Here is a 103,429-nt window from a genome sequence, read left to right on the forward strand (position 1 = left end):
CTTAGAAGAGTGGGAACGCGGGGAAAGAATTACCATTTTAAGAGGCCTTTACGGACTCTTTTGTTTCCATACTGTGTTTAGAGACAATCTGAAGTCAACTGCCAAACTGGCTTTGACTGCGGAGGCTGCTTGGTTTGGCGAGGCGACCGCTGGTGCCAGAAGCTTTATTGGGGTTTTGGCACTGGGTGCCCAGCAGCAGCCCATGCCATGCTACGCCCTGCCACCTCCACGTGCCAAATTTTAACATCGTGAAACAGGAAGATGAGGGAACAGGTCACTGCAGCCATGCCCCTGGTGCACCTCATGGCTCCTCACGGTCAAAATGAAGGTGTTTTTGACAGAAAGTGCCAGGAAAAGGGCACCTATCGCGGCACACTGGAAGTGACGAGTACAGGTGAGGAGGAGTCAGTGCAAATGGGGTGCAAATGTGGAAGGTCAGATGTGACTGAGAAAGTCAGTCAGTGTGTGGACAACTAGGTAAGTCGGTCTGGATGGGGGAACCACTAAAGAAGTCAGTCATGATGGGGCACCACTACAAAAATCAGTCAGGATGGGCGACCATTACAAAAGTCAGTCAGGATGAAGGACCGCCAAGTCAGTCAGTCAGGATGGGGCGCCCTGAGGGGACAGCAGGGACAAGCCCTGCCCGGAGGTGGGAACACACCAGAAGCTGCTCAGGCACAGCCCCGGGCCAGGGCCCATCACCACAGGCCCGGCCTCGTCACCACAGCCCCCGGCGGGGCCGGCCCTGTCGGTCACGGCCTCTGCCCGGCCCCTCAGGGACCGCCCCGGGGCTGAGCCCTGCCCCCTCCGCCCCGCCGCACCCAACCGCCGCCGCCGAGCGGCCCCACACAAAAGGCGGCCGTTCCCGCCCCTCCCCTATTTAACGGCCCCTCCAGCCAATCAGCGCCGGGAGGAGGGGCTAAACCCCACCGATCGACCCCCTCGGAGGACGGGAGGCGGGGAGGAGCGTGCCGCCGACCAATCGCCGCCCGCGAGTAGCGCCCTCGTCCAATGGGCGGCGCGGTGGGCGGGGCCTGGCGGCGGGGTCAGGCCGGGAGTGGAGGCGCTCCGCCGCTCCTTTCTCTCTCTCCCCTTCCCTCCGCTCCGCTGCCGGCCCGGGCCTGCTCACCGCGGGATCCCTCCGCCGCGGCCCGGCGGGGCGTGTGCGTGCTGCGGCCCCCGCGGTGCACCTCCGCCCGCTCGCCGCTTACCGGCCGGGGACTACTTCCCGCGGCCGCCTCGCTGCGGGACGGGGCCGGGCCCGGCCGGGGGATGGCGGCGAGCGGCTGAGGCCGGCGGCCGCCCCGCTAGGGACCGGGAGCAGGCGGCGGAGCCCCGCTCCGGGCCCTGCCAGCCGGGAACCCCGCGGCAAGGCCGCGCGGCGGCGGCCGCCTCGGGGGGGGGGCCCGGCCCGGCCCGGCCCTGCCCGCCGCCGGGGGCTGCCCCTCACCGCCGGGCCCCCTGGGCCCCCCTCGGCGAGGAGGGGGCCGGGCGGGGGCTGCGGGCCTGCGGGTTCCCCTCGGGGCTCTGCCCGCGGCCCCCCGGGCGAGCTCGGTGCGGGCCGGGGGCCGTCGGAGCACGATGGTGGAGAAGCGGTGCCCGCGGCTGCAGCGGGACGGGGTGTACCGGTGGTTCTCGGAGCTGCCGTCGCCTCAGCGCGTGGAGTTTCTCTGCGGCCTCCTGGACCTGTGCATCCCCCTGGAGCTGCGCTTCCTGGGGGCCTGCCTGGAGGACCTGGCCCGCAAGGACTACCACTCGCTGCGCGACTCGGAGATCAAGGCCAACAACCCCGCCGACCTGGGCAGCCTGACCAACCTGACGGACGAGGTGGTGCGCAGCAAACTTCTCGTCTCGCTCGCCCTGCTGGGCTCTGCCCACCGCGAGGCGGCCGGGGTGCTGTTCCGCACCCTCACGCACATCGACTCGGTCATCAACAACTATGGGCTGCAGCTCAACGAGGGCCGCACGGGGGACGAGTTCCTGTTGCTCTTCACCATGGCATCCAACCACCCGGCCTTCAGCTTCCACCAGAAGCAGGTGCTGAGGCAGGAGCTCACCCAGATCCAGAACATCATGGCCAGCACCAGCAAGAACCCCAGCACCTCTGCCCTCAACACCATGGCAACCTACCCTGGCTGCCACAAGGTGGGTATCCGGCATTCGCGTGCCGCCGTGGCCTTGCTGCGGGGCGCTCGGTGCCTTCAGCCAGGATTTTAAACCTCCCTTCTTCCTCCTGGTGTGCAGGCGTTCCGGTAGTAAATGGCAGCCTGGGAGGCTGGCAGAGATTGCTCGCCTGGATATGGTGATGGGGGCGGTCAACGGCAGGTGAAATAAAAGGGGCGCGTGGAGTTTTTGCAGGCTCGTGGCACTCGTTGGGAAGGGGTTCCCAAAACGATGGCCAGGCAGCGGCGTAAACGTTAACTGACTGCTTCTGGCCGTGCTTCTGCTGAGGGGGCTGCCCTGCCGGTTGCATGGAAGACCAGCAGTTTATTAGGGGAGATACACATCTAATGTCTCTGGACGTTGGAGCGAGCATCTGGTTAAAAATTTCCCTCGAAGTTGGAAGGGAGAGTCAGCTTTGGAAGTAGCTGTCCAGTGGCAAAGGCGTCTTGCTGGGTCTGGGTTTTGGTTAGGCAAATGCGATGGCCAACGGTTAGGGTTTGACGCTGAACTTCAAGAAACGCGGTGGTTGTCTGTCATCGCGGATCTCCCCGTTATTGATCCTGGTGTCAGTGGTTCGCCATCATTAACTTGCTGTTCGTTCATTCAATTGCCAGCAATTAAGCCAGGCAGTAACGTTTTAAGACGTGCTGTTAGCCATGAGATACGTTACCGACCGCTTAAGTGCTCTTAGCCTGCTACCAATTAGGGAGTCAACCCGGCTCATTGACTGAATTTAACCTGCTTTAAAGTTCAAACCGAGTCCCAAGGCAGTGGGTGCGTGTGATCAGCTAACGGGCTGCAGCTTTTGAGGATGTCCTGACTCAGCCAGCAAATAACCGGTTACCCTTCCGTCGGGAAAGGTGCGGTATACCTGAGGGCTACAGAAATCCCCGTATTGCAATATTATCCTGAATAAAGCTGTTGCTGAGGGCTCCGTGCGGGTTCCTTTCAAGTTAGGATCAAATCTGCCTGAGATGAATTTATGCTTCCCCGAATACAAATTTTCTTCCGTTTTTATGTTTTTTGGTGCTGCTGCTTGAAGTTTAAACTTTGGATGAGTATTATTAAACTTACTGTTTGTCCTTTTATCTTCCCCTCCTGCGTCTTTAAACAGTGCTTGCTTCTGACCCTTTCTTTTAAGGGGAAAGAAGAACAGAGTGTGGGAATGCCTCTCTATTCAGTTTAAGCCTGCATGTGAATAAAATATAGATGGAAAGACTACTTCGTGCAGGACGTAAAAGGGTATAATTAAAACCAGAACGAGCTTCCTTACAGACAGCTAACTACTTGCAACTTCCCTTATTCAAAAGATGCGTGGACCCTGGGTTTGAAAGGGAAGATTGAAAATGACTTGGGAGTTTTCCCAAAATAAGACGAGCAAAAAAGATGAAATTGCACAGGCAGCAATGCTTTTTCGGAGTATCCTTTCAAAGCTTCCGAAATAGTGCTCGTTCTGTGCGGCTGAAACACTCCGGCGCTATTTAAGTCAATCTAAGATGGACGGAGAATCCATCCTCCCATTTCTCCTGCCAGCAGGAAAGTGCACGGTACAGTCACTTGCTTGTTTTTTCTTCTGAGCACGTTGAAGGGTTGTCTCTTAAATACACTTTTTTTTTTTTGCAACTGGTCTTGAAGAAAACCGGTAGCTAAATATAGACCGAGTTCAGAGGGAAGCAGAAAAGGTGATTTTGCTTTCCCTCTCTTGAATGTGCGTTTTGTTTGCACAGATGCAGATTTCCTTTTTTAAAGGTTGTTGAACTTTTTAGATGTTGATAGCTGGGTGATTTTGCTACTTTTAGAGTAAGCAGTTGGCTTGCAACGCAACTTGGATGAAGTAAGTGGAAAAAAACAATGTCTTTCTCCATTCAGCCCTGTTTAAATATGCACAAATAAATTCCAGCGCCGTGCGCTTGGATCTTGTGATGTTACCAAGTTATGTTGTGACAATACTTGTGTTGTAACATCACCTAGAGAAAAACAATGCAGATGTCAAGAGAAAGTGAGCTGCCCTGGGCTGCCGCCTGCCAAGTCCCGCGCTCTTCGTCCTTGTCAGAGCTGGAGGAGAATTTCTTCCCTGGAGCCAGTGCTTTCTCGTCACTCTCGCTGCTTTACTACAGCTTGAGCTACGCTGAGCTGATCCCTGCAGTCAGCGCCGTGCGTAGGGTTGTGTGAAGGCTGCTCCTGAATTCTCGAGTGCGAGTCTGTTCGAGCTCGGCCTTTGGAAGGGAGCAGGAGAAGCGGTCGCCGGTTGAGGTCCTGAGAAACTTTGGGGAGCTGGATGTGCAATGGCGTGCCAGTAGGGAGCTCTTTGTGACCAGGGCTGCTTATCCTTCAGCATTTCCCTTGTGCTGAGTGTGGGAGTAGGGACTGATGTCTGTGTGATTACCTGTTTCTCTGTGTAACTAGAGGTCTGTTCAAATTCTCGATGAGTTACATGTAACGTGCTTTTTTTTTTTCAGGAAGAAGTGACAAAAAACAAAGTGACAAAAGGTTCTGAACAGTGCTCTTCGTTCACTTTGCGGAAACAAATTGAAACGTTCTCCTTCTGCAGTCCATCCCATTAAAATCTGACCCAGCTTGGTCCGAGCTACAGCGTTTTTCCAAAGGATTGCAGCTTGCAATCCTCCTTCCACCTCTCATCTCTTTCAAATATTACAGTAACGTCTCTCCAAAAATACTGTGTATAACGTAGTCAGGTGCGACCCCTCGATACAGAATTACTGCACAGATGTCATGATTCAAGTTGCTTTGGGGTAGGTAACAGCCCTTCAAGTTGGTTAGCGATGCAAATCGCTGCTTTTTTGTTGCCTGGCTGCTGCAGTTGCTGAACGCAAGGAGACTCGAAACAGCTGCCATCAATTTTTGGTTTAACTTTTGATTTAACTGTACAGGAAAAGATGGCTCTAAGTAGGTCAGTAATTATTAGGTTCACGGTTTCTGCTTGATAGTACAAAGTGAGCGTGAAGTTTCTCCGAAGTGGGGAGAACACTGCCCTCTGTGCAGCAGAGAACAGTTTTAGTCTGTGTCAGAAAATGACAACTTCTGCCCCTTGTCCTGTATTTTCTCTTGGTTTTGGGTGGTGTTAATGCTTGCGTGACTTGAGGCGTGGATTCTTCAAACTTCTTCTGTATAGGCATAAAATCCAGGCTTGCTGTACGTTTTTTAGAAACTGAAATGGTGCAAATTGTCTTCAGATGAAGCCCAGGCATACATCTCAAGAACCTTTTAAACCCTTTGTTCTTATGATTAACCATAATGGGTTTATTTTTTAACCGAAAATGTTGCAACTGGGAGTTTTCAGGCCGTTCCTGTGCCTCGCAATGTCTTTATTCAGCTGTCTTTGGTACCTTTGCCACAGAGGCAGAGTGCTTTTCTTGTCGGCAGCCAGAGGCCGGCATCTGAAGGCTCACTTGTGTGGCGCTGGGAGCTGCGGGCAGCTTCTCTCTTCGTAGAGCTGGAGCTGGACGTGTTGGAGCAGATCACAGCTGGGAGCCAAATGTCTCCTGCCACACGTGTGTGTGCGTCCAGCTGCTGGGACAGCAAATGGTCGCTGCTGAGTTGGTGCCCCACAGGGAGGGGAGAAGTCTCAAAGGTGTCTCCGAACATCTCGAACCACCCATTCAGATTTCTGCCCTGTACAACTTGTCAATGAACGCCTTATTTTTTAACTGTGGGTAAAAATGTAGGGTTTATTCATTCTTGGTCGTTTTTTTGGGCTGTAGCGATGCTGTCTTTACACAACCCCTTACTCTTGTCTTGTAGATAATGAACGCCAGGACCTACTTGGACTCTGGAAATCATCTAGACATGATAGGAATCTCTGCATGGGCTGCTGTTTTCTGTCAGGTCTAGTATCAGCTAGTAACGCTGAGGACATCTCTCCCAGAAAAAGAGGGGAAGAGATTTGTGAATCTGCCACCTTGTGTTGCTTAATCCGCTCAGTAAGGCCGTTGTGTAAAAGCAAGGGAAGTAAGCGAAGCTTTGGCCCCTTAGCTCCTGCTCTGCTGGCTGTGAGCTCCCCGGCACAGTCAGGGCAGCGGTCTGGTTGTGGCTTCGGCTGCAGAAGCAGGGTCATAAATAGCAGGAGGTCGGAGCGCTTGTTTGCAGCTGAGAGGAAATAGGAGTCAGTGACACTGCACTTCGTGGCTGTTTCGGGTTGAGGTCTTGTGAATGGGAAGAGGGGCTCCTGCCCAGTCAGCTTCCAAATACTGCACCCATGTCTATTTCCAGTTTATAGCATAAGATGCTATTTTTCACCTGTGTTAATTCCGTAGGCTCATCTAAAACCTAGAAATAACTGAAGGGTGGGGGCTGGAGCTGTGCAGAGCTGGTGGTCTGTTCCATGTACCTTCACTGTTTTCTCGGCACCGTTTGCTGCTGGTGATTCAAGTTCCATCTTCAAAAATCCCCGGATTTTTATTTCGTCTGTGGAATGATGAGCTGGAAAAACACTGCTTGGTAGGTCGGAGCAGAGTCCTTACAGCCCTCGCAGAGTAAGCAGTCCAGCTGTTAAGTGATCTGTCAAGTGCCATTATGGCTTTTAAGCTAGCTTTGTAGGGATGGAATAAATGATGGAAAAACTAAATTTTAGCTTCCTGACCAAGAAAAGGTATTTTACAGCTTTAGTAGATTACCACGTTAATAGCAATTGCTAGCTAGAACTAGGTGTTTATTCATCGATACCAGTAGGTCTGTAGTTGCTCTCTTAGGAATGATTGCATTTTCAAAAAGAGGTGAAACTCAAACTGAGGAGCTCCAGAGGCAGGTCCTGCAGCTTCCAGCTGGTGATGGGTCCAAATCCTTCCTGGGTGTTTAGTGTTCTGGGTGCTTGAGGCAACGTGGATCACGCACTCCTACTGACCCTCCAGTTAGGGAATGCGAGGCTTCCAGTTCTGGCTAATTTCTCACCGGTACCCTTGTTTGGAAGTTGTATCCAGCTTGGTTAAAGTGATTCGGTCTTGGACCTGCGATGATTTCAGAAATGAGCTTAAAATATAAGGGAATCCTTGGAAGACGGTGGTCTCATGCAGTAACGGTATTCGCTACCACCAAATTCATTTTCCATAATCATACGATGTTGTATGATGGACTTGATTTTGAGACTATAAATGAGCGTGCTTGGAAAATGGACTTCACATCCAAAGATCAGGGGCAGAGCAGCCAAAAAAAAAAAAACCCACCACACTTGTGTTGAGCTAATAATGTTTTTTCCGTGAGCTGTTTTCCCTTTTTTTTTTTTTGCGCAGGCTGAATGAAGTTTTGTTTTAGGCGAGCGTTCCACTTTGCTTTTTATTTACTCTTCTCTAGTAATGACCTGGTAAGTGTCAGTTGTCAACCAGACGACGCTGAAGTAGGCCTCATCTCGTGTGGAACAGAAAAATGCCTACCAGGAGGTGCTGTGCGTTTTGAACCTGATTGAAGCAGCGCACAGGCTGTGCGCGGATCCTGCTGGGAAAAGCAGAGCCAGCAGCAGCTAACCGCACCTAACAGGCATGCCAGTGTCTGACTTCAAAGGTGCTGAACAGCATCCTTGTTTGGGAGTATTTAACTGTATGGTTTAGGGTTTTTTTTTTAAAAAAAAAAAAAAAGCTTGAATTGCTAAAACTGAGCTCCTGTGATCGTTTAGGTAGTTATTAGGTACAGGCAGTGCCTGTTTCCAGCAGGCTGGAGCTCTGCGTGTTCCCTGGGACTTCTCGGTGCTGCCGTACCTGTGATAATTCTCTTACACGTGCTGTGGCGAGGAGCAATTTAGTCCCATTGCCATGATTATCCAGTAATAGGTGTTTGAAGGGTTAAACTTTTTAACAGGTGTCCAGGCCAATATGGTGTTTCAGGATTTTTGCAAATAGCTCCAGTAGTCCAACAATAAGATCAATTGCTTAATTAAAATTAAGCTCTTACTCGTAGAGACCTGCCAAATCACAATGATAAATAGTAAAAGTGAACGCTTCTTGTGTGTAATATGAATTCTTTTCCGTGAGCGGTTTTGTTATTTAGGTGGATGCTGAGGAGGGGAAGGAGGGGAAAATCCAAGTCGGTGGACGTGACTTGTCAAATTGCTTCTGCCAACCTCGTTAATTTGGCGATGCTGCAGAGGAGACCGGAGTGACAACGAACAGTTCTACCAGGGAAATGCTTATGGCCTTGTTGCTTGGACTGCACTCCCGCAGATCTTAGAATTGCCTCTGCCTATCCTTTTTCCTCCAAATACACGTCCTGGCCCCGTGGTGGCAGTTTCCCACCCCTGCAGTGGCAACAAAAGCTCAGCAGCTCCAGGTCAGCAGCGTTGACATTGTAAAGGCACATGGCATCAAGGACAAAGGACATGTATAGCAGGTTGGCCCATGCTGCACTCTGAATCCTTGGGAAGTTTAAGGTAATCTTCCCTTCTGGTGACTGCTTTTAGCTTTTGGGAGCATTCAAGTGATGAGGCAGGGATGTACTGGTACATCAGTGCTGGGATGTCAAGCAGGATGGGTTCCAAGGGCTGACTGTAAGGAGGTCCGTGTTCTGGTTTTGAGGTCTTTTTGATGGTTGCTTGGTTTGTAAGATTCAAATTTGAATTGTTTTCCTTCAAAGTAAAAAAGAAAACACCTATCTTGTCATCTGTCTCCTCTGAAATACGCGAGGTGTGCCCCAAGGCTAGAATTGAAGAGCCCTGCGCTAGCGGTGTGGGTGAGCTGCTTGGACTCACGTCCTGCCCAGTCAGTTACAGCAAACCGTGGAAGATCAGGTAGATGAAACAGGCTGTTTTGTAGCTTACTAAACTCATACTTTTTTGTTGTTGTTTTCTTTCTGAGTTTTTCCCATCAGAGTTGAAGCTTTAACTCACAGAGCATCTCTTAAGCAGGAAATCCCCCATCCTCTGCCTGTTTGGCAAGCTCCTGTGGTTAACTATTGGAAATTGCATAGGGGTAGCAAAAAATGCTGCGTTAGCTAAAAGTGAAGAGTTCTGAAACTACACTGCGCTGCTTTGTTTGTTTGGCTTATGGGGTAAGTGCTCATCTTTGCACAAAATAGTTGCCAGGTGTCCTTATGTCCTTAAGTGTTCCTTATGGCTGTCTCAAATGGCATTCAAACACAGCACAATGTAATTGAAGTCCAGTTACTGTGCAGCAGATTTATATTCCTAGTATTAAAGTATTCATAATTCTTTAAGCAAAGGATTTTTTTTTTAGTGGAACTCAGTCTATAAAATACAATTCCGGCTTTTTCGGTCCATCTGCTCTAGTGAATTTGTAGTGGAGCCTTGTAGCAGGTGCGTGATTATCCTGTAGTATTTAAGTACTGCATGCCTCATTTCATTCCAGTAATAGTCTCATAGGACAAAAGCAACCAATCTATTATCCTATTTTATTGTGAAGAGCCTCTTCACCCTTTTGAATTCAAAGATGGATACCTTTTTTTACCAGCTTCCTATGAGAATAGGTGCGGGACCTTTTGTTTCTGTTGATAAACAGGGACGCATCTGACCTGATTGTGCCTGGTGCTTCTTTTTGATGGACACCCTCAGAACTGCGTGAATTTCTAGCATGCAGCACTTCCAGCTGCATTTAGGTTCAACAAAGCAACAAAACGCATCCAAATTTGTGTCGAGGACTTCACGAGGTACGTGAAAAGTTGGGTGCCTGTGGGTGTTCCTTAAACGTTCTTGGGAAGATCAGTAAGACCCTGGAAAAGGCGAATTTCTTAAAATTTTGTGAGTTCTGGTGTGAGAGCATGCAGGTATTCGCGCACAGAAGTAGAAGCAGAACTGGTGCCTGAGGCTGTGGTTTCACAGGCAGCTGGGCACACTAATGGCTTGTTGCTGCTCCATCCTGCTCCTTCAGGTTTTGCAGTCTCACTCGCTTTTGGGCTGCACATCCCTGCGTTGCTCGCTGTTCTTTCTGGCTCAGCCTTAATCTATTGAACAATCTCATGCGTTGGCAGACTGACACTGGAGTGTTAGCAATGCGTTTTTTTTTTTTTCAAATGGTTTGGGAACCTGAGTTACATATCTGCGTTGGCAAATAGCTAATCTGCCTAAGCATGCAGGGGCAGGGGCTGTATCCTTGCCATCAAGCTTCTGCTGGAGCGTTAAAGACCTCGGTGTTAACCTCAAACTAAGCTGCTGTTAATACTCGCTAATATGAAACTTGCAGGAGTCAATGGAGTTGAATTCGGTATCCCAGTTCCTGGGTGCATTCTTGCGTGTTATCTGCTCCGGCCTGAAACACGAGGGCCAATTTTAACTGTGAAAAGCATTTTTGAGAGGGGAGTTCCAGTGGCAAGCAATGGCAGACGCGCTTCTCTGTTGGACTTTCCCTGTACTTCGCTGGCCATTTTTGTAAACCAGCCACCACATGAACAACTTTTCCTGCAGAATGAATTGGAGAATGTGTTCCTGTGTGGCTTTCAGCTGCAGCCATCACATCTTGCTTAACTGACTTTGTTCTTAAAGCTTGTTCACTTTTTTCCCGTGTAATGCATGACCCAGATTTCATGCCTAAATAGGTATAGAAAACGGTATTTTATCCCACTTAATTTTTTTGAGCGAGTTCTGCGCGCAGATCCTATATCATTGTTTGCTTGAATTATAGGTCAGGTTACATTGTAGGTAGCAAGCCATGTTGATTTGTTAGTGTTGGCTCCATTTCAAACTAAGTCAGCAAAGACCTTGCTATTAAACCATATATTTTCTGCGTTCTGTTTAGTTATTCTTAAAAGGAACGCGTAATTGTTTTGGTTTTAAAAAAAATGATAATTCTCACCACATTAAGTTTGACCTCTATCAATCCTGTTCTTTTTATGAAAGGCTTTCCTATATGAAATAGCTGCTAGGCGCTGTCCCTGGGGAGCACAGCTAACACTTACTGAGTCTGGCTTCAGAGATTTTGCCTTTTTTGTATTGACTTCAGCTGTTCTTCTGTCTTCCTGGTGGCAGAGCCCAGTTGAGGCAGCAGTCACTGAAAGAGAAACGGCACCTGCTGAGGTGGCTGCTCCTGGTCGTTTTGTTATGTGGTCTTTGCTGCCTGCTTTCTGCTGGGTGAAGGATTTAGGAGAGCTTTCCAGAACCTGCTTGCTCTTTCCAGAACCTGCTTGCTCTTTCCTAAGAAAAACCTGTGCCTGTTGGTGTGTCTGATGCCGAGGAGGAAATCACTGCGCTCTGCCGAAAAACGCGTTTGGCGGTCAAAAAGGGGAAAATGTGATAATGGTCGAAGGTCTGGCCGTGACTTCTGATACCTTGACATACTTGATATCCTCAGCCCGCGAGTCCAAAGCAGCCGTTTCTGTTCCTGGCTAACCGCTGGGGGCTTTGGGAGCAATCTGATCTGGGGTGCGTGGTGGGAAGGATGCGCTCGTCGCAGCCGGTGGCAGCTTTGCTGATGTCTTCACTACTATGGAGCATGAGGCACAGAAGAATTTGGGCTGAACCTCAGCCAGTCATTGGGGATGATGAATTTTTCTTTGTTATTTTTGAGCGTGGCTACTGCTTTAGCTTGAAATTCAAGAGACAGGCTAGCTTTTTAATCTGGAAAATCAAAATTTATCTGTGAGCCAGGTGCTTTGCTATGGAGGGAGTGTCACAAATGTAGAGTTAAGTAAAAGAAGGCTTAAGCATCTCTTCTGCACCCATTTGAGTGCATCTTCTGGAGTCACTGGGTGAGCCCACAGGCCACTGATGTCGAGACAAGCTGTGAATAACCTAATGAAGGAGGGGATGTGTGTGTCACAGGGCTCTTCTCCCCTCCCTTTGCAAAACACAGTCCAAAGTCTGGAAATAGGTGTAGTGAAGAATCTTTTATTGCTTTATCTCTCCAGGATTGCTGTTGTATCTGATTAGTCTTCATGGCCTGTTTCTGCTAATGAGCTCAAAAAGAATTTCATTTGAAAATCCGGAGTCCTCTCTTCAAACGTCTGATGCTGTGACCCCTTAGACCTTGAATGATTTGTGACTGTTTCTGCTTTTATAGGAGGTCACTTCTGTGGTTTTGTGGAGATATACAGCCTGCCTATTTCTGTCTTCTGTGAAAGTTAGTGCCTTACTGCGGACTCTTACTGCTTGAGAAAACAAGCCTTTAGCAGTTCTGGAACAGCAGATCCTTATTCTTTAATGGCATGCTGTCTGTCTTCAGAGACGTTAGAGCCTAAAAGGTCCAAAGCTCAAACCCCGAAGCTCACCGGAATGCCCTGCTTTATTTAGAAACCAGTGCCTTGTTAGAAATTCTGTTTTTAATCAGGGGTTGGTGCTCAGCCCAAGGCAGGGGTTACAGCAGCGTTTAGATACGGTGGATATTCCTCCTGGAAGTTGTCTGAAATTGAGTTTCTGCAGTTTGGTTCGGTGAAGTCCTTCCTGGGCATCTACTGTTAATCTTTCACGAGTGTTCCTCCCAGCCCTCCAAGGACAGTAACTTCAGCAGTTCACAGCTGATGGATTGTTCCCGTGTTTTGCTTGGCCTCCTTTTATAAAAAAAAAAAAAAAAAAAGCTGTTATATCTTTGGAAATAAATCTCCGATTTGCGAAATATTTTTCATTAATTCACTTTTCGTAAACAAATCCAAACCTTCGCGATATTGGTATGTTTAAGTCAGTGGAAAAAATGATTTGCAGCCTGGAACAAAAGTTTTGAGCAGGCGGAGATTCGCTTGGTTGTAACACCATTCAGCTCGCTAACGAAGGGCTCCATTTGGAACTAATCAGAGCTTTGTGATTGTTCTAGGCCAATTTGAAGCTGCTTTGCTTTGATGTGTGCCTGAATCCGAAAGTATATGAGCTCAGTCAGGACATATGGGCTAAATTAATCTCTACCGAGCACACAAAAATTAAATCTTCATGGAAAGAATGGGAGGTTATTTATAAACAAAATGCGAATTTCCAACTGCACGTGATGCTTATTGTAGGGACAGTGGAGAGAAGGGAACGCAAGATATCTACTAATATATTGTGATGAAAACTGCTTGTTTAGAGACTTTTCTGAAACCACATGCCTACGTTCTTATTCGCTTTCAAGTATAATTTTTATTTGCTGATAGTTCTGAGTGCTTAGGATCTGGTTATTTAGGATAACATAGTCTTGCCTGAATCTCATTTTTGAGCTTTCTCCGATATTTAGTTGCCCTTCTGAATCCTTCCCTTGCCAGGAGGACGGCGGTGACATTGCTCAGCCCGCTGGAACTTCCCCTCAGCAGCAATCCGCTGGAGTGAGTTTAATGAGCTCCAGGAAAGAAACAGTGTGAGATAAGCTCTTTGGAAAAGGCTGACTTTGGCAAGGAGATTTAAATTATCTCCCCATTCCTTCAAGCTTAACGTTTAATTGGTCGTCTTTTTAATGCGCAAGCTTGATGCTAAGTTTTTCTTATTGGTGAAAAACTGCTAGAGAAGTGTACAAATAAACTTTTTGGATCAAAAAAGCAGACTGAAGGTGCCGAAGGGGATCAGGTGCTTGTAATCCTGCATTCTTCTGATGCTCAGCTGTCTTTCTGGATTGATTTCTTTGGTGCATTTGTAAGTTTTTTTTACGAATGCATGTATACGAAATCTTCCACTCGTGCCCCTGCCTTAAAATGTGCATACAAGTCTATAAATGTCAGCCTTTAAATGGAGCTTACAATAGCTAATTGTATAAAATCAGGGATGTGCTATTTTTGACTCGCAATGTGTGTTCTGATTGATGTCAATCTGTAAGGCTGATGGCGGGGTGAGCAAAGGATTGTTTTAAGTGTACATCGTCCCAGTTAACCAGGGTCCGAGTGAGCCGGGTTGGATGCAGGGAACTAGTCTTGGTATTAGTTACCATCAGCAAAGGGTGGCTTGTATCAGGATGCACTCTTTCTCCTGTCATTTGTGAAAGGCTAAAATCCCCGTTCAGTTCTAATCACAGCTCTACGTGCTATAGGATTTCACGTTAATTCGAAATGTGGCAATTGAAACCCAAGCAATGCATTAGTATGAGTGCTTTTGGTAGCCTTAACTACCTCTTTACAGCACATTTCCCTCTTTCAGCTGCTTACACCCTCGTGTTCAGTACTGCTAACGTAACTGTTCATCCACTTCTGCTTTTCATTACCTAGAAAACAAGAGAGTAATTGCCGTGCTTATGAGGCAGGCGTTGAATGTTTTGCCACAAGTAATAGACGTTGTTGTGTTGCTGCATAATTGTGAATGGCCTTGTGGACAGCAGCTAAAGCGGGCAGTGTTCGGTTCTGCTTTTTCTAATGACTTATGTTTCTGCAGTTTTAAGTAATGGTGGAAATAGGTTTCTTATGGTGAATGCAGATAATAAGGTACATATTAGGCCATGAAGTCTGTTCTGATGATGCAGCCCACTGCTCGGGCATCCTTTGTGCAATTCTTCCTTGAAATATGATCGTGATAGCAGTCTTTCAAATGGCAAAGACAAGAATTAGCTTTTCTCTAAATTGGACTTTGTTCCTCGCAATCCATGTGGAAATACTTTGAAATGCCTTCAGTCTGCATCTGTGCAGTTGGACGACAAAACGTGAAAATGACTGATGCTTTTCAGGAGCCCTTTTTCCCCGGGTTTTCTTGCTGAAGAGTTAAGAACTGCAGCGCAGAGAGGTTAATGGTCCTGCAATATCTCCGCGATTGACTGCTGTGTGACTATTGTTTAACAAAGAATTATACTATAAGTAGCTTTATAGATTATCTTGGCTAATCTAGATTTGTGAGTAGCTGCTGACTAAAACAACTTCCCTGAACTGTTACTTGTGGAATATCAATAGTGACGCCGCTTGGTTTTGGAAGCATACATCTCGCTGCCTTCAAAGCAGCCCTGCTCACCCTGGAGGAACGTGCGGTGTTTGAGCACCTCGGTTTATTAAACTGGATTTTTGTTTTTCTTTCCAGGTCACTCCAAGGTCCGAGACCCCCATAAACAGTGTCAGTAACAGTTTGGAAAACGTCCTACATACATCAACACATTCCATTGAGGAGTCATTACCCAAGAGGCCTTCAGGGAAACACTCCAAAGGTTGGTCCTTTTCTGCATGCCTACTTCCCACGGGGGGAAAGAATTTCTATCTCTTTATGGCCACTGGCCTTACTTTAATCGATTGGAGACTGGAGTTTTGCTACTGTAATTCTGGGTTGGGTTGAGCAAAGGAAGTCAGAAGGGCAGTTTTTAGGAAGTGTTGCAGTACCGGTGAAAAATGGTCAGCGAGAGACGAGTATGCTTATTCTGCTGGGAAATAAGCAGGAATGTTGCTTGTGGGTTGAAATACCAGCTGACCTCTCACCAAGTGTTATATTCTCAAAGTGAATCTCTGACGCTCCATCCCTCATCCCCATCTTAGCAGGTTATATCTTGGATGAAGTGTAGGGTGATGCATTGCGTTACTGAAGAGAAGGCATTTAAAGCAGCAGCTAGGCTGCCACTTGCTGCTTCTTCACTCTTGGTTCCCAAGAATTTTTAAATAAGAAACTGGGGGAAGAAGAGGTGAGTATAGCAGAGCTTGAGCTTTTTTCTCAGCACTCTTTTGCCCCCTTACTTCCAACCTCAAAACACTGAATGTTGGTACGTAATAAGTCTTTTATTTTTGACATGTTATATTGCTTACTGGCCTGGCTAAAAACGGGGCTTAAATTTGAGCTAATAAGTATGCATTCGGTGTCTACACTCTGAGCTGTGATTATAAATATTAAAACATCTAGGTTAAACAAAAATGCTCTCGGTCACATCTTAATGCATTCAAAAAGCACTGTTAAGCGAGGATGTTCTTGAAACTGCAAGCTGCTGTTTGTGGAGTCGAGCTTCTGTGAACTCTTTGTAGGGTTAATAAAAATAGCTCTACGGTAGAATTAATTAATTAATGCAGGTGAAATCCACCGTCACATCAGCACTAGTACTTTGCCTTCAAATGTCATTATAAATATTGTCACAGACCACATAAATTGTTCCTTGATTTGCAGTTGCTTTTCAGAGTTTTGCTTCCTTGTCTGCCACTGCCTTGCTGCATAACCTTGCAAATAAAAATAGCTTAATACAATATACGCTTTGAAATTCTTGATCGTAATTTGTCTTCCACTTTGTGTGGAAGCAGAGAATCTGATACGGTTTGGAAACAGTTAAACATCCCAAGGAAATGTCGTTAACTTGCCTCCGCTGGACCTCCTTTTGTGACATACTCAACTATAATCCCAATAGCTGTAAGTAGCAATCATTTTTTTTACAGCAGAATAATGCTGTAAGTAGCTATTTCTCCAGCTGTAAAAGCTATCAGGATAGAAAAAAAATGCAACACTAAGCAGAAGCATGGCTAGGATGGTGGCTTTCATCTGATAAAAATAGGACAAGGTTCAACACTGTTTTCAGTTGTACTCAGTGATTGCTGTTCCAGTACTATATATGCCAAGATTAGTCATGGTACGCTGTGAAAATTAATTATGTTTTCCTCTGATCTGTTTTTCCCTTATAGGATACCTGCTTAGTTTTCAGGGACCGTAGTTTTTTTTAATTTAGAGATTGCCTTAGTGGTAGCTGGTAAAAGGAGCCGTGGAACAAATACAGTTGTTTTTAGTACCTGATACTCTGCTTTCTGGTTCACCGGCAGCAAAAATTACTTTTTTTTTGCTCCTGGATCTATGATAGTCTGTATGGTGGTTCTTCTTAAGGCTGGAGTAAAACTGAAGATTACTTGTCAGCCTGGGGCCACCACGGAGCTTCTACATGTTTCTAATTCTCTTAGCAAATAGCAATCTCTTAATTTAGTAGGATCTGCTAACTTTTTAACCTGGAGTGCATGAAATTCAGTTACAAGAATAGGGGTTGGACGGGTTGCTTGACCACTTGACCAGTTGCATAATTCCAAAACAAGACTCACTGGCAAATATCAACACATCTTGAGAGGACATTTTCTTGTTTGTGGCCAGAAATAGCGAGCTGCTTGAGTTTGTCGTTCTTGGCCAAGTACTGGAGCTGGAGGTGTCTCGGTTAAAAAGGCTGTGGCTGAGGCAGAAGAAAAATGAGAGGTCTCACTAAAGATGCACTTTCCGTTGTCTTGGATTAGAGACAGAGGTTGCATTAATCCGATGAATGGTTTTAATCCTGACGTGTGGAAATTCAGTGCTGTCACTTACTGTGGCTGTAGCAGAGCAGTGAGTAGCCTTGTAGTAGGCAAGGCATGAAAGCCATCAGGCACTGTGTTTTCCTTAATCCACACCTTGAAACTACCTTTTAGGTTCAAATATTTCATCTTTTGCCATGGGAAAGAGCTGAAGAACAGAGTATATGAGAGCTGAGTACCCTAACAAACTGGTGTAGGTCTGCATGCACGTGTGTTTGCATTAAGTGGCTGGCTGGAAGCATTCACGCGTGCTTCGCCTCGAAACTTGTCAAATACTCAACTTCTGAATAATCGCACCATCCTAGCTGCACTGGATATTGCTGTCTGGGGAACCAAATATTTAAAATGAGCAGCAGGCTGGGAGCCCATACACTGCACCTTTCATTTCGGGGCCCCTCTTTGGGATCACTGTCGGGCATTGGGGTGCTGGTGGGTTGTTGGGACTGGTGGCCCCTATATAGCAAAAGTCACCGATTTCTCTCTGCTGGTCATTCGGTCTCAGCTAAAGCCGTTTACTCTTCTGTACCTGTTGACATAAGCATGTCAGCAATCTGCTTTATCTGGGCTTGCTTTCATAAAATAAAGTTGAAAGATTGAGCCTGTGTAAGTTCTGTATCTGTCGGTACAGATGGGCATTGGCGTACAGTGGCGTAGGTCTTAGGAAGTCAAATAGCTGAACTTTGCAGTAGTAATGTGCTTTTTTCTTATTTATGGTCAGTGACTTTGGATCATTCGGATTTGTTTTCACAGATGTGGAAGTAATCTTAACTGGAGGTAGCTTTGGGAAGCGGAGCCCCTCAGTCCTCTCAGGGACTAGCTATCGTTTTTGTGCTTGTAAGCTGCGGGCAGGTTTATTTACAGGCTTGAAGGTATTGACAGATCTCGCTGGGCAAGGAGAAGTGAGGCAAATACAGGTAGACTCCTGTGTTACATGTTATTGAGATTTCAGCAGGGATGTGTTGCTAGCTCTTTCTCTTTTCCCCCGTTTCCAAATTGCAGCGAGGTTTTAAATGCGCCCTTAATGCTGATCCAAACAAAGCCATGGGATCCAAATGCAAGTTGGGCATTTTTTGCATACTGGGCGAGCAGTGCCACGCCGTCCTCCTCGTGTTGCCTGAGGCTTTTTTCTCCGAGACTACAAGAACTGAAGTGGTGCAAACGTAGCTGCAGAAGGTGTCGATGTCTGCTTGATTCCAGTTTCAAAGATGAGATTTCATGCTTGAAATTGCTTGCCTGGCGGGCATGTACTTCCAGCAGCAGTGCAGCTGTGCAGGGGTGGTCCTTTCTGTAGGCAGCCTTGTGTTGCTGAGCACGGTGCAATGAAGTAAGCGGTCGTGGAGGGATTCTGACAAAGGCACTAAAGCTTGTCTTAAATTTAGGATTTTATTCCACTTTTTATAGGGAGCTACCTTAAAGCTTCTCTCCCAGTAGCAAGCGACCCAGGTGACTGAAGGAGGTCACTGGTTGAAAATAGGATATTAACGAGCAACTTTTGTTTTGCAGGCAATCCTGCTACGGTAGGGAATTTCAGTCCCTAAGCCAAAGTCCAGAAAGAGCTCGTTTGACCTATGGGAAGCCCCATTCACAGAGCTAATTTGTAACAAGCCTATGGATCTAAAGTTCTGACCTCCCGCGGCCATTCCCAAAGGAGAATAGCTATGGTAATCAAATCTGAATGGAAAATTCAGCTTCAAAAAAAAAAAAGGCAATAGTAATTTCCTGTACACCAGAGATGTTATTAATTACTTACTGTAATGTTCCGAGCAGAGCGATTTGGCCATTACATGGATAGCACTGTAGGCAAGTAATACTTGGTGCATGTGACATTTCAGCAATGTATTATACGTGGTCAGTGACCACAGCATATTTTCCAAAAGCACAGTGGAATAAAGTACATTACACCAGATGTTGAAGTGCAGAACAAAAGAATCTTTCTTATAAAGGCGACGTAAGCTGTGCAGTGTTACAGTACGGAGACTGCAATCTAGGGAGGCAATTTCTCCTAATGCTGGGTGAAATTTTGATTTGTCACAGCCCCTGTTCTGAATTTTCTGCAGTGAAAGTTCTCTGTTGGTATTTTTAAGATGCTCATTACTGTTACGAGGCTTTGCAGGTGGCAGTTACCACTGTTTTCTTCCACAAAACAGTCTGGGAGACGGTTTCCTTGACTGAACCAGCCTAACTTTGTGCGAAGTGACAAAAATTCCCCTATCCTTGCTTCCTGTCTATTTAAATTATCTTTCCTTTCTGCCGTTGCCGCACAAAACCTCAGAATTGTCTCCGAGCCAGTCTGCTTTCAAATGAAGCAACTGTTGAAACACGATCCTTGTACAGTGAAGCTGAATCAAAATTCTTGCGCCACATGCATCTAATGATAGGCACAAACTGCTTTCTGTGGATGGGGAGGAGTCGAGCTTTTAGATGTGAAATGGGTACAGTGGGCTTTATGCTACAATCTGTACTCCATTTAGGAGTTCTGCTGAGCACAGGAAAACTTCTCGCTTAATTGGAGTTGTGCTCTCTGTCCATGTCAGGGATCCTGCAGAGCCTTAGCAGTGACCCGGGCTAGAATAAATGCGCATGGCTAAAAGGAGGGAAAAAACAAACTTTAGGGAAAGCGCATCTCACTAATGTATCGATCTAATTTTGGACTGATACTGTGACGTACAGTGTGTGCTTGCTTGCACTAATCCTGTTGACCTCAGGTGGTATGAGTTGCAGGTAGGTTAAGCTGAGTGTTAGGTGCAGCAAGCTGTGTTACCTAAACTGTTTAATTAAAATAGTTGGCAGAAATGTGTGGTGTAAGCAATCCAGAACCTCTAACAACTCTTCTACTACCCAATTTATTTCCCTCAACAAAATACATTTGATCCTGCACCTCTTTGTCTCCCACTTCCTTGACTCATCCAAAAGAAACTCAACTGCGGGAGCACTTAGTAAATGACAATCAACAGTCTTTTCCTCCAGAAATGTTTGATGCCAGTTGTTCAGCCTATTGGGGGCAGGATGAAGATATTTGGGGTAGGGGAAGCCCTGAGATCCTTTTGGTCCAGGGTCCAGACTTTGTAGTGCGTTGTTCAGTGTCTGCTGTGTAGCTTGGGCAGTTCTATTTTTAAGGGAATACATCATCTCCAACAATACTGGGTCAACCACTGTTAGGGTAGGGCTTATAGAAATATTTAGGCTATGGTAATCCTTCAGGAAAAATCTCCCTGGACCAACTGTATATAATTTTTCACCTGTTTGTGTATGTCCTTGTTCGTTTTATCCTTGAGGTAGAGCAAGCTCCATTTCTAAACCACAGCAACGTGGCTGGTGTTAGAGCACACGCAAGGCATCCCATACCCGACTTCTGTCTCTGATACACTGGTTTGGAGGATCAAGAATTTGGAGTTAATTCTAGCAATCGAGGATTAGCGTATTTGGGGAAAAAAACAAGTTTTGATGTTGCATATTTTCCCCACTGCCTGAAGATGGCTGCGTAAATCATTCATTGCTGTGGGCATTGCTGTGCCAAGGCACAAGGGCAGAGGGCAGAGCAGCAGCGAGGGTTTGGGGTGAAAAGCAGGGTTTGGAGTGAAAAGCAAGGTTTGGGGTGCAAAGCAGGGTTCTGATGAGCCCACTGCGTGCGGTGGTTGTCAGCGTAACTCCTTGCGCTGGGAGGGGATTGAAATTTCAGAACTTACTGTAAGGTGGAGAATGAGTCGTGTAGGACTTAAAGAAGACAAAAGCGAACGTAACTGCTGGTTCTTGTTTCCTGGCAATTCCTGCCGCCGTCTCATGGCAAGGAGCTCTCGGGGAGTAGACGTTTGGCTGTGCCACTTGAAGACTGAGCAAGGGATGTGTGAGATGTTCAGAAATGCTCAGCTGTTCGTCGCATCTCTTTAGAAGTTAACACCCTTTAACATCTGGAAACGTCTGATTGAATTCACTTATTCCACCGCCGTGGTAAACAGCGATACAAGGATTAAAAATAATTGGCTTGCTTATTCTAGGTTTACATTTTCCCTAAACTAAATTGGGCAAAACAAATCGCTTCAGAGGAGAAAATAGTAGTGATTCACCTGCATTCTTGGAAAGCAGTCTTCTTGCCTATTTTTTTCTCTCACCGGTGTACTAATATCTGAATAACAATGTTCTGTCAACAGGTAGCTGGAGTTTTTAGAGGTACGTGCATACGCAAGTTAGAAATGTTAACTCACAGATTTTTGAGTCCAGAACTGAAAATGTATAAGAACGTAAATTTTAAGAGGTTTCTTGTCTTTTGCTATCAGCATTAGAGCTCTCATGTTGGAGCATTCTTCTGCGGATGTGGGAGGCTGGCAATTTTCGGAGGAATCTGCCACCACTGCAAGGAAAAGATAGCAGATATTGCGGGACTTGAGATAACGTTCCAGAAGTCGGTGGTATGGGGAACTGGAAACAATAAATTCTGGCTTCAGGCAGGGCAGCAAGTCACAGGAGGAGATGCATTCGTTCTCATTAGTACGGAGCAGTGACGTGACATACTGGTCTGGTTTGAAAGCAAGAAGGTGGGTGGAAAGGAAGGATGAGAACATTTCACTAAGTTGTTTACTTTGCCAGCAATTTTCTTTGCTTCCTCTGCTATTACTGCAAATATTTCTCTGCTCTGCTTCCGTTCCCTTTAATATGAAAGTGACCTTATTTTGTACATGACAACACTTTATTTTCATAGAAGTGATCATGATTTCTCACATTTAGTACTTGGCGTGAGGGAACAGATGGACTGCGAGAAAGAAACAACTAATGTAATACTCAAGCTAGGGAGAGACCTTTTGCAAATGGTAACTGAAGGACACGGGCAGCGAGGGGAAGAAACTGGCTGAGTGTTGTTTTTTTTAAAAAACAGAATTCTTCTGCACTTTGACTGCCAGCTTCATAGGTCAGAAGACAGTAGGTGATTTTTTTTCTTTTGACTGCAGCTTCAAACTCAAGAGTTGATGCCCTGGGGCCTTTGGGGATGCCTGTGCAAGAGGAATTTTTGTGGTAGAAAACACTTGGCTTTGTTTTTTGTTTGGTCAGACAGGTTCTCTGGCCATGCTTTGTAGATCCAAACAAGTTCCTCCCTGTTGTTTTGCCTGAGTCCTTAAATATTTCTTTCTTAAATATGCCTTCAACTCAAGTCTCCATTGGCTGGTAAACAAATGACAAAATAGTGATACTAACATTTGGTTTGTTTTCGAGAGAAACAAGAAAGAATAAAGCTGAGAACAATCAAAACAGTGCAGTTCTGGGTATTGGGGTTGCCTAAAGTTGGGTTCTTCAGTTCAATGCAGGCTTTTCACAAAGTGCATCTGTTGAAAAATGCCAGAGCAGAGCCAGATATTGAGACCTGGCTTAAAAGATTTGATAGCTGTATGGGTAGCGAAGGCATCTAGAGTCGTTTGTGGGTTGATGCGAAGAAGCAATTTGAGAATAAGATCTCATGTAGGGATTGCAGATAGTGGAAATGAGGGGAACTGTCGGGGTCACTCCGTCCCGAAGCTGTGTGCAGCAGGGCATCTTGTGCTTTCCTTGAGCATTTGGTGCTAGTGCTGCAGGATGCATTCCTGGGATTAGGGGAGCCGTGGCTCCGATCCATATGGTGTATCTGTTACTGTGTCACACAAGGAACAGAGGAGACAAATGGTCAACTTCGGCATTGTTGAGATGCTTTGTCAGATTTCGCTTCTGATTTCATTTTCTCTTGTTCTTTTATGCTGGCTGATCACAGGTTGTAACTATGCAAAACAATGGCTTTAATTAAAGTAAATTGCATTTCTTTGGTGTGAGGAAACGCGAAGCCAAAAGGTTAATGCTTCATTTTTTTTCCCCGACTTGTTCTTTTATCTCTGGAAAGAAGCGGCAGACTCGCTGCGTTACTTCGCCGCCGAGAGTGGATGCATTTCATCAGCGTATGGTGCAGCTGCTATTTTTATCAGTAACTCAAAGGGGTAGCCCTGCTAAAATTACATCATTAATATACAGAGCTGAAGGGAAATGGCATGAAGCACGACAGTGCCTTAGCAGACTCTCCATTGTGTTTTCTACTTCTGTGGATGAATTATTCAATGGGCATCATTCGAGCAGAGGTACGGTTTGGCTATCGTACTCGCAAAGTAAACACTCCTGTGTCATAGGTGAACTTGGTCTGCGAAAACATAGGTATAAAGTAAGTATTAGTGGCTTGGAGAGGTCAGAGTCTGTGTTCCTTCCTTCCTTTCCCTGCTATTAAACAGTTCCAGGATTTGCTAGATACCCCGTGATTGCGAAAGATGGTGGGCAGCTGAAACACGAACTGTGTTCTGTTTCGTTCTGTACTTCAAACTGAAAAATCTCGTGGCAATTGTTGGAGAGTCAAAGCTTCAAGATGTTGAGGATTTTAGTGGTTGGGGGTTTTGTTTCTGTTCTTTCTACTTCAGTTCCTGTGCATTCTCACTGGCTTGGCAAATACTAATAAAATCTTCTTTGGTCTTCTCTTCCCTTTTGTATTTGCTTCATAGATGTGTTACTGTACAAGTATTACACAATTGTTTTTGTATCTCAAAATAAGCCTAAATGCTGAATTAGAACTTTATTCTGTCTTTGAATCACTGGTCAAACCCTGTCTGGGATCCAAAACGAAGGAACAATGTTTTGTACAAGAGTGAAAGGAAAGCAGAATATTAAAGCCTAAGACCAGAGACCTGAAAATGTACAAGGACGTAATTGCCAACAAAAGGAGAACCTCTCAAAAGTGGTTGTGCAGGGGGATATTTTTCTCACCGAACTTAGCACTTGAATGCATTTGTGGCTCTTGGCAAGACTGCATGTACTCTGGGCTCTGCCTATTCCAGATCAGTCCCTTGCTCTGGTGTTTTTACATAGTACGCTAACAGGGTTTTTAGCGTTGTTAACATGGTTTTCGTGCTGTAATTCCTCGGGGGGAAAAAAAAAACGAAGCCGATATCAAATTACTTTGTCCTTGCTGCTCATGCTTGTTATTGCAGCCTTAGTCATGAGTTTTGAGATGCAGATGCTGTCTTCAAAAATGCAGAAGGGAGCACGTGCTTATTTACGCGAGCGTTGAGCCGTGCCGGGCTGGAGCAGCTGTTTTTCCCCCATAAAACTACCCGCGTGTATTTGCGTCCCAGTTTGAAATGCACCCTTCTGCAGCGTGTACGTAGCCGAAATCATTCGGCAAAGGTTCGAGCAGCCGGCCATCTGATCCTGGCGTCCTGGTGCTTTATCACCAGATTGCCCTTCAAGCCAGGGCATGCTGGCTGAGCAGCTGCTCTGCTGGAATCCCACTGACGGGGGCCGGCCCTGCTGGATATATGGTTACACGCTGCAGTCCACAAACCTGGGCTGTAGGAAAAAATGTATAGAATATATCATGAAAAAAATATAATAATAATAATTAGACACACACAATGTTCAGGTCCCGACTTGCTGACTTTTAAGCTCAAAACCTTGCTGGGGAAATCCTCATCGGATGCAGTTGTGCTTGATTACAACTGGTATGCAGTAGGGAGTGGGTCTCTAATAAAGACCAATAATAGATTGTAATTAAAATAGGACACATTTAAATAAATAAAATCGTGTGAGATGAAAAAAATAATGTTTAGTAGGGATCTTAATGCCTCCTCACGGCTCCCCTTTTCACTCCCATTCTCTGCGTCCCCCCGATGGTTTGTGATCGGTTCAGGTTGCTCCGAGATGGCATCTTCTTGTTTTATTAGATGGCATCTTCTTGTTTTATTCGCTGGTGGGTCTGGTGCGTTGGTGTGAGGCTCAATTTGTCCATCTGTATTTAGGACACGGCTCAAAACTTCAAAGCAAATGCCAGCTCAGAAAGATTCCCAGCCGTGCTGACTACCTGAATGTGTCATGGGTTTTCCCCATCTGGTTTCCTTTCTCTTTCTAAGCTCAGCATGCATCTGGTCTGTGTAGACATATGAACTTCAAAGGCTTCAGCTGTGTTAGTTTTGTTTCCTCTGGTGGTGTTTGGGATTTGGTGAAGCCTGGGTTTTGGTACTTCAGCACAAAAACTGAGTAGGGAAGGGGTCTTCTGCAATACCGAAAATGTTTTCCATGGAAAACCAACTTTGCATCTTGATCTTTGTAGACAAATACAACATTCAGCTCAGAAATATCTGGCTTGTCTGGAGCTTGGGGGACTTCAGTGAACCAGATGCCAGAGAAAATCCTTTCCAGGGAAGAATAAACCAGCATGACGCTTCTCTGGGGTGAATTAAACTCCTTTTAAAAAATTAGAAACAAAGCCAAGATTTTGTTTAAAAGCAATCTATTAAGAACAGTATATAAAATAATCAGTTGGCCAGATAAAACTAGACTAAATATACAACTGCATATTATTTATCCAGTAAGTAAAAATATTTATATGCAAGGTTGAACATCTCTCTTGATTGCGGAGATATTTTTACTAGCGTGGACTACATAATTAGATATAGACGGCCTGTTTATTTTAATTGCCTATAGAAGAATATATGCTGGTGGTTACTGAAGCTGCCGTCAAACCGAGTGTTTGTGCTCATGGTCACTTTTGCAGATGTACTCCTCCAAATGAGCCGCGCATTCCTCTGCGAATCTACTCCGGGTAAATTGGAGAAGATGAGTCACTGGGCCAGATTTTGGAGAAAATGGAGTACATAGCTGTGTCCGTAACCTGCACGTGCTTTTCTCGGTTGTATGAAAATAGTTAATTAGATGCAGTTACATGTAGAATTAACCAGCTCGGGGAATTAGGCAGTAAATAGATTTTACACGTTAAAATCTGAAGTCCTCCGAAAATAAGCAGTCCCCCATCCGTCAAGCAACAAAATCTGAGCGCATGCTTCGTCTCAGGCATGGTGACAAGCGTCCCCAGATTTGCTGCAGAATACCTCCAAGCCTTCGGTGTTGCAAGTGCTTACCTAAAATTGTATCTGGAAATGCCAAAGTGTTTCCATGGCATTAAAAAACGTAGTTAAGGATTCCTTTTGGATATGCTCTGCCTGTCGTAAGGAGATGCACCTTCACTTTTAGAGCTCCTTCTTCAAAACCGAATTATGGGATACATTTTACCTATTGCTAACCTGTCCTTAATGTCACTCCTGCAGCCTTTTTTGTCCCTGCATCATAGCTCTCCTCCTGTCCAGAGCACTATTATATATATTTCAACAGCGTATCCCTGGGAAGTGTGTGTTTCAAGGAACAGCACCTGCCTAGTGCCATGTGTTGCCGTTCAGATTTAGTAAGGCAGCAGAGCTGTTACACAAATATGGCCAATACAGCAGCCCTTCCTGCATAATTTATTCTGTAAAAGCCCTTTCTGGCGTTAGAAAAGAAGAAAGGCAACGTGTAAGGCGGTTGTCTGTTCGGTGGCCGTGGCAGACAGTTCAGCAGCAGCAATACAGAAGTTAGCACCCTTGGCCTAAAGGACTTGGTGAGAAAAACCTTCAAATTAGTGTCTGAAGCTGCATCTCGATTCCGAAAGCAGCTGGCTGATTCTTCTGGGCTTTGCATTTTCCTGTCCAGATGGGAGTCTTCTCCAGCCTGCAGTGCAGACAGCTTTTTGTTTTATTTAAGCTTTTCAATCCAGTGAAGTTGCGAAACCATTCTTTAGGTTGATTGGCTTTTGTGGCCGGCTGAAGTGCTGACAGTTATCATTCAGCATTACCCAAAACGATGCATGAAGTCAATTAAAAATTTAAAAGCGAAGATATACAGATATTTTTTTAGTCTGTCCTTTTTTTGGAGAAACATAAGGTTCCTTAGCTGGCAAGTCAAAGAAGCCAAATTGAGGAAATAGCAGTAACATGAAAACTGCTAGTTTGGGGGTGAGCTGTACAGTCCCAGTGTATTATGCTTCCTCAGTGCTGCCAAATGTAAGCTAATGTTCTTGATTTTCTTTTTTAAAAAAAAAAAAAAGCTGTGTAATTATTTCCTGTGGAATATTACAGTTCATAGTCACCAGTCTTTATATTAAAGTGACTTATCGCTTAAACTCGTGTTTTAAGTGTGTTGGTTTTGATATTTAATACTCTTTGTGTTGGAAGAAGCCTCCTTTCTTATGAATAAATGCCTGTTCAAAGAGCCATTCTTCCACTAATGTTCCCTGTGTGACACAGTTGCTGTTACAAACCTTTTGTTCTGTCCATGGAGGTTTAATTTCCAACGCCGTCCTGTCCACGTTTGTATGGGCAGCAGCCGCTGAGACTTGCCTTGGAGCTTCTGGTTTGACTTCTGCTGCGACTCTTTTTAAGCAGACATCACGGAAAAGCTGCTGGCTGTTCTTTTACCCCTAGTTTGGGGGAATACCAGCAGAAAAACAGACTGTGGACCCTGCTACCAGGCTGAATTGAGTCCTAGGAAGTCCGCTGGTCCTTAAATTTCAGTGTTCCTTTTCCTCCTTGACACAAACCACCCATCTTAGATGAAAAGCTCATCCTGGCACTGACTGTTAAGGAATCACAAAATGCTGATTTTTAAAAGTGAGGATCAGCAGGTGGAAGTGCGAGGAGCAGTGAGGGATGCAGCATGCTCGCTAACTGCTGGCCGCTGCCGGACCCTGCTCCATCGGCTTCAGGTGCTGGGAATGGGGAAAGGGAGAGGCCCCTCCTGGTTCCTTGCTAAATATTTCACTCCTTTGTTCTGCTAAATGAAAGCTGTGATGCTAATTGGTCTTGTCTCCTCTGAATTCGTTACCGAGGCAGAATTAATTCCTGTAGGATGCTGGTTATAACTAACTTGGTAATAATCAGAATGACTGCTCCGGTTGGGGTCCTTAAACTCAGAGCATCCGGATTAGGTTTGCTCCTGGGGGTACTTCCCTGCTCTGCAGAGGCTCTTTCTATCTACTTTTCCTGATTAAAAAAAAAAAAAAAAAAAAATAAAAAAAAAAACACAGGTTCACAAGACATTATCAAAGTGAGCAAGGAATGTGTTGCTGCTCCATGCTCATCAGCTTACTGTGAGATTGTTTAGATTAAATGCTGTTGATGAAACTATATTTATCCCAAGTTCAGCTTGAAGAAAGCATTACGGCTTGGTGTTTATCTGCTGAAGCAGTTCCCCCAGGTAATGATATCCAGGGAGGCCTTGTAATAGAAATTTCAAGTAGATGTGTGACTTCCATTGGTGTTTTCAACAACGTTTGCATTGCTGTGGTCATTGCTAGGTGTCAGTACTGTAAATGCGCTGGTCTTCTCGCTGGGATAACCTTTTATTTTCTGGACAGCTCAGACTTCACAGAAGTTTGAAGGTACCTAGTATGGGACAAATAAGCAAAGACCTCATTGTGCTTTCATATCAGCCACAAGTCTTGGGCATTCTTCTGGAGAAGGAACGTAAATTGGCCGTAACGCGTGGCTCGGTTTAGATCTTTCTCAGTAAGAAGGGGCTTTATGCTTGCATAAAGGCTTTGGGATCACTGAAGTGTCCTTATTATATCTCTTCAGATGATGTTTTCTTAATCCATAACTGGTGTATTATGTAGAAACAGGCTAACCTCTTAATAAATGACACTGACGAGTTCATTCAGTGTCATTCATTCATTCAGTGTCTCTCATTGCTAATATGATAACGAAAGGTCGTTCCTACGTGACAGATCAGGGTAGTTAACTGCGGAGAATTGCTTCACCCTTTTCCACATTTGATTTTTTTCTAGAAACAGTAAAGATCATTCTTCAAAAAAGAAGCACTTGTTTCCTTATGTCTTCCCTCACTTCTAAGGAATACTCGGAGTGGATCTCGATGCTCTCAGATGGCAGCAGTTTTCCCCCTGGTATAGCTATAAATAGACAAGCTGAATGATGTGCGCCTGTCACTTAAGTTAAATTCAACTCTGACGCTTTTTAATTGTTTAATGTACTTGCATTTGAAGAACACGGCGTATAACCTGCCTCTTCACGGCCTTTCCCTCCCCGGGAGCAGAGCAGCTGTAAGTACAGACCTTACTTAGCATCTCGTCGCTGGGTGATTTGCACTCTGGCCCGTCAATATTTTGGTGCAGATTGGATGTCTTAAGAGGAATAGTTAATGTGTCATGAAGCAGTGCAAGGTGTGCTCTTGCTGGCTGTTGAACAGACCAAAGTTCAAGCTGAGTGGTTTCTGTGTCATCCTCTTAGTGCCCGGTGATTCACAGCCGGCTAGGTCCCAGCCCAAAAGCCGAGGAACACTCCTGGACACTTCATTCCTTCAGCCTTCCTCTGGAGACGTTTCAGACAGATCCAGAATACCAGCTCTTCCTTTGCTTTAAGGACAGAACCATTTCAAGCTGTAGTACTTGGATTTGTTGAAAGGGCTTGTAGTAAAAAAAACATGAGACTGACCCAATGTGAGGTCCTGGGACACACAAATACCAGAACGATGCTGACCAACACCTGGGTTACTTTGCTCTGTTCTCCCCAATTCCAGCTTGCTGTTCATCTTACAGACTGGGGCCAACAGTTTCTATATGTGCTTTGAAAATCTAACGTTTGATTCCACAGGTCCTCTTTGGGCCTGCAGCATTGTACTTAATGCATAATTTAAGCGTTGAGAGGTAGGAGGTAAGTGAAATAAAACGCATTTAGTTGATTAGGAAGCTTAGTCTTGCGTGCTTGTTGCAGAAGACGATCAATGTATTTGCTGGTGAGAGGGAGAACGTATCTTAGTTTTTTCCTACTCCATCACAGCCTAGACAAAAAGCTTTCCAAAAGATCAGATATGTGAAAGCAGGAAGCTTTCAGGAAAAAGCAGACAAAATGCCCGCTTAAGCTGATACTTGCAAGCAGTTTCTCAGCTCCCATTCAATGGATCAGTTGTATCACCTTGTTGTGTGTGCCTCGTTGCCAGAAATGTTTTGCAACTACCAAACAGACCGGCTCTTTCCCCTGCTTTCCCTTCACTTTTCCCTGTGTGTGTATGAGAGTAAATACTGATGGGTTTGTGGATTGGGTAAGGAAGCTTTGTGGGTTTTAGATCTGAGTTTTTGTGGAGTCGCTTGGGATTACTTTGTCTCATGAGCAACAGTAACTTGAGTAACTCTGCTTTCTGAGGCATTGCTTTATTTTAGAAAAACAAGAGGAGATGGCATGTGAAACTCTTGGTGTTGCATTTTTGGTTACCACTTCTGTGTAAATAAGGATGTAGAGAACGTATTTTACTAGCTGTTGTTTTTAGATGGAACTTTTCAGCAAAATTCAGTTGTGGTGGTGGTTGTTTTTTTTGTTTTGGTTTGGTTTGTGCTTCTTTCCATAAGAGAATTTCATCAATGAAAATAAATCTTCAGGTGCAGAAGCATCAGTTAGGAGTAGGTACTTGGCTGCCTATATAACACAAAATGTAGTTTTATTTATGATTCTTTCCTGTTTAATTTTGTAGCGTTTCTTTTTTCTCAAGGATCGTATTTTGAGAGCTGCCTGGGCTCAACCCTGTCTCTTGACAGTTAAATTTTACTGTCTGAATTCCAGAGAACAATACTTACCTTTACACCACATGAACTGAACCTACATGCAGTGATTTAATAAAGGGAAACAACTAGCTGTTTATGTATGGAATACAAATTACCTTCAGCGTGTAGTAAATTCTTCCTAGGAGTTTCAATGTCTTTAACCCAGTTACTCAGCCTGGAGTGCTGGGGTTAGTGCTGAAATACTGGGTATTAAAATGAGTCAGCTTTAAACCAACACCCTCTTGAATTGATTCTCTTGAATTTATCTCCTTTTTGGGGTGGAACACACATTCTTAGTGTGGATTGAGAGAATCTCTCTAGTCCTTTTACCCGCTAAGTGGCATTCTCCAGTTGAAAAAGGGTGGTACAGATAACACCACCCCTACAACGGACTGCCAAGGTGACTTCAATGATGACATCTTCTCAGCTCTTGTCCACATCCACTGCTTGCTTCATGCTGTCCTTGACCTGCTAGGAGTGCCCGACTAATCCTGCAGCGCCTGAATCCCTTTCCCCTTGGTGTAGCTGCTGCCTGGGGAGGAGAAGGGCCGAGATCGCCCTCGCAGAGGGAGAGGCCGGCAGGGACTGGAGTCCTGAACCCGAGGAACGTTCAGCTGATCAGATGACAATGCGCTAACCAGCAGCCAAATGGGTAAAAGTCTCAGGCTAGAACAGGAAAACAGAGTTAAATAAAATGTCTTCAGATGTCTTGGATCTGTTTTACCTGGAACGTGTGGAACAAGGGAAAAGCACCATTTGGAAAGGTGGAAAGAAGACTTGGAAATCATGCCCATGCCGTGGAGGAGCTGCCATTAAGGTCCAAGCTGAGCTTTTATAAACTGGCTTTTAGCTTACCTCCATTTTGTTGTGTATTTGCATATTCCAACTTTGTATATGGGTACACACTTAGAGTAAGAGCCTGAGAAATGGTGGGCTATATACCCCAGTTCTCCAGTCTCAAACTCTCTGAATGAGCTGGGGAGCGGAGGTTGAGATGTTGACATTTGTTTTCACCTCCTTGGGAACCAAGTAATCCAAATTACGGTGTGCTGCTGCTTGTTCTGGTTGCACTGACAATCGGTATCATACCTCAACAAGCAACGGTGTGGTCACGATTCTGGAAAGCTCCTCGAGACGTGGCTGGGAGGTGGTGGCAGAGAGAACTCGTGTCTTGCAGGCTGCGGTGGGGTAGCAACTGGAGGATGGCGATGCAGCGTCTCCTCAGGTCCTGAGCTTCCAGATTTGTGACCACCGTGCAAGCCCTTGTGACTTGGGAAGCTCCTGTCTTATCTCCCTGCCTGTGTTAACAGCTATGCTGGCAGGACATGGCTGTGTGACACGACTCCTACTGCATCATAACAAAACGTAAAGGATGTGGACTTAATCGCAGAGCGGTATTTGCTTTGGCCTCGGCAATAGCATTTCGAATGCAAGCTTCAATAACTGATGCAATTCTGTGTGCAGTTGATAGCTACACGAAGAACATTTCTCATTTGTGTTTAAAGGAAAGTAGCAAAGTAAAACAATCTCCCCCCGAACGCCCCAGGAAATGTGATTGCAGAAAATCTCTGCTAGAGAATGAAGATGTTTCATTCTGTCGGCTGCCCTTTCAAAGCAGAGTTCAACAGAAGACAAAGGGCTCGTGTATTTCAAAATTAGATTTCTAGTAACTGTGAATACGTGGGAAGGGTTGTGTGGTATGTCCCCGTACTCTGTGCTCTTCTGAATGAGACCAGAGAAGTTGTACGTAGCCACAGCCTCGATGGGAGCCCCTTCTGCACGCACCTGCAAACCTCCTTTGTCTTTTTTTTTTTAATCCCTTTTGTGTTTCATTTGTCACCTCGTCCAAATCCGTTTTACCTGCCTGTTGTAGTTCCCCAGATAACTGTGGGTATAGCTCCATCACAAAGTCTTCAGTGCCCCCTTCCTGGAGCAGGTCAGAAAGCCTAGCAGTGGGTGAGATGCGTCCCCACGCACACAAGTCCTTCTGTTGGCTCATTTTACAGGGAAGCGCTGGAAGAAAGGAGCAGACAGAAAGGAAGGTATGCCTCCCACCGATCCCCTAGCATGACGATACGCACCCTTCCAAGCTGCCCTGGTGGTTCCTGCCCCATGCACAATGCCTGATGTGGGGGTGAACCTGTGCTACTCGTGAATGAGTTCCCGGTGGTTAGATCCAGACCAGAAGCTTAGATTTAAGGTGGTGCAAAAGTGCTTGCCCTGGCTGTCTCCTGAAATAGAAACATCGACTGTTTTTTTATACCTCAGATGGGGAAGCTTGAGCCTCGCTGAATTCAGCATCCTGAAAATACACCAGTCTTGTGGGTCCTGAAGTCTCTACAGTTTTTCTGGTCGTGGAGTCGTTTATAGTGACATTGGGTAGAGTCAGCTCTTTGCACAGTTTCCCATGGTTTTGAAATGAATACGGTAAAAATGTTTCCTTTTTTCCATTTTTAGACAATTTGTTAGACAGCGAATTTAAAATCCACTCGCTCCTGCTGGGTAGATGGCAGCTTTTTCTTCCTGAGTTTTGTGTGATTGATCGTTCTGAATAAAGTTAAGCTGCACGGTAAGTTTAGGAAGGCTATTTAATAAAATCAACCACCAGTTAAATAATACAAAAAAAAAAAATTCAAGAGCCCACATAACAAAAACATCGGATAACAAAGTAAGCAAAAACTTGATTATAAGACTAATTATACATTTCATATCGTTAGCTAGTTGGGGCATTTTTGCAGATCATTGGAAACAGTCTGGACAACCTATCAGCACGTTGCAGCTGCACGATGAACTACATTTCATGCTCTGGAACAGACCTCGTCTTACGAGATTCAGTGCGGGGTCACTGCAGAAACGTGTACCTAATGCTTCACCTTGCTAATTGCAATCATTTCCAGAGGATAAACTCGCCACAGCAGATTGTGTTAACTGGGTAAGCTCGGGCAGAACTTTAGCATGAAGAGGTCACGTAACTGTCAGCACAATAAAATCTACGAGTTGAGTTAAAGTTTGTTATTAACCCACAGAGTAAGCCAGAAATAGCTCCATTTTGTGTTGGTAGGTAATCCTGCGTTGCTTGAATTACTGTAGAGGAGTCATGAATAGATAAAAGAGATGATGTTTAGAAACTGTAGGAAATACAAATAATAATAAAATTTCAATAAAGCGACACTGGATTTACTGTAACTGGCAAATGCTGAGTAACACTTGCCACCTTCCTGGCTTTCTTTGTCCTACTCCAAAGCATACGTTGCTGCGGTTGATGCTAGTCTTTTGACCATTCAGTTCCTCGCTCGTCCTTCAGCTGTTTCAGCAGCAGCACGGTGATACCCCACACAACATCCGCCCTACAATTTCTCTCTAATTATAATCCCGAAATAAATATGCCGATCAATATTTGCTGTATTTTAACTGTCATCACAATTACAGGTGTCCTGAATTCTCTTAAATCAGTATGTTGAGGGAGATTTTTCTTAAAATTGCAGGAAAACCTTTGAACTGTGTGCGTGCTTAAATCTCCGTGCTGTCCAGGTAGCTCATCAATATCTGGCACGCAGCAGACGTGTTCCCGTGGTGCTGAGCGTGCAGCGTAGCAGCGCGGTAGTACTGTGAAGGCAGCTCAGAAATGCGAGAGGAATCCACTGAAAGCTTTAAGGGGAGCAAATCGCGACAAAAGGATAAGGTAGAAGAGAAAGTAGTAAGTAGTAAATTGACGTTATTCACAAGCATAGGGATTTGTGTTACTGTAATTGGGAATTACATGAAGAAGGAATGGCTGAGGATCATAAAGGGAGTGCTAAATTTGGTATCAAATACCCACATAAACATCTGCACATCTATTTAAAATTTTGCACTTCTAAAAATTTTGACTGCAAATAAATAAAACTCTAAGAGGAGGTCGGTTAAACAGCCAAGGGCTAGGTGGTAACATTTTTTAAATGACGGGACACAACAAAAAGGTTTCAATGGACAAGGTAAAGCCTCGTGATTATTTCATGGGGAGGAAAATTGAGCCCCAGGTTGGAGATGGAGCGCCTTGGCCTTGGGAATAGGCTGCTCATGTTATCAGGGAAGAGAAAGATATATGCGATAAACGTACCTCTGAGTCATACAGGTGACATAATGCATAAATAGTCTTGAAAACAAGTAAAAACGTTGTCGATTGTAGTTCCCCAGAAAGAAAATGTCAGGCTGTGGATTTTGCTCGTTTGAACTGCTGTGTGGAAATGCAATGCGCACAGCGTGCGTCCCTCCCGGCACCTGTTGTTGGCAGCTAACGTTCCCGTGACTGGTTTCATATAATTGCTTTTGAATTGTTAAGCCAATGCAATTGAGATTTTATGAAAAAAAAAAATATCTGTGTATCCCCACGGGTGCAGGCACAAGACAGGAGAAATTACAAGAGAAACAGAAAGGCAGTAAAATAATCTGGATAATGCTTAGCACAGTGAGATCTTTGATGCGTGTGGGAAATGAGAGGCTGCAAGGAGGTGGCATTTCAACGATCTGATGCCTAGGGCTGTGTCTGTAAAGGCTGTACACACGTGGAGATGGAGGCAGCGGGGTCTGGGCTGTGCAGCCCTTCCCTCCGTAAGATCCTGGTTTTGCTTTCGACTTACACAAATAGCAATAATTAAGGCTGAAGTTTCCCGTCAACCTGCACTCAAGGAGGAGTCGTGATGTCAACGGAGCAATAAAAAAGCACTAAACTCCTTGTAAAACCAGCCCCTGAAAACACGGTTTCCCTTAGAAGGATGCTCTTTGCTACGTGATGTTGCTCAGATAAACCCATCCCCTTTTGTCATGTCTGTTGTCGTGCCAGCGAGTGCTGTCATATGGCCAGGAGGAAACGAAGAGCTTTGCACTCGGTCTATTGTTTGGGTGGTGGTTGAAATTAAGCCTTTCTAAAGCTAGAATGGAAAGCAGGTCCAATGGGTATCACCTTCCCCATCTGCCCTCAAGTGTGCACCTGAAGCACTGCCGCCAGCCGTCAAACGCGCTGCGGGCGAGTTCTGGCTCTAGCTACGAATAATCACACCTGCATGCAGCTAAAAACATCCTCCTCATTCTTCTTATCTCTTTGCTTTTTCATAGTGAGCGTTGAAAAAGTGGAGCTAAAGGGACTGGCACACAAGAAGAATGAGAGAAATGTTGAATATTCCTTTGAGGTAAGTTCTGGTGATTTTTTGTTTTGTTTTTTTTTTCTTCCTTTGAAAGAAGGGAGGATAACACTTAAAAAGGAGTTAAAGAAATTCTCAGACATTGTTAGATCCCAGAAATTGGTCCTCAAGGATAGGTGCTTAGTCTTTTTTTTTTTTTTAATCAGTGATTTGTAAGTAGTCATAAATTGCTGTTGATTAACATATGTAGATGTTGCAGAGATTGACTGGTAAGTGGGACACAGGCAAAGAAATAAATCACTCTAACGCAGCCAGTTGTGGCAAATGTATATTTATGGGAAAAAATCATGCCACACTTGCAGAAAATGGTATCTCTGTCCTGGAATGCAGAAGCTAACAAGAATTTGAGTCTTAATCTGGACAAACAAGAGAAATTAGGTACTCAGGGCGGTTCTGTGTGTATGGGAAAAGAGGCAGAATGACCGTTTATCTCTGTGTTCAGCAGCGAGGGGAGTGTGAGACTGTGGCATATGTTTCAGACGTTGCTGGTTTTAAAAGGGGTGTTGTAGAGTACAGAAAATAGCTATGGAAATTATTCAAGGCTTGAGGAAAATGCCATGCAGTGAGAGACTTAAAGAATTCCTCTGAAAGATGACTTGAGCATCATATAAGAGTGTTTTTAAAGGGAAGAAAATATTTTATGGTAAAGGAGTCGTTAATATGGCAGGAAAAAAAAAGCATAACAGGAACCGTTGTCTGAAAATTGAAGCCAGACAAATTCAGACTGGAAATGAGAATAGTTCTGCTGGAATGAGAGTGGTTAGCCACAGGCTGCTAGGAGAAGTGGCTTTCCCCCTTTTTGACGCAGCTTTTGGGGCTTCAGTCATTGCTCACGGTTTCTGTGGGCCTATGATTTCATTCAGTGAAACCTTGTGTTAATAGCGGAGAGCTGTCAAGAAAGAATGACAAAATGCTTTTGTCCCATCCAGTCTGAAGAACGTATTCCAAAATTCAGAATGCAAAGCCCAGAAAATGTCTTTGGCTTACTTAATGAGGCATCAAAGCCAAACAGTTGGTGAGAAAGGGAAAACCTGAAAGAAAAAGGACAGTAGAATTTCAATTATCTACAACTTGCACTAAAAAGAAAAGTTTCTTTCAAACTGAGACCCAAGACAGAGCGCCCATTTGGCATCTTCCTGTGATGTTGACAGCATTAACCTCTGCTTGTCTCAATTCGGGGATAATGACTGTGACTGCTCCAAATGTCATCAATATTAGAAAGGGGTTTTGATTTTTTTTTTTAACATCCTTATGAACGATATCGTCGTCTGGACTCCAGTTGCGTATCCATATTTTGTGGAACATTTTTTCCTATTATAAATTCTTCTATAAATACCAGAAATGACTTCTATCGGTGACAACATTTCACTTGACGGCTTGTAACTAAAAGAACCGTCCATAGTTTAGCTGAGCTAATAAATTGCTGTTTGCTTGGTTAGAAACCTAACTGCTAAATGTTTTGTTGAGGAGCTTGGGACTAGAAGGTCAATAGATAGAGCAGTTTTCAGCCGTGCTTGGCATTGCTGTTGTTCCCTGGATTTACAGCTCACGTTATTGTTTCGTAAGTATTGAAAATTATAACAAGTTAGCAAAACGTCAGTTGTAACAAATGTCAGGTTTTTACAAAACTAGAAGGAAAGAGAAGTATCTCCTGTATTTTCTGAAGCTTCTCACGAATCTTAAAAAGGTATTAATTCAGCGCAAACCTCAAAAAAATGAGGAGAAAAGGCTTTGTAAAACCAGAAACTGCTCAAGTTTTCTTTTCTTCTTTTCTTTTTTCTTACTTTTGTGTAACAGCTCTGCAGAGAGGAAATTCCTCCATTATGTAATCTATTTTGAAATCCTCTCACCAGTCTTTTTGGCTGCATTCTGGAGGCTGGAAAAACTGTGTGTATGTTTTCAGTTGTCATTGAGACTAGCGTCATGTGAGAAGATGGCTTCCTGCTTCTCAAACACACAAACCCAGCTTCTTCCCATATGTAGCTGCTGAAGACTCGTGTACCCGCCAAACCCTTTGAATTGGGGATCTTACGGCTGGGGGGACTTGCTAGTTTGCTAGCAATGGTAGCCGCTTGCATCCGACCGTCTTCGTGCCAAGAAGCCCTGACTTTTGGCTCGGTTCAGTCACCCACCACCCAATAAATACCTCTGCGTGGAAGAATGCAATGACTTAACGCAGGGAGCCTCCAGGAAGAGATAGCGAACTGCTTCCTTTTGCTAGGGCATACACAAGATGGTGGCGTCTGAAAAGCATCGATGGGACGCTAACTGCAGGTTTCGTGCTGAAGGTTTTGCTTTTCGGCAGCAGGATGGTTTGCTGCCACCTTCAAATCTGCACAGCGTATGGAGTGGGTTAGCTCTAGGTGGGCACCGCTGCGATGAGTTGCTCGTGTTGCCCATCGGCTCGCACACAGCAGCTGTTTTCTGTAACCGTCACAAGGAAAAAAAGTGCCATTAGTGAGTAGTCTGTTTTAATGCTGGATGTCTGCAGCGTGCCGGGGCTGTGTAAACTCTGAAGTGCTTTTTTAAGAATTCAGAGTAGTTGTTAAGTGTAATAACAGCGCGCGTTGGGCAGCGAGGGAGGACTGAGTAATAGTTACTTGTGCACAGAAAGTTTTTCCTCGCTGATGTCACAGCAACAAGGATGTTTCTTGCAGCCTGTGGCAGTCATCTGATGCCTGTTAGGGATCTTCTGAAAGCAGATTTAAATCCCTGACTACTAGTTACTAAACTGGAGGCTTTTTACTCCTTCAGGTCCTGTGGTCTGATTCTTCAGTGACGTTGGTAACCAAGTCATCCACTGAAGTGACTGAATTTATTTCAAAGGTAAAGGCGATATGAGGGATGCTTTGAAACGAAGCGATGTTTTGTCTCAATATGTAATTTCATTCAGAGCCATTTTTGAAAATGTACTGAAATAACACAGATAAGTTGAATGCCATAAAACGTTTGACTTTTAAATTGCTGTGCCTTGCATCTCATCCGAGTAATGAGTCTTCTTTTCACTTACTATTTTAATATCCTCCACCTTTAGCTGTCTCAGCTATATCCGGATGAAAACTTGGAGAAATTCATTCCTTGCCTAGCTGGTCCAGATTCATTTTACCTAGAACGGAACCACATGGACCTGGAATCGGACCTTAGGTATGCTGCTTTGTTTGGGTTTTATCTTGATGCGTGGCTTTTTCACCAAATGGAAGAAAGAAACAAAAAATAGATATATTACATTTATATTCTGAATTACTCTGAAGAAATTAGGGTCTGATCTTAAGCATTATTTCTTGATGTTTTACCAGTGTTTGAGATTGTTGTTGTATTTGTTTTCCTTCAATCTCAAAAAGGTAGATATGCTTTTATAAAATGCCTTGTGTATATTTGTAATGGCCATTAAATTGTTGGAAGTCATTAACAGAAATTTCCAAAGCCCTACATGGTACCTCGGTACATTACCATAAATCACCTGGCTATTATCTAATCTAAAACCATTTTAAAAATCGCCATCTGTGGCAGTTCACATCAGTTCTCTCTTTTTTAAATCCTGAAATAGTTTTGCTAGGAGAATTCAAAGGAGTGAAAGTATTTGCAGCTACAACTGTCTTTACCTCTAATAAGTATTAAACGACATATTAAAATACTAATTAACTTTTGATAGAGCTTCTGCTAAACACCTATTTTCCTACATCCAGACAGACTTTTGTCCACCACGGGTAGAGCCCCAGTGGCTATTTTGCTCTAGTGAGAGCCAGCAGGTGCATGCCTAGATTATTTTTCATGGCAAACAGCGTTAACATTTCAAACAATCCCCTCCGCGCCTCGAGAATCACAGCCTACCGAGGAGAATTTGGTAGGGTAAGAGGGAAAGCATGTTGCTGCTGCTGCTGTTTAGCTAGCAACAGTCTCTACAAATCTAGGTTAATAGAGCAGCAATCTGCGTTTACACAGCAACGGCTGTCTGTGGAGCAGAAAAAGAAGCTGTTTTGCTCAGCGCTGCATATTTGAAAGATTCAGGAAAGGAACTGGGATTTTTCAAGGTGGAAAGCACATTCACATGTCTCTAGTTGAATTCATTTTTTACTCAAAGACTTTAAAAACGAGAAATCCAAAGTACAGTCAAAATGATCTCTATTTTGACACCTCTTTATACACTTGCAAATCTATCAAAGACTTGGAAAAAGACAATCGAGCTTGCATAACAATAAGAAATCTAGTCACGTTGATAGAAGACACTTCATACTTTACAAAGTTTTGGGAAACTGCCTTTTTTTTTCTCCCCAGAAGAAGCATAGCAATCCCAGGGAAAATGTGACATAAGTTTTAGAGCCTTTTTCCTCTGCACTGCCAGAATCTACATCTGCTGTTTATTTCGAGGAGGAGAAAATTAAATAACCGTAGATACATCTATATTTTCTGGTCTTTGGTTTCAGGTTTTTGAAAGGAAATTTTCAAGTTTGTACTTAGAAACTTGTGTTGAGTGTTCCAGTCGGATGTAATTCTAAATTAAGCATATTTGAGTGAAACATTAAACAGAGGGAAAGAAACACAAAACGGTGACATGAGTGTAAGAAATTTTAAGGATAAGGATAGATGTGCGCTTCAAGGCTGTTTTGAGACAGAATTTCATGTTAATTTGAAAGGGCTTTTATGTTTCTTAACATCGATTTTAAAATGTCATTTGCATTTCGTATGATTAAATAGACAGCTGTGAATCAATTATAACAAGAGGGGGGTTTTATTTGTTTTTGATGAACGTGCAGGTATTTGGCACCATTACCTTCCCATGTGGTGAAAAACGACCATGTTAGAAAGTTTTTCAGCACTTCATCTCCTTCACAGCAACTTCAGAGTTCAAGTAAGTTTAAATGAAGCTTTAAGGTTATTATTATTTTTTTCAACTGATACGCATTTCATAACTTGGTATTATTTTTAACTTCGATTCCTTGTTTTTAGATCCTGGCAACCCCTCCCTTTATAAAGTAGGAACTACGCTGGGAACATCTGGAAGGTGAAATATTTATTCTGATTATGTTTATTCCGTTTAGTTGTAAAACCCTGTTCTATTGATAATTATCTGTCTTCCCTTGGAGATTTATTTGAGCTTTTATAGTCAGCTGTAGAAGATTGTCAGAAATTCTATCCTTAGCGTGTGGTCAGCCCAAAAGAGATAAATGATGCAAATTTAGTTGTAAGGTACTAGTATTTCTAGTGTTGTCATTTGTTCATTTTTTTAAAAGCTTAAGGAAACGCGTCCTGTAATAATAACTACAGAAGCTCTGTATGGTTATTTAGGTGAAGAGAAGTTTTACAGCGATCACGACGACACCCAAACTTACTTAACAGTTTGCAAGTCAAAATGTAACATGATCTCGTTATTGGAAGATAGAATTTAAGTTCAGCTTCCAAAATGAAGTATATAAAATGCAATTACCATTGGAACAAACTTTCTGGGGTTGTGACAGACTCTCGTCATTGCCAGTTTTGAAATCAGCAGTGGCCATCTCATCTTAAGAAACGTGTGTGTTCAAAGACAAATGTAGAGAAGCCTTTTGACCGGCATTACCTGGGAGATTAGATCAGATGATTGCAGTGCTCCTGCTGGCGGTTCAATCTACGAACGCGTTCTAAGCAGTGTTTCTCAGAATGTTTTAAACTAATAATTGGCATCAACACTTCAATGTTGAGCTGCAACGATGGATGTCTTTTCTGTGATCTGCTGCTTACTACGTAAGTCATAATGGCCTCAATCATGTATTTAAAAGGAGTGATGATTGCTGAATTGTAGGCACAGATCTGGTCATCCCTAGCGTGAATATTTGTGGACAAAGGGAGAGTAGAGCATCTCTGAAAGGCTTTTTTCTGTCTACAGCACATTTAAATGTTTCCTTGTATAGCAGTTTTTCTTCAGAGGGAGAAAGGAGAGTGACCTCTTCCAAGTCAGCTTTGGGAAAAGAGGGAAAGAAATATTCTAGCCTTTTGTTAGGAAACTCAGAACCCTAATCATTCTTTTAAGAGGCAATTTTCTTTTTCTCCAACAAAAAACAGAACACATCGAGGAGCCAGCATTGTGGGTTATTTAGCCACATCCACATGTAGAAAAAAAACAATTCCATATATTAGATTTGGGCTTCTTTCTAATAATGCAAAGCTGAACCATGGCCATTCTCTCTAGACCTTTTTTTTTCAATCACAGAGAGGTGGCAGAACACGTACTATTTAGGATTATGGAAGGAAACATCTGCTTAAGTTGAACTTACAGCTTTTAATGTTTGCGATAGACTGCACTGCTTTTAATCTGCTACCGAACAGCATAGTTACAAATCTTTAACTTGGATCAAACAGTGCAGGTTTTACCAGAACTCTTGCAAGTGGTAGATTTATATTGCCAAAGTAGCTGAACAAAGATTCAATGTGCTAAATCAAATTCTGTTTCTGTTTCGCAGACCTGTATGCGGAGTGGCTGGCATTCAGTCTTCTCAGAATCATGTCCAGCACCCAGCTGCTGCCCCCGTTGCACTACCCCACTGTTCCCATTCAGGAGGTACTGGCTCATCACTGGCCTATCGCAACCAGATGGACTCCTCTTCACCCATGTTAATGTCTTCCAGTCCACAGACCCCTCAGACACAGGAACAAAACGGGATCTTAGACTGGCTCAGGAAACTGCGGTTGCACAAATACTATCCTGTCTTCAAACAGCTCACGATGGAAAAGGTAGGGCTGTGTGTTGGGTAAGAAAAGGGAATCAGCTTTTAACTTACATTCTGTAGTGTGCAAAGAGAGGCAGCAAACATCTGCGTTTAGAACTGCACCAGTTACCAGCAAATGCTGTGAAGGTTTGCACTCTCTCGAAGCAGTCATATTGTGATGAAATCCTTCCTCCTATTTTTGATCGGCATGGTGCCCGGGGCCTGGGATGTTAGACAGCTGCTGTATTTCAGAATTCTTTATTGAATGCTTGAAGATCCAATTGCATGCTGACTTAGGGGCTCTGCTTTGGCTCCCTGTTCATCCCTTTGATGTGCAGTAACAAAAATCTGTTGTCTTTTTGTTGTTGTTTCTGCTTCTTCACTAGTTTTTCTCCCCAGAATATTTGGTTATCGTTCTTTTTAAAATAAATTCAAAGAGTCTTCTGACACGAACATTAGCGTGGGCATGTACCTGCAAGTGAATTTGTTTTCGGCAAAAATCTTTTGGAAAAACAAACGTTTATTTATTTGCGTAGTAAGACTCCTGAAAGATCCTAATGTCTGCTGGATTTTAACTGAACAGTTATGAGTACTGTTACAGTATTTATCCAGCTCCATCTGTAAGGGCTGTTTAAGATTCATGTCCTCTTACTGTATTTTAGCTTTGAACGCCCTCCGGTGGACAAAGTGCTTAGGTTGAGTCAGGTCTAAATTGGGAGAGCTTTGTGAAGGTTATAGTATGGTGTGTGTATTTAACTGTAATCTGTTACCAGAGTTTTCTGGTTTAATGTTCTTCATTATGTGAGGGGATATATACCGTGCTTTTTTCTTCGGTCAAGTAGGAAAACTGTGGATATTTTAGTGTGCTGGCATTTTCCCATTTTAAAAAAAGCATATATAATTATGCATGCTTTGCTGGCTTTTATTTTTATTTATATCATAGATGTATATATTTATTTATTCTATATATTTTATTATAAAGTTAAGTTCAGAGTGTATTTTCAAATAAACCAACGAGATGACTGCATATTGATTTCTGTTTTAAATGGCATAACTAGCGAAACTGGAGTGATTTTTAAGAGAACTAGATCCTTAAACTCATATGTAGCATAAAGTTCTATTTTCATATGTATGCAGATTACTTTGTCTTTATTGTGAATAGTTAATATAAGCACATACCTAATTAAATTTAACCTACAGATGTTCTTTCTTTCATTTATGTCCCCCACACTTATTCTACACTGATTCTATAATTTAAAACTGGAGATGAGTTTCTTTGAATTAACATATGTTAAAAATGGCTTTAAAGTTGCTTTTCAGAATTGATCTTTACTGAAAATTGTAAATGAGAATATTTCAGGCTATAAAACTAAACAGAAATTTTTTCTTTACAAGTTTCTGAGTCTTACTGAGGAAGATCTGAATAAGTTTGAATCGCTCACTATGGGAGCAAAGAAGAAGCTCAAGACCCAGCTAGAGTTGGAAAAGTAAGTGGGGGAAAAAATGTTTTATTAAGGTCATAAGTTATCTAACACAAAGTTTACAATGGCCTTTTCTTCCAGGCCATAAATCTACCAGGATTCCCACCTGTAAATACGGATAATGCTTAACTGTCGCCCTTAATCTACAGTTACTGACAGTTGCTTGAAAAGCTCTTGAAGCAGAGGTTTACTAGACCATATTTTATACTCACTGTTCTACTGTTGCCTGTTCAGGGCTGTATAAGGATAACCAAATGTAAAGAATTTGTAAATTCCATTTTTAAAGGACGTGGCAACCCAACTGTAACATATATGCGTGGCGACAGCTCTTCTAAGGAGGGAAACATTTTTGAAATAATTTACAAAAGATGCATGCAGTTACATAGGACTTTTAAAATCTTCTCTAACAGATATTGTAGAGCAGATGTACAAGCTACATTTTATATTTAGTCAAGTTCCATTTCAACCATGCCTTAGAAAGTCTTATGAGCTCACAGCAAAATCATGTCAGTGGAAGGTGGAGGACCGTATATAGCCTAAGCTGAACTTAGAATCACCGAACAGCCAGACACCCTTCTCACCTTCAGGAAAATCGGTATTTCAGCTCTGTTTCTTTCCCTTCCCCTCTGTTTCTCTGCTCAGTTGTTTGCTTTCTCTGCCATTTCTTCCCTGCGAGTAATTATCAAGTCTTTGTGCCCGTGGAACTCTCTCATGTTTTGTCAGATTAAATGATTTGTGCATAAATATTTCTTAGTAACAGTACTGCAGCCGTGATGGTATACACAAAGCCATGCCTGTGGGAGGGAGACACAGTATTTTTTATTGGGCTGCTGATATTTGAGAAAAAGACAGGCAAACTCACTGGGAACATAAACCTTTCTTCAGTACTTTTTGATTTTGTGTTTAATAAATAGCTGATATAATGAAGCGTCCTTACAGGGTGGGAGGGAATCAGGAAGGCAAGTCTCCAGGCTGTCGACTTCGCAAGTTCAGGTGGCGTTGCCAGATGACACGTACGCAGAAAATCAGGATGCCCAGCAGGATTTTTTCTTGCTAAGACCTGACAATTTTTTGGCTCGCAGTCAGCTGGGATGGAGCACAGCTACTTCAAGAGCTTTCTTGGTGTCCTGCGGTGACCCGCGCCAGCTGTGGCAGCTGCAGGCACTCAGGACTCTGCTGCCTGCCGGAGCTGGGCTGCACGTTGCCAGATGAATGCCTGGAGGATTCGGGCTTCTAACACGGTTCTGGGACAAAGGCAGGGCTGTTGCAGTTTTATGAGCACAGCAGTTGTTTTGTCTCATGAAGGTGATATAAAGAAGGGCAGCGCTCTGTGAAATACTAATAGCGACTTGGGGAAACTGATGTAAGAAATTGTCCGTGTTTTTGATATCTCCGCGTAGAGGTAAATGTTTGTTCTGAAGCTGCTGCAGTTACTTAAAAAGCAATTAAGAATCCAAATCCATGCCCATTTATCAAAGCTCCTACACAGCATTTTTCACCAGTCTTAGATTTTCCAGTGCTTGCAACATTAGAAGTTAGAATCACATTTGGTTTGACGTGCCTGGCTATGTTTGGGACGTGCCTACATAACGTGTGATAGAATGTAGTCACCATTTTGTGACGTTTTGCCTTAAACAAAGGAAAGCATTAGTATTACAATCAGATGACAGAAAGGACAAAGTGACTGCTGGCAAGCAGCTAAGTTCAGGATTGATATAATTGCCAAATGTTTCCACGTGAAATGAGCATAACTTCCTAAGATTATTTAATGGACTTTGCCTGCTTCGGTTTCATTCAGAAGTTGATTGATCTGTTTTTTTTGTGTCTTCATACGTTTCTCCATCGCCCTATAGAGAAAAATCGGAGAAGCGGTGCCTAAACCCCGCAACACCTTCTTCAGTTACCAGCAGCGGTGTGGCGAGGGTTCCCCCTACAACGCACGTAGGGCCTATCCAGAGTATTCGTGGCAACCATGCTGCAGGTAAGAAAGGAGCAGAGCACAGTGCCATGCTCGCAGGGCTCAGTGTGTCCTTGTACAAGAGCAAGCTCATCCTCTTCCTGCTTCTCCACCAACCTGTCGTAAGCTTTGTCTTCCAAAAGTCCATTGGCTTAACAGGGAGCAATCAAAAGGTGCAATTTCTGTGTATGTGGACTGCAAGAAAAATTATTTGTCCCTTCGTGGCTTCCATGTGAATGGCCAGCTGTGCTGGTCAGCGACTGTTAACGCCTCCAGACTCCTGCTTCATAGGCAGTGCCTGTCTCTGTAAATCTTGAGCACCTTTATATGTTAGCTGATGTTGCAAGACAATTTTAACCAGGTCGTGCCAAGCAGGTCTTACCGTTCTCGTTTGCATTCCCTGATCGCTCGCGCCCGCTTTATCCGCAGAGCTGCGGGTGGACGTGGATCAGCCAGCCCACCCGCTGCCCCGGGAAGGCAGCTCGTCCGAGTACTCCAGCTCTTCTTCCAGCCCCATGGGGATCCAGACAAGGGAAGAGAGCTCAGACAGCGCCGAGGAGAACGAGAGACGTAAGCAGAAACAGCCAGGGAGGGTGCTTGTGTTGGCCAGCTTGTGGCCTAGCGAAGCAGTTGTATTTATAGACACAATATTTTCTGTCCCTAGGTTTAGAGATTCACTTAGATGGTTCAGAAAAGGAGAAGCCCGTCATGTTACTGAATCATTTCACTTCGAGTTCGGCCAGACCCACTGCTCAGGTCTTACCCGTGCAAAATGATGCAGGCTCCAATCCGTCCGGTCACCATCCTCTGCAAATGCAAATGATGTCAGCGGCCTCTTCTCATATCACCCCCATTCGGATGCTGAATTCAGTGCATAAATCAGAGCGTGGCAATGCAGACATGAAGCTGCTTTCATCGTCTATGCATTCGCTTTTATCTTTAGAAGAAAGGAATAAAGTCTCTCCTGGACCGAGAGGCAGCATAAAAATGGAAAAGAGCTTTGGGAATACAGTAGTGGATGTAATGGCTGCGTCTTCTCCCCATCAGCCCTTGCAAGTGCTTTCCGGGGCTGCTGAGAACAGCTCACCCACGTCTACCATTAACTTCGGTCCTCGAACCAAAGTCGTACACGCTTCGACTCTGGACAGAGTGATAAAAACAGCTCAGCAGCCAGGATTAATAGTAGAAACGAGTACTGCTGCCACGGTAACATCCAGCACAGTCTTCCACGTGGCTCGTCCACCCATCAAACTCCTGGTGTCTTCTTCTGTTCCTACCGATTCTGCCATTGCCGGACAGACTTCCTGCTCCAGTAATATGCAAATAACGGTGTCCCCTGCAATAATAAATCCCCGGACTGCTCTGTACACAGCCAACACCAAAGTTGCCTTTTCTGCAATGAGCAGCGTGCCAGTGGCGCCGATGCAAGGCAGCTTCTGCGCAAACAGCAACGCGGCCTCGTCCAGCAGCCACCCCTCCACGTCATTTGCGACCATGGCCAATTTGCCCAGCTGCCCTGCGCCCAGCTCCAGCCCCACGCTCTCGTCTGTTGCCGAGAACAACTTCTACAGCAGCAGCAGCAGCAGCAGCAGTAGCAGCAGCAGCAGCAGCAGCGGATCTGCAGGGAGCATCCCGGTACCAAACCAGAACCACCACCACCATCACCACCAGCAGCAGCAGCCGCAGCCGCCGGGGTGCATGGTGTGCAGCTCCTGCGGGTGCAGCGGGAACTGTGGTTCGAGCGGCATGACCGTCAGCTACGCTAACTATTTTCAGCACCCGTTTTCGGGCCCTTCCATGTTTACTTTCCCATTTCTGCCCTTCAACCCTTTGTGTAGTAACGGCTACATCAACACGCAGCAGTACAACAGCAGCACGACCTTCCCCGTGGTGCACACCGCGTACAACAGCGGGATAGCGCCGGACTCCGTGATGACCGGGCAGTCGACGTTTGCGGTACCGCCGATGCAGAACTTTATGGCAGGGACGGCAGGGGTCTATCAGGCACAGGGAATGATGGGGAACAGCAACGGTTCCAGTCACAAAAAAAATGGGAATCTCTCCTGTTACAACTGTGGGGCCAGCGGGCACAGAGCTCAGGACTGCAAACAGCCTCCCATGGACTTCAATCGACAAGGTAACAGCGGGCGGAGGGGTGGCACCGGGACGCAGCTCCCACGTCGAGCACGGGGTCTTGCTAAGGGAAGGGGAGCCACCGCCTCCCCAAGGCACGAGGAAGCGTGGTGGCGGTGCCGTATCCCCCTTCAGTTTGCACCTGCTTGCATAAAAAAGCCTTGTTGAGCTGCATTCGGAGCGGTGGAGCACACACCGAGAGAAGGAAGGTGTTTGTGTTGACAGGTGGCAGCAGAATTGTTGGTGCTGCTTGCACCTTGCAATCCGGGTCATTTTGGTTAGAATTTCAGCTTCCCCGGCAAGTTTACAAACTGAACATCTCTGTTCCCTCGTTCCCTTCTTCCCAAAGCAGTTACATAAACGAGGGATTACTGTCCGGGTCCTTAGGAAAGGTCCCCTGTAGGAGTTTGCAGCTCTATTTATTTTGTATGGCCTGTTGCTTCCGTGGTTCTCCTGCAGAGGTTTGAAATCCTTAATTCTGGGCGGGAGACAACTGAGAGAGAAATGTTAATTCACCGAGAGCACTTTGCAGCCCCGTTTTTCTTTGTTCTTTTGGTTGGCTCGTTGTTTTGAAAGCATTTTCATGTGATACAAACTTAAACGTTAAATACGAACTTCGACTGGAGCAAACAGCACCGAAGTGCTGTATTTTACACCGTGTCTTGTCCATAGCAAACGTCTGCATTAGTTTTTATACAGTGCAGGCGAGACCTCAAATATTTGATCATTATAAATTAACAAGTGACTGATTTCGAGGCAGCAATTACCAGCAGTGCGAAAATGTAAATAATGCATGGAGTTTCTGTGTCTAATATTTTGATAATGGCTGATGGGAAGGAAGTGACACTGACTCAGGCAATCCGAGCTGAGAGAACTTCGGAGCCGTAGTCTGCTGTCTTTTAAAGCTGCATTTCAGTGAATTGACCAGATTTAAACTATTTTTTTGCCATCCAAACTAATTTTCGCCAGCCCTAAAACCACACCTAAGCCAGCAGGTTTTGCTGTGTAAAGCTGTGCTTTGAATTTCATTCCTGCTGGGCGCAGACACGTGCTGGTTAGTCTTTTCTGCAGCATCACAGGGGTGCTGCAAACTGGCGTGATGCTGTAATACTGTGTTAAAAATCTAATAAGAAGCAGGTTCTTTTAGAAAGTTCTGAGGTGTGACCGGTGTGAAAAGCTTCATGTTGTCTAATTTTTCTGTTTCCTCTCCCCCAGGTACTTTTAGGCTGAAATACGCTCCTCCCTCTGAAAGCCTGGACTCCACAGACTGACATTTTTATCTGGCAAGAAAATACTGTAAGCCATGGAGATATAAGGAGACTGAACCACAAAACTGAGACGTCCAGTTGCTGTTAAGCTTAATGTATTTTTTAATCCAAAGGTGCTTTACTTTATTAGACTAGGTAGAAAATCTAGCTTAGGGGTGCATCGAACCCATATTTGATTGCCAAATTCATGCTTGGATCTTGCTGTTGGAACTTCTGACTACGTGTCATAGGACCGATGCGTACTGGATGGATGGTGGAGCTGGCCAGCTGCATTTTCTGTTGCAAGTACAACAACCTATGTACTTTTTTTGCTGGAGAATGTTGCCACACGTGGACTTTCTGAGGTGAAACGTCAAACTCCAGGGCAGCTACATTCTGAAGTGGAAGCTGGAGGCGGAAGGTAGGAGTGGCCGTTCGCCAGAAGGACTTTGGCACCCCTGGGCTAGGTAAAATGTCTACTTTTTTTCAAAAGTGATCAGGCACTAATCTCTGGGATTTTTAAGGATTGCACTACAGAAGAATGTAAAACTCTTCAAGCTTTCTGCACTTTTAGCAGACAGTGTCACTCTGAGACCAGTGCAAGAGGCAAAGAAGTTCCAACTTTTAAAAATTGGCACCAGCAGGCTACGTGGCTTAAACTACACAATACAAATCTTAAGTAAGTCTCTCCTTCCCCTTCCAAAAGAACACACGCAGCAGTTTGGGTTCCTTCTGGAAACAAACTTGTACTTCATTGTCTCACTTATTGCTAGGTAGTGCTGGGTTCCCAGCGGTGGAATAAGCTTAGTTTCCAAGGGTCCAAGTCCCAGAGACTCCAGAGTCATAAAGGCTTCAAGGATATTTTCCTGTAGTACACAAAACAACCTTTACGTCCTGTTACTGTATATAGGTCTCTTTCACAGAAACCTTATTATTCTGCTTTTGTAAATGAATTTTAAACCATCCTAAAAAAAAAAAAAGGAACTCTGGCAGCAGAGTTTGTAAGCTTTTGCTTTACTTTATATAAAACAAAACCTTTGACTCCTACCCCGAGGCTTTTGCTACAGGATTCAGAAGTGGTAGAAGTCAAACATGTAAAAGGTAGTAAACTTCATTATTATCAAGACTTTGAAGGATTTATTGTCAGCCTCCTTCGTTGCAATAGATTGTAGATGACTAGCTTTGGTGTTAACTACTTAGCGTACATAATTTGTGGGTGACAAATCTAAATTAGGACTTGAGAGGAAGCCAAACAAATCCTGAACTGCTAATTTGAAACAGTTTGGTCCTGTCTCGTTGAAAGGAGATACTAATCCTCGTGGCTCACCCGAGGAATTTGACACCATTAAATGGGTGAGGCCTTCTCTAGAAAATGTCTGACAGAGAGATATTTGCATACTGTAATTTGGAAGACACCTTTAAAGTCTGAAGCCTTGTTTACACTTGGAGGTATCCCTTACACCGATTCACACCAGGATGAGTAGTGTCCGTGGTGGGGCAGGTGGCTTTCGCTGGAAAGCGAGGGAAGCCCCGTCCGTGCAGAGCTGCTCGGAGGTCGGCCCTTAGCGAGGAACCAGCCGTGTGAGGGGGCTGACAGTCGAGACTTTCCTGGAGCACGTGAATAGGGAGGATGTTCCGGGCCACCCCCAGTCCTGCTTTCCGAGCGAGGACCGAGGAGGTGTGAGCAATGCTAGCGGGGCCAGACTGAGAAATGAGCATCCCCAGAGAGGCGCCGCGAGGTGGGACGGCAAAAACCCGAGCTCAGCGCAGGCACCTGCCTGCAGCTCGCACCGCTTTTGGCTTCACGGGAACCAAAGTCTCAATTTGCATAACGTTTGGTTTAAAAAAAAAAAAAATTATTTCTTATTCCTATGCAATGAAAACGAACCAGATTCGTGTGTTCTCAGCCCAGCTCACACTACACGCAGTGCTGCACACACCACTGGGATGCTTCTGTTGGCTCTGCCTGCTTTTCGAGGTTACCTGCATTGTAACGAGCAACCTTCAGACCTACAACACTAAAGTGATGAAAACTGACAATGCAATTTACTTTGCCTTAATGAGCTTGAGACAATGGTAGGAACAATCTGTCATACTGTGTTACGCTGAGGGAAACGTGCAGTTTTCACTGACAATGTTTACTATTTACAGCTTTGAGGGTCTCTCCAGTGGCCTGGAACATGTGCTGAAAGCCAAACCTTAACATTTTTTTCACTTTTTTTAAAACAATATTTTAAAACTGAATCGTATTTAAATAATCTGTGTTTCAACACACATGCAAGTGTTAAAAACCCTCTCAAAACAGCAAAAATCAACAGCAAAAAAAAAAAAAATCTGTACCAGTTGCATTTTAATGCCCAAGGCTGGGAACATAGTCTTGTCTAATACTCATCACAGAGTTGAAACCATAACAAAAGGACTGTAAAACTGAACTTCTATCCAGCAAACTGTTTCATTCCTATCTTCAGAGCTTTCTTTGGGATTGTTTCCTTTGTGTAAAGTTAAGGCTGATGTTTCTTAAAGTGGCTTACGTGTACTTTTAGGTAACGTTCTTAAATGGTGAAGTCTGATTTTAGAGTACGTTCAAATTCAGAAGTCTTGAGTACCTTAAAGCAACGTGAGTGTAATAGAGAAATGTGAGACGAGCCAGCACCAGTTAACGAGCCTTCCCTAAATCACAGCGAGTTGCGGCTTCCGACCTGCCAGCAAACGCTGTCCGCTTTGTACCAAGAACAACCAAAGTTGGTAAGTCTGAACAGAGCACTTTAGTTCCATAAAATAATCCTTAATCTGTTTTTAAGAGGCCCAAATCCATCTCCCCACCCCATGCCCCGAAAAGTACGGCAGCTCATTTTAGAGTAGTAGTTCCAGCTTCACTGGCTCAAAGAATCCAGTTCTTAAAACCTATTTTTATATATTGAAAGATGGAGATTTCAAAGTATGCTATTTATTCCTATCTTTGTCCTGAAAGTATAAAAAGAATTAGTTCTCAAAATGGATTTCACTGTGGAATTGAAATGATTTTAAGCATAAGGCGGAAGGGAATCCCGAGTCCTCTCCCTGCAGGGGCACGGAGAAGTTGGTGATGAGCCTTCCCTCCGGGGGAGCGAGGGACTTGCCGTGCGTTTTCAGATGTGTTTTCCTTTGGGGAGCGTTGGCGATGGAAAGAACAGAAATAGAATGGAATTTCCAGCATACTCCTTGCACTGGCAGTCTCCAAGTTAAGCATTAATAAATACGTCATGTCCAATGCCGAACAGTAGGAGAGCGAAGGAGGAAGACTCGTTTTAGCAAGCAAGGTATGGATCATATTTTCCGTAACATTTGTACTTCAAACAACACGTCACGCTTCACTTTTTGTGAAACATTTTCAGTAGTCTGCATACCAGGGTCATTAAATCTTAGCAAATTAAGTGGCAGATGTCCAGTAGCGGTCTAACACTAGAGCTTTACCATTCCCCCAACTTCAGTTTCATGCTATTTCTCGCTGGCAAGCTTCAGGGGCAAGGTACTCAAAAAAAAAACCTGCAGTCAGTGGTATTTGGCATAGCAACACCCCTTCCCAAAATGAAAATGACATCACCCAGAACCCCTGCCTGTGGGTTTGCTGGCTATTTTTAGCGTCATCAGATCCAAAGAAAGTTTAGTGGAGGTCACGGGCGCTCAGAGCTGTGGATTTGCGATAGCCCAGGCCTGTCGAGTGCGACGGATGCGGGCAGATCCGGACCGAAGCCAATGTTAACGGGGCACTGGCAAAGAGTCGAGAAGCTTTTGCTGGTTGAGGCCACGGTAACCCCAACCACCCCCCGCCCCCTCAATCTGTTGCGATAAACCCTTGGAACTACCTGTTTGCTCTCTTAAATTCTCCTGACATAAGCAAGAAACGTGTTGGTACCGACGCAGAAAGCAAATCCTGTGTGTTTTCAAGTGCAGATTAACAGCTTCTCTTGGACATAACTTTCCACTAGGAATGAAGGAAACTCCTGCTCCCATTTGAGCCATTTCTTTTACTTCGGTCAATTCTAGTATTACAAATTGTGCATGTAACTTTATAAATATTTTAAATAGTTTTGTAAATATTTAATATTCAGCTAATTTGATTTTGAATTGTAAATGTCAAGTATTCTGGTATTGGGATTTTTATGTTTTATTATACTTTGTTAAAAGTAAAATTGTACATTTTTAGAATGTTTTTATCTGAGTAAATTTAATGTATGGAAAATAAAGAGTTAAACAGAATCCCTCCTCTTTTTTTTTTTTTTTCCCTTTAAATGGGCTCCATCTCTTTGGGGGCTCCTCCAGCTTGGCAGTTACCAGGGTCTTTTTTTATTCCATTAACTTCTGCTGTCTCTCCACCCCCAGACATCTGGCTGTGAATCACAAATCCATTACAGCGCTCGCAATCGCTCTCCTCCAGTTGACGCAGCTCCCGGCTGAGCCAGGGCAGCCAAGATCCTTGGAACCATTTGCAGGGATGAGGGAGGTGGGGAAAGAGCAGAAACAGATGCTGGGGGGTATGGAAACGCCCCCATGCAGCCTCTCCCCCTTCCCCAACTGCTTTACGGGGTCGTTCCACCTGCAACACCTCCTCCCAGAGGGTGCAAACTCCCAGGGTTGTTACTGATGATCTGTATTGAAAGGCTTCAGGACGGGCGTGAGCGTTGTCAGCAGGACACGGAGCGAGCCCTGTGCATCCTGAAACGGGCAGAATGAGACCTCTGCCCTTCCCGGCAGGCAGAGATTGGAGAAAGCTGACTACAAAAAAAACCACGCAAGCCGTAATTAAGTTGGGATGTAATCCATCCATATCAGCACTGTATTAATTTTAAAAAAGCAACATTTGTACAGGAATATCAGTCAATCACGTTGTAATTACAAGTATGGTTTGTCAGTTATGAGTTAAACAATTCCTTACACAAACAAAAACTAAACGTAGAACAAGCTGCATTTAAAAGTTTACGCCGGAATAAAAACACAAAGAACATTAAAAAAATTCGAAGTAAGCATCGTGAACAAGATTCATGCAAAGAGGTGTAGATAGGTACAAATTGTACACCTTATTGAGCTAGAGTGCCAGGACGCAGTAGTATTGCTTCTTTTTCCCCCCATTATAGTAAGTTAGCTTCCAGTAACAGATGTAGTTAGTTCACAGACACATAATATACAAGAGTAATCTCATCCTGCAACACTGCACTTGACAACGACTCTAGAGGAAAACCACGGGTCCTACCAGATACCTTTCCTCTGCACAGGGCAGGGGTGACGCCGAGCTTTTCCATACCCCATGCAAGTGGCAGGAGACTTCAGTAATGGTAAAAAATAACATCATTTGTTCGCCAAATCTCAACAGCAACTCCCGGACGTCCAAAAAAAAAAAAAAAAAATGCTGTTCGGAGCAGATCTCCCTGACCCCGCCGGCGGTAACATGCAAAACAAGTGACAGACTGGCTAGGCAGTACGGGTTCGTCGTTCCAGGAGCACGTCTGAGTCCAGCGTCGGGCTGGAGGGTGTTGAACAGCCGTTCGCCCGCTCCCGACAGAGGCCTGATAACCGCAGCGACGCCGCTGAGCGGATGGAGAAGGCGAGGCCGGGCGGTCCTCGCGGGGCCACGAGCGTTGCGGGCGCTGCTCGCTTCTCAGCCGGCCTCAGCCCGCTCTGCCCGTGCTGGCTCCCTCGGCTCCCTTCTCCCCGCACGCTCTGCGGGGCGAGGGAAGGGCAAGCTGTCGGGCTGGGGGGGGGTGGTCTTTTGGAAGCAAGCCCCTACGGACATACAGTGTCTCACGGAACACACAGGCATTGGAACTTCATAACAGACTGGAGTTTATTTCAACGTTACCTGTCCAGGTGGGTTTTTTTTTTTTTTTTTTTTTACAGTTAACGCTTCCTAAAACTACAATAAAGCTGTGGTGTTTGGTATGAGTTATTTCAGAAACCGGCACCGTTCCTAAGGCGGCAGTGCCAAAAGAACGGGAGACAAAAAGAGTTGTACTCCCCCAGCTCACCCCAAGCACTTGCCTTAACGCACTGCAGCACTGACACCAACCTCATCGAGCTGCAGAAGACAAAGCTTTGGAACGTTAAAACATACTTGCTCTCATTAGAAGCCTTCCCATTAAAAAAAAAAAAAAAAGAAAAAAAGATACAGCTTTACGGAATCGCGGGGAGATTCTCCAGAAAACTGTCACACGAAACACTTTAGCTCCTCACTGGTGCCTGTTTGCTTGTTAAAGTCAATCGAGTGTCCCTTTATTTGCAACTGTCACATGCACAATTGGGTTCCATTCAGAGAGTCCAGAAATGTAAATGTGCCTGTGTGGAATATTACAGCAGGTTTCAAAGCTGGAGGTGCTCGTCTGTACTGTTTAATAGTCACAAACAAGGCAAGGTAAGATAAGACACCTGCTAAAGCAAGACTATGCTAAGGTACTGAGAGCGTAGGTGACATCCGTTTCTTTCCCTGGGGTGTGTGTGGGGAGGAGTGGGGGTGATGGCCGAGTTTAAACCGAGATCCTAGGCTAGAAGCCGCCCGCGTGTCCTAAACGGAAGATCGCACTCCGAAAGTCTCCTGAGAGGCGTACACCATGTACAGGAACCCGTCCTCGTCCTTCTCGCTCTCGTACACCTCGGATATGGGCGTGGAAACGCTCACCATGCTGTGTCCGTTCACCAGGAGGAAGAACGCCTGGTTGGAGTTCAGCTGCAGGCGTCGCCTGTGAGGGGGAGGCCGGGGGAAAGGGGGGTGCACAGAGGTGGTTACGCGTTCCCATGCACGTGAGCGGAGGCATTAGGGCAGACGGCAAAACGAAGCCCTCCGCTGCCGACAGCGGTGGGACGCCCCCACCCAGAGCTGCCCTGCCCTCACCGAAGGCATTCGGTTCCCACCCCAGAGCTGCGTTAAATTCATCTGCCCGTGAAATTCGTCCCCATCCCCGACAGAAACCCCTACTGCAGCACAACAGAGGGGCAGTAAGGGAACAGGGGGAGGTGCTCCCCGCCAGCACGGCGCTGGGGCAGCGGCAGCAGCAGCCCTGTGCACCCAGCAAACACGCACGGCCCGCGGGACCTCCGGCTTGCTGCTTTGCTCGATGGCATCCCGCTGGAAATACAAACCCAGGCTGACCTTGGGGATGCAGGCACGCGCTGGGGGCAGGGCTGGCAGGGCCTGTACCTTTTAAACTTGCCTTGCCACCAGCTCTGTAAGAGCCCCGTTTAACCTTTGAAGCGTCCTGCTCCCCCCCCCCAGGCTTCCTCCCAGGAGGAGAAGCACAGGAAGGGCAGAGAGCGACGGCTTTCCAGGCTCGTTTGTCCCGAGATGCGGGAGCTGGGGAGTTCTGCCGAACTTCCTGCTGCGATCAGGCTTGTAGAGGGGCTCACCCAGCTCACGCACCGAGCACGCAATAGGAGCTCAGGTATGTGGAAGTGCAACCAAGGAAATAAGAACTGCAGATGAGCAGGGGCTTCCCTGCCGCTTCTGCTCGCCGCGGAGGGGTGGCAGCAGCAGCTGGGAACGAGAATTGCTGCAGCCTCGCAGCCACAGCCCCGGGAAGGAGCCTCCCACATCCCTCCGGAGGCAGCAGACAGAGGAGGAGCAGTTACCTGAGGCGTGGGGAGGACAGGCCCACGCCGCTCGCTGGCTTTGCTACAAACAAGGAGCTGGCTGAGGATCCAGTCCAGCTAGCACTAAATCGTCCACTAACAAAGCCAAAGGAAAAAGGCGGGGAAAACCCTGCACCTTGCTGTTAAACCCCTGGCCTAGGGCCTTCATCAGACCTTTGGGATCACCTGGTTCCTACTTCCGAAGCCCTATCTCGCTTTCTAACTCCTTCAAGAGCCAGGATTTGCTCGAGACAGTTTCTGCAGAAGCCTCCAAGGCAGGAGTTGTTTGGACACGTGGGACAACAGTCAGTTTTTACAGCTTGTGTCCTGAAAGAACCTGCTGCACCGTCACCAACGAAAAGCAAACGCTGGTTTGCTGCTAGCTTCCAGGTTTACCACTTGAGGACTCTCACTAATCAAACACTCCTTCTCGACACTAAGCCAGGAGAACTGCACTTCTAACAGAATTCCTGACCACACAACTTCTACCCAAGGCTTACCTCCCCTTTGCCTTTTCTTGTAAGCAAAACTCAAGCAGCAGCGTGGAGCAAGCCTGTGCAAACAGCCGGGCCGCGATGACACCGGTCTGAACACGGGCTTTTTGGGCCTGAACTCTGTCACCGAGGGAAACCTCATTTCACAGTCAAAGGATGCCAACACCAAGCCTAAGCAGCAGCTCAGAGCCCTGGCAGGGAGCCCAAATTCCCCCTCCAGTGGTGGGAAGAGGGAGGCACTCCAGAGAGAGACTCCCAGGCAGAACACCGAGAAGGCAGCCCAAAATAGGCAAGCAGGAAGCCCTGGGGCCCTGGAGCAGAAGCACCCATGTTAGACGGGGATTCGCAGCCCCAGACTCCCTCCTGCAGCGCTGGGAAGCAGTTATTTCTCTCCAAAGCAAACTTAACAGCTCAACTCTTTTTAGAGTTTTTCCCCAGCAGTGCCAAAGGAAGCGCACGTTCCCATGAATTTGTCCTAGTGGTGGTGCAAACGCTTGGTTAGGTAAGTTTTCCATTTAAAGGCTTCCCAAATTCACACACCAGGTGGGGAATTAACAGAGAATCACCACCTTAATGTGGCACAATGTACACCGAAATCACAGCATACTACCTGATAATTTTGATTAGCTCGCTCATGTTGACATGATCTGGCACCAGGAACTTGGTCTTATCCAAAACTGGAAGCTGCTTCTCCCCCTTGTACCTTTCAATGATCACCTGAAGAGAAACAAGAAGAAAGGAGCACAAGACGTGAAAGGCAGAAACAGTGCCAGGTCCCCTCATTTCCACCCCCCATGTTAAACACAGCAAAGTAACGTAATACTGGTTCGATTCCACTTCATTTGTAAATGCAACATCTCAAATCCGAAAAGGAAAAGTGACGATTATTGTCACCTGCACCTCTGTCCGCAAGAGTCGCTGCAGGAACAGGGAACAAACAGGGATTTAACAGCACACATTCACGACTTCAGCGCAGTTTTAGAACAGTTCCCTCGCTGGAATCATTTAATCTAGCCCTGAACACCCCAGCAGCCAGGAAACCCAAGAAAAGATAGAGCACGCTTCCCTCTAGCGCATTTCAGGAGCTTGGACTGCTACCTAGGTCTGCAGCCTCCTGCAGGCTTCGCTCCAAGTCCCCCATTTCTCCTGACAAACAGCCCATCTCTTCTGAGAACCTCAGCTCCAGATTAGCACGCTTTGCTGCTCACCTTCCACGGTTTCTCCACTGCATGAAACAAAGCTACTTTTGAAGGGCATAAAGCCTCAAAGGAGATAATTTCCTCCTCGTAATCTTGAGGCAGCGTGCTTAGGAGCCAGTAATTCTGTCAGGGTTGTTAGGTAGTAACTGTTTAATTCATGAGGAAATCGTTGATTTGCCAATTTAAGCAGCACCCTGCCCAGCAACTGCCTACAGCTCTTGCTTTTAAGGAATGATCTCAGAATTCACGCACCCCCGTTTCCACAGCTGCGGGGATTTTGTTGCTTTTAAATCGAGGGCAGCTACGTGACACCATTCGCTTGGATCGCTCCCATGCTCACAGGGTCTGGCTGTGTTGATATTCCAAAGCTGCACAGGTGAAGAGACATCAAGCCAATTCAATTACCTCAGGGAGAAGACTTTCTTACATCGGTTTAAATAAATACTGGCTACTTCTGGAAAAATGTTCTCTGTTTTTAATGAGGTAGACCAGAAACAACGGATATTTCCAACAGCAGAATGGAAGATGGTAACAGCGCAGGAGCGATTTACCTTCTAGCATGGCACTGCCACCTCAGCTCATCCAGAACTGCTACTGGTGACGCAGCAGTGACCCAAGCTAGAACACGACTGGCAACCAGAAAGAGCCCCCAGGGACCCAAGCAGGCCCGTGCCACGGTTGCCAGCACGCATCACTGCCTCTTGAGCAAGTAGCTTAGGCACCTCTGAATTTTTCCTAGTAGTACCTCCACGGCTGACCTAAAATGAGAGGTTTGCTGTAAATCAGCGGCTTTCCATGTGTGGTCACAGAGCTCGGGGACTACAGCTAAGCGATCTGTGAAAGGTGGATGAAAAAGCAATTTTCTGTCAGGAAAGAGATTTCTGCGAAAGGGCCTTTTGGGAAGGCTGCAGATTCCAGAGAAGTCAGAAAATCTCTGCTATAAAGTATTACTTGTCCCCATGCCAAGCAGCACAGCAAAACGGCAGCAGTGGCTTAAAGATGAAGGAGCTCAATGCTAAAGTGAAGCCGAAAACTTTTCCGTTTATTTCATGTGGAGGCAGCAGCCACTTCTGTGAAAAACCTCGCGCTGGAACTGCTGCTTGCAAGCGGTTTGTTCCCTCCGAGTGGAAATTCTTCTGTCGGCATCAGCCCTCAGCACTGAGAACCAAAGGTTAAGGCACCTGATTGACTCCTTTGCTCTGCCTCCCAAGATCTCCTAAAGATCTCCTGTGGTCCCCGCTTTTTGCTTCCTAGGATGCTTTCTTTGCATTTCTAACCTTGAGAATGTCATAAGTAAAAGAAAACAAAAAGTTTAAGCAGCGTTTGGAGCTGACCAGGTAAGGGCAGGTGAGAAGGTGAGGGCTGATCCCCTCCCTGAGGTGACCCAACAGTAGATGGAGGGGTTTGACAACACACAGCACTCCTGGAGACCTCCAAGCAAAGGCTCATTTCTCTGCAGGCAAGCGTTTCAGTCCCCTTCTGGATAGCTTTGTGATGAAAGCCACATCAGTCTCTGAATTACTACGCATTTTTCTCGGTTAGCCTGTGCAGACTCTTCTTTCAGAGAAGAAAAATACGTCCACTTCTGAGATAAGAAGAGCTGAACGCTCTGGAGAATCTCAGAGCTCGCTCTGGGCGTGGCTTTCTTTGAAACTGCAACAGGCAGCACAGGAAAGCTCCATTTCCTCCAGTCCCCAGCCAGCACCTTGCTATAGCGTGCTGCCTGATGGTTACTAGCCTGAGAATGCTCCTGAAATCCAGGCCTAACAACCCTGAGCAACCAAATGGTAATTTGGACATACAGTAATGGTAATTTTGGACAGCTCTTTTATAGGTTTTAACCAGGAAAAAAAAAACAAAAAAAAAACACATAAGGCCAGAAATTGAAGTGACAAGAATGAGACTTACCGGTATTTTAGTAGGATGCTGTTCTCGAATCAGTCGTACATCTTCAACTCTTTGCTCTGGAAGAGATTAAAAAAAAATACAAAGGCTGCTCAAATATCCACATTTAATGCTGTTATTAATTTATTTCTCAAGCACTGAAGAGAGGAGCTGCAAGTTAGTAAAGGCCACAGAAGTAAAATCAGGAAAAGCAGTTTTCAAATGGCACAGCACCATCGAAAGCAAAAACTCTCCTTTGACAGGTGATACTTTGCTCTTTATCCCAAGATGTCAGCCACTGGCCGCATGCTGGCTGGGTCTCCTAGAAAGCGTTACAGGAGACGGATCCCCCCAACATCCCTCATTTTCTGCCCACTAAAGCAGCCACAATCTCATAAATTTATGGCATCGGGTTACACCACCCAAGCTAATGACTAAATATCCTGTGTTATTTCTGCAAGATCCCAGAAGAGGAAGTTGTCAACAATTAAAATTTGAGACCTAAGCCTCGCTGAAGCCGGGCAGCGTCAGCTTACACTGTACGTTCTAGTATTACCGAATTACAGTTTTCTATTTTGATTATGCTGCACGCATTGTTGCAGAAGCCGTTGGTGGATTCTTGTGTACCTAGACATTTCACTGCTATCTGTGCCAGTTTTCGGGATAAAGTTCACCTCCCCTCAGACATAAATATAATAGTACAGATATTATAAACCAGGCTAAAGTACAACTCGGAGCCAAAGTAAACAGACGCACTTGCTTTTAGCGGCGGTTGCATCTGCTTCCACCCTACTTTCAGATTCAGTGAACTCAATTTTAACCTCTGCAGCTCTTCTCGGAGCGCTGGGGCTTTCCAGGCCGTCTTATAACCATCTCTCAGGGTGATGACTTCGCGTTGCATCACAGGCTGACCACAGCCGACACGGAGCCGGGGAGAGGTGCTGCTCACGGGAGAGGAAGCACGGTGGCATGCTGCCTGCCCCGTCACTCCGCTCCCCATTAGCCCACATTAAGTCCGTGCGCCTTTTACGAGCCCGGCGAGGAAATGCAGCTCACGTGAATCACGGTTTTAGGCTGGGAGTGAACCAAGCAGAACTAAGGCAACTAGTATGCGAAGCCTTCAACAGACCGAGGAGGCTCCAGAGCCATCCCCACGCGCTGCCTGCTGCTCCGGGCCCTACGCACCAAAGCGACTTCAAGGCTCCACACCTCAGAGCCCAAGCCGCACACTCCAGAGAGCGGCGTTAATACTCAAAGGGCAGGACACTAGCTAATTAAAGTCCTTTTTTTAAGATTAAAATAACCAGAAACACAGGAGGCACGTGGGGTGGATGAGACCAGCCATCAAGGCAGCAGGCGCAGAGGAGCTGGGCTGACTTTTCAGCTGGAACAGGTTTGTTGTGGCAATGTTATTCAGCGCAGCTCCTTGAAGCAGGGGAAGCATAAACCCAGAGAGCTAGGCAAATCGCTGAGATTATTGTATATGGCGTGTTCAAACTCAGGCTTCAGTCAGCCACAGATAAACACAGTTCTCTGACGACATTAGTTGCAGTGGCAACTGCTTGGCTGCCATCCTAGTTGAACTTAATACCTGCAGCAGAGGCTGTTGACAGGCGACGGGTCGAGAACAGTTTTGGAAGACTCCAAGAAAAGGGGCAGCTTAAACACAGGCTTGGCTAGGCCAAAATCCCGCCGGCTTCAAGGCAGGGAGCAGCTTACGTTTAACAGAACAACAAAGGCAAGGGTGGGGAGGACAGAAAGCTGCCTTAAGCAGCTTGACTTCAACCCAGTGGCAAGAAGGAAAAGAAAATCTGGATCAATGCCTTCCATCAATTCCATTTTGCGTACGGGGATTTTGTAGTTTGTGCAGGAACAGGTTACCTCGCCAGCTCTCGCTACCCGGCCGCGTTTCAGCCCACCTCGCCGACACACGGCCACCGAGCTCCCCGATCTCTCCGCTCCCACCCCGAGCGCGGAGAGGAGCCCTGGCACCGCTCTATCAAGGCTGTCCTTTCTAGAAAGGCACTAATCTCATTTCCCCAGCCATCATTACGCAGCTCTTTTCGACGCCTTGCCCGTTTCACCTCACGGGGCCCAGAGGAACACGCTCCAGCTCACCCCCGACTCCTCGGGCGCAGAACCCCACCGGCTGCGCTCCAAGCGGGGCCGGGGGCTCCCGTCAGGAAGGGGGCGGCAGGCCCGGGGGGGACCCCCAGCGCCCCGCGATGCCCCCCCCCGGCCCCCCACCGGCCGATCCCCGAGGGGAAGGCGACCACCGGGCAGCCCCCGGCCCGGCTCCGGCCCGGCTCCCCCCGCCTCGCTCGCCCCCACCCCCGGCCCAGCCCCTCCGCAGCGACGAGGCCCCGAGGGGGGCCGGGACGCGCGGCGGGCTCCGTTGGCTCCCCCCGCTCCTCCCTCCCCGGGGCTCACCGAAGGTGCGGCGCTGCTTGAAGCTCTTCTCCGAGGGCATGGCGGCGGCGGCGGCTCGGCCTCCGGCCCGGCGGCGGCTCCTGCGCGGCGGCGGCGGCGGCCAACTGCGAGTGCCGGCGCCCGCCCCCCGCCGCCGCCCCCAGCGCCACCGCCGTCAGCTGACGGGAGCGTCATGGCCGGGGCGGGCGCTGCCAGCGGCCGGGGAGCCGCCGCCGCCATCCTGAGTGTGGCGCAGCCCGCAAACGGCCCTGCGCAGCCGTGGAGCCGCGCTCGCGGAGCCTCCACGGGGGTGTGGGGGGCTGAGGGGCCCGACGTGTTGTGAGCGAGCGGCGCATCGCCGTGGCTGCCTCAGCGTTCGGTCGTGTTTCCCCTCAGAGACACGCCGCCATGGCTGCCTCAGAGCGCTTCGCCGTGTTGTTCCTCAGTGACGCTGCTATGGCCACCGTAGAATGCCGTGACATGTTGTTCCTCAGCGACACACTGCCGTGGCCGCCTCGGAACGTAGCGCCGTGTTGTGCCTCAGTGACGCTTTGCCGCGGCTGCCTCAGAGCACCGTGCCTTGTTTCCCTCAGAGACGCACCGCCATGGCCACCTCAGTGCCCCACCATGGCTGCTTTAGAGCACCCTGCCATGTTCCCCCTCAGAGACACTCTGCCATGGCCACCTCAGAACATCTGGCCACGTTGTTCCTCAGCAACGCATTGCCGTGGCTGCCTCAGAACACCCCCCCATCTTGTTGCTCTGTGACACCCCACCATGGCTGCCTCAGAGTGCCCCGCTCATGTTGTCCCCCCCAGCAACACACCACCATGTCCCCCTTCGACTACACGCAGCCACAGAGGCCTCAGGGTGTCCCACCATGTCCCCTCTCAGCGACACACCACCATGGCCACCTCAGGGTGTCCCACCATGTCCCCCCTCAGCGACACACCACCATGGCCAACTCAGAGTGTCCCACCACGTCCCCTCTCAGCAACGCGCAGCTGCAGCCACCTCGGAGGCAGTCAGCAATGTTTGTTTATCAAGGTAAGCACAGCATTTGCTTTCTCACAGCCCTCAGCAATCTCTCCGGATGGTCACTGCCTTTCAAAGATCATCGAGAGACGCCTTGCAGGGACATGGGTTGTCTCTGGCGGCACCGCGGGTGTCGGGTTTGTTGTGGTGTCTCCTGATCTGGCCCTCTGCCATGGGTGGTCTTTGCTGTGCAGGCTTCTGTGGCTCCCAGGGCTGGGCTTTTCCTGGCACTGCTAAAAAACACGGCAAAGGAGGCGTTTAGTGCTTTGCCCTCTCCATGTCCTTTCCACCTGCTCCCTTTCCTCTGTCTGCAACCCAAAACACGATCTCTCAAGCCACTTGACCTCCGTGCAGAGGTACAAGTTTAGTGATTTGCCCTCAGCTTGCCATCAGCACGCACAGACATGAGGATGAAGGAGGTTTCTGTAAAAATTTTAGAGTAAAATTTTAGAAGCAGGTGTTTCAATCCGCTTTCAAGCCTGCAGCCCAGTCACATGCAATTTGTCAGGAACTGATTAGATCGCAAACAATTTTAGTTGCAAGCCAAGTTTACTAGTGTTCATCCTGCAGACACCGCGTCTTGATTAAAAATGCCCAACTGTTTCCTCCTTTAGCAGCTTTCTGACACAAGCTGTTGGCTGTAGACTTTCAGCTGCCTTTCCTTCCCCTTCTCTCACATATGTTCGAGGCACTGTGTTTTGAAATATAGGAGTGATTTTGCAGCAGTAGTACTACACAGTCGCACTGTACAATCCAATTTGTGCTGCTGAAGGTAGAGAGAGCTGCAGCCGGCAGCATTCTTACCGAAACAGGAGTACAGGGAGAAGAACTGGTTTCCAACCAGCATACAGATGATCAGGGTTTCTACATTTGCTGGAGTGGAACAATATACTGGAGTTACAGTGATGCTGTCCTCACACTCTGGAATGAAGGTTTGTTACCTAATTTTATGATTCAGGGTCAAACATTTCCTGTGTCTAGCTAATTATAGGATGAGGCCATTAAAGAAATGACTAACTAAGGGAAAAGAAAACAGCCCTAAGGTGTGTGAATGCTCACATCAGTGTTCAGAGACAGCAGGTGAGACATAATGGATGACTGTCAGAAATCTGATACATCTAAAACTAACAATCCCAAATTTCTGTTTCGAAAGAAGTTTATTCTTTCTTATTTAAATTGCTGCCTTTTAAAAACTTATAATTTGGCAAGGACATCCCACCATGCTCTCAGAACTGATATATCTCAGGGGCTGCTGCACTCTCTGGCTACAGACAGGTGGACAAGCACTGAAGAAACCACTGAGTGTTTTTGCTGAGGTGTCCAGGTGAGTCCCGGTGGCAGGCTGAACAATACTAAGTGCTATGTGTCACGCGGTTTTCATCCATGCTACCAACTGTTAGTAGGGCTGCAGCTCAGACTGAAAGCATCCATATGGTGCTTAGGAAGAGCCACAATCAGAGTATCTGCTGACAGGCTGTGCTATCACATGTTCAGCTCATGAATAATCTGCAGAGACTGTGAGAAGGGAAACTTAGATCCACACTGCGACTTGCTTGACCTTTCCTTCTTCATCTCAGCCGTAGCCTATGTCTGCATGTCGACAGCACAGACAGTTGGCAAGTCTGGATTTGAGAAAAGTGTTAGGCGCAGTTGGAATGACAGCATGGACATAGCTTTTGGGACAAGCTCTGCCTAAGCACAATTCGACAATGAGAAAATGTTGCTTTTGAACTGCATTTGCTTCAAATTCGGTGACTACACTGGAGCAGAGCCCTTTAAAAATCTAGCCAACAGAGCATTTTTATTATTGTCTTAGTACACTTTACAAAGCATTTAGTCTGACGACGAGAAGATGTAACTGCAAGCAGACATTATACAGTCTTCAAATATGCAAAAGGTTGCTGCAAAGCAGAAGGGAATTAGCTGTTCTCTGCATGCAGTGAGTCTAGGACAAGAAATAATGAGCTTATGTCCTGGAAAAGGCGATACGAGTTAGACACTGGGTTAGGGGTAAGAATAGTTGAGCACCAGAACAAATTGCCTAGGAAAGCAAAGTAATAGTCACCATCAGACATTTAAAAAATTAGATCAGTAAGACATCTATTTTGAACAGCTTAGGGAGAATTGATCTCATCTTTGGGAGAGGGATGGAGTAAATGATCTCTTATGCTACCTGTCAGCCCTATTTTCTCGTGAAGCAAGAGATGTGATTTGCCCAGACTTACAAAGCAGGTCAAAATGCAAGCTGGGTTTGGATTCTAGCTCTGATCCTCCTGTTTGCACCCTATTCAGCAGGCTATACTATATTTTCAGTCTGAAATACAAAAGGTCAGGCTTTTCCAACTGTTAAATATTCCAGATTTTTTTTTCTGTTATTAAAAAAGCATTATGAATGGTGACTCTCTCTTTGAACCTGAGTTGATATTTACAGTGTTTCCCTGGGGAAAAAAATCCCACTTACCCCTAGATCCAGAGAGAACTGAGTTTCCATATCAGCTGCTTCCCAACAAAATGAATGTATATCACAATCAGAATTACAAAACATCCCCTCATTTGTCTGGTAAAACAGTACTGAAAAGGCTTTTTACAGTGTGTAGATGAAGCTATTCCTCTGCAGTGCTGCACCCTTTCTGGAAGAAAGCACTTTAGTGTCTAGGGCTGTTAGCTCAGCAGCTGTCAGTAGTATTAAATTCACCAGACATATGGAGAAAGACCACATAAAATAAAAGGAAGGACGCTGTGCTGAGAGTAACTTGCATTCTCACCTGAATCAAAATACCTTCCCTCAGGTATTTTCACATTAATTGTGTTTATTGATCTAGCTCAGCTAAAGATCAGCGTGAGACTTTTTTTTTAATACAATATGCAACTGTTACCCAGCTAATAAGGGAGATTTTCAGACAGAATTGGATTGAATTGTTTGCAATGACTTAAAATAACTCCTCTCAATCTTAAATTTGTCTTATGACGGTGACTATCCTATGAAGACAACCCTAACCTTCAAGTTTCTCTGTAAAAGTTACCCCTAGAGTTAGACGAATTCTAGCAAGAAGGGATGACAAACTCCTCAGAGGCAAAATCTCTCTCTTTTGTGTGGCTATAAAAGTGTAATATGAGAAAAGTGAAACTAAATAAACCACTCACGGACCATGTTCCTGTGTGGTTTTTCTCTGAGGTTTAACAACAGATGTGCCTATTCCTTAGTGGGAACACTGACGCTGTCTCTCTCTTCTATCTGGGCATCTATTTCACAAGGCTTTTGGAGTATAGCCCTTTTGAGACTATTAGCCAGATGCTTTTTTCAATGGTAAACCCAAACTAATACACAGGCACATGCAGTGTCATCACAAAAACATCCTTTTCTCAGAATCTTGGGCTAAAAACTCATTGCACTCTCCATACAAGAGGTATTGCCCAAGACCTATGTACGGTAACCCTCATATCAGTTACTGCTACTGTTGTTCCAGCAAACATTTCTTGGCTTCAGGATCAAGTTGTCAATGGGAGCTATTGGTTTCACAGGGAAACACAGTAAAACAGTTGGTGTAAGCAAAAATAATTTGTGTTTGTGGACTACCTTTCACTCCAAAAGATCTATAACCTCTTGGCAAGCAGTAAAGACAGCGTGAGTGCAGGAGGAATAGCAGGGAAATTGTAGAATAATACAGCATGCAGCAAAATCTTCCACTCATTTTTAACATACCTAGGATTAAAGGATGTCCACGCATTTTCAGTTAACTGAGTGGTACACAGCCTGTGGCCTCAGTAAACATCCTCCTTATTTACTTCATGAGAAACCGAGGCATGCAGGGACTCAGAGGGCTGCCTACGATTGCACAACCATTGCTCAGCAGCCGACCCAGTAATAGCATCTCGAACACCTGACTGCCTGTCCTGTGATCTGTCCTGGACCCGATAATGCTTCTGAGAACTGAGCTGCCAGAGGTGTTGGGCACAATGGAATTGTTCAGGCTGGCCCGTGGCCAAAGCAGAAAGAACAACAACTGCTTCTTGTAAAAGTGCCGTAAAGTTTTCGGTGTCCCCAAGTATTCAAGACCTCAGCTGGGCATTAGATTGACGAATACTTCGTTATGAGGAATAAAGAAAGACCATACGCTCTTTCATAAACAGAGGGCACTGAGCTCAGCTTTAAAGAAGGAGGATGCAAAACACTTCCTGAGTCATCGGCAGCAACATTTTCTGGATCTTCCCTGAAGAGACCTGTCTGTCCACACTCCAATTTGTCCTGCGAAATCTGGTGAGATCACAGCTCAGACAATAAGGAAGAAGGCGGGGAATTCTGAAATCAGGACGAGAACAGCTATTTTCCAGCTTAAAATAGAGAGGAAATAATTTCTGGGAATGTATACATCACAAAAAAAAAAAAAAGGCAAAATTCTTTGGTCTTTCCATTGAAATATTCCCTCTTCCAAGTGTCCTGCCTCCAGGTATGCTTGTTACAAAGCAGTAATCCCACTGCAGGTTTATGCCAAATAAACATTCTGCGAGTACTGTGTGTGGCAAATGGGGTTTGTTCATCTGGCTCGGCCCGCTCATCTGTCTTGCCACAGTTTGCTGTCCCTCTTGCCAAATGGAAAATAAATAATTCTCTGCTAGTTGTTCAGGTTATAATTGACTGGATATGCCATCAACTGGCACATCCCTGCACAGAGACTGGGAAGGCATAAACACTTCAGGATTACAGAAAATGAGGACACCGACTCTGGGACCAATCCAAAGCCCTTTAGAGTGAGTGCGAAGACTTTAATTGACTGTAGGGAGAGCTGCACGAGCTCCTTAATTGCTGAAGAGAAATGGAACAATGAATTTTCCCTCTCAGTGCATCCTTTTTCAAGAGCCCTCTGGTAATGGCTGAAAGCTGCCTGCCTGAAAGAGCAGTGCTGGAGAGCTCCGGGCTCTTACCCTGGTCGTGTTTACAAAGAAGGGTGCTCAGACGCTTGGTAGCGCCACGCAGGATGTGAGACGATGATAATGCACCTTTACTGTTTTCCCCGTTGTCACAAATAAAGCTGATAGATTGAGGTAACGGAGTCAGGAGCAGAGGAGAAAGTGCCAGTTTTGTAGTCTGATGACAGGGTGGTGAATGCTGAGGTTATAAGCCTCTGCCTCTGCTGGGCCTTGCTCCCTGCCAGGCCACATCAGTGCCTCGTGGAGGTGACCTCTGCCTTTCAGCACAGCCTTTTCCCCTCCTTCCTCCTCATCTGGAGGAAACAGGCATGGGGCAGTGGGGGGCTGTAGGAATTGGCATGGATTTACGGTGGGCTGCCCTGCTTTCTGCTGGGTTGGGCTGGAAAGGGGTCAGTGGGCCAGTGGGAAACAGATCACTGAGGGTGGAGAGGGCTCAGCATCTGTGGACCAGGGCTATGGAATAAGGTTATATGGGCCAGGCAGGTGAGGGGAAGGGAGGGAAGGTAATTAGGCACAGAAGGCACATTCAAAGGAAAAGAAGAAAGCCCGGATAAAAATAGAAAACCCCAAAAAAGGAAAAAAGCAGGGAGGAAAGATGCATGTGCTGTAGACTGCTGAGTTTCTGCTTGAGGCAATGTCATCAAGGACATCTTTCATTTCATTCACGTGTACATCCTCGCCACCAGCATTTTTGCTGTCCTCCCCACGAATCCGTCAGTTCCTGAACAAACAGACATGACAGGGCCTTCCAGAGCCGTGTCGGGAAGTTTGAGTAGCAGGCTGAACGTAATGTAACACGGGGGAAAATTCATGTGATTCCATACAGGTGCAAAACAGCTACAGACAGATTTCCAAACAGTTCATTGTTTGGGGTGACTCATTGTTCATGTGCCTCGTTTTAGGCGCTTGGAGCAGCTTTTCTTAATTTAAGCAGAATTGTGGGCACTCAACTTGTCCGTCACCGAAGACCCGGAGGATGAACCGAGCTATTCAAACGACGGCCTCATTCTGCACGTGAGCTACTGCTGGGGGGAGGAATGCTTGGCTCAGACTGTCAGAAGCTGTGTGTTTACTCATCTTGTGGTTACAGCAATTTTGTTCCTGCCGTAGCCGTGCAGCCTGGACTCATCACCTATCACCTGACGGTCCTGAAAGCACAACAAGCCAGATCCTTGGAAATCAGGATATGGTCCCGGTGACAGCAAGGCTCGCCCACTAGACCCCTGGCAAAACCCTCAAGCTGTTCGAGGCAACCGAGGATCTCTTCTTGTCTGTTGGGAGGGCCTCATGTCCGAAATTCCTCCTCCTTCTGGCAGTTGTTTACTCTGCAGGCGATCGGCCTCCCGGCAGTGACTCCTGTGGGTGAGGCTTGGAGGCTTTCGGCATCAATTAAATGCCTGCTTTCCCGTCTTTGGCCAATTTATGTATTTGTAGTCAGATTGTCATGGTGACCGCTGCTGTGGGACCCTGGCTGAGGGTGAGGCCTGTTGGTTAGGACGCAGGGCAGCACCTGGGCTGCCATCAGGGGCCTCTTCCGCCGAGCACTTCAGCGAGCGCAGAGTTCCTTTCACCACACAAATCCCAGATGAACAGCGACTCTTCAGAGCAGAGAGGCGAACGAGGCTGGCTTTAATTTTTGCAATTACGTGAGAACGGCTTAATTTCCTTGCAAGCGTGGTGCTCACAGCACGTCCCCAGGCAGCATTCGGGAGCCCCAAACACTTCAGGAACATAACAGCAAGGCCATATAGAAACGTTCTGGTAAAAAACCAAATCTCATGGTTTAGCTCGTGGAACGGCACGGGGAAGAGGAGCCATTTACAAGAAGGAACCTGCCCTTCAGAGCGGGAGGCTGGCACCGAGGGCAGCGCCTCACAGCGGCGGGACGGGGCGGGACGGTGCCGCCATAAGGGCTGCAGGCGGGGGAGGCGAATCGAGGAGCCTCGTTAGCGCAGTAGGTAGCGCGTCAGTCTCATAATCTGAAGGTCGTGAGTTCGATCCTCACACGGGGCAAGAGGGTGTCCTCCTTTTCTATAAACGGAAGGGAGAGGTGCTTTTAAACTTATTTTTGTAATATATTTTTATATTTCATCTTTTTATATTTCATCTTTTTATATTTTATTTTTTATATATATATTTTTATTCGTTATATTTTAACCGGTTTCTCCCGCTGCCCCCACCCGCCAGGGGGCGGCCGACCCCCCCCCCCCCCCCCGCCCCGCGCAGACCTCCCTGAGGCGATAACGGCCGCCGGGCGCCCGTTACCGCGAGGGGGCGTGGCCACGCCCGGCGACGGCTGCTCCGATTGGCGGATCCGCGCGGAGGGGGCGTTCCCCTTTTTTTAAACGCCCCGCCCCTTCCGCCGCTTCCGCCCCGGGGCGCAGAACGGCGGCGGCGGCCGCCATGGCGGTGTGCGCCCGGCTGTGCGGCGTGGGCCCGGCGCGGGGCTGCCGCCGGCGGGGGGCGGCGCGGGAGCAGCGGCGGGGAGGGGACGGCGACAGCGAGCCCGACACCGACACGGAGCCCGAGGAGGCTGCCGGTGCGGCGGAGGACGAGGAGACGGAGCGCATCGAAGGCTCGAGGCCTTCGCCGGGCCCCGCCGAGGCGGGCCGGCCCCCGCTGTCGCTGCTGGAGCTGCCCCCGGAGCTCCTGGTGCAGATCTTCGGCTCGCTGCCCGGTACCGACCTGCCCAGCCTGGCCCGGGTCTGCACCACCTTCCGCCGCATCCTCCGCACCGACACCATCTGGCGGCGGCGCTGCCGGGAAGGTACCGCCCCGGGGAGGGGGCTACGGGGGCTGGGGGGGGCGGGGGGAGCCCGGTTTGGGGGGGGTAGGGGTCTGGGGGGGGCGGGGGGAGCCCGGTTTGGGGGGGGTAGGGGTCTGGGGGGGGCGGGGGGAGCCCGGTTTGGGGGGGGTAGGGGTCTGGGGGGAGCGGGGGGAGCCCAGGTTTTGGGGGGTAGGGGGCTGGGGGAGCACGGTTTAGGGGGGTAAGGGAGGATAGAAGGATGTGGTGGGGCTGGGGGTGTCCGGTTTGGGGGCTTTGGGGGGGGGTAAGGGGGGCTGGGGGAGCCCGGTTTGGGGGTCGGGAGCTGGGGGAGGGATGGGGGGGTGCGGGGGAGGTGGTTTGGAGGTTGTGGGGGGGAGGACGGGGGTGTTGGGGGTGTGGGGACTCGCAGGGGGTGTGAGGATAGGGATTGGGGTTTGGGGTTTGGGGTGCAGCACCCGAGGAGCAGGAGGCTCCCAAAAAACGTGGGGGGGTGAGCCCCTGGGGGGCAGGGGGTGTGTGTGAGGGGCTGGACAGCAAAATGGGGGGGTCCCTGGGATGGGGGGCGGATAGATGCAGGCCCTGGGAGACGTCGCCTTCACCTCTGCACAAATCCTGCAGATGGGGGAACGTCAGGTAACGGGGAGAGGGAAGGAGCAGTGTCCGCAGTCAGGCTGCGCCGGGAAGGAGGGAGGCACTGGGCGTGCAGCCGGGAGTCTGGGGAGCGGGGGGCTGCGTAAAGGGGGAGTGAAACCCCCCCGTATCCGCAGGAGGCGGGCAGGCTGGGTAGGGTATCTCGTCCTGCCCGAGCTCGGGCGTGCTGTGGTGGCATCCCAGCGGCTCCTGGTCCGCATGTGCATTTCCTGGGGAGCATCTTGGAAGGGCGCTGCGCTGCATTAACGCAAAAATTAGGGGACGTGTTGTGTCTTGGTGTTTAGGCTGCAATTCTTACTCGTTACTCCTCACCTTTACCTCCCATCAGCATGACTCTCTGTCCCGTTCTTTAATCCAGCGGCTGTTAATCCCACCATCCAGGTCCTGTCTTGCTGCGCTCATCCATCTCTCCTCGTAGCGTGGTCCTGCCGGGTGCATCTGCTGCCAGCTCCTGGAGTCACACACATTTCCTTGTCATTCCCTTTCTGTTTTTAACACCAGGAAGGGCGTAAGGATGAAGAATGTAGGTATGGCAGAATGGCTGTCTGCCGTAGGCAGTGGGATGTGCTCAAGTGCATTAAACCTTGCAGGGATGAATTCTTGCTTTATCAGCACTATCCAGGAACCCTTGGGCAGTACAAAGGCTCTGCCTAGAAAATGTGCACCAAAGCGTTCTTATTTCTTCGCTCAGCATGGGATGATCCCAATAACTTTGCGTTTTTTGGAGGCAGGCTAATAAAATAGCATCGTTCTTTCCTTATACTCCTCTGCTGATGCAGGTTTGTGCACTTGAATGGTTTGCAAAACTTCACCAGTTCTTAGCGCTTTGCACAGTCCTACGCATGTGCAAGTAATTACCCTCATGGCAGTACTGTAACTTTGAATATATGCATTTGTAAGTATAAAATTAGTCACCATTTTAGGAACCTGTTTTATAGTTAATTTCTGTGCTTGTATCTCAGTGGTACTGTTGCATACGCTCAGCTACTTTGTGTTCAAATGTGTGCATGCAACTACCTGGTGAGTTCAGTTACCTGGGTACACGTATGGACTTATTATAAGAATTTTAAATATATATATAAATACCTCTTTAAAATCTAGACTATCCTGACGTGTATTTCTGTATAGCAGTACGTCACTGACTACGTGATAGTCAAACGCCAAATATAATTACCTTTTATAATCTCTTTCAAAAACAAGGCACTTCCTTCCTAAGGACGGTTCTTAATCACGTCCCTGTTTCTGCCTGAGTTTAAGCGTGACGTGTCTCGTTGTGAAGCTGCAGGTCCTAGAAACGGAGCGAGAGCACGAGCGCTAACCAGCTTGTACCCTTGTCTCGGGCAGGAGCAGCGCTGGATGCGAGGGAAGGCCTGGCTGTTGCCCAAATCTGGTGGGGCACTCAATCCTTCGAGAGTTGGTGTCGTCTTCTTGCGCCGCTCTGCGCCGTCTCAGTTTTAGAATAGCCTTGAAAAAGTGTTGTAGCTGGTGCAAACGTCCAGAGGGCTTGTCTGGAAGGTGAAGGAGTGGCTTCTGCTGGTGGTTGTAAACTGGGTGAGTGCTGGGACTAACCAGGAGCAGTTGTGTAACACTGGCGGGGCTGTGTTAGGACTGCTGTCCTTTTATCATCGCAACTGTTTGGGGTAAACAATGTCTCTGAATTGCTCCTTTGGCAGGAAGGGAATTGCAGTCGCTTTCATGTTTTCTATAAATAGGAGGTTGCTGATCTCTGCAGCGGGAGCAGAGTTGAAGCACGCTTCACCCTTGCTGGTGGCCTGGCCTACCTTGATTAACGTCTGAGAGTTGATTTTAAATGGTAACCACACCTGGAAACAGCCCAGTTGTTCACAATAACCAGGTCTAGAACTTGCCTGAAAAGGCTTTTGATTGTCAGAACAATCTCCATTAGCTTCAGAACCTGCTGAAAAGTGTCATCCAAAGGTGTTAAAGACGCTAGCCTTCAGCAAGCTTTATAGACAGAGGTTCCTGGGCAGGAGCGTGGGAAATCTGGTTTATATCCTCGGTGAGGGGGTTGTTGGATGGAGTTTAGCTCTTACAAGACTCTGGAGAACCCGTGCAGGAGCGTAGCATGCAACTGCTCCCGCAACAGGAACTTTTTCTTGTGGCGCTAGCCCTTAGTAAATGAGAACGTGGCTTCTATGAGTCACAAGGCTTTAAACTCCCTTTGCGTGAGGTTAAAGCATTGTGTGGTGTTTCCTTGGTGAACCGTGGTGGACTTTCCTTCCTCTTTGAACACCTTCTTTGTCAAGGAGCTGTCTAAAAGCCAGTGGTTTGCTGTTTCTCACTGCCATGGCAGGTGCACAGCAGTCATCCTGCAAAGGGTCTTAGGTCTGTCGGTAAGTTGTAGGTCTGAAGCTCCCCTGTCTCTTTCCTTTACAGTTTCCACAAATGCTCACATTCGTTGCAGATCATGACTCCTTTCGGTCAGCTCTTTGTTTGCAGTTGCAGAACGTGTCAGTGGTAGCTACAAGCCTTCCCCCGGGAGAAGTGTTTGGGAAAGTATCCCATGTATTTTAATCCGATAGTTCAGCCTTTGGAAACAAGCCGGTTCCAAATCTGTCCACCTGGTATTTCAGGGATGCCGTCCTGAGAATCTCCTGTTTTCATGGTGTCTAAAATAATCCAGTAAGTTTCTATGCCTTCTGTGTACAGACCTGTAAATGTGCATTTATCCAGGGCTAATTAGAGTACTTGATTAGTCAGGGTACAGCTGAAACTTAGCAGTCCTAAGTGTGTCAAGCCCTTGCAGGCATCCTCATTTCCTCTGAATTGCAGATGTCCGTATGCAGGGCTCGGAGCCGCTTTCTGGCATTGCCATGCTAAGAAAGACACAAAGAAAAAGCAGGGGTGTGATCTTTGATGTGAGTACAGGCTTTCTTCCCTACACTGGTTGACAGTGTGCTTTTTTTTATATAAAAAAGTAGTGTTTTTGGCATCCAGGAAGAGAAAACTACTTATCCAAAGGAGCATGAAAGGAGTAAATGAGAAGGAAATGAGCGAGGAGGAGTAGTAGGCCAGAGCTAGGTGTGCAACGTGGCTTCTTCTAGAGGAGGAGGAAACGTGAGGCTTAGAAGAGTGCACGGCTAGAGCAGGCCAGGGAGTGGCTTACACTTGCAGATGTATTAGTGCAGCTCGTTGTACGTGGGGACTACCTTTCCACATCCTTTAAATTCCAGTGCATGTGGCTGTGGAAGCAGCACCCTGTCACCACGTTCGGCAAGTCTTCCAGGAGCTCATTGCAAACCTCATAAAACAGACTTGGCAGCTGGGCAAGTAAGGACTTTAAAACCAGTTTCCGTCCCCGTTTTTGAAGCAGGATTAAGTAGGCAGTTTCTAACCGTATAAATTCCACGTGTGAATTTCTGTGGCTGTTAACTCCTTAAAATGCTTTGCACAGTGAGCTGCAGCACTGGGATGTTTCTTTAACATAGAAATTCCTCTTCAGTCCAGTTAAGTCTTAGGAAGCATGAGTCCTTCATAGCCTTCTGGGAGAAGGCTTTCTTCTTTACAAAGAAAACCTCATCAGCTTTAGTTTTCTGTAACTCTTGAAGCCCTACCTAGCGGTAATTCTATGTCCCTCTTGTCCTCTGGATTAAAAAGAAAGGGCCAGCTTTCTTGCTTAAGACCTTCAGAATTTTTGTAGGCGCTGGGAGCCAAGAGATTTATTTTTCTCATCAAGCAGCTATCGTGATGTGAACAGCTCATGAGTCAGGAGCACTGAACTGATACACTTACCCAGAGTTAAGCCATCAGTCTGGGGTTCTGGCTGCTTGTAGTCAGGTTTGCTGAACAAAACAGTAAGGACTGGTTATTGTAAAACAAGATGAGCGAATATTTCAAGTGAGATTGTTTTCTGATAACCCAGGACTTATACAAAGGTGTTTATAATGTCAAATAGTGTGGAACAATATCGAAACTTCCAATGTCTGTCTTTTTTTCCTTTAAGGGAGCTTGAACAGAACACCAAATCTTTCCAGGAAGGATTTCAGCTGCAGAACTTGGGAAATGCACCTTTACCAGGGTTCTTGCTTTCATGAAATTTCCCTGCAGGTTGTCAAGGGCACGAAGCCGGGACAGAGCTCTCACGTCAAACCCGTTCCCACCCCAGCCAGTTGTTTTGGGGTGCCTGCTGGAAGTCGGTCTGTCCTAGAGCTGCACTGGGACTGCAGCTGAAGTGATTTACAGATCTATTAGGGAAAACGCTGCGAGACGTCAGGACCTTCTAGAGGAAGGCAGAATGTCACTGTGCTAGTATTGCTGTCGGCAACGTGGAGAAATGCCATTTGGGCAGGATCCTCTGCATGTCTCCTCCCTTTCTGATGCAGTATAAATATCTTCGGTGACACTGACTTGAATCTAGCTGCAACGCCTGCTGCAGAAGGCATGCATCCCGCAGATGCTGTGGCCAGGTGAACGTTTGTTTACATGGAAAGAGCTGGCTGTTTACAAACAGCAGGCTATAACCACCCTGCTGCTGTCACCTTAAAAGATCTCCGACTTTCTGATCAGCTGAGGAAACATACTGTTCCCTCCATCCCTTTGATGTAATTACCAGACACATGCCCGCTCGTGTCCAAACGCAGGCTGGTGGCTCAGAGCCTCGCGGAGCCCTGCAGGAAGGGCAGACGGGGGATGACCTGCAGGGTGGGTCTGGATTTCCAGCCTCGAGCGGAGCTCTGGTTTCCCAGAGCTGCAGCAGGGCCGTGCAGGGTCAGCTGGCCGTAGCCCAGCACTAAATAGCTTGTTTGTGCTGGGCTGGATGTGCTTTCCTGCAGGCTCGGCTGTCTGCTTCCTGGCTAATTGTGCCTCCTCATCCCACCTTGTTTTTGATGCACGTAGAGCTTCCTCCTTGGAAGTCAGCAGGACTTTTGCCGTGGACTTCTGCGTCTTTTAATAAAGGGCAGTGCGTTTGTACCTTCTGCCTGCTCTTTTATCGAGCTTGCTGCTTACCCAAAGCAATGTCACGCAGAACGTGCGTTCCCCGGAGGCAGGCTGACAGTAAGCTTCGTGGGTGCTTGATCATCGTGTACCACAGGCGTGGTATTTATAGACTGAATGAGGCTGAATTCATTCAGGGAAACTTCTGCTTTTCTCATATGTGAAAACGAAGTCTCTGTTTGCAGCAGGTTACCGGCATTAGGTAGTGGTGTTTGGCAGCCCTGCTTGATGGTCGATTCGGGGAAGCTCAGCTGAGGATAAGCTCCATGTTTAATGGTTTGATGAGGGTCTTCACAGACGTGCTTTTGTATCAAATGTCTGACTGGTGTTTGGTGGTGCTCGGGGAAGCTGCTGTTTGATCTGCAGGATAGATGGCTTTGATGTCAAGGAGGATAGCTTTCTGTACTGAGAGCTAACGGGGTTGCTGCAGCAGCCTGTTTTTTGTTGCTGATGATTTTTTGGGATCTCCCTCCTCTCATTTCCTCCCTCTGGTCTTCTAATGATTTCTTGTGCTGAGATGTTAGTGCTTGCTTTTTTTTTTTTTTCCCTTAGAGTTTCTTAGAAGTTCAGCGCTGACTTCCTGAAAACGAAATGAGATGATCTCATTTTCTGCTTCAAAGCTGCCTTTAAGGTCTCTGGATTGCTTTGTTTTCAGGGTGTTCTGTAAGCAATCAAAGGCATTCGAGCATACAACAGACCCATCTCAATCTGATCAGCTTTCCAGTGTAACCATATTTGTACATGCTGATGCCTGTTTTATGTCTCCGTTTCATTCTTTTTAAAGTCTGTGACCTTTTCCTTAGGATCCTAATAAGCTGTTTTCTCTGTTGGGTTCCTCGGTGGAAGTAAATAATTACTACACGCGACCATGATTTGATCTAAATGAGCATACATTCCAAGCTATAATGAGTATGTCTTCCACATTTCACACCCTTTCCAGACTAGGTGTAAGCTTCTGTAATTTTGTCGTGTTTGTGTGTTCCTTATGGTGTGTTTGTTGCAAGCATTGCTCTTAAAATGTATTAGGTTCCCGATCCCAAACTGCAGTGAAATTACATCTAGCTTTCCATTTTCTCTGCAAAAGAGCAACGAGATCCTGGACTCAGGTTGCAGCTTGCAAGAACGTACCTAATAAGATCCCATTTTTGCTCAAAGAGTAGATATGGAGGTCCTGGGTAGCAAACACCTTTGTGCCTGAGCTGACGGTGTTATCCATGTCGTTGCAGAATACGGTGTCTGTGAGAACCTGCGGAAGTTGGAGATCACCGGCGTGTCCTGTCGAGATGTGTATGCCAAACGTAAGTGATCGAGCTGGCGCAGATCTGTATGTCCTTGCTTAGTACCAACCGAAACCATACACATGCTGAATATTTATTAAACTTTGACAGATTAAGTTATTCAGAATTACCTTCTAATGGCAAGGGCGTCTGTGAAGATAACATCTTTGGGATTGTATTTCATACTAAGAATTGGGATATCTATGTCCCCCACTTCTTTGGTAGGAAAAAAGCATGGCACTTAAATTTCCTATAGAGCATAATGAAGGTTTCTCAACCTTTCCGGCTTGTTTTACCCTTTTCAGATCGTGCTAAGGAATTAACTGATACTTTTCATAGCTGGAGGCAGCCCATGCCCTAAAGTAACGAAGTCTTGATCTCAGCGAAAGGATGCCATTATGCTAGCAGTGGGGAAGAGCTGTCAGTAAAGGGGTGAGCGCTCCTTTGGGCTGCTCCTGAAGGAAGTGTCTGTGTTTTAGGGGTGGCTGTGAGTGGGACCCCAGCTCCTTAGACCAAGTGTGCCTTCTGCAAGATAGATGCACGCTGTCTTACAGCGGGGAGGGGGGTCATCAGAGAGGAGAAACTGTCCCCCCGTCCCCAAATCTGGTCCTTTGCAGTCAGAAGCGGAGCTGCCTGCTCTGAGAGCTCCCATGTCAGCGCTGCCAGGCTGTGTTTTCTTGGTTGCACCACCACAAATTTTGTAAGGATCCTTGGGATAAAAAGCAAGATTTAACCTGTGGCGCTTGAACTGTGGCTTCTGGCTGCTGAGATCAGGTCCTGTTTTATGTAGCAAAAGCAGTAACTGTCCCAAGCTGCATCGTGAGAAGTCTCTGCGGGCTTTTCAGAGCCAAAATCTGGCTTAACTTCCACACGTGCTTTATTTGCTGAGCCTTGAAGCAGCGGTGACTTCAAGCATCGATCTTTATGCTGGAAAGGAAGAACTTCTAGGTTTTAATCCCATCTTTATTAGACTTGCTGAGCATCTGCAGGCAAAATTACTTCTTCACCTACTGACCTTCTTTACCTGTCTGTGTGCATGAAAGGGAACTGCCTGATTTGTCTGCAAAGAGTTGCACTTGACACGAGAACCACCTCTGCGACAGGCTTCATGGCATTTCTGAAGAAGAACCGTGCCCTTATCCTAACCAGCCAGCAATCCTAACTAGCGTGGTTGCTAGCTAGGAATGGCCGAGCACTACTCAGGATGCTTGGCAGCTATTTCTGGCTTTTGGGGGATGCACTGTCTTGGCTCTCCTGCTCAGATTCAAGGTTTTGCCTTGTTGCAAACAATTAGCGGTTTCAGAACGGTTTCGTGGTGGTGTGACCCCATTTTCTCTGCTGTCCTGTAAACCTCGCTAATTGCAGAAGAGTTAATTTGGGGCTACTGGCAGAACTCTCACAAGCTTTTCTGCCCACTGAATGTGCTTCTACAGGAAGTGGTGCGGGAAATGAGGGACTGAGCTTAAGTGTTAGAGAGCACGATTAATGCAACAACTGGCCTGCCATCTATGTAGCTACTTGTCCTGAGACACTGTGGAGGGAGCCTTATTTCTCTTTAACTTCCCTGGATGTCAGTTGTAAATATTGTCTGGGGGAACCTTGAACGTGCTAAATTCTGTATAAGTAATTCTATCTGTGTATGCTTGAGGCTGGGGCGAATGGAGACAAATTGGTGCACCACAGCTGGAAGTAAAGCCAAAAGGGAGTCGGGCCAGATTCATCGCAAGGTTACGTGCTGGTTACGGTGGAGCCGAGTTCTCTGGTACTTACCCTGCTGTGTCTGTTCAGGTATAAACCCACGAGTGAAGTCGGGGCGTTTTATGAAAATCCTTCCCGACTACGAGCACATGGAGTACAGAGATGTTTACACCTGCCGTACGTACCTCCTGCTGGTTGATGCTTCCTGCACTAAGCACACACGAGATGCTGCATGGAGTGTGACTTTTTGCTTTAAGCAAATTATTTTGGGGTGGATCTTGGGGCTGAACGGAGGGCGTTGTTAGTCAGTTCTTTCTGCTGCTCGTGAGTGGAGTAGTCCGACCCTTTGGAGTGACAGTGTGAGTAGGGTACACGGTGAGGGCTTCTGGTCTTCTTTTGAAATGCTTCAGGTTAAAAAATTGTCCTGACCAGGCCCAGAAAGAAGGGTCTGTGAAGAACACTCAGTAAAGAAGCACTCGCTCTGCTCTTTGTGCATCGCCCCTTTCTTAGAAAGTATTCAGATACACCGGTCAGGGCTTCTGAAAGCAAGCCTAAATAAACTCTGGGCTGGCAAAAAGCCTTGTCTCGATCCAGATGAGCTGTATTCAGATCCACAGCCCTTCCTATACTGATTCCTTCCCTGCACAGTGAATCCTTTCAGCCGCCACCCCCTCTCTAGGAAATACTGCTGGTATTTTGGAGATTGCGATCAGCATTCTTCTCAGTCACGAAACTGCTCTGGGTTATCTGTTCTTTGCCTCCTGATTTCGTGTTTAGGACAGAATAGCAAAACATTTCAGTCTGATGCTCAGTCTTCTGCAGGAGTTGGAGGGAGCACTGATCAGATTAAATCCCTGGAGGAGGCCTGTAGTGCTTGGTGTTTGGAGGGGGTGTTCGGCTGTCTGCTGTTCCATAGGGGAAAGGTAATTAATAAGGTCACTGCAGAGGAGTTCTGCAGACTCAGGTCGCTAATTCACTGGTGCTTGGGAATGGAGTTTTTCCACGCATGCTAACAAGCGGAGTGGATGCTGCAGGCTTGTCTGTGCTAAAGAAGACAGCTGAGCATGGGCCACACAGATTATCTACAGCAGGCCACGATGATGGTGTTTTTCCTGCCAGTCACAGCAGATAAGCAGTGGCAGTGCTGCTGCAGGAGTCAGAAGAAAGCTGTAGTTCTGGCAGTCCTGCCCGTCAGCACCAGCCTTGTTCTGGAGCTGGGTGGGATGGAGAGGCTCTTCCAAAGCTGCCCCTTGGGATTTGGGCTTCCTTTGTAGGTTGGTACCTGGGTAATTGCTCTGAGCGTGCAGCTTGTGGTGGCTCTGAAATGGCATTTTGTGCTGTTCCCTCAGCTGTGAATTCTTTAGCTGCAGCCCCAAGCTCCTGAATTCTGACCCTCTTTTCTGTAGGGGCTTGATGTATTACTTGGGGAACAGCCAGTGCGTTTTTTTGCCTGTTTCCCTCTTTCCCCACCTGTGTGTTAAGTCTGTGCTGCCAGGATTTGTCATGTGAGTGCTCCCCAGTGCGTGTCCACGCAGCGTTAGGTCAGCTCAGATCACTTTCCTCGGGGTTTTCAACCAGCCTGGATGACACTTTGCTCTTTCCACTAGCAGGGCAGTTATTGCTGGCTGGGGGGCTGTAACTGCTTACCTTGGTATCTTGCTGCATCCTGGGAGTCTGAGTTGCAGTAGGTCAGGTCTTCTCCAGCCAAAGCAAGCTACCTCTGCTTTAAAAGCTGCAGAACTCATTGAAAAATCCCATTACCTTTTTTTGTATTTCCCTCAAACCTGGATGCAGGTAACGTAATAGATTTAATTAAAACAGTAGCATATGAAAGCATCTGCTCTGCTCCTGTTTTAATAACCTGTTCTGGGGTTGCAACCTGCCTGTTCATCCCGCTGGTGTTTGTGGTATGCCAGCTCTGTGCTGCTTGCTTGGACCCGCTCTGCATTTGCTCAATGTCACTTCCTTGTCCAGCACAGGCGTTAGACCCTTCCTAAGCAGCCTCCTGTGGATGGGAGCTTGGGCATTCACTGCTTTTTCCTAGCCCTTCTTCCCCAGCTGGATTCACGCTGCTTTTTCATCTGGAGAGCTTGCAGGGCTGTGTGGCAATGTGGATAACACCCAGGCTGGGTGGGGGCTGTGCTGAAGCTTCCTGTGGATGTATTTTTGTTCCATTTGGCAGGATGTGGGCTCAGAAATTTGGATAGGCAAAGAGGCTCCTTCAGGACTGAGAAGAATTGGAAGTGCACATAGCAGAGGAAAGCCTTGGAGAAAGACCCAAGTGCGGTTTTCTTTCGAGGAGTGGGGAGGGAAACAGCTGTCAGATCCATCCGTCTCCTGCCATGGAGTGCCAGAGCTGGAGCTCGACAGGTTGTCCCTGCTGTGGATAGAGCTGGAACCCAGAGGTTGTTCAGGCCTTTAGCTGACTGCCAGCGTTTTCCGCGATAACTTCTTTCCTCCGGAGGCTGCACAGCTCTTTCAGCCTCCTGCCTCTTCCGCAGCCCCAGGCTTGCAGGTGACGGGGCAGCTGGTTGAGTTGGGCTGTGCACGAAGCAGCCACGTTCCCTGACCCGCTGCGGCTCCTGGAGCTGGAGCCGTCTGTTTGCTCAGAGGGAGCAAAACAAGGCTCACCTTGCCAGGCAAACACTTTCCCTGCTCCTGCAGAGCCTGCTGGCTGCAGCTCCCAAGGGGCTTCAGGCAGGAGCTGGGGGAGGACGAGGGAAATACTCCCTGCTTTGTACAGCTTAGCATCAAGTTTTCTGTCCTAAAAATAAAAAAAGCTGGGTTTTGTCAGCTCCACAGACAGGGTGGAGCAAGCGGATTGTGGCGGGTGGAACGGCTTTTACGCATACCGTGTATTAATATGTAACTACTGCACCGAGACGAGGAGACGGGGAATGCGGTTCGCCTGCTCGTCTCCGTGCTGTTTGTGCTGCACTTGGTTTGCTGAGTGAAACCAGGCCATCAGTCCTAAATTGTTTACTGCACTGGAAAAAGTTTCTTCCAGGCCAGTTGGCAGCAGCTCCGGACAGCCCTCCCTGGTGTCCTAAACCTCTGTGGAAGTTCTCTGCTTCGGTGTAATAAAAACATCCCCACGTTGTTGCTGTCCTGGGTAGTTAAAGGAACAAAGCTGCACTGAATCTCAGTTCTTCCTATAAAGTGATGTGAAACAAAACTCTCTCTTCAGCCTGGCTCTGTAGGTTAAAAGTGGTGGTTGTGGCTTTCCGAGTTAGCCGTGAGCATCATCGGAAGGCCCATGTGGTACCTCCTTGCCATGTTCTTAGAAATAACACGCATCCTCCTTGTGTGTCCCCACACAAAATTATATGGACAAAATCCATGGCTGTGATTGTTAGGAATGGAGGCAGGTAGCATCTCCAAGCTTTTGTTGGGATAATTCTCTATCAGGCATTAGATTCTGTTTGCTGAAAATTTTCCTATTTGACCTTTGATTTTGGTGTGACTGAATGCGCATCCAGCTCTGCGATGAGAAACTGAGGAGCCTCGTCTGCTGCGGTAGGCTTTGAGAGGGACGTGGAGGCAGGCTGTGGGCACTGCCGTGGGTAGCAGCTTGCTCAGAATTTCTGGGGCTGTTACTGGGCTCATAACCACCCCACCAGATCTCCCTCCCCACTTGGCATGGTCTCTGCGCTTCGCCTTTGCTGCCTCAGTGGTTGCTTTTAAGGACACAACTCTAGAGACAGGTTTGTCTCTGCAAGGAGGGGAAATTCTTTCAAAACACTTGAATTTCCCTATCCCTTACTGCCTTTGTGTCCTTATTTTCTGTTGCTTTGCGGTCTGAGACATCAAATATGTTTTTGGTAGCCGGAGGTGGCAGATTCTTTATTTGTTCTTAGCTCTGGGTATGGCATGTGATTTGCATCAACAGGGCTGCGTTGCAAAAGTTTTCTGGTTGTTCCTGCTGAGGTATCTGGTTGTGTCAAGTCCTGGAAACGAAATCCTGCCCCTGCAGCGGGGCAGAGCTTCAGAGAACAAGGCAAATCTGTGTGAACTTGTGGGAGGCCTCGGTTGAGAAGTGCCTCGCTGCGGTTGGGTGTAACCAGCTTTCACTTCCTTCGTCAGGGCTGTTGGGGGGGGTATTGGGCAGCGTTGTGTGCGGTTTGTGGTAGCCTGCCTTTTTCTTTCTTTTCCCCAAATCCCGATTCCTTAGCTCGATGTGCTAACGTCAGTGTCTCGCTGTTCCCTAGTGCTGCACCGATACCGCCACATCTTGGGATTATGGCAGCCGGACATCGGGCCCTACGGGGGACTGCTGAATGTGGTGGTGAGTACCTCGGTCTGGGGCTTGGGAGTAGAGGACTAAAGAGAGTCTTCTGCGTGCCACTTTCTAGTCCTGGTTGCCATCCACGTGGTAGCAAGAAGTCTGAACAGCCACCACTCAAGCACATGACACGTTCCCAGAGGTTGCTTCTCGGATCCTTTAATCATCACTACCTTTATGCAGACAGTCCTTTTGTTTTTCAGCTGCTCTCCAAACAGCCACAGGAACAAACGAAAAAACAGGAGGAATGTTTCAGGGCAAGGCTTCATTTAGACTCATGCTGATATTCCAGTGGCTGGCATGGGAATCCATTCCTTGTGCTTTGACTGCAGCAGAGACTTGAGCATTGGCCCATCACTTTCACCTGCAGCTGAACACTGTGCAAAGGGTTTTGCGCTTGTGTTCCTGTGGTTTGCCAATTTTTTAACCAGCAGTGCCTAAGCCTAATGCATCAGATGGAGCTGGCGTCTGCCAGTTCTGGTGCTGCTGGGCAGAGCAGTTAATGAGCAACACTTCTCTCTGTATTGTTGAGAGCTGGGCAAGAAGCTTGCCTGAAGCCCTTGTACTTTGCACCAGGGTTCAGCAGGTGACAGGCTGAACCGTAACATGACAAGGCCTGTGTCCTTTGGGTTTTGCAAGGGTCAGTTCTGTGAGCTGGTGTAAGAGTGCGTCCAAGTGCACCAATGCTTACACGATATCATGACCTTATAAAGGCAAGCGTGCCTCTGTGGCACTGCTCTGCTTTTGTCTCACGTCTTGCTCTTTAGAAAACATCCTTTCTCTGAAATCGTAGTGCTGGAGGGGAAGGATTCTGTTAGGCGTGCAGGAAGAGGGCTGGCACTTGTACCTCTCAGCAGAGGGGATTGTTGCTTCCTGTGCTGTCTGTGAGTAATGGAGCCAAATAATTCCTCGTCCAAAAGGCACAGATAATCATGAGAAGCAGAGCTCCTCCATGTGAGTATCTGCCAGCATGAGCTCTCAAACCAATTAGAGCTTGACTTGCTGTGTGGTCTCTTCAGTGCAGTCTCCCTCTCCGGATCCTGCGCACCAAGCATCCGTCACAAAGTCCTTTGCGGTAATAAAAGCCTGATCATTTTCCGGTGGTGCAGAAAGCCTTGTAAAGAAACCCTCTCCCGCTTCACCAAGGGTGTGCTGTGAGTGCATATGGTCTGGTTTAATTGCTGGAAAGCAGTTTGGAAATGCAGCAAGCTGTTCTGCAGCTCCTGCCCTGATTGAAGAATAGGCCCCAGGCTTGTTTGCTGCAAATGTCACAGAACGTGGGCAATGCTGACAGTGTGTGATTGTTATTTTATTTTTTTCCCATCCCTCTGCAGGTAGATGGCCTGTTCATCATCGGGTGGATGTACCTGCCGCCTCATGACCCTCATGTTGATGATCCGATGAGATTCAAACCTCTCTTCAGGATTCATCTCATGGAGAGGAAATGTGCAACAGTTGAGTGTATGTATGGCCACAAGGGGCCTCACAATGGTCATATCCAGGTGAGCTTTTCTAGCATTTTACACATCGTGTGTCCTAGGGGCAACGTGTGTGTGTGCACACACCTCGGATCTAGAAGTGGATTCAGTAGAAAATATATATTTGTAGAAGGACGTGGCTTTCACCACCTTGTTTTATGTGTGGATGCCAGCTTTCTCCTCATTGCGTCTTCCAAGTTGTATGAGCTGCTCCCTGTTCTGAATTTGTTCACTGTACAGCAAGGCTGTTGTACTTTCTTCTGTAAGACTGGAGCCGGGTGGGAGCACCAATATGTGTTCCTGCTGAGATAAAGGATACATAAAGAGGCTTCGTGTAGCTGCTGAACGTGCCCAAGCAGGGATGCAGACCTGGTTGGTTTAAGATGAGACTGTGGGAAGGCGATTTAGCATCACCCATTCAGTACAGTGAATGCTTTGAAAAGCTTCCTGAGGGCTTACTTCCTCTTCCTTAAAATAGAAAGCTCAAATAGAGAAGCAACTTGAAACTAAGGTATTTCATTAGAATGCGATGGGGTTTTATTGCTTTTATTTCTCTATCCTGTAGCAGATGCACTCGATATCACTTAATGGCGTCTCTCCTGTGCCAAAGTCAGTAACACCTGTTTTGTAAAGCATGTGCTCTAAGCAGTCTTAGTTACATCATCCCTAGGCATCTCTAATCAGGTCTGTAACCTTCTAAATTCTCCTCCACGGTAACTCCAGATCGTAAAGAAGGATGAGTTCTCCACGAAATGCAACCAGACAGATCACCATCGGATGTCAGGGGGAAGGCAGGAGGTAAGAGTGCTTTGCTAAGAGCCTGGCGTAAGGCTGCTTGTATGCCTCCTCTCTGAAGATAAAACACTGCTGCCTTATCTGAGCTCTTAGCTAATATCGGGATCTGGGAGATGGTCTTCAGGGTTCTAATTTCTGTTTATCTGAACATGCTTGAAAACCCAAGCTCGTAGCCTCAGGCTGTTTTATTCTCATCTTTTTCGATTGAGTAGAATTGTTTGTGACTTGAATCAAAACTTAAATCTGCCACACTTAAAGAATTGCAGGGTCTTGGGGAGCCCCTTCTGCGAGTGCCGAGGGGTGGTTTAAGGATACAGTGTGTGGGATCGGTTCATCATTACACCTGCAGAGTGCCTGGGTGGAGACCCTTGCCTTACCTCAGAGCGTGGCAGGGTGTTAGAGCAGGCTGTTACGTCCATCCTGTTGAGCAAAAGGCTATTGCTAATATTAGGCAGTTCTCTGGCAAGGTGCTGTTTTCCCCCAGTACTGGGCTGTTTGATCCCGAGCACCTGTGCTGTGAAGCTGTTCCTGTTTGATAGCAGGGCTGTCTGAAGAAAGACAGCACTGTGCATTGTATGCCATGCAGCACTCACCAGACTGATCTATGATATCGCTGTCTGTACGATTAAGATCCTTCAGACACAGACCTAAACTCGAGTAACAGCTGCATTTGAATACTGGGTTGTCAGCGGGGCACATTTCCACTGCTTGTCGTCTTCATCGAGGGATTAAAAGCTTCATTTGTTTGTTTATCCCGTGACTGTGTAAGGTATACCCAGCAAGGCAGATTCCTGCCTCAAACTAGGTGCTTTAAGGTGTAGGTATAACTGTCACGATGGAAATTGTCAGCTAATAAATGTTCTAGGTAGCAACATTTTCTGCCAGGAGCCCAGCTAGCTAAACATGACAAATCAGTTGCTTCTCACATATGCTTTAAGGTGTCTGCCTACTAGCAGGAAGCAGCTGGGTGAAAGGTTTAGTTCAGTGTTTTCTGGTTCTGTAGCAGATGAGAAATGCTTTAATACTTTCAAAGCGCTGCGTTAAGTATGTGCGGCGTTATGGTAATTGGAGGATCTGGCTTTAGAAGATAAAGCAGGTTCGGAATATCACTCGGTAGGCTGCTATCTTAGCATGAGCTGTTATCATGCTAACTCATGTTAGGGTATTAACTTGTCAGAGCCGGTGCGGAGGTACTTTGGGAGCCTTGTTCAAAGGACCCTTTGGATTTAGATGCATCGTTATTATATCAGCAGGATTTAACCTCCTAAATCTTCAGTGCCTTTCAAAAGCTGTCCTTTTTATGTTTAACGTGCCAGGACAGAGCACTGTAGTGGCCTTCTGGGCACAAAATGGGTTTCTGCAAGGTAGGTCAGGACATAAACAGTAGATCAGCTGCTTCGCAGTAACAGGTGATGCTTATGCTTTTATTCTGAGGAGACACATTGCCTCTACCTGAGATTTATTTGAAGGGAAGCATATCTTTATTGTGTAGGGCAGTTACCATAATGACTGTGTGTTAAGCATTTTATTCCCAAATCCAGGCACAATCTGCTGTCAGAGCACATGCCCTCTCTGTGGCTCAACTCGTGAGTTGTGCTGATGTGGTGAGGTCACGCTGGGGTAGTGCCCCTGTTGCAAATGCAACGCCTCTGTCTTCCTGCAGGAATTCCGGACGTGGCTACGGGAAGAATGGGGTCGGACTCTGGAAGACATCTTCCACGAGCACATGCAGGAGCTCATCTTGATGAAGTTCATCTACACCAGCCAATATGAGTAAGGGCACCAGCTCTTTTTAGGTATTAAGGCTGCTGCGACTACGAGACCACATTAGATCCCTTCTTCTGAAAACAGGATGCTTGCAGTGACCTTTAACAGCCAAAGGAACATCACTGTTTAGTTTCTGTCTCTGCAGGCTCTGTGCAAAGATACGGTGAAGGACAGTCCTCTCTGTTTGTTCAGAGAGAGGAGATGTAATGAAAGCAATAATAATAAATTTCTGAGTTCTTTAAAATAGCTATGCGCAGTAAGATGGTTTTGAGCCATCTAACAGTGTTTAATTTGAAGACAGAGAAAATATCTGTGATCCCAAGGGGCTTTTTGCTTATTTTCCCTGTTAGTAAACAGTATGCTTTGTAGTGCACTAGACAGAAATTACACAGTCCCCGAGAACTTGTTTTTTCTTGAACTGTCACGCCAAACTTCTAATAGCAACCACCTCGCTGTAGCAAATATTTAAACACGCTTCACTCTTAGCTTTTCCAGAAATGCCAGGGAGTGGGGAGGCTTGCCGTGACCTTGCTGCAGGAGCATCCTGGTGTGCTAACGGGCGCTGATAGAGGGAAGCGGAGGGATGGTGTGTTTGCATACATCTGAGTGAAATCTGTGAAGCTTCTCGGCAGTGCTGAAAACACAGATCCCACCTCTGACTCAGTGACGACCCAAAGCTGCCTAGAGGAGCAGACTGCAAACACATTCTTCATTTCCAGGGGTGCTCCTTTAGCCTCCCTGACCTTTTCTTTTTTTTTTTTCCACAGCAACTGCTTGACGTACCGACGCATCTACCTCCCTCCTAGCAGCCCTGATGACCTTATAAAGCCGGGTCTCTTCAAGGGGACGTATGGGAGCCATGGGCTGGAGATTGTCATGTTGAGCTTTCATGGAAGGAAAGCCAAGGGGACTAAAATCACCGTGAGTGCATCTTCCTTTCTCTCAGCTGCTTGTTAAAACATTGTTTTATTGATGCCGTGGAGCCACAGGAGAGAGGTCACTGGAAGGTAATCAGGTGTTGCCACCCCAAAGCCTGTTCCTCATGGGGACTGGTGGCACCAGTGAATCCGAACACATGCAGCATAGCTAGAGTGAGCTCTGCAAAGTTTTTTCATGCTGCTACCTGGCTCTCTCTCCCTTTTCTGTCCCTACCAGCTGCTTTCTGAGAACAGCTGGTAGCAGGTTGCTGGAGATCACTTGTGCATCTGAGGAGTGGGTACCAAATGTTAGATGCTCTTCACTGAAGCCAGCCAAGCTAGTGAGCTCTTTCCTCTTTATGGAAAGGATTTGTGACAAAATTCAGATGCAGCTTTGACTTTCTTTCATCCTTGCAAGTACAGCCAGACTTGTAGCATTTGATGTAAAATTCTGTTTCTGACAGTTCAGGGAACAACGAATAAAGTCTATTATCTTTGTTGCCAACTTGGTGGTGGTGGAATGGGGTAAACTCTGTGGAAGTCAGGTGGGGGACCCTGCCCTGCAGCCATCCTGTTGCTTCCCTTCTCCAGGGAGATCCCAACATCCCAGCTGGGCAGCAGACCGTGGAGATCGACCTTGCGCACCCTCTGCGGCTACCCGACATTGAGAACCTTCGTGATTTCAGCGAGCTCTCCCGCATCGTCCTTGAGGTCCAGGAGCAGGTGCGTCGCGAGGAGCAGGAGGAGGAGCAGCGGCAGGAGGGAGAGGACCGCTCCCAGCAGGCTGCCTCCCAGCCTGCTGCACAGCCCCTGGGAGGAGGAGAAGGTGCCGAGGGGGAAGAGACTGCAGCTGGGGCCCAGGGGGCAGCCCAGGACCAGGCGCCAGCTTCCCAGCCTTTTGTGCTGCCCATGGGAGTCATATCAAGGAACGAAGACTATCCCCGGACCTGCCGAGTTTGGTAATGGCAGCTAGTGGTTTTATAGCCTGCTTGTGCCAGCTCTTTTTTGAAATGGAAAGAGTAACCTTTGAGGCACATGCTGTATTTGTTTGCGCTTTACCTGCACGCAGATCTCCCAGCCTCTCGTGCTCAGGCTTTCCTCCTCTGCTGCCCTATCTCCTATGCTCTTGTTTGATCTCCCTCTTTCTTATCATGCTCTCATCTGCAGTCCTGCTTCCTTGGTAGATTTTTATCCTGTTACTTCTAAAAATAGCTCCTCTCTCGTATTTTGCCTTCTTTTTGTTTTCCTCCAAGAGCTGCCTGGCTCATATGTTTGGAGATCTGTTGGAGCTGCTTCCTGTTCCTGTGTGTCACTCGTGTTCCTTGGCTGTGGGAACACAGTGCTCGTTCCCACCCCTCCCTGGCGTCTGGTGCCTTGGGGCCAGCTCTGGAAAGGTGCTGAGCACCACAAGCAGTTGGTGCAAGTATGCAGAGAGCCTTGATGAGTGCGACCTGGAGTCAACGAGGCAGCACGCTAAATGAAGTGTGGAAAAAGAGCCCAAAAGCTGAGGCTTAGGCAGGTGACCTTCAGCCAAACATCTGTGCTTGTGGAAAAGCCTACCAAGAGCTGGTTAATCCCAGCAGGCCCCTGCTGTCACAACCAAGCTGTGTTTGAATAAAACCCAGTTCCACCTGCTGCTTGCTTGGAGGTTAGACTGACCTTTACTCCTCGCCAGCTCCTGGTAGATTTTTCTTTTTTTAGATTTTCTTTCTCTCCCTTCCCCTGGGTTTGTCACAAGGCTTGTCTCTCTGGTCACCCCCTCCACATGCGTTTCCTTTTCTGTGGGGATTGTCTGGGCCTAGGTTGAATTTTGAGTCACAGAAGTAAATCTCAGCAGGAATACTGGGCTGAACTACAGAAAAATTCATCCTTGGGGTGCAGGTGCAGATTAGAAGCCGAAAGCCTCAAGAAGGCACAGATGAATGCACGTAGCAGTGGAGGGTTTTCTTTTCTTTATATGGTTCATAGTGTTTTTGTGCTGTGTGATAAGAATGGGTGATTGTAAAACTCCCTGCTCTGTAGCACCTGGCAGCATGTTTGGCAATGGCTTCGTCATAGTTTTTTATTAATTTATTTATTACTATTTTTATTAAATTTTAAGTAGTTACGGCTGTTGTCAACTCTTTTCTGCTGTTCCTCTCTCCTTGCAGTTTTTATGGGACGGGGCTTATTGCTGGCCATGGCTTCACCAGCCCCGAGCGAACACCGGGTGTTTTTGTTCTCTTCGACGACGATCGCTTTGGATTCATCTGGCTGGAGCTGAAGTCCTTCAGCCTCTACAGCCGGATCAAGGTCTCCTTTCAGAACGCCGAAGCGCCTTCCCGTGAGGCTTTTGATGAAATGCTGAAGAATATTCAGTCGCTGGCTACTTGACGGGTGATGTGTGATGGACAGGGCTAGGGGTTGCAAAGGCTGCTGCACTCCCCAGCCAAGGATGGGATGGGGATTCCTCGTTCTCGGTACCTCTGAAAAAAAGCATGCACTTTTAATAAAGCCTTTTTACCCCAAATGTACACATCCCTGGTAAAATATCCGTGACTGCCCTTTCCTCCCTGTCACCCACACGCTGCTCCCTAGCAGTCCTTGGTACCCAGTCTGTAACGTAGCTTTGTATAGCTGAAGGGATCCTGCAGAGGAGGACATAGAGCTTTGTTGCTGCAAAAAGAATGTACTGGAACAAAAATATCTCGCGGTCAGAGGTGGATCAGAGAACATCTAATCGACTGGATGGACGCAAACCCTCTGCTGTGGCCATTAGCGGTCTCCCATGAACGAGCCCTCCTTCAAGGAGGGGACTTTGAAGCCTTTGCTGTGCTCCTGGCCAATCTGTCCTCCTGGGGGAGCTGCTTTACCCTCGTGAAAACCCGTGAGGTCCCCTGCTGCAGGCTGGCTGGCTGCTTAACGAGCAATTGCAGCAGGGGGTGACAAAGCACATCCTCCTCTCCAGAAACCTTTCTCTAGGTGCAGCGTCATCAGCAGAGGCTGGTTTAGTATACCCGCATCCGTGGCTGAGTTATCGGAGTGGGTAGTTTCCTCCTGAGAAATTCCCCTGGCTTGGCAGCGAGGAGGTTGGCAGCGCACGTGGCGTTGCCCTGGCTTCTGGAGCTTGGTGGCCGTGCTGTCCCTGCAGCTCAGGGGCTGGGGGTCTCCCTGAGCACAGAGGAGAGGATTCTTGTGTCTTAGAGGTACACAACTGGAAACGAGTGTAAGCTGCAGAAGCTGACGCACTCGGAACTGGTTTTGCACCTGGAAAGTTCATCTTAGATCTTTTAAAATGGGGCTGAAAATCTAAAGGAGGAAAAAATACAAACCTGTGAAGGGAGCCCAAATACAGCCTTTTTGACTCTTGTCTGTGGTAGCTAGCAGAAAGTGCCAATGTCGCTGGTGCTGACGTGACCCCAGTTAGGTGTCATTCTCGTGTCAGGTTTCCTTGCACAGTCTGAAGGAAAGGTGAGGAATTCGTACGTTGCCGTGGCTCATTCTGGTGCTTTTTGTGGTCGGTGCTGACAGGTTGGTGCTGCTGCTCCGCTCACAAGACCCTTCTGTTCCCTTTCTAGTTGCGCTCGTTTCATCCCAGATGATTGCTCCTTGCACAGAAAGCTCCTGGGCTTAATTTCTTTCCATGGTGCCTGCGTTCTCCGTGGCAGATCTGAGCTCCGCTGGGAGCTGTGGGCTGCTGGCTGGGGAGCCACGTTCCCCATAGACCGGCCTTTGCAGCAGTGTGCCGTAGGAAAACCCTGGCTAGTGCTAATCTGCAAGCTGTGAGTTGTGCTGTAAACCATCTCAGCGTTTGCATCGGTGCGTGCTGTTGTTAATCCTGTGTAGGAAGAGGTGACGGGGCCCTTGTGCGGGGAAGAGAGCAGCTTGTAAGGAAGGTCGTGGTTGCAAGTGAAATAAATCCTTTGGAGTTCTTCCCTGGCCGTGGTGGTGAACTGCGGTTCTCTTCCTAATACCAGCTGGATCTGTTTGTCTAACGAAACCCTGCCTTTACATCTTCTGCAGGTTTTGGTTTGTAAATGTCTGTACACGCGTTGCGGTGAGGATTCAGGGCCCCCTCTTACGGAGAAGCTTCAGTCGCAGCCTAGCTCCACGGGCTGCGAGCAGCTCTTTATTCGCGCCCTCACAAGGGCTTTTTGCCATTTCTGGCTCTCGAGTGTTCCCTCAAGCTGTGTGAGAGCCGAGTCTCCAGCAGGGGTTTGGAGCAGAAGGTCACGTCAGTCACGGGATTAATTCCTGTCTCTTTGGATACGGTTTCACAAGCCTCTGAGAATTCGAAGGTGATTTGGGGCGCTTTTTTCTTTGCTTCCTGCTGCCTCGTCAGCAGCGGAAAACCTGCCTCTGCGTTAGAGGTGAGCATCTGAAGTGCTGTTACCGTTCTGGTGAATTAAGCTCTAAGAAATCGGTTCTGAGCAGCCTGCTGGAGGTGTTCCTGGTGGTGTCAGCAGAGGGAATAGTCGGCTTGGATCTCATCCCAGCCACACGCGGGGCCGGGAGAGCTGCTGGAGGGAGAGGCAGGGTGGCGGTTCTGAGCCTTGGCACGCGGGCAGGGAGGTGAACTGGGGCTGAAATCGCGCACCTCGGCCTTTTGCCCTGGCTGGTGAGCTGTGTGCGGAAGGAAAGCACGTGCTTCATCTTGCAGACACAAGTTTCCAGCTTCGTTATGCAAATCAGGGACACCTGAAGACTTTAGGAGTCTGTCTGGCACCCGAATGGCCAGTTGATCTTGGAGCTCAGTGTCAGGCTGGTGCAGCCAGTGAGAGAGCTGTTTTGGGCTCTCCCTGAGAGAGCCTGGGGTGATGAGAGAGGTCCCTTGGGCAGCCGTTTTAATCGCTTGTCCTAAAACCACCTCCTGCTTCAATTGCTCTTTTATCTATGATTCTGATTTGTGGATTCCTCCTCCCTTCAACGTCCCCACTCACCTGACAAAAAAAAAATAAAATGGAATTTTATGTGACTGTCTTAATAATGAAGGTTTTGCTTTTCTAAGACTGAAAACCCAGCCTGTCACGATGCTCTACAGGTGCTTGGCCTGAGCCCTGAGTCACTGCCCCGTAAGTACAGCCGCGTCTCCTCCCTGAACTTGCTGTGCCGGGTTTGCTGAGCGTGTAGAGGTGTAGGTGAGATTCGCCGCCGTGTCATCAAATGCTTTTAGAAGCCGCGGCTCACGTTTTCCTTCCCGTCAGGAGCCTGCTGGGGGTGCGAGCCCTCGGGCGGCAGATGGCAGGAGTGCTTCGCTCAGGTCTGTTGCGCAGAGGGCCTGTCGGGCTGCGGTTTGCGCGTCTTGCGCCTCTGCTGCTCTGCTCGTAGCTCGTCGCTCCTGGACCTGTTCGGTGGCAGAGGTCAGGGGCTGCCTTCTGGAGGCCAGACCTGCTCGTCCGGCCGGGGAGGAGGGTTTGCAGAGGCAGGGTGTGCTGCGGGAGCCGTTCCTACGTCAGCTCTGCCTTTGTAGGAGCACCTTTGTGGTGTGCCGGCTGGCCTCAAAATGTCAGAGCGTGCCAGCCCTGATTAGAGGCAGAGCTGCTGGTACACAGCGGCTTTATTCCGTCTAGAGCAAAGGCACATGAAAAGAGCAAATTCTGTATTAACGCCGCTTCTTTTCTTTCTCTTCCCATCTTCTGCTCCTCAAAGCCTTGCAGGCTTTTGTGTGTGGTATTTCAGGAGCAGATTTTCTCTGCTTTGAGCGAGGAAAGCTGGCAGCGTGGTGAATCTGGAGAGAGTGGCGTAAATACTCTGGGTGCTGCTGTGCCTCTAATGGGTCCTTTGGATCTGTTTATGTCAGAAAAGCAGAATGAGGCCACGGGGAGTTCTGACTTCAGCTCTGAAGGCTTTGGGAGAGGGGAAAGAGCAAGAGGAGCAAAATTTTGGCACCTACAGGTGAATTGTTAAAAGGGGCAGGATTGGATTAGCAGAGTGCCCAGGTTCGTGGTGGATGCTGCCAGCCAAGCAATTCTACAATTCTAGCAGCGATTTCTACTGCTGCTGTGCCCTTCTGTAGAAAAACTTGGAGACAGTTGTCTTTATGTGTTGGTTCCAGATGCTGGGGAAGATTGAACTCACCTTGTCGGGGTTGAGAATACTCTCGGTGGAAGGATTTGGGAATAAAAGCGTTTGCAATTAGGTTGCAGAGCAGCGTTGCCCAAATAGCCACAGCAGGACCTAGGGCTTAATTCTAATTTAGGAGCATTAAGCAAGTGACTGACGTGCTCGAGCTGCCGTGCTCCTAGATGCCGCTTGCCTCATTGTCAAAACATACGGGTTTGGCCAGCTGGAAAAACAGAAGCATCAAAGATCCACCCAGTTTGTTTGTGCTGGGGCTGATTTCAGAGCTATAAATACGCCGTGATCAAGCATTGTGGTTGCAGGAGACCTATTTCAGTCCGCCCGGGCTTGCCAGGTGTTTGTTTTGCCAGAGGAGGACGGACAGAATTACTTCGACTTTGGCTACCAGCTTTCCTCCGCAGTGACCACTGAGATGGTGATTAAGCAGGAAACTTGTACTGGGGAGAAAGCAAATCCACGTGGAAGCTTGCTTGGAGGTGTGAACTACGGGGCGGGGGGGGAAAAAAGCAGCCAGCTCAGTGTTTACTTTCAGAGAAGGATGACTTTTTTTATCGCTTTTTATTAATTAAAAAAACTAGTGGAACTTAATGGGAGTGTTGGGTGTTGTGTGGGAATGGGTCGTATAATCTCAGCTTGCTAGTTTAGGAGGTGATCATGTATTAACTGTCTTGTAGCTGGGTGCTCGTGTGGCCAACAGTCTGCTGCTGTGTTCAGCTGCCGAAGGATTCCCCGCTGCAGGCCAGGCGGGCAGCATCGCTTACCGGTGGGGCACTGTGAGATCAGGCTGTGCAGTGGCAGATGAGTTACCAACACGTGAGTGCCACCGACTTTTTCTGTGCCGAATTAAGATGTATGACTCCTGGTTTTCGCTTGGATTGCAGCCTTTTTGATTTTCAAGGAAAAGAGCACTCGGATCAGCTGCGTTCGTTAGCTTAATTAAAGCAAACTGCACTTTTTTCGTTGACTAATACTGCTCCTTCCTCTGAGCAGGCGTGCCCTGTTTGTGTGTATTTGCACTCACCACTTTTAACGTGACACCAACAGACGAACCTGGGCATCTCCAGCAGGCTCGGAGTGAAAACAAGCCTCTCCAAAGTGGCTCTTATTAAAAACGAGGATGAAAGAGCAGATCCCTGCTTCACACAGAGGGGGGTGCAGAGGGATAAGGTGAGCTTTTCTTTCCAAAATGCCATTTGACATCCAACACCTCCGCTTTCGTGCCACAAACGTCTGTGTGGAACATGATAACAGGAGTTTAAATAACTCGCCTGCCCTGTTTGTTCCCCCAGCTGAGGTCTGGGGCTCTGCCTGCCCTTTTGTTTGTGGGTTTGAGAGGAACGGGCTGTGTGAAAGGCAGACGTGACTTTGCAACACTTGGCCTACTTCATCCCAGGTATCAGAAAGCTGAGCAAAATGTGTGTGTTACTTTTACACCTAACCATTATAACCCAAGGAGCCTTTTCCAATTTCAAAAAATAATAAAAAAAAAAAGGTTTTGTGAACTCATTTGTGTGCTTCTTTTTTTTTTGTTATTCCAAATAAAGGTTTCAGATGAGTTGCGCCTTCCTCATGTGCAACACCCTGTCTTCCTTCTGTCTTGCGATGAGTTAATTTTCCCTTGTCCTTTTATTTGGTGAGCAGTTAAACTGACGTCCGGCATACGGAGGGCACACACCTCTGCAAAATCCCACCTCTTTCCTAGTCCATGTTTTCTGTTTTTAGCCCTACACCAACCCCATGCAGCTCCTGTCCTGGGGTGCACGTGGTGCCCAGCTCTCCCTCCTTTTCCGAAAGAGTGATTGTATTGAAAAAGCAGAATTTGGACTCGCCAGGGAGTTGTTCACCCTCACACTGCGGGTCTTGTGGCTGGGTGTGTGCGAAGACGTCCGGAGGAGCCCCCAGGTCTGTGCACGTGGCCCCAGCGCTGCTGGCAGCGTTTTTCGGAAGCTGGGAGTTGTGCTTCCAGCTACGCAACTCGCTTCTGCCAGGGAGTTTCTTGGCAGATCGCTGCTTTTGAGAGCGAGTTTTGGAAACGGAGCACCAAACTGTCAGCTCTCAAAGTTCACACGTGGGCTTTTACTGTGGAACTGGCTCTGCCTCCTTAATGCCAGAGCTTAAATCAAGGCTGGAGGGCTCTGCTACAGGTCCTTGAGTGCAGTCAGCTGTGAATGTGACCTCTTCCTTTTTTTTTTTTGGCCCTCATCCTTTACATCGAGTGTTCAAAATATGACCCTGCAGCCTTTCAAGCCTTAGCAGAGGAAAACGGTAAAATATTTCTAATAAACGTGCAGTAACTCCTACCATATGTTTGGCCTTTGAGGAGCACAAACGTAGTTTCTTCAGTGGCAGCGTTTGAACGCCAGCCACACGCAGCTCCCAAATGCTGGCTTGCAATCCTGCCTCCCTTTCCAGAGCAGGTTTGGTGCTGAGCAGGGCGAAGCTGAGCACGGCAGCTGGCAAGGGGCAGTGCCTGCAGATAGAAACAGGCCGAGGGAGGGCGAATTTTCCCCTCCCTGGGGGGACAGTTGCTGGGACAGGCACGTCCCACGCCGGCGTGGGCGCTGCGTTTGCAGCTGGTCTTTCTCCTTCTCCTCCTGGGGCTGCCTCTGCTCCGCTCTGCTGTTCGTGGTGATTTGTTCTTCCTACTTGGCTCGTTCCTAAAAACAAGGCTTTATTGTTGGAGATTCCAGAAAAGCGGGTCTCCCTTCTTCAGGCTGCAAATGCGTGCCTGAAAATCAGTTCCCTGTGTGACCCAGCTGGAGGCCTTACACCGGGGCCAGAAGGGCGCGTGGAGGGGATGCGGAGGCAGCAGCAGGCTTCAAAGTTCCCCTTCCGTGCCGTGCTGCTGCCCTGCTGCCAGCTGCCCGACTCTTCTTGTGTGTGTTGGCTGCTGGGAGGTGCACGCTGCAGCGCCTGCCCTGCGAGCAGGGAGAAGTTTGCTCCAGGCGTCCTGCAGCCTTACCCGGAGCATCGGTGCGAGCCCAAACCTCCAGCCCTCACCTCCCTGCTCCTTCAGCCCTGATCGCCCTGCTCCTTCAGGAACCGCCTGCAGCGGAGGCTTTTATTCCACGTTGCTCCCAAAGGTTTGAATTTTGCACTGTTTCACAGCCACCTCTTCCCCCGCCAGCCCCTTCCCTCCCGGCAGTCTGCCCTGCCTCGAGGCGCAGCGGGGACGCAGGGGGCAGACCCGCGGGGGGGCCTGTTACAGGCCGGGGGTCCCCACGAAGGGTTTGGGGAAAGAAGCAGGAACCTGACGTGCGTTTCCCCTTGCTCCCAGGGCTGTTGTTTGCTGGCTCCAGGCCTGCAGAGGCACCGAAACGGGGAAAATTCAGCTGCCCGAATTCTGCTCTCCGCCTCGCGCCCTGCTGCCGGGAGGAGGAGGATGAATTTGGGTTTGTGTGTTGTTTTTTTTTTTTCCCCTCCTCATCCTAACGCAAAAGGTTAATTAGCGGCAAGCTCTACACGGCTAATTAAAGACATATGAGATCTTTCTTTGGCTCCCCAGAGCTGTCAGCCTTTTCCTCGCACGCCGCTGTCCCCGCTGACGCAGAGCGCGCTAATTAACCCGGGTGCCAGACCCGGGTAATTGGGCTGCCCTTGGGGCCGGGCACTGAACGCCACAGCCTGACCCAACCCCCCCCGACCCCCCAAAGCCCCCCCCTGCTCCGTGGGGGCTCCACGCGTGGGCTGGGGGCGCAGCGGGAGCCGGGGGGGGGGCGCGGCGCTGTGCGCCCACCAGGGGCCGCCCTAAGACCGGGTCGGTGCTGCGGGGACCCCGGGACTCAGCACCTGAGGATCCAGCACCCCGGGACTCAGCACCCCGGGGCTCAGCACCTCCAGGACGGGGCCCTCCTGGGACCTGAAAACCCCAGGACTTGGCACCCCAGGAGATGAATATCCCTGGAACTGGGCGCCCTGGGAGTGGGTACCCCTGGATCTGGCACCCCCAAATCTGACACCCCCCCCCCCCCAAACCCTGGGACACGAACACCCCCTGGGACCCTGCATCCTGGTGCCTGGCATCCCACGACCCAGCATCCCAGGACCCAAGCACCCCCAAAACCTGAGCACCCCTTGAGTGTGGCACCCCGGGGCACGAGCATCCCTGGGTGCAGCCACCCCACCGCACGGCCACCTCTGGCGCTCAGGACCCCTGGCACATCCCCAGGATGTGTCGACCCCCGGGGGACGCGGCTGCCACGCCTGGAGGACGCCCAGCCGCAGCGCGGGGAGGAGGAGGACGGTGCTTTCACGGCTCCAAGAGCGAGTGGGAAGGGTTGAGAGGGGCGACGAATTGCTGGTATCCCCAGGAGCACAGCGCAAGGGGAAGCAGAGCGCGGGCGGTGAAGGTCAGGGAGGTGGTTGGAGTCTGCCGCCGCCAGCATCAGCTCCCTCTAAATTATTTAATAAGCAGCTCGCCTGCCAACTTGACGAGTTTCCTTCCCTGCAGCCCCAGAGGGGCAGGGAGGGGACGTGCCTGCTCCTTGCTCCACCGCCGCCTGCTCCGTCCTGCTGTCCGCCCGTCTGTCCAGCCCGCTGGTTGTGGCGGTACTGGGTGGTTCCTGCTGCAAACTGGGGGAGGCTGGGCGGGGGGGGGGGGGGGGTCTTGTTCCTGCTGGGGCTCCCCGTGGGGTCAGGCTGGGGGAGGCACAAGCTACAGCATCTTTCCTGCTCGCCCACCTCCATGCTGCCTGTGCCACTGACCCTTCCCGGCCCGCTCCCACCAGCTGTCTGTCTGTCTGGTACCTGGAGGTCAACACAAACCCACTGTGAACATTTTTGTTGTGTAAACTGCTTTAAGTTTATACCCGACGTCGCTCTCCTCCCTCTCAGCCTTCGTGTCTCACCTCTCTGCGGTGTTTTTCTCAGTGGCTGGCTTCTCCCCGGGGCTTTTTTCCATTTTCTCACCCCCCTCATCCCTCACCTCCGGGAACGGGAATTAGTTTGGAGAGGTTCCCCCAGCTCATCCTGCAGCCACGGTGCCTGCTTTGACCCCACAGCCCTCTCTCCCACCTCGTTACCCTAACACCTGAGCCATCCCTCCTGCCGTGACCTTATTACCTGCTCGTGTGCATCCAGCCCACCCTTGCTCCTACAACATTAGGGGGTGATTTGCAACCAGGTGCCCCCCGTCCCCTAATCCTGCTGGGGGGAAGGAGCCCTGTTATCTGCCCCTGCACCAGCAGCGCTGGCGCTGCCCGGCTCAGCCCCTGGCTGTAGCTGCTAATTAAAATCAAACGAGGAGGGGACGGATGGCAAGCGATGCACTCCATCGCTGCGCCCGAGCCGCTTGATTTAAGAGCGCCGCGACTCGCTCGAATGAGTAACGTGGAAATTAAATTTTCTGCGCCTCTGGGAGGGAGGGATCTTGGCCACGATTTCTGCTCCTCTCAGAGCACCTCTCGCTGCCTTGAGGTGCTGGAAATGGGAAATCCAGCCCCGCGGGGACCCTTCCCTCATGCGTTTATTTCATCCACGGCCGCATCTTGGATCGTGCTGGTTCGCCGGGGGAGAAGGTGCCAAATTGGCTCGCGCCCGCTCGGTGCCTGACACAAGGGCAGCTGGAGGCAATCAGGGAGCAGGGGGAGCCTTTTCAGCCTTTTCCTCTCCAAAACAAGCAGATACAGCAGCGAAGGGGGGGGGGAAATCTGGCTCCGAGCAGGCAGCCAGCTCGGAGCCAGGCGGCGAGGCTGTACAACCCCCGTCTCCCTCTTTGTTTTCTCTAATTGCAAAACCAGGCCTCCAGGGCACAGCCTGTTTCTAGCCGTGCCTTGGGACAAAGCCTGGTGCTGTGGGGCTGGGACGTGCTGACCCGGGAACAAGGGGGAAGGCGTCCTTGGAAGAGGGGCCCGGCTGGTTTGGGCTTCGCTGGGGAGCGGTGCGGGTGCCCAGCAAGCTGCTGCTCATGGTGCAGAGCCCCTGGGCGACCGGATCTCCTTCTGCAACTGCTGCCTCGCCTGCAGCTGGCTCCTCAGGGCAGCGAGGCGGAATTACAGCCCGGCGGACGAAGCCTGAACGTCATCTCCCCCGCACCGGCGGCGTGGCAAGGGGGGGGGAAAGCGCAGGGAACGTTCCCGGGGACGGGCTCCAAACGAGGTGAGCCGGGGTTCAGGATGTACGCCGAGCTGCTTCGCCACCGCCCCTAATGGCTCAACCACCAAAAGCCATAGCCATAAATCAAAGCAGGAGCGGCAGCGGCCTCCGCTTGGCTCCAGCGGGCGGGTTATGTGCGTGCGCTTCTCCTGCGGCTGCCGGCGTTTGCTGAGCCCGAGGGGAGCTGATACCATCAGATCCGTCTGCCTGCCTCCGAAGGGTTAGCTGAGTCAACGGGGAAAGGGCTGAGCTCGTTTGCCACGCTCTTTTCGACGCCGAAATGCGCCCTGAAAGTAATTTCACCCTCAATTACAGATCCCGCGGTTCCGCGGGATGTAATTACCAAAAACGCTCCTTTTCTGTGCATTTAGCGCTCGGGTTTGGGCACGGCAGCCGAGGCCAGCTGACGAGCTCTGGAAAGGGGAAGCGAGGAGGGGGGGACGGCAGGGCTGCAGCTGGTCCCCCCCCCCCCGTCCCAGGGAGGTGTCACAGATGTGCTGGCAGCGGGACCCCGCCGCGCGGGGCCGTCGCCAGCACCGGGCCAGAGCAGCTGCGGCTTTCCCTAGCCGAGTCCCCGCGTCCTCCGGGGACACGGGAGCCACAATCAGCCAGCCCCGCGCCCCCCTGCAGCGCTGCAGACCCCGCGCTGCCTTTTTGCAGATGCCCTTTGGGTGCCTCCGAGGGTCCCCCGGGATGCCAAGGCACCTCCCCGGCCCCAAACTGGCACCGAGGGCACGGCGGCTCCCTGCCACGGCCAGCCCCTGCCCGCAGCTTCCCCCAGCAGGCGACGGGGTTGGACTAGGGGATTTCAGAGGTCCCTTTTGACCTTGGCCGTTCATCGATTCTGCGATGCCCTTCGACGGATGCGTCTCACCCTCCTCGCTCAATGCCCTCTGCCAATTTCCCTGCTCCTCCAGGTGGAGACGTGCGCGGGACCAGCATGGCTTTAATCTGCAGCTTTAACAAAAAAAAAAAAACCTTGGGTTTTACCAAAAGTTTGCCCTGAGTTTGGCAGCCGGGGAGGACCCTGCTCCACGGGGTCTGGGCAGCTTCCAGGCACCGGGACCAGGCGAGGGCAGGAGCACGGCCCCGGCACGATGGAGGGGCCAAAAACAGCACCCGAGCGTGAGCGTGGGGGAATAAATCCCCGTCCTGAAGCCGTGCAATAGCCTTGAGGCTGCTGACGTGCTGATAAGCAGGTGTTGTTTGCCTGCGCTCTGGAGCAAGCGTATTTGTGTTTTATCTCTTCCTTGTTCCAGCTCGGGAGAAAACGCCCGGCAGTTTTGCTGTAATCCATCACGGGCCCACCAGGCCTGATTTTTTTTTGTTTAATTTTTATGTTTATTTTTATTTTATTTTTATTTTTATTATTTTTATTTTTATTTTTACTTTAATATATATTTCTATATTCCTGCGGCACCTGGAGACCTCTGGGAGGTGCCAGCGGGTTAAATCCCAGCTGGGACCAGAGCCCCCCACCCCTCTCCCCCGGACCCCTGCCAGGAGCACTGGGGGCTCCCTGCAGGACCACGCGAGGCCGGCGGTGCAGAATCGGTGCGTGGGCGCTGAGAAAACCCGGCTGGCACCCGCCGCAAGCCGCTTGTGCTGAAGGAGCCAGATGTCGAGCTGATTTCAGCTGTTTTATGAGCAGGGTGATAGCGCCTGCGGGTTCAGGGGCCTGGTGCCTCGGCCACTCGCAGCACCGCCACCACTGCAGGGTTTTTATTTTTTATTATTTTTTGCCTTTCCATAAATAACTGCAAATCCCTTCCTTTGCCTTGCCAGTGCCCTGCAGCGCTGCTGACAACACCAGGC

General features: G+C 47.8%; 3 protein-coding genes and 1 non-coding gene across 6 annotated transcripts; 3 read left to right on the forward strand and 1 right to left on the reverse strand.

The window, feature by feature from the left end:
- Nucleotides 1-1,063: 1,063 nt before the first annotated feature.
- On the forward strand, nt 1,064-55,465 carry ZCCHC14 (zinc finger CCHC-type containing 14). The gene is made up of 13 exons (XM_013197586.3): nt 1,064-2,148; nt 15,014-15,137; nt 35,741-35,814; nt 38,581-38,652; nt 38,861-38,970; nt 40,581-40,675; nt 40,774-40,828; nt 42,264-42,534; nt 43,905-43,996; nt 45,844-45,971; nt 46,377-46,517; nt 46,612-48,084; nt 49,296-55,465. Exons 1-13 carry the CDS (start codon nt 1,585-1,587, stop codon nt 49,349-49,351), a joined length of 3,255 nt encoding a protein of 1,084 aa, XP_013053040.2. The 5' UTR covers nt 1,064-1,584; the 3' UTR covers nt 49,352-55,465.
- MAP1LC3B (microtubule associated protein 1 light chain 3 beta) lies at nt 54,110-63,086 on the reverse strand. Of its 2 annotated transcripts, none has more exons than XM_067004573.1 (4): nt 62,931-63,086; nt 60,525-60,580; nt 58,028-58,134; nt 54,110-56,037 (listed from the first exon to the last, which is right to left on the reverse strand). In XM_067004573.1, exons 1-4 carry the CDS (start codon nt 62,968-62,970, stop codon nt 55,863-55,865), a joined length of 378 nt encoding a protein of 125 aa, XP_066860674.1. In that variant the 5' UTR covers nt 62,971-63,086; the 3' UTR covers nt 54,110-55,862. The 2 variants fall into 2 exon arrangements, with proteins under 2 accessions (XP_066860674.1, XP_013053049.2); XM_013197595.3 differs by lacking the exon at nt 62,931-63,086 and adding an exon at nt 61,257-61,416.
- A 7,727-nt stretch (nt 63,087-70,813) lies between these two features.
- TRNAM-CAU (transfer RNA methionine (anticodon CAU)) lies at nt 70,814-70,886 on the forward strand. Its single transcript has one exon. It is a non-coding gene; the product is annotated as a tRNA-Met (tRNA).
- A 362-nt stretch (nt 70,887-71,248) lies between these two features.
- FBXO31 (F-box protein 31) lies at nt 71,249-96,015 on the forward strand. 2 transcript variants are annotated; one of them, XM_067004574.1, is made up of 10 exons: nt 71,249-71,640; nt 78,474-78,545; nt 80,313-80,399; nt 84,431-84,507; nt 85,839-86,006; nt 86,706-86,780; nt 88,441-88,550; nt 89,312-89,465; nt 90,053-90,420; nt 91,612-96,015. In XM_067004574.1, the coding sequence occupies exons 1-10, from the start codon at nt 71,277-71,279 to the stop codon at nt 91,832-91,834; spliced, it is 1,698 nt and encodes a 565-aa protein (XP_066860675.1). In that variant the 5' UTR covers nt 71,249-71,276; the 3' UTR covers nt 91,835-96,015. The 2 variants fall into 2 exon arrangements, with proteins under 2 accessions (XP_066860675.1, XP_066860676.1); XM_067004575.1 differs by lacking the exon at nt 80,313-80,399 and having other exon boundaries at nt 71,250-71,640.
- Nucleotides 96,016-103,429: the final 7,414 nt, after the last annotated feature.

This window comes from Anser cygnoides, chromosome 12 (assembly GCF_040182565.1).
Source record: "Anser cygnoides isolate HZ-2024a breed goose chromosome 12, Taihu_goose_T2T_genome, whole genome shotgun sequence".
Classification (NCBI taxonomy): domain Eukaryota; kingdom Metazoa; phylum Chordata; class Aves; order Anseriformes; family Anatidae; genus Anser; species Anser cygnoides.

Bases quoted from the DNA above. Each gene is read 5' to 3' on its own strand.
- MAP1LC3B (XM_013197595.3), bottom strand. From the start codon at position 61,401: ATGCAACGCGAAGTCATCACCCTGAGAGATGGTTATAAGACGGCCTGG. The intron at 58,135-60,524 runs GTAAGTCTCATT...GTTTCTCTTCAG, and splicing joins AGCATCCTACTAAAATACCG to GTGATCATTGAAAGGTACAA. The intron at 56,038-58,027 runs GTAGTATGCTGT...TCCCCCTCACAG, and splicing joins GAGCTAATCAAAATTATCAG to GCGACGCCTGCAGCTGAACT.
- ZCCHC14 (XM_013197586.3), top strand. From the start codon at position 1,585: ATGGTGGAGAAGCGGTGCCCGCGGCTGCAGCGGGACGGGGTGTACCGG. The intron at 42,535-43,904 runs GTAGGGCTGTGT...TTTCTTTACAAG, and splicing joins AACAGCTCACGATGGAAAAG to TTTCTGAGTCTTACTGAGGA. The intron at 46,518-46,611 runs GTAAGCAGAAAC...TTCTGTCCCTAG, and splicing joins CGCCGAGGAGAACGAGAGAC to GTTTAGAGATTCACTTAGAT.
- FBXO31 (XM_067004574.1), top strand. From the start codon at position 71,277: ATGGCGGTGTGCGCCCGGCTGTGCGGCGTGGGCCCGGCGCGGGGCTGC. The intron at 84,508-85,838 runs GTGAGTACCTCG...ATCCCTCTGCAG, and splicing joins GGGGACTGCTGAATGTGGTG to GTAGATGGCCTGTTCATCAT. The intron at 86,781-88,440 runs GTAAGAGTGCTT...GTCTTCCTGCAG, and splicing joins TGTCAGGGGGAAGGCAGGAG to GAATTCCGGACGTGGCTACG.